The following is a 115311-nucleotide window of genomic DNA, read 5'->3' on the forward strand; positions in this document are numbered from 1 at the left end:
CCTGATGTGTCTGTTCACAGTTCTGGAAGTTGTGTGAATAAAATGAACACTACAAGACTCATGTGTATCAAGAGGAGTTGCTATACAGCTTTGGCACTTGTATGAGCAAACCAGCATCCTGAACCTCTGGCAGTGAACTATTTAGGAGTGACTGAGCCACCTTGAGAGCAGTCTGGGCAGGGGAAAGCTGCATGTTGGAAGGGGGTTGAGGGGCAGCCGGCAGGGCTCTGCCTCCTAGCAGTCCTACCAGGCACTTGAACCGTATTAGGTAGAGAAATGAGGCCAAAGGAAGAGGCTGGCAGTTAACAGTGAAGGCTGTTTTGTTTGTGCTGTAATCTGTGGCCAGTATCTGGGTGAGTACTGAGTTTCATTTGTCCCAAGCGTGCCCTTTCTCTGCCCTCCAGCCCTCACCCCACTGGGAATGGGGCCCTGAACCACAGCTTCTGACATGGCATGTCTGGCTGAGGGCCAGAAGGCAACGGGCTCAACCAAGTCCCGATTGACCGGGGCCAAAACGCTGGAAGGGAGTCTGACAACACTACAGGCTAAAAGAAGATGAACTGCAGGCTCAAGACTATATGGGGAAAGTCAGAATGTGCTGCTGTGAAATTTGGTGTAGTCAATTTTTGTTGTAAGTCTTTTCCAAAAAGATTATCTCTAACCAGGGGGAATTAACAAGCAAATACATTTCGGCAAACAGGCTGGAGGACAATCAGATAAAGTGGATGTCTTCAGGTGGGCAGGGCTTTATTAATCCTGCAGCATGTGATAATCTGAACACTGATATGTCCTGGAATGTGGGCAGTTTTCTTTGAAGTCTGTAGGAAACAGAAGTCTAAAATCTGACGGACAAATATATTGTCTTTAGAAAGGAAGCATCCAAGAAACTACTAGTCCATTTGTCCAACTTCTATCCCTAAAGTGACTCTGGAACAATATTTTTTAATCCCTTCTTTGAATTTTTACCACCCTCAAGAACAGCTTGTGCCTAACTAGTTTCCATTTTTCTCAGGCCTAACATATGAGGCAACATCCTTCTAATCAGCTTGAGGAATTACAAGTTTGAAAAAAAAAAAAATCCTTAAGAGCACTCGATCACCCAGCAGGACAGCAGATGCTGCTGCTTTGCAGGAATCTGTCAGGGTAACAGCTTTATTCAGCATCTGAAACCATTTGATCATCTGATGTATGACCTTCTGTGGATTATACCCCAGGAGGAATGGTTAGAAGGATGTTCAAAGACAAAAATTTGAATGTAAAAAATTGCAGCAGTTTTCCAAAGCAACACAAGTGACAAAAATGCAGTCCAGTAAAGTCATCAAAAGCATTCTGCTTAGGAAGGAGAAAGGAATTTTGCAGTGAGGAGGGGCTGATAGGGCAGCAGTGTCACTGAAAAGACCAGAAATCATAGAAAGCCACGAATTGAGGTGCACCTCCACAGCAAACTGTTGCCACAGAAAGTAGCAGCTATGATTTCTGGATGAAGATGGGGAAGAGAGAACTGACAGCCAAAAATGTAATTGTTCTGGTGGTTTCAGCTTCAAGGGCAACGCTCTAGAAAAGACCAATGGGACAGTAAATTATTTAGAAATCACAAGACTTAAAGATTTTGGCTTCGTCCTTCTTCCCCCCCCCCCCCCCCCCCCAATCAAAGCAGAAAAGAGCAGGGACATAATTTGGCAGCGTGATCAGAATGCAAACAATGTTCTGGTGAGAGGACAGAGGAAAAGGCAACTTAATTCGCAATAAAAATTAGCAGTCAGTGGGGGAGTTTTTGAATTAAGGAGAAAACAATGAGAAAAAATATTTGGGAGACTCTCTAGTAGAGTGTTTTTATGAGTTTAACAGATCACCAAGAGCACTCCCTCTTGCCACCACTCAGCAGAAGAAAACGTGGCAGGGGGATGCCCTGAAAACCCGTTCAGCCCTACCCAAGCTTTAATAAATGGATGATCAACATAATTTTTCATATATGTAAACAAAAGAATTACTGTTACACATCTAATAAAATGGCCAAGTGTTCCCAAGGAGTTAGAAATGGGATTTTTACTCCCAACTAAGCTCAGAGTCCTTGAAATCCCACATACAGAAAGGTAAATGCCATTCTCTCTGCCTGCTATGTTGCTAGCACTTGTACTTTTTATGCCTTCTAGTTAAACAAGTCACAAAGTGTTGCGTCTTGTTGATACAAAAAATGTGATATGAAAGCTGTGGAAAAATGTCAAATAATGGCTCAGCCTTAGTACCTACCAATGTAGGCATGGTTTTCCACAACTGAATATTCTCCTAGAACATGACGGGGTGTGACATTAACTATCCATCCAACCCTCAATAGCTTTCCCTGAAGCTGATTTTGACATTTGAAGGACCAAGTAGTTTCACACCTTTTAAGAGTACCTTGCTGGCATTTTAGAAGTTTCCACACTGACATTTTGTATGAAGAAATGAAACTAGTGAGGCTAAAAGTCTTTGAAGTACAGGAGGGAGAAAGTCTCCAACAAGCAAAACAAGCTAATTTTGGTGCTCTCTGCCATTAAAAAAAAAACAAAAAACCAAAAAAAAACAAAACTAAACAAAACAAATCAGCTCTATTGCTACAACTAAGCAGGTAAAGAAGTGGCAACGACATAGCTAAGTGTCTTAAACAGAGCTCAGTTCTGGTGTTTCAGAGCAGAGAACATTGACAGAAATTGCTAGTAACAATTTCAGTAGATCACTAGGACAGCGTGCCCATTGCTCAACATAATTCTTCCCACCATGGAGTACATATTTATTTGTTTGTTTGTTTGTTTGTTTGTTTTAATTTCTTTCATCACAGATGTAGGGCCATTTCAGCTTTTAAAGCATTAACTCCTGGTTCAAGTTGCCCCTAACATTTGATCTAGCTTTGCAAATTTTGCCTGAGATTCCAAAAAGTGACATTGCCTAAGCTTATCAAAATATTTATTGCTAAGCTTTTAATCTCATCATGCACTTAGCCAAATAAAGTAATTTTTTTAGCTGTTTGAGCCAAATTAAATAAAGGGAAACGACAATAGCAATATAACATACATATAACAAGCAAAGAACATGGTTACTGGAAACCCTGGCTGACTGGAAACTTATCTTTTTGTAGCTGCTTTGTGCAAGAGACATCAAAATAATTGCAGTATTTTAGGAAAGACCAAACAAGGAGCAGAGACTATTTTACTAGAGCACACTGGCTGGTTTTCAGCTCTGTGGTGACAGCAGCCAATTTTCTTTCCCCACCAAATTATTACCTTCAGAAAACTAGCTGGTAATAATCAGAGAATGGCCATAAGAAGGGGTGCTTCAGTGATAAACACCACAAGGTTTACAAACAAAGAGAAAGGATTTCATTAATCTAGCCAGCATATTGGAAAAACAGATTGAAAAAACCAACCCCCAAAAACCCCCGTAAGTCATCAACATGCTTTCAGGCTCTTACATGGTACAAACCTGAGACAGAGTTTCCGGACCTGAAAGAAAGTTTCTCTACCCTGTGCCACCCACCCAAACCCACATTGCTTTACTGTGGTAACAGCGGGGATTTAGTTACATCATGTGATCTGAACCTTCTACTGTCACCTTGATTCATCAGCTTGCAGGAAGTTCATCCAAACAGTGAGATTTTAATCTGGTTTTGTGTTTGGATTTTCAGTATTATCTACAAGCTGCATTTCCACAGCTGGCAATGCAACCTGTGGGACTTGCTCCCCTAAGACATATTTTGCAAATATTGTTTAAAACTGAATATTTGTGGACCATCTTGATGAACCTTTGGTGACATGGCAGAACTGCTCCTCCCAGTCCCACCTGTTCTTGGGGCTGTAGATCTCAGCTGCTGCCGACCTTGGCACTTGAGTGAGAAGGAGGGAGGGAGGTTTCTGCAGCATCCTGACCGTATCTGGACTTCCACCCCCTACTCACCTACACCCTTTTCTTGCTTGAGTGAGTGGAAAACCCTCCAAAACAAAAAATTCATTCTGTTCTTTATATTTCTAATAATGAGGAAAAAAACCCCAAAACCCAAGCATTTCCTTTCCAAAGGAAAATCTGACTATTTTAAGTTCCGGCTCAGAAATAAGTTTATTGAATACTTTCCAGTGAATGGAAATACCCAACCTGTGAATAGTTCTACCCAGTAAGCACTGCAACACTATGGCTTACACTGAATTGTGTTTCTCTATATGTGGCGGTGCAAGAATTGTTTTAACAAGTTCTTAAGTAATTTTGTAAGTTTTATAAGAAGTTTTATGTTATGGTTCATTCCACTGTGCCCCCATTTTCTGTAATGGTTCCTCCCCTATGAGTTTGCTGTATAGCAAGTTGTTTTATGTCAATCATCCCACCTCCCCACCTGTCCTTGTCAATCCCCTCTTCCTGCCCCCCCACCCCCGGCTCTGGGGCATCCTGTCTGTCACTTCGGGACCCCTCCCTGGACTCAGGAAATTCCCAGGAGAGGCATTGAGTGATAGGCTGGTGCCTGGGAAATCCCCTTTTCCCCTCTTGTGAGTGGTCCGATGTTTAGAAGTGGACACCCCCTGCTATCTCCCCGAATTCCCTGATTTGCTGACCTGTTGTTGCCACCCCTTAATCCTCCCCCATTTATAAGTTCGGGGAGGGAAATTCAAAGGGGCTCTCTCTGGGCAGTTTGGAGAGTGGGGGAGTTCCTGCTGCTCGGACCTTAATAAACCATCATTAAACCTGCCTAGCAGAGAGTCGACCTTTTGTCCGCCGCCGCAGTCACGACACAATTTGGGCCAGCCGCCGGTGGGAAGCCGAGACCCACAGGTACACGTTGCTGGCTTGCAACCCCGACCGAAACGCTTTAGCTGCTGTGCAGATCTGAGCCAGCCAGTGGTCAGCACCTGCCAGGCGTGGAAGGACACAGCCACATCTAGAATGTCTTTCAATTGTGTCATGTCATTCCTTAACAACAACAACAACAACAACAACAAATTGTTCAATTTCTCAATGATGCCAAATACAGATAGCTTAGACAAATTGTTACAAATTATGTAACAAAATATATTAAAATAGGAAAATGTTGCTTATGGGAAGTTTGCTTATGGGAAGTGGTTAAAATCATTGTTAGGCATTATTACCACCAAAACTGCAGAACTGTGAAAGAGAAATATTAAAGTCTTGCTTTTTGATGTCATGGTTTGTATCTTAATTTTGAATGATCTGCTCACTGAACTGAAGAGAACTAAGAATTCTCTCTCAGAATCTTTCCAAGAAGCTATTACTAATGAGTTTATTTGGCAGTTGAATATATTTGGGTCTAAGTGACAAATTGATGGCTTTCAGCAGTTGAGCAACCTGGCATCTTCAATAACTTCAGTGTCTAACAAAAATGTAAAATATTGAAGACACAGTGGGAAAGGCTGCAGCAATTTCAGTCAAATTCCAGTTTGATGGTTTATTAACTTTTTATAGTGTTAAAATAACATGCCAATGTCAGGAAGTAGAATGGCCTTGAGTACAGAGAGGGTGAGAGCCCAAACCTTCTGCTCAGGTCCATCTCTCTTCATTACCCTAGCCAAAAAACATGGCCATTGCAGTCCATCCACAATGAGTGCATGGGCTGAGTTCACTCCTGAAAGGGAAGAGGGCAAAGCAACTCAGCTTTTCTTCTCTGGGTTCCGCACGCTTCAAACATGGTTTCTCATTATCTCTTTGGCCTCAGTTTAATCTCCTCAACCCAAGAACAAAATGCCACGCCGTTACGCTGAAAAGCATTCAATCATTTTTATTCACTCTTTGAACAGATTTACAGATCTATCTGTAAAATATCACATATTACAAATGTAATTTGTACAATATTACATATATTACAAATTTCTCAAGTAACTGCGACAAAGAAAAAAACAAGTTATAGCAAAATTTGGATAATTTCAAGCTAAAAAAAACCTCTTACCTTAAAAAAAAAAAAGCATGTTCAAGGTGATAGTATATTCAGACACTTGCTTTACATGCTGAAACACAGGCTCAAGAAATGAATCCATGAGCAAGTGTCAACTAGTGTTATTCAAAACCTTTCTATATGGTGACCTAAACTATCCTTTGCATTCATATCTTCCTTCTGGCCTAACACCTTCCATACATTTTTTTCTTCCATTCCTATGGCTTTACAAATTTGTTTGGGTTTTTTTTTTTTAATTTGTTTTTCTAAAAAGCAAATCAATTTTGGTTTTGTCATAGACACCAGCATAAAAGTCAAAAGAATTTAGGGGTATATACTGATTTTCCTAGATTGCTAAGCTGAAAACTACAAAACATTATATTACACTGTTATGCTTACTTATCTTGAAATTATACATTTCTGTTTGTCTAGTGGTCTGTGTTGAGCAACGTTCCAAATGAGGTAGATTGAAGGAATACTTATTATAATGACATAAATGTTGCAGAGGGAATGAATTTGGCAAGGAATGTAATTACTCTTTCCCTCATGCTATTCCTTAATCTCTGGAATTTCAGAGAGTGCTACTAGCTGACTTATATAACCTGAGTTTTATCTCACTGAAATCCCTGAGGCTTTATTTTGTCCCATTATTAATTTTTATAATGTTGGGGGTTTTTTTAACCTGATTAGAGGTAAAAGTCATATGCTAATAGGGGGTCTGCTAGTTCTGCTACATTTCTCCTCCCTTTTCTACCACTGACAAAAGGAGGATAAGAGACATGGAAAAAACTGTATTTGAGAGGCTCAGTGAACAATGGGCAAAGAATTGGATTTATTCATAAGGAGGGAACATATAAGTGCATAAAAGATGCATATTTGTAACTAAAAAGCATGTGGTACTCATTCTACTTGCAAAACAGTATGTTCTAAAAATATAGCATTTTGTTTCATTTTTTTTTACGGAATGGAGTTCGAAGACAGGGATGAACTTAAAAGGTTAGTAGCTATAAATTTGCTTCTAGGAAGCTTATCAGGAAGATCTCTTCCCAGTCTGCTAAGACTGCCTATGTCCATGACTCACATGTCTACACTTACCTGGAAGGAGCATGAAATCCCTGAGCACTAAGCATCAAGGGCTTCCATGCATCCTTTTCTCTCCATTTCATTATATTCTTCCTCCAGCACAATCAAGGTACCACTGTAACCACCCTTGCAGCACAGGGCAGAAACTAATGCTGAGAATGCAGAGCAGAAAAATGTCACAGTTGTGCCAGAAAACACCTGCTGAACTTTGCTGGGTAAAGAACCCTCAAAACAAAACCATCAAAGAATGAACAAAACAACAACAAAAACACCTGTCAACTGTTGCAGTAAAATATAGACGAAAGCTTTTTTAAAAAGTCAAGTCAGCACCTTGTTTTACGTTGCTAAGTCTTAGAGGGAAAATTCAATTCCAAGTCTCATCACCATAGAAAGAATAATTATCCCCTTAGAAAACAGACTGATATTGTCATCCCCTCTCCCCCAAATCCATCACTTTGGCAGTAAGGATGGATCTTGAAGCCTTTGAATTAGTTGGGTTTCAGTGGCTTAAGCTAATCAGTTTGACCACAGCTCCTTAGACTCATGCATCCATCCTAGTATTTCTGCTGGACAGACTCAGGACGACTTAGCTGCTAAAAATCAGGTGTCTTCAGGCCAATATGGCCAAAGTAGAATCAGTCTGGTGAGACCCAATACAGTTATCTGCTACTATACAGAACAAGTAAAAAAAAAATTCTCATTTTAAACAAAGTATAATTAACCCAAGAAGTCCATGAAGGCAAGGCATCTGAGGACAGGCAATTGACAGGATAACAAAACGAAGCCTTTTCTATCAATATTCTGAACACCAGCTGGAAAGCAAAGAGGCTTTTCATACACATTTTCAAACAAAAAAATACCCCCTTTGGTGGGATTTGACCAAGCCCCAGCTGATGGGCAGAAGCACAAGCTCAGTCTGTAAGTGCCCTTCAGAGAATGCCCAGCCCAGGCACACACACAAAGGGGTATCCAGAAACAGTCCGTGCTCTGCCATCCCACAAGGCAGCAGCTCCACGTGGTAGCACTAATGACCCATCTACTGTAAACCATCCTCATCCCATCTACTGCAAATAGAGCCAGATACTTCAGAGAAGACACAGTGCTTGCTCCAAAAGAAAGAAAAACCCTGACAGTCTGGTGTGAGGAACAAAAACAAGTGCAAGTGACAAGTGACAGGGCAGAGCTGTTAATCTCAGGACAGGGAATCCACAGTGCAGTCACATGGAATTACGTACAAGCTCATCTTGGCCGAGCTCAGATGAGTATTTCTGGCAGAGATGGAAGAACAGCCACTGTTATTGATGCATCTTCTGTGCACCAGAGAAGGAGCCAGTGAGGTCAGAGCCGGCCAATGTCTCACAGGCCTCTTCACATCTACAGTCACCTGAGGTATGGGAGCAGGAATCAGCTTCCTCCTCTTTCACTGATAAAGCAGAGTCTACCTGTTTTCCTTATCAGGATTAGTGCTCTCTGAAGTTTCTGTTAAAATTAAAGAATTAATTTCTTCTTCTATAATTATCTTGTCAAAAGCGTTCATAGGATCATCCTTTGCAGAGCTCTGAAAGAGAGGAACAACATTTTTAACGGTATTTCCTCGTGGTGACTGTTGTTTTTTCAACCCAGTAGGACACACCCACACCCCTGTTCCACAACATATACCCTGTATTACGGTGAAAAGGCAAGGCAGCTGGGCAACAAATGGTGCTTTTCAGAGCCATGGCATAGGCCTGGCTGACAGAAGAGATGTCCTCCGGGGACGAGGAACTGAAGGTTGCTCCCCACCTTAAGGGTGCTTCCAACTACAGCCAGTGGGTGATGATGGAGGGCTGGGCATGTACACACTTTGTAGGGTTTTCACTGAGCACACAGGGAAAATTACTTGGGGCGGTGACAAAAATGCTTGTGAAAGTGCGGCAAAGTGTAACAGTGACCACAGTAACAGTTACAGTCCCATCTGGGAGAGCAACATTCAGCACCTCATGAGGTTTGAATCGGGGCTTATCAGTGTACTTCTCTTAGGGCTTTTATAAAGGGTTACTCAGAGATTTATTTAGAAATAACTTTCCTTAATGGGTATTATGCTTATTTTCCCCAAAATAAGGCAGCACTGCAAGTCTTTCATCAACCAATGGCCTGAAACAACTATAGCTGTTTTTACTCGTTTGCCAACAAGAAGCTATACATCTGATTTACTTCCTAGCTAACAGACTATGATAAATGCGAGAGCACTAAAAATGTTAGTTTCTGGAAGTCAAACACAAATAGTTTCATTCAGAATCACAAATATGATTAAGTACCAGAAAAAGATATGGATGTTCAATAGAAGTCACTTAATGGAGTTACAAAAACAAACAAACAAAAATCCTCAAACCAAAACCCACACAGCAAAAGAAACCTGACAATCAGAAAACTGCCACCCAAAAAAACCCCCAACCTGAAACAAAATCAAGGGACTACCAGCCTGGAGTAACCAAATAATGCAAGTCTACTAATCTAACTAGAAAAGTACCTACATTTTGGGGAGGCATGGGGGAAATCTAAGTTTTGGGTTACGGTTTCTGAACAGTTCCTGGTATTGTAAATACTTATCCTTCATATGATACGCTTACTTGCACACAGTTAGCTATAAGACAGACATAGGTAAAAGAAAGTGCAAACCTAGTTAAGTTCAATAGATTTGTTGGCCCAACAGCTTCTTACTAACCTGGGCATCCTCGTTCTGCTCTCCAAACATGCGCTTAAGAATTTCTCTAGGGTCTGGAATTGGTGGAAGAATTAATATCTTCAGCCTTCATGAAGTTAAAAAAAAAAAAAAAATAGATGAAAGATACATTAATTTAAAAATCACTTTAAAAAAAATCACAAAATCATTTTAAAATGTCAAAAGCATGTTTGGGTACAGTCAAGAAAATTTGTGGAGTTGGCTTTGTCATCACTGGCCAGCCTTTATTCTCTGTGCAACTACATCCATTTCTTATTTTTACTCCCCAAAAGAAAAGGAAAGGGGAACCTTGACACAGAAAAATTCTAAATAACTTTCACTCTCAACAAAGACAGAAGCAAATGTAGGCAGATAATTATTTACCTTTTTAGGTAAACAAGTAGAATTATTGTAGATACTGCTACTATCGATGGAATGGTAATTATTAGAACAACATAGATTGCAGAGTCCCTCTTCTCACCTAGAAGACAGAAACTGTAGAAACTTAGGGATGTCCTGAGAGGCTTTTTAGGAATAATGACAACAAAATGGTTAATTCTTCAGTTTGTTCATAGACTTAGTGCTTTTCCAAGTACACTAGCACTTTTGTAGGCAAGGACAGGCTCACTTTTCAAAGACAGGATTATTGTAGATGTGTTTGGCAAGGAGCTGCAAATGAGAAAGACTCAGGGTTGAAAAATTGGCTACACTGGACAGTGCATAACTGCACAAATGGCACCTCTATCAAAATATACAGCAGCACAGGCTGGGGCTGGTGGTGCTGCTGAAAGACTAAAGCTCTTCTGCTCTCTTTTCACTCAAAATTAAATAGTTACATAAGAAGATGAGCTTTGACTCTCATTTCTTTAGCAGACAAAAAGGTATTAAATGCCTTATAGGTGAAGAGTAAAGTGCAACACAATGCAGGGACAAGTGCTCTCACCAATGCTCTTTTCTTCACTCCAGTCACTATGGAAATCGCTGTTGTAGCACTCACGCTTTGGTTTTGCTCTCACTTTGCAGGTGTACTTGCTATTAGCATCAATGCCAGCAATTGACACAGAATTCATTTCAGACTAAGGCAAAAAAGAAAAGGTAATTCACTTTGTTAATTTTCTCAACATATTCTCAGTCACTTCCAAGCCTATTTATATTGTACAGCTAATGTATTCTGAATGTTTTGATGGAAGACCTTTTTATTACTATGAAACCTCATTAAAAATAGGACAGTGGCATTTAACAAGCACAGAGGGCCTACATGCACATTCCAGAGCTAAGATTTCATCTCGTTCACTGCTACATCTATCATGCAGCATTTGGCATCAATTATTAAACTAAGATTTAGCATTTGGAACTGTGCCTTTTTAATTTTTTTTTTTTCCTTCTTCTGAGAAACATCTGTGATTTACCCTGCCTTCCCTTCTTGTCAGGGCGGCATGACTTTGACCATACCAAAGTGTTCTGTGATGCCTCTACAGAGAAGTGCACACACTAGACAGGATCTAACTGCACTTATTTTTTATCCAAAATGCCAGTTTCCTGGGGAATCTTGTTAAGCATTTGAGTTTGGGGTAGAATAAATAACTAAATATGCTCCACAGGAAAAGACTACCAGTAACTTTGAAATTTATCATGCTGTTTTTACCATTCTGATCAACTGGGACATTCAGTTTGGCTATGGTCCAAAACTGGCTACGAGTCCATCCAGACACTGAACTCAATGCTTTTTTATATATACACTAAAATCAGTGTATCTGAGAGTGCACAGCTCTTTCTTCCCCTCCATTCTCAGTCTTTATCCCCTTGCTTTTCTGTATAAGATTCTCTGTTCTTGCTTGCACCAACGGTTGATTTTTCTTCAGTCAGGTCACAACATTCAAGACCAAAGCTGCCACATGACCACACAGACCAACAGCAGGAAAACCCAACACCAAGACACAAAAGCCCACATGCCTGAGCAGCATACAGGTACCATTTCCTGTAGTCCATGGTTTAGTAAATCCTTCTTTATCAGACCATTCTCACACACTAACAAATTGCCCTAACAAATGACGGGAAGGATTCATAAGACTTGCATGAATTTTGATATACAGCTTTTACTAACATAAACCTACAATATGAGAGAAAGATCTTACATTCACACAGCACTTCCAGCTCTGGCACCTGGCCCATTCACATGCAACACATGCAACTGCTCATTTTCAACCACAGATGTTACAAAAGATTCACAGGAAAAAAAAAAAAATAAACCAACCAAAAAAAACCCCCATGAATAATGAAAACTTACTGGAATGATCTGACCAATATCCAAATCGCCATTGAAACATTTAACTTCATAGTGTAAACAACTTCCTGGAAAAGTTTCTGATTCACTCCATTTTACATCAATTCTATCATTAGTCTTTGACAATGTCAATTGTCTTGGTGTGGCAGGTTTTACTGAAATGCAAAATGGAATAATTAATTCAAAAGTCTATTTCACTGCTTACAAAAATTTTTCAGTCCTGTATTGCAGAATATTACACTTATATCATATTAGAAAGAGAAAGAGGATAAAGTTAGCTACCAGTAAGTAAAAAAAAAAGAGTAAATACAACTAAAGAAAAAGAGTAGAAGATAAATAGAAAATTTTCCCCCTCCCACCCAGACACCTACCCCACAAAAAACAAACTCTTGTCTATATAATTTCAAGTTAAAGGTCAGTAGAAGAAGGGAGCATCTAATCTCATTGTCTCATCCATACTTAATGAGGTGAAAGTTTCTCAAACACAACAATATACTACCAAACTTCTTATTTTAATTATATTTTTTTGATGTGGTGTTAAACTTACCAAGGGTGGTAGGATTTTTACTTGCACACACAGGCATAATTTCTTCAGAATCATCTCTAATCAAAATTGTTATAGCAGGGTAAGTACTGGTGACTTTTGGGAAGGTAAGACTGAAAATGCATTCAAAAATTCCTTGATCTACAGAGGAGTTGCTACACTTCTTAGGGTTTTCTAAGCCATCAAACCTAGAGGAATAAAATTAGTCTTGTAAACTTCAGAAGAACAGGACAGCAAGGGGAAGGCTTGTTCATAAATGTGTGCTATAAATTCTAAAGACTGATATTGCATTAAACCTAACCTATAACATTTGAAAAAGTAAAGCTAAGCTAAGTAAGCAGCCTCTCATTTATCTCGAGCTTTAGAAAGAGAATTGTTTTTGTGAAGAGTGCCAAAGGGCAGAAAGAGAGGCAGGTTTGCTTTATATCAAAGAGAACAACTGCTGTCAGGTTTGGTGCACATTTTCCACATGGGAGAACAACTCCAAGGAATAAAGAATATTTACAAAACAAACTAATTTGGACATCTTCTTGTCAACAGAATTTCACCTCTGTGAAAGAATGAGCTGATCAATCTCCTTTAGCTCTGCCTCAAGTACCGCAGCTCTTGAGACAGTTGAGTTTCACCTATTTACCTGATTTGCTTTTCAAAATGTCTGTATTCCCTTCCCATAACAGAGAAGTTAGGAAGACAGACTTCTTCCTTGCTTCTCTTTGTTGCCCAAGCCACAATGAAAATACACCAGTAGCTTTTCCTCCCAACAAAAAACAAATCCAAAAAACTCCACCTCACTGGTATTGTGAAAAATGTATCTTTTAGTCTAATATTGAAGTGTTTTCTTAGTTTTTGGTTTTAAAGTCTAAAAATTATTATTGTTTCAAAGCAGCATGAATGGAAACACCTTGAAGTCACTGCAGCTGCATCTTCCATTAATATTAAGGTCAGGTTGAAAACATATAGCTCAAATCTGACTGATTATTCCAGTAAGTATCCCTATACCTAGAAATTCAGGTCTTCAACCCTACATTGGTCCTGTTCTTGTAACAAAGAAAAAGTTTGAGCAGCAGTCTAGACAGGGAACAAATAGTTCCCCCAGCATTTAACAAAAGCTGCAAGTTTTCTGCTATTTGCTGCACAAATGTCCTGAATTGAACAGCTGGCCTGTGAGACTGCCACTGGAGAAGAAGAGCAAAAAGTTCATGTAGTTAGCTCAAATAAAATCAGAAAGCTGATTTAAAACTACTCCACTATTTCTACAGAAGCTAATGCAATCTGGCATTTCACAAGCCCCATCAGGGTGCAGAAGTATGCATAGATTAGCATGTACAGCTATCAATGCCAAGACCTGGCTCACACAAGTCTGTTCCTTTGGAACAAGACACCATTTATGGCTGTCCACTGGCCAGCAGGGATCATGATGATAAAAGATGTTCTTCATAGCTTTAAAGGTGAATTAGTTATTTACAACATTGAAGACGCAAACAGAAGTACTAAGAGTTATTAATGCTTTCATACCATTTCCCAGTGGTTTATGACCTGACACATCCATTGGTGAGTGACCCTAACTTTAACAGCCCATTTTGTTGGACTGCAAAGAAAGCAATTAATACATTGGAGTAGCTTAGTTCTTAATTATTCCCTCCTTGAATCAAGTGCCCAATTTGAAAAATACATTAAGCAACAGCAGCTATGTTACTATGGTCTACAGAAGCAGACACAAAATAGCTATACCAGCTTCCCAAAAAGTCTTGGCCATAGCAGCCTCCGGCCCCTTCAGTGGTGAAGTTAGATGAGACTGAGCAGTAACTTGGACACAATGTCCTGAGAACTCTCAAAGCAACAGGAAGCAGAAAAGTGGAATGTGTCATGTAAAACTAAAGATTAGTCCTGGAACACTTCAAAGCTTGGAATACAAATCTCCTACGAACCAGTAGAACAAAGTGTAGTTGGTGTCACTGCTTGCATTCTCCCCAGGACGCCAGGTACAAGCCATGTACTCCAAATTGTGCCAAACACAGCTCAAGTCAACAGCAGCAGTACCCGGAATACCTGCAAGGCAAGTTGGAAATGTTCTCTATGATTTATTTTGTCCCTCCGCTGTTTCCAGAAGTAAAACATTTCATTTTACATAACTGAAACTGGAAGGCAGAAATGGATTGGTTACCTCTCAGACTACACTACCTGTTCAGCACAGCAAATTATGAATTCCAGCTGTTTAGAGCTTGCAGAAATCTCAGCAGCTTGCTGAAATCTCAGCAGAGTAGCTTCTAGAGGCAATCCAATCACAACAGCAATCCCGGCATTTACCATGGGTGAATTGCTACTTAGAGCTACTTAGAGATGCTAAGGACAAGGTACTGAGTCAGGAAAATATTTATTTCTATTAATCTACATGTGCTTTAAAAATAAGTCAAAGTAGCTGGTAATTACAGGGAAAACTATAACAAAGCTAAATGCTATTACAGCCATCCATGTCATCCATAATTAAAGGCTGACTATTTTTATCTTCTCCAGACACAGTATTAGTTGCTTGGTATTCTGAATATGGAAATACCTCTGAATCTTAAATTGACAAACGCAATACTAGGTTACCTCTCTTTTTAACTGAGACCCATATACTTTTAGGCATTAAAATTTAACATTTGGAAACTCAAGTCACATCAACACAAATGAGTACTTAGCAATTGTTAATAGGTCATTGGATCACACAGGCAGATCAATTATGGAATAAAGTCTTTCATATTCAATCATGCATTTCTGTATGAGCACTTTACACTGTGTTACTGTATTACATTGTATTGGATACCTTTTCTTTGTAACAAGTAGCAACATCTCCATGAACTAAAAAACTAAATGTGGGATAAATGCGGATCTACTTTGAACGTCTGAGCTTGCATTGTCCCTGAAGTAGCAAAAGTACAGAAAAGTGAAAGAAGTATATAAAAATACTTCATCTGCAAACAGACTTTTAAAAGCCTCAGCCTGTTTAGTACATGCTGTCCTAATGATCTGCTTCCCTGATTTTCCAGAACCCTTCTGGCAGACACACATACAGGCTTGATAAGGTCTCTGATTCTCCCAACCCTATGTGGTTTTCATCCACATCAACTCATGCTCCTGAGTTAAGACAGACTTTTAGGCAAGAGGCTCATTTTCTTGCTGTACGTCCGAATTTCAAGCATTCAGCAAAATACACTACTCCTCAAAGTCTGCTTCCTAACAATTTTGCTGTGGACCCCTTACTTCTGCAAACCAAGAAACAAAAAAGACTTTTTCTCTATTCATTTTGCTATGATTTGTAGACCCCACTCATCTCTTTTGAAAAAGAGAGAACCCTATTACAACTACTTAAGTAATTTATTCAACAAGTTTTTAAATTTGCTACATTCCTCCCTCTTACATGGACAATTGTAGTGTTATTTTATGGACTTCAGTTTATACAGAAAAAATCATACAAAATAAACCGACTTAGATGTTAGTAACAAAGGCAGCAGGCTTAATGGAGTCTAAGCTACCTCTTACCACACAACCACCACACAGCAGGAAGAAGAGAAATAACAGGAACCACACTGCTGTTTTGGAAGAGCACTTCAATTTTACAAGCTTGTCCAGAAGGCTTTAAGCATCAGAAGACCCCAGTTGTGTTTAAAGATGGTATAATCATTCTGTTTAAGCTCTATCAATTAAACCAGCCCTTGTGTCTGGTATTTCTCTATGATATATTTTATGATTTCTTATTAAAAGAGCAGAGAAAAAGCCATGTCACCTCAGGCCAAGAGGGATCTGGCCACTGCTGGTGTTACCTTTTGGCAGAAGGGGGGTCTCCACCCAGGAGCTGGGCTCACTGGTGTTGTCATTCTTGCATTCACTTCTCACTCTGAGGTGCATTTCCTCATTCAAGTGCGCATCTGTCACACGGAAGCGGCTCTTACTCCATTCCTGGGTTTAGTTGGTGGGAAGAAAACCAAAACATTTGTCATACCATCTCAAACACTCGGGAATTCCTGCCAGTGTAAGGATGGATATATTACAACCCTTCAGAAAGAGAACAGTGCAAAAACAAAGGAAACCAATGTCTGACTATGTGGGAAGCCTCAGCATCTCTTGGCTTTGCTTTTTATTTCTCAGACTCAGTTAGAACTCACAAAGAAAAACTGCTCCTACCCCTGTGACCTACAGTCATAAGCAAAGGCTACACAGAGATCAAAAATTAAGTATAACATGGGGGAAAATGATCCTAGAGTAACCCTTCATGGATAACGCAAAATAATCATGTTTATACTACAGCTATATAAACAGGCCTTACAGATCTGACCTTCACCTTTCTGTGTGTGTGCACATGAGGGCATGACCAACAGAATGAAGAACATTTGAAGGCACAACCAAAAGGCAGTGAGATGAGTTTGGATGATTTAAGGAGCAGAAGAAAAACCTACCAAAACAAACCCATAAATGGCTATTAAAAGCAGTGGCATCACATCAAGCCCAAGTAGCTCATGATCTTCCATTTTGAGTATGTTTGTGTGAGAAAATGGCTCACCCTTTTATCACACACTTTCTTGAGCATCTTTTGTTGGGCTAGGAGGATGCCTTTTAGTTAACTGAAACTGGATACAAAACAAATATCTTTGTTATGGCCAAAGAATGCTGTAACCACTCACACATAAAAATAATAAATATTGGCACTAATGAGAGGGCAAAGAAATCAAACAAATGTATACTGAGGTTTGTCCAGGTTTGAAAGATAGATATCTAGCATGAAAGGTGGGAACCTCCCTTGGAATAGAAAATGTGGCCCCTTTCCCACCAAATTATTGCAACTCCAGAATAATGGGGCTTTCAGGCAAAGATTCGGGGGAAGGAAGAGCAGTTCTTCACTGGCCTGCACGTGTGAAACAAGGCAAACAAACAGCAGCAGCGGCAGCAGCGAGGAGCAGAGCACAGCCCAGCGCCGGCCGCTCCCGGCTGCGGCCCCTTCCCCTGCCGTGCAGTTCCGGGCACGGCCGGCAGGGGCGCTGCCGGCTCCGGGCCGGGCAGAGCCCCGCCGGGATTCCCCCGCGCCCGCAGGGGGCGCTGTGGCGCGAGCCGGGCCGCGTCTCCCTCAGGCGGCGATGGCGGGCGGGCCGGCGGCGGAGAGAGAAAAGCGGCTTCCTTCGCAAATCCCCGGGGGCGGCCGGCCTCGGCGCCCCTCCGCACGGCGGAACGGGCTGCTGCGGGAACCTCGGAGCGGAGCCGGGACGGCAGAGACGGGCGCGCCCCGGGGTGGCAAAGGAAACGGATCGGACGCTCGGCAGCTGTAGCGGGAGCCGCGGGGTGTCCCGGCAGGCGCGGGGTGCGGGGTTACGGCGGAGTGAAAAACCCGGAGCCGCGGCGGAGGAACGGCGGGGCCGGGCAGCGGCAGCCCGGCTCCCGAACACGGCCGGGAGAGGCTCCCTCAGAGGGGAAGGGGCTCGGGGTTCTGGGTTTTCCTTGAGATAGATGTGGATGGTGAGGGTCCCTTCAGTGAGATGGGTGTTAATAAGGTCCCAGTTCAATGGCCGCTCCCATGAGCAGAGCCTCACTCACAGTAGAAGAAAACAGTGGGAGACAAGATTCAGTGGTGGCAAATTCTTCCCACAGCGACCGCAGCCCATGATCCCAAGAGCAAGAGAGAGCTCGGAGCTGAGCCCAGCCCTTCATCCTCCAGCCAAAATGTCCGAGTATCTCTGCCCTTCCCAAAAGAAAAGCCCTCAGCTAAGGGGCTGCACTCAGCTGCACCCCTTCACCCCATTTATTTTGTCTCTCTTAAGTACTAGTCATTATCATCTCTTAGCAAATGTGGGAGAAAATTTCTTTAAAATAAAATAAATATATAAAAAATTCCTAACCTCCAACAGGTTCTATGAGCAAAAAGATGCAGCAAGATTACAGCCTGTTTCATCCTGTCCTGTGAAACTGCTGACCCTCAGTTCTTTCATTGCAGATGACCTTAATATCTATTAGACTTTTCCACAAACGGATGCAGCTCTTTAACCAAGGAGACTTGATTTGTTAATGAATCAACAAAATAGGTAAATAGGTTTCTGTTGTGTTAGCAGGCTCAACTGGCTCATCTAAAGGTCCAATGAAGATTATTAGAGATCATTAGTGTCAAAATGAAACATCACCCTTTTAGCAGTGCCGTTAAATCAGATCAGCTATTTGCAAAACCACAGAGCTGCAGAATCATACAACGGTTTGGGCTGGAAGGGAGATTAAAGACCAACTGGTTCCAATCCCTTTGCCGTGAGCTCCTGCCTTCCACTAGAGCAGGTTGCTCAATGCTCCATCCAAACTGGCCAAACCGCATCCCTACTCATGTCCAGGATATCCTGGAGCTGTGAAAAAAGTACACTGGTTAGCATGAAGAGGCCAATGTAAGCATCAGTCTGTAAGACTGTAACAGGGCTCAACAACAAAGGACTGCTTCAAGAGGCACCATATCAATTGTAATCATATCTGAAATAGCAGCAATGCCTCCCCCACAGCTGGCATCTACCAAAGGCTTCAAATCCCCAGGGTTTGGAATTACGGATTTATTTTCTTACGGGTAATAAATTCTTACAGGCAATAAATTGTAAAAATACTTGTCCTACAGCCCATAGCAATGGGCACCATGGCAATGCCCTGACCTAACAGCAGCTAATCCACAGCGAGGAGCACATCTGGGCTGCAAACCATCTAACACAGAAAACAAAAACCCAAAACAAACGAGTTATATGACTTCTATTCTAGGCAACAAACATGCTCCATATTGCCTTCAAAACACACCACCCTATATATAACTGTAATGGCAGGGAGAGGGTAAATGGGGGAATATTAATTCTTGGGATTACCTCCAGAAGATGTAATGCTGTCAAACCACAGCTAAATCTGCACGTCTCCTTAAGCTGAGTTCAAAGTAAAGGCGAAAAGCCTTAGCAAATTCCCATTTAACTCTTAAGGATGTAGATTGGCCTGCATCTATTTTTTCTAGAAAGCTGCATAAACAAAGACTGAAATGAGACTTTTCCCATTATTATTATTATTACAGTACGTCTGCGTTACCATCAGCGCTCAGTCATCAGAGAGCAACCGACAGATTTTTCTGATCTGAAGATCCCATATGCTGGTATGATTCATTTTTGAGGTTTTGATCCCATGATAAGAATGAAACGCTATATTAAAATTGTATTTATATACATGCATATTCTCTCCCACACGGAGTTTTATGACACTAACACATTTACTGGAACACAGTTCAAAGAAGTGATGTACTCACTCTTCTGTCCTCAGGAACCCCATTAATGACGATGTCACTGGAATACTCCAGGTTGCAGCTACTGCTGATGTTCTCTGGGGGGTTCCACGTCCAGTTCAGAGTACAGATATGGATAAATGAATAGTTCAAGTTGGATGGAGATGGAAGAATTTTTGCTCCTGGAAGAAAGAAGTTAGCAGTGTAACAATCCTGTTGGCCCACACTTTCCCATTAGTAATACTGGCAGATTTTTAACTCTCTGACAGAAAAGAACACAAATAACTTCATAGCTTTGTCTGCTCATATTCGATTATCAGAGAAGGTACTGTCCACTGAAGTGTTTCTATTATTCTTTTTACCTCAACTCATAAATAATTTAAATATGCACAAATTAACTGAAAAGTAATTTTAAAGAAATTGTAGCCTGCAACAACATAGTGGTTTTGGCACACGAGCTTTTGCATGTTACGAGAAGATGAATCACGTGCTGAAACACTTTACTAAAAACAGTATATATATTTTGTGGAGCTATTAATACTTCATTCTCCCCAAAAGCTACCCATCAGCATAGTTTTAAAAAGAAATCCTTAAAAAGACAAGTGATTACATCTTGCAAGCAACATCTCCATGTTAGAAGCACAATTTAAGCAAAGATTGCAAGCAAAGTAAAGATTGCAAATGCAAGAATGTTAAAAAACAACAAGGAAACCACATCACTTTCTCAATTACCTGTTAAACATTTAATGCTCTGTCCCAGCACAATGAGAAAAACCAGTGTGGGACAAGTAGTAATTTGCTGCTGGCACACTTCAGGGGTATATTTTTTCACCTCCCCAAAAGCCCATGAGAAGCAGAGCAGGGCCACGACTCAGAGATGGTCGCAGTGATAAATCCTTATCTTGTGCACTGAGTCAATGCCTACTCAAGACCCTTTACACAGCTTGAATGTCATATTAGAAAACAAAGAAGGGAAATGCAACAAAAAATGGCAAACTTCCAGGAAAAAGTAAAGTATGTGTCAGACATTGATTCTAGAAAACATCACCAATTGGGAATTCCCTAAGAAAGTGAAAGTGGATTTTGATCTTTTTAAAGGGCTACGATGAGATGCACTATGAGAAGACCTTGAACCAAAAGCCCAATGAGACTGTTTCTCAGGATATCATCACTGATGATCATCACTGATGATCATCACTGAAGGCACCACCACTTGTTTGTGGACAGAGTGTACCCCTGTTACTCAATAGTTTCACAAACACTTCAAACAGATATCTGCTGGCACTGCAGGTCTTGCTGTCCCAAGGAACCAAGCTCAACGCATCCCAATATTCAGGAAAGCTCATAGGAAAAGGGCAGAATAATTCCATCAAGATCAGTTTTCCCATCCAGGTCACAGTGCACCCCTGTTTCCTTCTGTTAGCACAAGGAACGGGGAAGAGAGAAAAACAAAAGAGCTTCCTTGAGTAAGAATTCTGCTCAAAACATCCATGACACCATTATCTTATATTTCCTGAAAGTCAGGGCAGATCTTGAAGGGAATTCCTAAAACTTCTGGAGCTCTCTCAGACCTTTGCATAAATTCAAGGACAGGCAATGGTAGAGATCAAGCACCTTTACCATCCATGTGTATGCACAGATAATGGATGCTTGCAGAGATAATGAGAATAATTACAAGGTTTCACTGATTTAGTCTGAATATGCTTAGTTTGTTTGAATAGTTAAAATTGTTGGGACTTTTGTTTGAGCAGAGAAGAGAAATTTTTGCTCTTATAAAAATACAATCTCCAGTGAGAAAACTGAACGTAAACAAGAACATCTTTGCCTATTACCTCTTCCACTAACAAAAACTCAGGACAGGCTTTAGGAACAGCCTTGGGGCATTAAGTTTGCAAATTCTGAGTCCTTTTGATCATGTTAAAAAAAAAAAAAAAAAAAAAAAAAAAAAAAAAAAAAAAAAGAGAGAGAGAAAGAGAGAGAGAGAGATAAGTTTTTCAACAAGAGTACACAGCTCCAAGCATTTCATCTTGTCATGAACTTTTACCTACAATAGCCACAAACCATTAAAAAATGTCATCCCTGACTGCTGTTCTGAAGTTCTCAACATTTTCTTCTAATAGGTTTGATTAGAAGCCATTGCGCTTAAGTTTGCAGATTACTAGCCACCCAAAGAAGTGCTATATTCAAAGTTCATAAATTTATCAATAAATTGCATTAGCATAGAAAGTTTAAATCTAGTAGGTTTTCGATTAATCCACAGAATTCTAAAGCTTGTGCTTTAATGTTTTTAATTTGGCTTTTATTCATAGGTTAGGCCAATCTTATACTTTTGTCTGTGTAAAATATAGAGTCTTATGCTATCTTTATTAAAATTTCTGTAGCATTTTTTTCAGAACAACTCAATGACCAACTATAAAATGTAGGCAAGCCGTTATTTCACTCTTAAAATGCAAAATCACGGTGCTGCTTCTAAGAGAAGAAGCACAGCAGTAATGAGCAGAGATTAGGTGAAGCATAGAAAACATTATTTCTACAAGCCTTAATGAGGAAACATCAGCAAATCATGTAACATGTGAGTGTTGTAAAGTAGTAAAAAAAAAAAAAAAATTTCATATTTTTATTTTGTCCTCCCGCATTGTCTGAAAGTTGATTTCATAGTCATAAACCGACTTGCAGACAGTTGGAAAATAGCAATTCTTTAACGTCTGCAGCTGGATTTTTGGGTAACATGAGCAGATAATAAATCCTTAAGCAAGGGTCCTTATGAAGTTCTCACAGACACGCATGCAATATTTCCTAAAACGAAACATTCGTGCTTCCAAAATCGGGAATACTAAAGGCAGAGCGAAGGCACGGGACGAGGGAGGCTCTGCGTGCCCGCAACCCGGCGGAGCCGCTCCCGCGCCGCCGTAAGACACGGGCACCGGCAGGAGGGCAGGGGTTCTCCTTCGAGTTTTAAGGCAGAGAGAGTCCCGAGAAACGTAGATGGGGCTTAAAACTTTTCTGCCCACCCTGCCAAGAGCTGCCTTACTGAAAGAGGAGAGCAGATTTTCAGCATCCCCGCTCTCGGTGAGCGGCAGGGCAGGGTGCACCGCCGGCGCTGCCCGGCACACGGCTGACCAGCTTCGGGCGATTCCTAGTACAAAATGAAAGCATCTCCCTTACATCCATGCCCGCGTGTGCGCGGAGTCACGTCCGAGCCGCCCGACCCGCACGGGCAGAGCGCAGAGAGCAGAGCGGCCGCGCCAGCCCCGGCACCGCGCCTGCGGACACGGAGCGCGGCCGGCAGCCGCTCCCGAGCCCCGCCGCCCCTTCCCGCCGCCCCTTCGCTCTCCTACCTGCCGCCGTCCCCGCGGCCACCAGCCAGCACACGGCCAGGAGGAGCAGGCGGAGCAGCGGAGCCGCCGCGGGCGCAGCCATGGCTCGGCCGCCCCAGCGCGGCCCCTCGCTCCCACTTCCCGTCGAGGGGCCGGACCAGCCGGGAAGGGCGGTGTGACGGGACGGGACGGGACGGGACGGGACGGCCCGCCCCAGGTAACCCGAGCCGGGCGGGAGGAGCGCCCCGGCCCCGCCACCTGGGCAGCGCCGCCCCGGGCCGCGGGGCTGGGCAGCGACAGGAGCGTCCCACGGTGTCGTCCCACGGCCCTGCACTGCCGGCGGTGCCCTGCCTCTGTTGTCACCCGTCTGTCGCCCCATGTGCCACCCCTGCGCTGCCCTCGCTGCCTCCCACTCGTTCAGCACTGAGACGCTTCACAGAATCAATTCGATTGGAAAAGACCCTGAGATCATTCAGCTCATTCCGCTGTAGTCGTCGGTGGCTCCTCGAGCCCGGACTCGGCCGTGCCGCAGTCGCGGAACCGCAGCGATGCCGCGGGACGCGGGCGCTGCCCGCAGAGCCCCAGCACCCGCTCCGCGCCGCTGCCCCGCCGCCAGCGCCGTGCCCTCCGTGTCCCTTCACATGGCGCTGCAGCGCGGCCACAGACCGGCAAAGGCCTCATTCTGTGAGTCAAGGTCGTTTTCCTTTTACACCGAGTTCGCGCTTGTCTGCTACAGCTACTGAACCCTGCCCGAGACGGGGTACGGTTCATATCCTCTCCCAGGAAAGCAGCTACGTTAGCACATCCCTGAGCAGCTCTCTTGTCGGAGCAGTTATTCACCCCCTGGCAGAATGCCGCTTTTTGAAATCCCTCCTGAAAATTCAGCTATTTTCTACAGTTCTCATCTGTGCTAAAAATACATATTGTTCTTTTTTTTTTTTTTTCCTTTTTTTCCCCCCAGACCTGTCGTCCACAAACTTCCCCAAACTCCCTCTGCCTCAGTCCCTTCCAAGTACAATATGGTCACTTGGAATTTTGTTCTCACATTTATGGGTGTGATGCAGCAAGTTTTCCAAAATTTTCACAGAATTGGGAATCAGATATAAGTGCTATTTTGATAGATTTCAGGAGAATAAAATATTTGGGATAAGGCTTTTCCTTCTGAACTAGAATTTTGTGGGAGCTAGAAAACTTGGTCCTAGTTACCACCCAAATACAGGTATTCTAAAAATAGTACAGATTCAGGAGGGAGGAAACTTGGCTGAATTTCAAGGCAACCCAAAATTTGTTAGTAAAACTAACTTATTCCTAACCCAACAGAATGTTTCAGTATTTACTCAACTCCTCAAAGAATTTTGCAATAGTCCATCTGCTTTTTAGACACTCATTCTAGAAAAAGGGAAGTGGATCTTTTTATGACAGGGTGGGGAATATCCTGTGTTAATGTTGAGCTTTTTTTGCTTTTCTGCCTGTTTGTTTCCCTGCGCAATAAGAGAACTTCTAGTTGCTGTTAGAAAGTGCCCAAGGACCTGCATTTATAACCAAATAAAAATGTGGTTTAAAGTTCCAGGGTGTGGAACATTTAAGCTGTGTAAAACAGATCGGATTATGCAACTACTTAGAGCAAGCATGGACTATGCCTGCTAGTGAGGACATCTATAAGGTAGAGCTGATCCAAGCAACCAGTCTCTTGCTTTCAGTTTCCTTGCTGATGTTTTCTTTCCTTCCTCCTTTCCCTCTTGTCCACTCCTTCTTCCAGAAGAGCCAATGCCAAGCACGCATGCAATCGTTCACTGCTTATGGCTGCCTGCCCATCGATGTCGGCAGCTGAAATATTTTTCCTCCTCTCTCTCTTCCTTCTACCCGAATGCTCAACTGTTTATCACGTTCCCTTATCAATTCATGGCAATCACAACTGCTGCCAGAGCCTTTGATCCCTGCCACCTACCAGAGACTTCCCGTTTCTCCATCTCATTGAGTCTTGTCCTGCAGCCTTCTGTTGCAGATCTCGTGCTCGTTCATGTTCTTGTGAGCTAATGCACCTGCGCTGTAGTGACTGGGACTCGTATAGACACACCTGAAGTATCTTTGAGATGATCCGTTGAACATATATGTGGAATATGACTTCATGTTTGGTATTAACTGATTTACAGTCATCTTACTGACCTGCCCTTGGCTGTGTGCTCCTGCCTTTTGCACCCACGCAACCAAAGCCAGTGATTGTAGATGCAATAAAACAAAAATCCAATAATTTTTTCCTGTGCATGTTCCCTAAATCAGATTAACAAATGGTGCCAATGCCTGGTGTGCCTACACAATTACCAAGTCCAGCAAGAGGCAACAATTATTAGCAGGGGCATGGGGAATTGTCCCTTTTTGGGGGAACAATTTGGGACCAGAAGTCGTTGCACATCAATGTTGAGATTCTTCCTTTCTAATTTTGCAGCAACTTCTGTCAATACTTTAGGTCTCAGCCATAATTACAGGCTCTTCAAGAAGATGGCTGGAGTCAGTTCAAAAAAGAAAGTTCAAAAAAAAAAAAAATATAGACTTGGATCTGAGGCACAAAAATCCAAAACTGGGTTGAAAAAACCCAGTCTGAGTCATGTGGCTTCTCATTTCTCGACCTTTGTAGTGTTTTTTGTTCTGTGGGGACATCTAGAATTTTGCGATACATGTTCACAGGAGACATGAACTCTGCAAATTCTGAACTGCTGTCCAAGCCCTGCTGGAAATGAGGAATTACATGGAATAAACCCCACCTCCTTTGAAGAGCATTTTTGGGTGGACACAGAACTAATCCTGTTTGTGCAAATGTTGTATCCCCTTTCCTTGGATAAATTCTATTACAAGCCCATGCATCAACTTCGTTGCTCACTGTTCCCAGAGAATCAAGATCTATTTAATTTACCCATTCATTTGGGAAGGGAGTAACTCCTTTACCCACCAAGGGAGGCAGGGCGCAAACCTGGCTTTACAGCTGTTTGGCCAAGGTTGCAAGAGCCCCATACAGAAGCCTCAGAAGACAGGAGTAGAAAAAGCAGTTTGCCCTTTGTCCTCTGGTGAAGTAAATAATAATTATACCTGACTTACAATATATCATATAAGAGCTGGTACAACTGCCTGGACATATAGATTAGTCTAACCACCTTGTAAGTTGAGTTAGTGGAAAAAGAGGAACAATACATCCCCAAAAAGTCTTTGTTTGAAAATTTGAACTCCAGAACAGAGCAAAAACACAACCACAAACATACTGGATATTTTTTGAGGAAAGTAGGGTGATCTGCTGGGATGTTTCCTTACTTTTGATTCACATCTTGTTTCTATTGATAAATTTGTGTGTATGACTGTCTCTGTTTTTCCAATGAACCGTGTTTTTGGGATTTCCCTGAGCTGGATGTTGTGGCAGTCATGCTTCTCTAGAATTTAAGTCAACATCTCCTATTTGTTACTGAATGTTTTAGTGTTCACCATTTCATTTGGTGTACTTCTGTGTTTGAAGATTTATTTTGGTAATCCTCTTTAGAGAGTGCATTTGTGATAGCTCAGTGCACTAGGGTTTAGTCCCACAAATCTTACACTGGTATTAGTTTCTGATCACTCGTCCTGTTCTGTAAAATGTAGAAAAAATCTTAAAATTTAAAACCCTAGGTAAAACATGTTTATTGAAACACTTATTTTTCCTGCTTTTGTAGTCTTTTATTTTGACCTGAAATAAACTCTGAACTTGACTGCAATGTGATTTTTTCCCCTGGCTTCTTGTCAAGATTATTCATTATTTCAGAAAAAGCAAGTAAAAAGAGCCGTATAGGATGGTTTGTCTCAGGAAGCTCTTGAGCAACTCTGTCCTTCCTCTCTTCCAGCACAGCAGTTGAGCACTGAGGCAAATGGGAGGTGCTGTTCTCTACACACAGAAGTTTAAGAGGGCTTGTACAGCGCTCATAGGTAAAACATGCAGGATAAAAGCACTACTTTTACAATGATGGAGCAGCAGGTGAAGAAGAGAGATGAGAAGAGAGTAAATTACATCCAGCTGAAATATTATATGTATATCACAATTGGTTTGCCCCTGCTTGGCACAAACATATTATTTGAAGTACTGCAGTCTGTGGTTGTATAAGAATTAGCTGTGCACAGTGCTCCTCCCTTTTTTAGTTAGAGAACTCATCTCAGTGAACACAGATCAACACATGCTACTCTCCTCAAGTGGGTAAATTGGGTAACATGTCATTTGATTTCTATTAAATTTTTGAGCCCATAATTCCCACTTAAGTTCTTCTCCAGTCGTTTTGGTCCAAGTTACTCAAATCATAATGAGGAGTCCATGGGATTTGATCTTTTCAGAAAGGGAAAACAAACATATTTTACCTACTTTGCAACAAAGATATTATGCTTATGTAAAGTCTTATTCTATCAAAATACTGTGTTGTGTATGTTCAAAGGTTTTCTGGAACAAACCCAAACGTTACACACTACAGGTATTCTCTCATCCATGATTTTTCATTTGCTGGCCTATCTCATGAAAAGTCCTGATATCAGAAGAAGTTTAGAACACCCAATAATATGTAAAAACACATAATTTGCAGCAGGAAGTGCTTCATTCCAGATTTTTTTTGGGGGGGAGGAAAAGGAGCTATGAGGTCATTTTTCTTAAAATGATACTTTCTAATCTCTGCAGAGAGAAAAGCAGAATGTCCAAGAGAAAAAATGTTTACACTTTACTTACTTGGTAAATCTCTACAAGCAAGTTCTTGTACATAAAATACTAGCAGACCCTCTGTTGCTTTGTATGTCCTTTTTGCAAACCATCTGGCTCTGACACATCCCATTATCCAAACCAATCCTGATACTAGCCAACTCCTCTTAATCCTCACAGATATTTCATCCCATTTCTTCTCCTTTCATGCAAAATTACCAGAGCATCCATTCTGAAGAGTTGATGTGTTACACAGCAGTTTTGCAGCAAAAATAATCAGAGGCACGCAAATAAAATACTGCAATGTAGTAAAACTGAGGTATAGAAAGAGTGTGTGCCAGGATGTAATTTGAAATGTGTGCCACTAATTTTTTGAGACTAAGAAAATCCTGCCATTCCTTAGGCAATATAAGAAAATCAAAAATGTTAATGAATAATAGACATTTCTATTCTTCTCAAACAGGTAGCAAATAGGATGTACCCAATGTGAGTATTAACTACATAAAACAGGCACATATACAATGCATTCTCCAGATATATCTGTGAATTAAGCTCTTTCAGCCATAAATAAGAAAAGATCTGGAGGATTTCGCTAAACTGGGACAATTAAGTAAGAAAAGGACAGAGAAAATGTGATCATCTCCTTGGCAGCATTATCCCAAAACATCTGTAAAATAATGGCCACTCCTCTTCCTTTCTAGATTGGTGAATACATAAAGAAAAAACAAGTTGGTTTGGTACCAGTCTTTTTACAACCTATCTGAAAAGGACGTTTTTCTGTAGAAAGTCCAGAAAAAATATTTATTAGGAAAGAAGGCTAATCCTTTAGGGCATATAATTATTGTAATTCATTAAAACTGCAAATAAGTGTATCTTCTGAAATGCAGTGACTGTATATATTCTGATTCGACTGGTATTAAGCACTTCTTTTTTGGCCAAATTACTGTGACATCTTTCCAGTATATGACAGTGAAATGACAGGACAACTCCAAAATGAACAGCTTCGGAAGTTAAGACAAAGTTCATCTTGGACCATAAAAGACACTTGAAGATAAAAGTAAGAATTTTACTGGAATTCCAATTAAAATAAGGAATAGAAATTCAAAATTCAGCCAATGATGTTATCTCAGAGCAAGCAGTAAAGACATAAAAAATGTATATAAGGATCTCCCTGCAATCCAGGAAAATGACTAGGTTACCTGTAGTATTGGAAAGAGCTACGGTGCAAGAGCTTTTGGATGTCTATATTGCATGCCTCTGCTGATTGCAGTCAAGATATGCCTTTACTACTGATATTTAGAGGTCGATTATCTCCAGAAGTATCCTTTATTGGATTGACTGTTAATGAGCTTCACAGCTCTTAGTAAAGTAATTTGGAAAACTCTCACTACATGCTTTTAAATATTATTTGTTGCAAGATAACCATCAGGAGGGTGCTAACCATATTTACACATACTAGTTTCCCTTCCTCCTACCGAAAGCTTGTGCTAAATTTAGAGCCTGTCTGGCACAAAAGCACATAGAAGCAGAAATGTGGATGGTTTGTTATAGACACATCTGTATTTTGCTTGAAACAGCTAATGGGTGAGTTTATGGATCACAACATCATCTTCTCAGAATATGACTATTTGTAGGTATTTAGGATCATGCACAGTAAACATTTTGAAATGTGGTCCAGTTACTATTTGAAGATAATTTTGTTATAAAGATTTAGAAGCTTAACATTTTGTAGACATTACAGACAAGCTAAATACCCAGCTGGAGTCCTTTTATTATGGCATTTTATTACATATCCTTCAAACACCCACCCTTTCCGTATGAACTACTGGAACAAGATTTACAATTGACAGGATTTTGAAAAACGTGGATGTTAAAAATATTGCTGGATAAAAGAATTACTGAACTGTGTTCTTCTTCCTGAATCTGAAGCATGTTATTAAAAAGAGGCAGAGAATGTATGAAAGTTTTGGGAAAGGAAAGAAGGAATAAAAGAATTCTGGAAAATACATTTTCTCCAACCACCTCTAGACAAAAACAATGAGCTTTCAGAGAACAGACCTGTTTAATAGGAGGGAGCATACATGATTTGTGGTGCTAACAAATCCCTCAATTTTGTGTAAATTATTTTGATGTGCTGCAATTTTTTAAATGACATCTCCCGCATGATTAGAATTCTTTCCAAAAGTTGTTAAAGCACCTTATAATTTCCAGCTAAAATTAAGCTGTTTTCAGAGTTTTTATCCATGTGAGACCATGAGACCATGAGTGGCAAGCAGGAGAAAACTCATATCAAATGACACATCTCTCAGTTTTGCTCTCAGTGAGTACAATCCATCCTCTCCTGCAGCTGTGGAAGGTTACCCAAAATTGGAATCAGCTACAGTAAGCTCAGCTTTCATGGAGATTACAAATATCTGCTCTGAGGATGTATGAAAATTATAATTTCTTACTTAGGTTTTAGTTACTCCAGACTAGGGCAAGTTTACTCTCATTGAGTACAATAGGGGTATGTGGACCCCAAGTCACTTTTTAGAGGAGAAAGGTCTCTTACCAGTGAATACACTTTCTCCTTCATATCCCCTTTTCAACAAAGCTTTTAGCAGCAAATATGATATAATGCTAATTTCTGTATACTCTATTCTCCTTCTATTTACAAAGTAATTTTACATTTATTATATTCCATTGTACAACTTTACATACTACGTCATTGTTTCGATTCATAGCTCAGTAATTCAACACGTATTTAGATAACTGCCTTTCCATGTCCTGCTAGTCATTTAGCTTAAAAAAAAAAAAAAAAAGTAGAAAACAAGCACAGTGGTGCAATGTCCAGGCACTTTCAATGCTGCTCAGCAAAATAAGCAAGCACTCTGTTTGGAAGCATGGCAACGTTTTTTTGTGGGAGAAAAAAAACCGAAATGAAACAAACCAAACCACCTCACGATTCGACCTTTGCTCATCATGGATGGTTTTAAACAACCTTTGTACAGTTCCAAGAATTCCTGAGAAGGCTCTGTAAAATATGACTGATATGTTTATATGTCAGCAGTGGGTCTGAGTGAGCAGTAACTTCCATCACCAGAGGTTCCGCTGATCGCACAGAAGACGTGAAGAGAGTCCTGCATCCACGGCAAATGCATTGTGTCTTCATGATAGATCTAAACAAAACAAAACAATCACAAATTCAATGCAGGCTTCCCTTCGTTATGATAACCTAGCTGTTTAAAAAGGTATGCAAAAGAGATATCCAACCTTGTCTTCAAAGCTGTTTCACAATGGCAGCGTAACAAAGAAATGAGAAAGAAGAGTAGTTTAGTGATTTCTGTAGCATTAATATTTACACCATTCTGTGTATTACTGGATCACTTTTAGTTACAACTACACACTGTAGAAAAGAAGCAGTTCTCTGTACAACCATTTTTTATTATGTCTTAGCAGTAACAGAATTCTAATAGTGTTTTTTGCAAGCATGGGGTGTATGTGCAGCTAAATCCCCCACAACCCCCCCCCTCACCCCCCCCCACTACTTCTGTGTCCAGATTTTGTACTTTGTAGCCTGAAGGACACTTTGACAGCACAGGATCCAGCTGGAATGGCAGAGCTGACTGTGTACTTGTTTTCACCATGTGGTTCACCAGTCAAGTTAGTTATCTTGAAATTGCATTAATTTCTGAGATCTGAAACTGAGATCACTGGCCATCATAAACAGCTTCCGGACATACAGCTTTCTGCCATTTCTCTGAAATTTCCTGGATCTGTTCAGCCACAGTTAAATTTTTTTTTTTTTTTTTTTTTTGTGTTTACATTTTAGCTTAAAAGATCTGTAAATAGGTCACAGGCTGACCCAGTGATTACCCATCTGCTCTTGCATCTCAAACGAAGGGCACTGCCTGTGCTGCTTTAGGACACTGACAATATATGGAAAAGCACATGTTATTTTCAGTGAGAAACTTAAGCTAATGCACTATACTTTTTACATTTAACGGAGCAATGCTGCAAAAAAAGAAAACTTTCTCTGTTAGGTTGAATTTGTTAGATATTAGGCCATTTGATGGCAATGCAAAATTCAAGTCAGCCGTTGTACATAATGTTGCGCAACTATGAAGAACAGTGTTCACAAACACGGTATTTTAAGCTGCCGTTAGAGCTATTAGAAGAAGAAAGTGAAAAGTATATCCTTCCCAGGGAGCCCTTCACTTGGACAGTTCAGTCATATTTACCCGTTAAGCAAAGACAACACAGCAGTGCACAAATCTATTGAGGTAACAGGGGGTATGTTTTAACAATGCTTCTTTGTTCTAAAATAATCTTAGTTATTGTACTTGGACAGTGCAGGACTGAGTGATTTGTTTTTGATTTGACTATTGCAAAATTCAAAAGCCACAAAAGTTCCAGCAGCTGCATGCAAATTAGATTTCTTGGCCCTGGCAAACAGCTTAGGGTAAGCAGGTGGCAGTTCTTATGAGTGAGCCTCTCTGAGCAAAGTTCAGTAGTGGAGTATGCAGCTAGTGGCAGTGAAAAAAACAGTGTAGCCAATGTGAAAAATCAACAGTTTGCACACCAAAAAAATGGTGGCTATGAGCAGACTAGAAGGGGAGTCTAAAAAAAGCAACAGCAATGCAGCAGTCACTCCCAGACAGATCCATCCTTACACTCGTACAACAAATTTCTTCCCTATCATGAGACTTTCCCTGAAATTATATTGTACTCTTCCATAACAAGACTCTGGTTCCCATAAGCATTATTTTATTGTAAATTAACCTTATTTACAAACAGAAGCCTGGTGCAGTTGTATTATTTTGCCACTTGCAGATTTTTCAATTAGTGTGAACAACTACCCAAATGACTGCAGAATTTGCCTGTCCATTTTTCATGAATAGATAGAACTACAACTGCTCTTTAAGTCTCTCACCTCTCTGATGCTACTATTCAAATGTATTTTCCTATAAAAATCCAAGAAAACATAAAATCACACATCAGATTAATTAGCACAAATTCAGAGTGCATATAAATGGCATGTTGGCATAAGAGAAAAATTATAAGAAAACATATATAAGGAAAAATAACCTATTAAATAAAAGCCTGTAAGCTGTATATAACTGAGGAAATGGAAATTCTGCCAGAGAACTTTGACCTGTGACCTCTTTATAATTTGCAGACATGATGCAGAACGTGGCAGAGGATTTCTGATGACCACAGCAGGCAGTGGCGTGTCACTGTAGACTCCACCCTGCAGCAGTCTGAACGCCAACATCAGGCTGAGACTTTCAGTCAACAGAAAGCAGTTTTAGGAATCTCCCAAATCTACTGCTTAATTTTCATGTTCACTTACTCGCCCGTTTATATTTAGCTACAGAACATAAGGAGTGATCACATTTTCAGTTCTTAGTCAGTTTTCAGTCACAGGGAGCCACCTCTGTGGGCTCCCACCATGCAGTACGTGCCTGTTCATGGATGATGTCAGAAAGCTCTTTCACCATATCCTGAAAGTTTGATTTTAACCCCTCATGGTACTCCAATTGATCCTCCTTAATGAGACGCTCGTTGAGCTCCAGAGCAATTCCGCAGGCTTGGATAAACTTCCTGGGGAGGAAAGCAATGAACTTGGGGCATTACAACAGTCCAGTCTTCTGCCAAAGCTAGCAACTGAACACACAGCCAAATCTCAGTATTTCCCACCCTCTTTCCTCCAGTGTTTGGGGCAAGACATATTCCAGGAGTATCCCTGGCACAGTGAATCAGGGAATGAAGAGGGAATGCAACACAGGCTTTCTGCTGGAGCTCCTTTGAGCCTGGCTCCTCAGTAGATGGGAAAGCCAGTCCTGCAGGGCTGGCCAGAGCTGGGTGCGTGTGACACAGCAGGGCTGTCAGAGGTCAGGCTCCTGACAGCAGAGACACCCTGCAGAAGGAAGTTCACACCATGCGGAGCTGTAGCGCTCTTTCTGCGATCTGATACTCATTGTTCGCTTCATTTAACACACATACTTTCCCTTTTTTATAAAACTCAATAAAAATGCGTTCACAACTGGAATGGAGATTGTGTTTGCACTGCAAGGCTGGAAAGTAAAACCATGCATGGCACGTTTTCAGGGACTGCTCCCTGATTGCCAGGTTACTTGATACACGGAAGGAGAATGGGATTGGCCCAAATGCTGCTTTCTTCATGCAACGAGAATGGAGAAATGGGTGAAAAGGCAATAACCAGCACAGAACAAAAAATGCAGGGGCTGGTGGACAACTGGTTACACCTCAGAGGTTCAGAAAAGAATGTGGCAAAGACTCGTCATCCTGAGGTGAAACAAGAGTTGCTTAATCATATCCTGGGGAGCATTTTCAAGTGGGAGATAAAACTTATCCTAAGGGACAGAAACTGGAAAAAAACACCTGTGCAAGTCCCACAGTTTCGAAAATTAGCAATAGAAACAAAAACAGGGCTCTTCCATAAAACTGGGAAACGATTTGCTTCAAAATATTTCAAGTTCATCATTAGCTAGCAAAAAATCCCCTTGGAAAAATTGGCAAACAGTGCCCAGTATCAAAGACCCCTGAACACAGGACTGTCAGATCTCTGGTTTTCAAATATACTTCATATGATAAGCTCAAATACCCACACAAACTGTTGAAATAAGAGTTCAAGTGAATCTCCCCACAGAGAGTACAGCCCTGGGCTTGGGAACTCTTGAATTATATAATTTCATTGGCTTTTTTTTCATATGTGTGAGCACCCACAACCACATGAGACGTAAATCTTTATAAGACATATCTAAGTATTCAGCATCTGCTGAGTTTGGAGACAGACAAAAATATAATAAAAGCAGGTATCATCATCTGGCCAGCTGCTAGTTTTTGTTACATTAGAAATCCTACCTGAACATTTCTTTTAACTCATTCACCTTCTTGGCAGGATATTTGCTGGACTGGCTGTCACTCAGGAAAGCTCTGGCATAGGCCAAAGGACCAGCATTAACCTAGAATGAAAGAAGAAATAATTTATGCTAGAATTCCTGCTGAGAAAAAAGGAGATATTAAGTGTTTCCTCATATTTTCCTCTTATTTCCATGTGGAAAAGCCTAAAGTCACTTATCCAGCTTGAGAAGACAGGCTTACAAGACAGCTCTTTGTGCCTGATTCTTACACTACGGTCTTCAAGACTTCAGTATATTTCAGCAGTTACTTATGGCTAATGAATGTGCAATTACACTTGGACTTGACACTGTAAACACCACTGGGGAAAATGTTTATTCCCACGAGCCAGCCGCTTGAGTAGCACTGAATATGACAGGGAGGCTGTGCTGGTGGCTGCAGCCCTGAAGCCTGGGTAGTTAATGATTTCTGGAAAGTAAATGCGTTGTGACGATGCCTCACCCTGAGCTGTGTATGTAAACGCAATTCTGAACAGATATCAAACAGACTGACCTGCACAGAAACACAGCCCTGCAGCTTGAGCTGCAGCTGGATCATGTCAACATCACCAGCAGAGCTGCAGAGTTTCTGCAGCTCTTCTGTCTTGTCCTTTATTTCATCAGTAGCGACATCAATTGGTTTTAAATTAACCTGATGTTCATAATTGACCGGAATTCTCTTCTTAACGTAGGGAAAGGAGTTCAAAGCTAGCAGAAACAGCAAAAGAAATGTATAGATTGAAAAGCCATGCAGCACATAGGAGTACTCTTCATAGAACATATACAAGCAGATTCTTGCCCTTGGGGATGTGAAATCCCAAACAAGGCTGTAATTTACCAGCACAATTTTTTAATCTGCAAATATGTACACATAAAAATATGAGGTAAATTCCCCCTCCCAACCAGAATATTGCCTCACAATTCTGATTAAGCTGAGAGAATTTGTCACACTTCTGGAATATTTCCATGAGTAGAATTGTCTCCGAATTGTTATTGATACTGTCTCATGCTCAGGTATTTGTACTTACTGGTTAGAATGGTCCTTTTTTTACACTGTTCTTCCACACTGCCATGCTTTTTTCCAGATAAAGTGTAAGGAGTTTCAAATACAAATCTATTGATATTATGATTTCTTTCAAATTCAGTTTTTCTCTCAGACATTTCCTTGTCTTCAAAGTAAGGCTTCACATAAGTCACTTGAATATGGGCATACTTGGGATCAAGGTCTTTAACGTTGACCTATGAAAAGACAGGGTCACTCACAGGACGAGGAAAGGTTAATAAGTTATAATTGGCTAATCTATTCACTGGGATCTGATTTAAAGTAATTCCCTGCTGAAAGGCCTCACTGCATGCAGGCCAGTGACACACCAAATGCTCATTTTGCCCTCAGCTGTGATGCTTAAACCATGCACCAGATAAGACACGGAGGTGTGGCACAAGAAATACATCACCTGGTGCCAAACAAGTGGTTCCTGCTGTAGGCAGTCACGTCCACTGATCCATCACAGCACAGGCCTGAGCTACTCAGTCCTTCTAACATGACCACAAAGTTTCCAGACCGTGCTCCAGTGCTCATACAGTGCTGGGCCAGGCAAACCTGCGGGCTTGCCCTAAACCAGCTTTGGGATCACCAGCACCACCTTTGGTAACCCAGATAAATCCCACTGCAGCCTAAGGGTGTGCACAGCTCTTGCAGGGAGCATAAATAAGTATTCCATATGAAAAGAAAGGAGCTAAGGCTGAAAGGCCCAAAGAGATTTTCTTTTAGACTTGCAGCATCAAACAAGAAGTAACTCGGCTTCCAGTCACCTGATGCTCTGTGCTGGTTTCTAATGCCTTCAACAAGGCTCAGCACGATGGGGATTGCAATTCCCCATTCATAATTCACACCTGGGAGCCACAGCAGCACCAGCACTTCTGGAGCTGTGCAACATGTCCACGCACAGGAGCATGAGGATGCCAGAGGCAACTGGAGGCAAGGTGTTTGTAAGAGGGTGGAGGAGAGGGCTCATTCTTCCCCTCCCACTGGCAGAAGGAAGGGACGCTCTGTCATCTTCCTTCAGCTCCACAGAGCATGCAGTTTAACTCTACCTTGTTAGAATCCTGGATAATCTTTACAGTTTCTGACCCAAATTTTTCTCCATAAAGTTTAAGAAGCCTGAAGGAGATCTCTGAGAGGCCTGTCAGTTTGGGTTCCTTATAGACATATTCCTTCCCATCTTCTTCCTCAAAGAATGTCTGGAATCAAACACACACACACACACACACACACACACACAAACACACACAAAAAAAAAAGGCAGTGAGGAATAGCTGCGTTTCTTTATTTGGAAAACTTTCATCTTAGATTTGCTGCTTGTAAAGCAAGCTTCTACTAACATTTCAGAAAGCCAAAAAGGTTTGGAAGGCTACAGCTCACAAGGTCTCACTGAACTTTGCCTATTTAATAGGTTCCTTCAAAAATGGTCTAAAAAAAGAAGAAAAAAATCCTTTAACCAATACAAACAAAACCCATCATTGCTTGAGTACAGCCAGTGAGAAATCTAAACTATGTGGAAGATGGTTTGGCCAGCATTTGACCTTTTGGAAGGTCGGAAAGAGACAGGCAGGAGGAAAAAAAACCACAAAAAACAAGGGGTGGAGGTGGAGCAGAAAGATACGTAAGCGGAAGAAGCCCTGACAGCAGAGCAACAGGAACAGCCTGAAATTAAGGAATTAGTGTAAGCTGCAAGAGTCTTCAGACAATAAAAAAAAGAAATGGTTTTCCTGTGCTTTAATTCCTCTTGTATTCAGGGAAGTGGAATTTGGTGTATTTACTGTAAACAGAGACCGAAACACATCAAAGGCTGTGCTTGCATCACCAATCTTGCCCATAATGGAAACAGCATGGGAACTTCATGCTTTGGTGAGCTGTTCCAGTTAGGACTTGTGACACAGCGTTAAGATATCTATGCTTAACTGCACTACAATGCCAAAAAAGCTTTAAAGTGCAAGACCGGATCAAGTACTGGTTGTCAGGATGCTACACAGCTTAATTTTAAGGCCTGATCCAGTTATTTCTAGCTTCTGGAAAACGAAGCTAGCAATTATTTCTTTTTATCTACTGTTAACCTTATTTACTTTTTACATATCCAAAGTTACAGAGAAGATGAGGGTAAATATGAAATGCATGTTTGCTGCAGCAGAAGTCACTTCTCTAATATGTTGTGCCAGTGACAATCAAAGGTACAAACCCATGATGGCTTCAGGGGTAATCATCATCTGTTCTAAAAGAAGGAATAAAGAAAGGCAAGGCCAATATAATTTACATGGTGTTTTCTAAAGAGGGGTCCTGCACCTCCTCCTTGGTTATGAGTCCACAAGCAGAAGCAGGTTTCTCAGAGACAGAACATGAGGGTATCACGCTTTATTAACTGCTATAAGTGGAGGAAAAAAAAAAAATTAAAACCACAACTGCTTTTAAGCTCAGAAGACTTCATCAGATATGATAAGACCATGCTGCTTCCTGGGACTCTGAGACCCAGATCTCATTCAGTTTTCCAGCTACCTCAGCTAACAAAAGTACTACCTATCTCTACATGTGTGTAATCAGCACTGATAGATGTTTTTCCTCTAGCTTCTCTCATAACATTTTACTCTGCTGATACCCAGAAGGGAGCAGCATTTTTTTCTGTAGGAAAAAAAAAAGTCTGTTACTACTATTGTTTATATACTATGGTTATAGTTGTATACTGTTTCTAGTTATATACCATACACACCAAATTGTGTTTGTGTAACCTACAATAACTATAATTACCAAAAAAACCTTCAGCGTTTTCTGAGCCCTCTAAACCATTTCATAGCTGCTGAGTTGTTTTATGAAAAGCCTACCAGCAGAATCATAAACTTTATAATAAATCAAGTGCTTCTGGAGACAGATGCAAACTCTCATCCCCAATGTGCAATTCCAAAACACTCACGTAGACACACTGGTGGCTGCACCAGAGGAGATCTTCAACTCCAGGTCTGACAGAGCAGCAGCTTTTGGGGCCAGGATCCCTGGTGAGGGGTAGCTGGCAAGCCAGTGTATATACTTACTTGTCCATAAAAGGCCACTCTGAAAAAGGTTCCAAGAAGCCTCTTCCTTGAGTGCATTACTTCCAATATCTTAGCATATGCTCCGTGGAGTGTTCTGTACAGCTGGGTGAGTTTCTGGAAGTCAGATTTTGACATTATGATGAAAGCACAGGATTTTCCAAGCAGGACATTCTAGCTAACACCAGAAACCAGTGAGATACCTGAGCACAGTCCTCTGGAGAACTGAAACCTCAATTTCTTAGGCAGTCTTGTTTGAAAAACCTAGTTTTAAGTACAAGCTTAGTGTCAGGTCTACAGGGTCCCACTGCTGTAACACCTCTGCCCCTGGAGAGAAGGCTGAGTGCACTGTCATCATCTTTCCTGATCGAGTCTTCATACACAGAGCAGTTACAATATTTTACACAGGATGTATTTTTTTTATTATTATAAACGACTTTAAAATCAAAAAAAATAGATTGAGGTAAGGCTTCCCCCCCCCAGCTTCAGTTATATGGCTGGATGTTCTGTCATGGCAGAGGTAGGGAAAGAGGAGCAGTATTAAGCTGAAGCACAGGTCACAGCACATGGTGGGAAGGAGCAAGGCTGGGAACAGCTTCCTTCCTTCCTTCCCCTCCACTTGCCACTGAATCACCCACATACCTAGTCCTTTCTTTGAACTGTTCTCATTCTGTTTTTAACCCTTGAAAACCTCTGATCACAAAACGCATCTAGCTTTGATAAACATATGGGAGGACAGCAGTTTGATTTTACAGGAAAGAAAGTGGTAATTATTCACTAGACACGAGTCATCCATGTTGTTAGTTTTGATAATCACCTTTCAGATCATTGCTTTCACTAACTTCTTTAACAACCAACAATGAAGCACAATGTGTGTTTTACTGACACCAATTCAGTAACTCATGATTTCTTTATTTTTGAAGTCCTCTGTTGGTTTTTTTTCCTTGGCAGTCCAGGAAATTACCTGCTCTTTGCAAACTAGTTCAAAATACCCACCTCAAATTCACGCCGCTTTTCATAAATAGGAATGATCAGTTTGGAAACTTCAGAAATCATTTCATAACGCTCTGCTTTCCACAGACCATCTATACACTGCTCCAGCAGCTCCACCAGGACCTCCTATGAGAGCAACAAATGGGTGGCGTTATTAATGCTCCAACTTAGAAGATAAAACCATTTTAACTTCAGATACTTTTATCAGATCCAAGAATAAGTAATTGCAGTTACATAAGTTTAAACCCTGTGTATTCCTGGCCTTTCTAAAGGCATTCTAAATTTTGGTGAAGGGGAAGAAAAAGGACAAGTTATTTTTTAAAAATTCATTAATTCTTCATAAATCATCAGCATAATAGTCAGTGAGTATATCCTGGTTATTTAGTTACTTCCCCAAGAAAATGCAGAAACTCTGGGAGAGTATGGACATGACAGCATGGAGTTCAGAGGTGTGTGACTAAGAAAGACGTCTAAGGAGCAAGCAGTGTGCTGTGACATCAAGGATTCTCGATGAATGGGCAGCTGGGCTGCAAGGCCACCTCACTCGGCCACGTGGCCGAACCAAGGCAGCTGCGCAGGGATGGTGCAGAAGTACTTGTGAGACTTCATGACTCATGGGTGGATCTACCCACTTCCCCAGTGCCTTGCTATGGTTTCTGGAGTGTTCTGCTACCCTGGTGTCCTGCAGCACAGCCCTAACTCCAAGGGGACCCTAAGATGACCTCTCCCTTGCAAAGCTTCGCTTCATTCTGTCCCTCCCTTGGGAGTACCACACCCGGTTGTGCTGCCCTGTGCTGGCAACATCAGCGTTTGCCTAACACAGCAAGCAAAAGCAAATGGGCAGCTTTTTCAGCCTCAGTGCTAGAAATGCCTTTCATAGGAACCAAGAACTTACATCAGTTTTACCTGTCTGGATCATGCACAGAAAATTCTTCAGAGCAGATTTCTCTTGGGAAATGGGAGTGGAACCGTCTTGTTTACAGAAAGCAGCGCACAACTTTGTGCAGTTTGTTAGAGCTCACAGTGCCTAAAACTAAATCCTAATCAGGTCTCAAATATCCTGTATCTGCAGTACAGCACCTCACCTCACTGTAATGTACATCCATCATCCCACCATCTTCTTTCATTGCGCCTTCTTCATCAATGTTGGGAGTGATTTTCCTGAAGGCAGTGCATCCACTGGGAAACAGTTCTGCAGCAGACAAAAGCAAATGGAATTATCTCAAATGTGTCATGCTGCTGTACTCTAACCTGAGGTGGGAAATTAATACCACTCAACAACTCTCTCACTGCCCCACTCAACCCCGGTGGGATGGGGAGGAGAATCAGGGAAAAGAAGTATCTTGAGTGGGTTGAGATAAGAGCAGTTTAATAACTGAAACTAAGTAAACTAAGGCAATAATAATAATAATAATAATAATAATAATAGAGAGATATAAACCTCAAGAAAATCAAGTCATGCACAACACAGTTGCTCATCACCTACGGACCAATGCCAAAACCCTGCCCAGACCAGCCCCCTTTTCAGGTAACTCCTCCAGTTAATATATTGGACAGGACATTCTTAGATGTGAAATATCCCTTTGGCCAGTTCACATCAGCCGCCCCAGCTATTCTTCTTCCCAGGTTTTCGTGCAGTTCCTCACTGGCACAGCATGAGACACTGGAGATGCCCTTGACTTAGAGTAAGCACTACTGAGAAACAACCAAACCAGCTTTGTGTTGTCAACATTACTCTCATGCTGAATCCAAAACAGAGCACCAGCTACCAAGGAATAAAACCAACTCTATCCCTATCCAGCTGTTGCTGGAGAGCTGGGTGGTAAGCAGACTGTACACTGCTAGCAAGGTAGCCCAGTGAGGTACCCCAAAAGTTTGGGTAGTTCAGCCTTTACTGAACCAGCCCAGCCGCTGTGTATGTAAAGAGTGCCAGCGACAGAAATAACTCAACCTTCAAACTTCATTTAATATTCCTTTGGACTTGTTCCTCTTCCTTTTTAGGAGTTCTCCTTTACCAATACTTGTGGTAAGCAGCCTTTGTGTACAAATAAAACTTTGTGAACTTTCAATACCCCCCTCGCTGCAGCCATGTGAAATGTGCATATCAATCACAAGTCCTGATTTTTCCCACTTTGCCAAGACAAAGTACAGAATTTGGAGGGAGTCCAAGCCTCCTGAGCAGGGCACTGAAGAACTTTCCAGCCAAGGCAGTGCATATAATCAGGTTTTATGCAGCCTTAACTTGCTGAAATGTTAAGGGTCCACTTCAGCAATTGCTCCCTTAGATGGAAACAAGATATAGGGTCAATATATCAACTGTGAAACAGGTATTTAAAAGAAAACCTGCAATGCGGTGTAACTTGAGAACACACAGCTCTGTCCTTCCTTCCTGTTTTGCACTAAGCCACAAAACTCTCCTTTTTTCCTGATTGCTCTTTACATATGTGTATGGTTAGGCTAAAGTCTCATTTCTTGACTGAATTTTGATTGCTTTATTCTACAGTTTTCTGTACTGCCTATAGTAATAATTCTGATGATCATATTGAGTCAGTTTTTAACACGGCCTTCCCCTGAGAGCACGTTTCTTATTGTATAATACAAGTGAACATTTAAACCAAGACATGATGTGTCAGTTCTTATTTCACTCAGCACCATGCTAGCATAGCTAAGTAAATAGGTATGAACAACAGCAATTTCTTAAATACCACTCATCATCTTCCAGCTTTATACATTGCAATATATTTTTTTCCTTTTTAGCTTGTTTATAGTATAATAATTTACTGAACTGAGAGAGCCTTGTCTTTAAAAAGATTCTGACACTCCCAAACCCCACCATCATCTTCCTTGTGTCTCCCAAACAGCAAACACTTACTCTTCCTGTGCAGGAACTCTGCAACGAGGGCTGCTACGTGAACATAACACATGGCTGCCTGCAAAGCACAAAGGGAAATTATCAAAATGTCATCTGTAAATCTGGCCTGTTGTGCACCACGTTTTTAATTGCACAAATTACCTCTGAGAAGTCTCCGTTCTTCACATGTATCTTGGCCATGCTGTCCAGCCACGTTTTCCGGAGCTCTGGGGTACTTGCGTAAGACTTGGCCAAACTGTACTGGAGATCTACCAACATTTCTGGGTCCTTTTCATGTTCTTTCATTTGAGCAGTAGCCATGAGCACTGTGCGGATTCTCTTTGTCAAGTCTTTGACTTCGGAAGGAAAAGCCGTTGCCTGACACAAAACGAATTGAATTAGAAGCTAATACAGAAAACGCAGGCTGTGCCAAGGAATCACCCCTTCAGCCAACACTCCACGTACCTGAAAACACTGAGAACACAGTCGATAATGCTAATTAACCCTTCCTTTCTGAACTCACACTGCACACAGTGTACAGCGTCTCATCTGCATTCAGAGGTATTTCAGTCATGGCATGCAGAGGGCCAGTCTCTCCAGGTCGTGCCCAGGACGCCAGGCTGGCTGTTCCTGTGCTGCAATGAGGCTGCCACTTTGGCATCCTGAGGAGCTGGTGTGAGAGCAGCACAGAAGTGCTCCACGCATGCAGATGTCTCTGGATGAGGCCACAAACCATGGCTCCAGTATTTTTTCATGTCATTTAACATCTGGTTTGTTAGGCTCTGATGTGGTCTGTCTTCAATTCCTACAGCACTGAAGGCATTTGTAGAGCTTCCCACCACAAGAATGTAGTAGAGAAGCACATGCTCTGATCTGATCCCCTGCTCAGAACAAGGCCAACACTGAGTTAGAGCAAGGCTTGTCAAGCCAAGTTTTATAATCTCCTAAAACAGAAAATCCACCTCCTTTCTAGGCCCTGCCCCAGGGCTGCAGAGTGTTCTTGGGAAATAGTTTTTTCTTAAGCAAAATTGGAATTGCCCTTGCTGCAACTGGCATACACTGCCTCTTGCCCTGCACTCCACACCTCTGAAAAGAGTCTAACTGTGTCTCTATAAATTGCTTCCTGTGGAAAGCAGCAGGTAGGTTCTCCCTCAGCTCTCTCCCGCTCCATGATGAGCCTGGTTTATGCTCCCTCTTCTCAGATTCCTGTTCCCCAGCTGCTGCTGTGGCTGTGCATGGCATTCTTCCAGTGTGTTGAAATCTCTCTTGTACTCTTGCACTTACACAAAAATATAAACTTGATATAATGATTATCTTGTGAAGTAAATTACAAGTAAAGCATAGCTCAATGAACCCCTTACCAGCATCTGTGTGCTGAGGTTTTTGCCAGGTATATCCTACCTATAAATTTGTTGGATCACAATTAAACACCTAATGGAAGTTCCCATTAAGCCTTTAGGTCATAGGATAACTGTGGAACTGTAGAAACTCTCCCCATTTCCCCTATCCTGCCTTGGCAGCTACTCTGTGTGAAATGGAGCATGTTGCAATTGCTCAATGGGTTGGGTACAAACCACTAATTCTAGCACAAAGATAGGCAATTATTTTCCAAAGAAATACAATAATTAATCTCCACATAAGAGGTCTTAACATTACTGACACTCAGCTGAATAAAACAAAATCCTGCTAATTGTTACCTTCAGGCAACATAAATACCAGATCCTCCCATGTAATTTCCCTCAAAGCTGGGAGTTCCTGGAAAGCTCTTTGGACAACCTTGCAAGCAGAACACTGCAAAGCACAACCTGAGCTGCTCCCTCCCGTTGGAGTGAGGCCTCAGATCTGGAGCATGACCTGCCTGAGCAGCTGGTCCTATTGCTGCTGGCATAATACTTGTTTACTGAGCAAACGCAGCCCACTACAAGCCTATAAACAACACTTCCAGTCATTAGCCTAACCCTTAAACACAGTTTCCTGGAGACTGTCCCCAGCCTTGCATAAATGGCTGATAGCACATGATGGGATGTGACATCTCCAACTCACCTTCATAGGCCTGTCGCTGTTTGCAAAGTTGTTAATGATGAGCAAGGAGTCCTGAAATCTGGTCCCACCGCTGAGGGCCACATCTGCAATTAACTGGCTCACTGCAATTATTATCTGTGGGAGAAGGTAGAGGCTTTATTTAAAAAAGCCCTAATAAAAGGGTTTTACTGCGGTCACGGTTAATAAAATGCTCACAGGAAAACATCACATCTTTTCCACCACGTAAGCAGTGTTTGGCGTTGTGGCTCAGCTCTCACGTCTCCCAAGGACAGACATTCCCCAGAGGACCAAGCTGCTTTGCAGGACTAACAATCCAACTACTATAATATGAATCCCTGTTTGGACGTTAGCTGCCTTCTTCTGTGGTTCCTTACAACCCAGAGGGTATTCATCTGTCCCCTCAGGTATCTACATTTTCTTCAAAAACTACCAATGCCAAAAAAGGAGCTCCAAGGAAATCCCTTCTCCTGCCTCAAGGGCAGCTGTTCTCTCCACCCCATCCCAGCCAGCCTCTGGCACAGAGTTGTGTCTGGTGTCTGATACTCTAAAACTCAACAGCTTGGAGTAGTTGATGGCAATTATTTTACCTAAAGGTGTCTGGACCAGTCACTGGAAATAGGAATTAGGCAAAGCCTGGAAAGCAGGAGGATTTTAGTCCATATGGCAATGGCAGGATCCTCTGCAGGTATGAGGTCACCGAGCTCTATTGTTGTATCTGTGCATTAAATCTCAGGTGTCCTGCTCTCTAGCTTTTCTCCAGCCACTGACCTGAAGATGCGTTCTCAGAAACGTTCTCCTTTTGGTGAACTCGAAATTATTTCTCATCAGAAGGTACAGGAGAGCAGAGGCTTCGTTCCTTGTGGAGGACACCTTGGAAGTGCAACACTTCAGGATCTCATAGCAGAGGGCAGCACACATGTTCACCCTTCCCTTGAAAAATGCTGAGGGAAACTTCACAAGAGATATGCAAACATTAGAAAATACACCACTAAAGGGCATAGGGCTCAGATGGGCAGGAGCACAGGGCAGCAAACTAAGGCAACTGCCTGGACAGCCTCAGCAAAACTTCTGCCAGAATTCTGAGCTTGAAAGTATTTGTGGGAATGTATCTGAGGCCTATTTTTAACCGCATTTCCTAGAGCATTGTGAACTTTGTTGTCGCTCTTCTTGGGGATGTGATTGCTTATGTCCATCTAATCTGTTCCCTGATAACATCTGAGTTTATCGGCAAATTCTCACCAGATGGGACTGACAGAATTACATTCTCACAAAAGCCATAACCATAAGCAATGGGGCAGAGAGGAGAGGTCCCACGGACATTCCCACCACAAGCTGCTATCTGGAACACCAGAAAATCCATCAGAGCCCAACCAGGAATCCAACCTCACTGGGAAACGTGACCTGCAATGCTGACACATCTGCTTCTACATGATCCCCCAAATGCATCTAAAATCATGCCTGCATGCCCTCAGGAATGCAAACAAGAGACTGGTTTGTCCCTCAGAGCCTAAAATACAGTGACCCACTCTGCCTTCCCAGAGAGGGCCACCCAGGGAGCAGCAGGACCAAGCCAAGCCACAGCTCAAGCTCCCTGCGTTACAGCAGGGCTCAGGGACCTGCAGCAGGGAGAAGGGGAGCACCAGCACCCTGGTGGCCTGTCTGTCCCCTCACCAAACCCTTGAGCACAGCTGTCGGGGCAAGCTCAGCCCTGCCTGCAAAGGGACACCTGCAGCAGAGCCCTGCCCCAGCGGGCAGCAGCCTCCTGGGGATGCCAGGCTGTGTCCGTCTGGCTGCCGTCACAAGAGGTGGCTGGCAGGGAGGTGACACCACACTCAGCCTCCTTCCACCCCGGCCACAGCAGGCTGAGCACAGGGAAGCAGAACCAGGAAGGGTTTTGTGCTGGCACGCAGCCGCTTCCGCAGCCACCGCAGGGACCTGCTGGGGAGGGGAGATGCCAGCACCTCCCGAGGGGCTGCTGGCTGTTTGGGCATTGCACAGCAGCACTCTGCTCCTTCTGCTGCAGCTGGTGACCAGGCCCAAGGAATTTCCTGGCACCGAGAGGCAACGGAGGCAACCATGGTTTTAGCTATTCAGAGGAAAGGGGTGTTCAGTTCGTTCGAGACCCCGTGGTCCTCATGGGGCATGGTCCATTAGACACTTTTATCTGCCCCACTTCCTTCTGCCCATGGAACATGACAGTAAACAGTGTCAGTCAAGAGGATGAAGCTGTTATTGTGGCCCTCTATTCCTTGCATTAAGTATATATGTTCCAGGAAAACTTGTAGGCACTGCTGTGACTACCACCATGGCGTGCTGGTGACAGGGTCTTGATCTAGGACCTGTGGCTAGCAAGATATTGGGATTGCACCAAGAAACCAGAATTAGGACACAAAATACTTTTTGTTCACTGCCTTTGGCCAAAAGCTATCTGCAAAAAGCAAAATCGAGAGAGAAGGAAAGAAAGAAGCAAAAAGTCATCGTAATAACACAGGGCCACAAAGAGCGCACATGCAGTTGGGAAAGGAGCTCCCGAGGAAGTGCTGCCCACTGCAATGCTGTCCTTCCCCCGGAGAGAGGTGGGATCGTGGCCAGCACTGGGCTTAGGGCTGTGTGACAGGGCGTGCACAGACAGCACAGCCATGGTGGCACCTGCTCCCAGCAGGGACACTGCCTGCCTGCAGAGGCTTTCCAGACATTTCCAAACCACTGCTAGGGACAAAAACATTGCTGGGGAATCCGCTGCAGGAGGAGCCATGTGCGCTCCCCTGCACGCCACACCAGCTCTGGAGGAAAATCTGTGCCTTTTACACAGGGAACCTGTGTCCCTCTCTGGAGACCAAGCCCCAGCAGATGCAATGGCTCCTGGTGCCAGGTTCAGGGAAGCAGGTCCATGGCTGCTGGAGATCCAGCCAGGTGCTGCCTGTGGCTCTCCAGCTGGCACAGAGCACACTCTGGGGAGAGCCCCTGTGGCAATGACTGTGCACACTGCTGGAGCCCATGTCTGATCCAGCCCCAAGGCAGAGGACCAAAGCAGGGGTCAACACAGCAGCCAGCCCCCAGAGAGGCCTCAAAGGGACAGGACAGCCAAGGGGACAGGCAGAACGCATGTCTGAGCTGGTCTTTAATGCACGTCCCTCCTCTATGCATGCTTTCCTTCATAACTTTTAATTTCAAGACCATACCCAAGCATGCATATAGGCATTTATATATGCATTTATCTGTAAGTAACGCTCTGAAAACACAGATTCAATCTTGAAGAAAACCTAGAGTGTGAAACAAGAACAATCTAGCTTTTGTTGGCTCTTAACAGACAGTAAATCAGAGGCAGCTTTCTTTCCAAATTCCCAGAACACACGCATGCAACCAAAACCCAAGATACAATTACAGAAGATTTTTGTTCTTTGCTCTCTTGCAACATTTTTTTAAAGTCTTTTGCCTATCAAATAACTGGATTTAATGCAGAAGACAAATTTTGGGATGCAGAATACATCTCAGGAGGTTTTTTCCCTCTAGCAACCTTTTGCTGTGACTACAAACAAGAGGGGGATTCTTTTCATTGTAATTATAGCTACAGAAGGCCATAAAAATGAGAAATTTTCCGTTCTAGCTGTGACAAAGGTACAATTCCCTTTTGCTTTTCTTGAAGTTACAAAGTAGAGCAGAGCTAGTATTTGAAAACAATCTTGCAGGAAAACATTTCATCCTAGACTTGTCATGAAACGCAGTGGCCACCTGCCACAGCCGCCACAGCCACTTTAGGCCTTAGAAGAACCCTTGAGAGGACTAAAAGGAAGTTTGGGACTCGTGTGGTTGAGGAGTTGGCAAAGAAAACACTTCCTCCTTATAGATACCATCTGCTGGGCTCATATCTTGCTTTTACAGAAACCATATATGTCCTGTCATAGGGGAAATGTGAGAAAGCTGAAATCAATAATTTGTATCTTTAAAGACCCATGATGTGAAATTCAGTGTGGATTTAGACTGACATAAATCCAAGAAAACAATCCCACAGCCCATCCTTGCAGCAGCCAAGCATGAAGCCTCCTTGCTGTCACTGGTGTTTTGGGAAGGAAGTGTGGACCCCCTGAGGGGCTCCAGGCTTTGAAGGCTGACAGTGAGATCAAATTGAGCGGGTGTGCAAGTTTGGCTTCACATTAAACAAAACAAAACAAAACAAAACAAAACAAACCGAAACAAAAAACAAAACAAAACAAAAAAAAAAAAAAAAAAAAAAAAAAAAAACAAAACACCAAACCCCACAGAAAATATGCTAGGAAGGCAAGGAATGTCTGTTATTTGCTATAGGCACACATATTTCTGGCTGAACAAACTTTTGGCTAGCAAGGGGGAGAGCGGGGTGTGTGCAGATCTGCAGCAGGACGGATCTTGAGGCTAAGCAGATCACAGGCAAGCAGAGAACTCAAAAGGAAGGCAGAGCAATAAACACGGACGTAACCCTGCAGAAAAACTGAGTGATAACTGCTCCTGCCAGCTGCCAATCTAGCAGGCTTTAGGAAGCCCCATAGAAAAACCCCTTGTAGGAGACCACGCTGACGGGAGCGGACAGGGAGCCAGCAAGACCTCTGCAGTTCTTCTTCCCATGTGTTTGCTCAGCACCAGCCAAAATCCAGCCCTAGACATACACTAACTCTTAGCTTTGCTCTGTGGTTTCAGCAAAATGCACAAAACACAGACTTTTTCCACCTTTGTAAAACAGTGTAGGAGTCTCCTGTTTTAACCAAACTTTGCTCAGCAGCTAGTGCAAAAAAGTTCCTTTGGAAGCTACTCTTTGCTGCTTACCGCTCAGATACTGTGCCCTGCCTGGCTGCAATCTGCCACATGGATTTTGACTTGTTAATGAAGAGTTGTGCTCAAGGGATTTGAGATGTTTTAATTGTATTTATGATAAATAAATACGCAGCTTGGGAGGAATGGTGTTCACGTGAACATCAGGTCTTGAAAACGTCCTCGTGAGCAGTGGCAGGTTTTGACAAGCACAAAAGGCAATGTCAGCCAACAGCTCTTTTGTGGTCAGCTGTGGCTTTGTCCGTGCTTGAGCTCGAGGCATTAAACAGCCTCACTACCTACCAGGGCTCAGAGAGCACAGAACAAGGTTCAGCAAGAGCTATCATCTCTCCCAGGCAGTGGGTGAGGAGTTGCCTGTCAGTGCATGCACCATTCAAGCAACAGCACTGTGAGCAGCATTGGCAGTTTGGGGCAAAGATTCCAGCACCAGCTGTTGGTCAAACAGACTCTCGGACACTTTGTGACCCAGGCAAGTGAGGGACTTCCTCATGATTTCTCCTTTTGCTTCCTGATACACAACAAATAATAAATAACTAGAGAACTCAACCTGGGCTGATTTTTTTTTTTTTAAATCAGTGAAGCTGTTTTCTAAAACACATCTCCAAAATATTGGTTTAACAGGAGTTTAACCACACTGTCCTCTCTGCCATACTTAAAAGTTCCCCCACACCCTTGTCATGTATTACCTACCTTACTAATGAAAGCCCTCAGAGAGGCAAACACGTGCTTAAGGGCTGCTTCTGACTGCCCATTTTTGAGAAAAGCCAGATGGATATCAAAAACCTTCTTCATAAGTGGATTGTGGCCATCGTTGCTTAAAAGCTGGGTCTGGAAAGCAACAGGAGAATTTACTTTGCAGAAATGTTGTGCCTGAAGCTGGAAATGATAGAGATAATTTTGCAGAATTAATCATATTAATTCTTAAGACAGATAAGCAACAGGAGCCTTCAGTAAAAATACAACCAATAAAATGTGACAACCACTAGAAAATACCAGTTGTTAGCAGAGGCTATTTTTGTAGCAGAGAAAAAAAACTAAAATATTTTATCACTTTTGAAATCACTAATTCCAAAACCCAAGACAATATTCTATAAAACTTCTACTGGTTGCCTAGTTATTTTAACTAAAACATGCTCTTAGCAATGTTACTATCACATTGCGTGGGGGGGTTTTTTGTTTGTTTGTTTGCTTTTTTCCATTTCTTTTTATTTGTCTTGAAAATTGTTTTGTTTGCAGCCCAAAAGAGAGAGAGGGAAGGAAAAACCTCATTTTTTCACTGGATAGATTGGCAGCTGTAGTTAGTCATTTTACTTCCCTTGTTTCCTGCAGTGTTTTGCCAGTTTGCACATTGTGGAGATACGGTAAAATGGAATTACTTGGGGGTTATTGATACAGTTTGGTTTCAGACCAGGTGGGCTGTGCCTGCTGCCATGCCCAGAGACCTGTGCAGGGAATTTGGGCGTGAAACAAGGATGTGGATATCCTGTATTGATAGGAAATCAACAGCCCCCATCCCACTGCCAATCCTTGCAATTCTTGGGCTGGCTCAGATTTTGACACCTTGCACAGACATTGTAGTAAGCTCAAGATCCAGACTTTTACACTGAGCTCATTTCCTGTGGCAGTGGAACAGCATCAGCTCAGTTGCTGCAGCACAGGACCCACTCGTGTGTGGTGTGACCATAAAAGCGAAGCTGAAGCCCAGTAAAGGGGAAGGGAATCCAGTCTATCCTGTGGTTTGAAAATCACATTGCTTTGTGGTTCAGCGATATTCCAAAAGAGGCAGCTGAGAAAGTCAAGTAAATTTTAAGCGCTGCATTGAAATCCTTTTGCTGTTACCAAAGTTCTAAGGAGTAATTTAACATCTGCACCAGGATGGCTTTTTGGCTCTGCAACAGCAGCAGAACACCTTTCTCTTCATCTCCATCTACAAAGGAAATATTAATTGTGCGTGCTCTGAAATCCAGAGCTGTTCTTGTGACACCCTGCAAGACACATTGCTACATGCAGGATTCCTCTGACTACACTTCATGAAGAGCATTTCTGGAACAGCATTTTCCTGCCATCCTAGGGTTCCCTTCACCTCAAAGGCCTTGGCTTTTGTAGATGGCACTGACTGCCAAAAGCATGAATCCCAACGTGGAAGAGAAGAATTCTGCCTGTGATTCTGGTCCTGTCTGCACTGGTAACCACAGCTGGAGCGCCTCAGCCCGAGATAATCATGTACAGTGATTCAGAGAAATATGGGCCTTGCTTCCAGGTAATTTAGGGTACAAAAGAGTGACTGTTCTAAAAATGTTGGACATTGATTTCCCTTTTCTCTAGTCCCTCCTTCCTATGCGATATACATTTCCTCTTATTCTATTTTTGTAATACCTACAGTCATGGCATAACATCCATGCAATTTTCTCTGGCTTTGCAGTTTTAAAGAAATGGCAAAATTGCTTAAGGATATAATTACTCTGAGACCCTGTGAAGTACTCGGTGTTTTGGAAAATAAACAAGCTCTATGATTAATAAAATAAACAAACAAATTATTTGCTTTTGTAAAGCCTTCCTTATTCTTCCACTCTAGGAGAACAGATCGCAAAAATCCACACACATATAAAAACACAGCACGCTTTTCAACAACATTTTTGATTTCAGTGCTGACCTTGAAACTCTGAGTGAAAAAAGAGATGGTGTCCAGGACAGTCAGGCACACTTCGGTGGCAATATTGCCCTCCAGTAACGCCTGGTGCACAATATCTGCTTCTGAGGTGCCTGCATCTGTGGCAGAGAGAAAATCAGGAGGAAACAGCGTCCAACACTCCAGCTCCCAAGAAATCTAAGTGCTGATATAGAAAAAGTTCTCCCCTTGCACTTCACTGCATTTGGGAGATGATGCAAGAACAGCAAGATGCTGAATTTGCCAACTCCATTCAGAGACGCTGCCCCAGCCTGATGCCACACCAGAAAAACTGTACCTGTATTGTCTCTTAATATCACTGTCTTTAAAGCCAGACACAGCATGAGATGTCCAAGTTGTCTCCAGAGAGGGGAAATGGCAAAGTGCTTCAATGGGACAAAATGCACCCACATGGAGAGGCTCAGGGCAGATCCCAGCACAGGTCACTGTGCAGCGCAGTTCTGCTTGCCCTGTTCTCTGCCCAAGCCAAGGCATTACCTGCACACACAAGCAGCCAAGGAGCTGAGGCAGAGCAGCTGCCTTGACAGGCAAGAGCACAAGTCCTAAATCCCAGGGGTGATTTTTAAGGGGCTGGCTCAAATGCCACCCATCTAGGAATGTTGTAGGGAGGCCTGGTGGCCACTGCAGTTCTGTACAATTTGAGTAACCTGAAGCAACCAGCAGCGAGTGGAAAATGGCTATGTGCAGCTTTCACCAGGCTGACACACGGCTCGGGCCCCTCTGGCTCTGCTGTACGTACTGTGGTTGAGGGTGAAGGAGGTCTCCAAGCTGCCCAGGTGCTGCAGCCGCACCCCAGCTCTGCTGCGGAGCGCCGGCATGGTCTGGGATTTCCTCTCAGCTGCCGTGTGCTTGGATAACCAGGCATCCTGCACCCTGCAAGGGGGAGCAAAGACAGGGTTTGGGCAGCAGCAGCAACAACCACACCGCTAGAGGATTACACAAGGCACCAGGAGATCTCTTCCCTGCAACACACCAGTCTGGGACAATCCCAGTGGGACCGACCACGCTACGCCGATCCGGCTGCTCCAGAAGGCCCTAGAGCTAATACAAGAGCAGGGATGCTGCTCAGGAAGCGGGGATGCAGCCGGGACTCTTGTCTCACCTGCAGCTGGCTGGGGGGGACACTGCCAACCTGCGTTCGCCTGAGCCTGGGGGTCTCATGCAGGAGCTGGAGGGGAGGGAAGGGGCAGGGTGCTGAGATGAGGGGCCCCTGCTCAGGGCACGGCACTGAGCAGAGCCCCGGACCCGCTGGGGTTTGCCCAGCGTGGGTGTGCACGAGCCCTTCCCACCTCCAGTGGGGCAGGGAGCATGGGGACGACCTCCATATCCCAGCACCAGATGGAAGGATGCAGTACCTGGCAATATTCCTCTTCCCCACGTATCTGAAGTGAAATAAACACACCCTAGGAAGAAAACGAAATAGGTATCTGTTACAGAACCTGCAGATCAGGAACAACTCAGAACATCAAAACCCTCCCCGCTGTTGCCTGTGGACACACTTTTCTGTGCACAAGGGCTTGGGTCTGTGTTTACAAGTCACTTGACCTCACACTCTTAGTTTCAAAGTTCTGAGGCACATCCCTGTCTTCTCACCCATCTGTTCCCCCAAACAGCTTGCTGCAAAGCAGAAGCTGAGCCCACAGGTGGGATACACCCCAGACAGAGCAGAGGGCACTGCCACTACAGTGTGCTTCCTCAACATGCAACCCTTGCTTCTCCTCCGAGGGAGGACGAGCATGTCATTGCAACCTGGGCAGACACCCCTGGTGCTGCACAGGACAGCGCGCGCACCGCGGTCTCCTCCTCCGCCATTCTGACCACACAAAGGCGCAGAGTTTGAACAGCAGCCTCATGATACTCACTCCAGAAGCACGAGGACATTGATCAGCTCCTGGGGGGAGAATTTGTTCCAGTAAGCTAAAAGAGTGTCTGAAAGAAAATGAAGAACAGTGCACTGAGATTTTAAAAAACTCAAAGGGGGGGGACCTTACAGACCAAAACTGGCGGTCCCTTGTCTTTCTGGATGCCTCCAGTGAGCAGGAGGCACCAACCTTCAGAGATCATCTTCACAATGTACAGGTAGCACATCAGGAGTGTCCGGATCTCAAACTGGTCCAGCCGGCTGCAGTGGGACACGCTGCTCCTCATGGAGCTCCTGCGGATCTGCTGGGACACAGGTGTGACATGGAGGGCGTGGGCCTGGGCTCCTGGGCACGGAAAACCTGGCACACACCAGGTGTGCTGGCATTCCTCCTGCCCCCCCCATGTGCACCCCACAGCACCATGCCTTGGAAACAGCTCATCCAGAGATCAGCAGCCTGGAAATCCTTGGGCACATCACCAAACACTTCTCTGCTCAGAGAAAAAAAATGTCTGAGCAGTGAATGACGGGCTTAAAAACACACAGCAGCCTGCTTTCATTTCCCCTGCTCTCTGCAGCATTTAAGCTCCTGGACATTTTTAAAGCCAGTTATTGTAAAAAGAAATTCACTGGCTGTCACCATTTAAAACAAAAAATCTGACTCTGTTAAAGACATACACTTCAAAACAAAATGTCAGTTATTAAAATAAGGAGGACATTTCATCTTAAGAACGTTTTTCCTCCCCTTGATTTTTGGAAGTGTTTCAATTTTCCTCCTACTTAGTGACTCAGGCAAAGTAAGTGAAATTCTGCTGATGAGTCAGTTTATGTGGGAAAGGCCTGGGCATCGTGAGGTGGGAAGCATGACTTCTAAAGTTATACCAATTTTATTTTGCATTCTCTGTGCTTCCTGAGCTGTATCCTTCATTAAATGGATATGATTAAGCCCTAGGCTTCTCATAAATCTTTGCCTCACATGTTTGGAGAGGGATCCACAGATCTTGTCTGCCGTTTATTCTGGGATAAGCTGTGGATGCAAGTCATAATAAAGCAGAAATAAACAATCATTTTAAAGTCGGAGACATGGTGCTGTGGCCAGAGATTTTGCTATCGACCATGCCAAACTATCAAGCGAGCACACAACTGACTCCAGGGGAGCGGCGCAATGAGCAGTGTCTGTCTCTGCAGAGCACTGTTGAAGCTGTGCTCCTCCATGTGGCACTGCTCTGACATGGCTTTGTGGACGCTGCATTCCCTAACAGAAAGATTTTTTGCTCTCAACAACTCTGAGAAACGTTCAAGCGCATTCAAGAGGAGGATGTCTGGCCATGGGGGAAGAAGCAACGCCCCCTCCTGCAAACCCCATCAGCAGCGCTGGAGCACGTGCTCAGGGCTTTGCTGGAGAGTCAAGTGTTTGGCTGCGCTTGGTCCCAGGGCTCTGTGATTTATGGAGAAGAGCTTGCAAGGCCCCACCTCTTCTAAGCATGCCAGGACACAGCCCTGAGCCCAGATAATCTTTGCCTTGCTTGTTACAAGGGCCAAAGTTTTTGAAGATGTATCAATGACGCACGCCAACCCAAGGTATCTGGAAAGTGCCTTGAGGAAAAGCAGGGTCTGGTTCGCACAAACACCTGATTTCCATGTGCGCAATCTGCCAAGAAGAGAGTACTGAATACCCTCCCCATCTAAACAGTGGGGTCAGAGGTCTTTGTGGCGTGACCACAGTCACCTTCTGCAAATTCGGGCCAAGTGTGGTTATTTGCCTGGGCTGGTTTTCCTGCAAACTCTTTCTTAAGTCAGTGGTCACTGGCAATCTCACATCACGGTGCTCTGCTTCTCAGACATTTGGAAACCGATTCCCAGCACGAGGCACTGGGGTCCAGCCAGGCTCAGACCCGGCCACACACAGGGAGCACATCTGAGTATGGGCAAATGCACCATAGGAACAGAGATTTTCCACACAGATTTTGCCTTTCATCTTCAACAATTTGTCAACAATTCTATTTTTGGCTCAGCGATGTTTGAAGAGGGAAAGCATACCAGACCCGTGACCTTTGTTAAACGTCAATTTGCTTGTTTCCAGAGATATCTATAAGCTGGCTTTGGACAGTGTTACCACTGGGAACTCCTTTTCCCTCCCCCTTATTTAACGCAGCCTGCAGGCTGAGCGCTGCTCTTCCCAGCCCCTGGTACATTACATTTTCACTCTGATCCGAGGAACTGGTTGCTCCCTCTGCGTTCAAGGATCCTTTTGAGTCCTCCCGCTTTATTGTATGGCCATTTGGAAGTGCTGTTCCACAGGCTGAAAAAAACCCCAGACCCCACAATTAAGCCCTTTGCACTTGTCAGCACAGCACAGGCAGCGCAGATGGGGCTTGCCAAAGCCCCATGTCAAAAGCTGGAAAAGGAAAAATCTGGAAAGGGCAGTTAGGGTGACACCACATCTGGGGAAAACTATGAAGAGTTCTGTGAGGTCTTTTAGGAGATGACTAAAGGTTTCAGGTCTGGGGTAATGGGTGCTTCAGACTGGTAATAGCTATGTTAAAAATAAATGGGCAATTTAGAATTTAGAAAAATTAATTTACCTGGATCTTTGTCTGCAATCAAGCTGGATCTGCTTGAGGGGGGTGGAAAACTGCATATGAATTCATCCCTGGATGCCTGTAAGGCAACAAAAGGTTTTGTGACCAACAAAAGGTAACACCTATTCCCTTACAGATGGGAACAGTGCAACACAAAATGGCAAATTCGAGAAGGTTTTAAAAACAACACAGACGGAAACAGAAATTTCCTTACTTCTATAACAAGGAGACAAAGGACTTGGGGAGGAGTACAAAGAATAGCAGAACATATTAAAGTAAGTCATAGCAGTGTTTTTGTTTTTCAGAATTTGAGTTGAAATTTTGAATTGTTTTTCCCAGATGCCGGATCTGTAATTCCTTTGCCCCCAGAAAGGAGGAAAGTCTAGTCTGCAAGGCTAAGGCCACTTGGGACCCGCACACACAACTCTGGGGAAGACAGGCAACTCCCCAGAGCAGCGGCTGGAGTCCCCGGCTGAAGCACTTTTGCACTTGGAGATCCTCTCCAAGCATCCTTGAAGCATCCTCTTTGCACTTGGAGAGGATCACCTCCCCTCACAGCCCTGCACACACTGTCCAAAGACATGTCAGACGTGGAGGCATCGCAGCTTTACTCACAGGGCTGGAGGCGGGGCAGGAGGTCAGTGCCTCGTGGCCGGCCACGCGCTGCAGGTTCTCCAGGAGCACCCCGAAGAGCGGCAGGTACAGCTGGGCAATTTTTGCCTGCTGGTTCTGAAAGCAGGCATGGAGAAAAACCTCAGTAAGAGCCCAGGTTTCCAATGGAGTGAAAAAAGGGGAACTTGTGAGCCGAAACGGGTATGCATATATATCTGTATTTACACGCTGCGTGTGGTGTGTGAGAGCCTGAGCTGGTTTGGCTTCTCATCTCCACTTCTAGAGCTGCCAGAGAGGTATTACCCTTCTAGCAACAAGCTTGGGGCACTCGGGGGTTTTGGAGGCTAAATAACATTCCCAGTCATACAGGATGTGTGACAAACCAAGTCCTGGATTTCCTAACTCTTTAACTGGCACTTGACTCGCATAGTTTAAGTGCAACGCCCAGGAGTAATGTAACAGAAACATTTGATCCATGCCTGGTGCTGGCTGCTGCGTCCAGTCAGAAATTCTCCATAGCAAATGCTTCTAGTGAAAACAGGTCGAAGGAATAGATTAATTTGGATTAACTGGTACAGATCAAAAATGATTGGGTTGACATTTTCTAAATGGAGGACTCCTTTGCATCCAATTCTTTTTTGTTAAGCTTGTATTATTCTGGATTTGGTTGAAAGGTTAAAAAAACAGGAATTTAAGGCTTGAGGATTGAGTAGAACCTTTTAAATAACAAAGAAATCCAGTATTTTCTTCTGATTCAGTATGACAAAAGATAAAAGAAATCTTGAAAGCACTCATGGATTGACAAAACCTTCTCATAGCCATTGATAGGGCTGGGCTCTCCTCGGGTCTGCCAACACATGCTCACCCCGTCCTGCCCATGATGTGATTTTTTTACTTTGGAGTCTCTGGCCACCAGCTGAGCATCCTGCCCTGGCTCCAGGCAGTTTCCTGGTCACACTGCCTTGAGCAGAACAGATATACAAATATCCTGTGGGACAGCAGCAACGGGGAGTTTCTGAGGAGCCAGGGGAGTGCTGCACACTGAGGGAGCAAACAGCTCCTGATTCAGTCATGGATCCTCCCTGCAGAGAAAAGCAAGCCCACCTCCAGCTCGGGCTTTCAAACAGGCAGAGAAGGGAAGGAAGCGGACCTGGCTCTGCGCCCCTGAGAGCCCCTGGCACTTCAGGGCACTCCTCCCACCCTTCATGCCAGGAAGCCACCCATGTTCCCAGAGAACGCTCAGGAATGCAGCACACCAGGAGCAATGTGAGGATCAAAACTCTATGCAGAGGCATGTTTTCAGGACAGAGCAAGAACTGGTAATTTCTGCACAGATAGCTGGGCACTTTGGAAGGGATATGGGTCAGCAGGGAGCAGCACTAAGAAGAAACAAACCCATTTCCAGTCTCTTCCAGCATCATCACAGGCTGAACCTCTGACCAAAGAAAACTGAGATCCACCCAGAGGAAGTCCAGCACCTCATGAGAATCAAGATCCTCTCCTCTAATTAGTGACTCTCCAGAGTCACTAATTAGTAAAACATGCTGATGACTCGTAACAGAGAACAGTTCTGTTTCCTGATTATAGTATATAAATACAGGATACAAATTTAGGCCCAAGACCAGAACATCACTGGCGTCCTAATTTTATTGAACAACTCTTGGCTAATGACTCTCCCAAGTTCCTTAATGGTTTAGGGCTTAATTACCTAAATACTTAGCATGAGTAGGAGGGCTGGAGTTATTTCCTAAATGGTTTCTGAGATATTACTGTTATTCCATAACTATTTACAACAGTTCCCTAAAAAGCAATTAGAATACCCTTGGGTATACCATACAATATCTAAAACCCTGGTATGCGATTTTTTTTTTTTCATAAAATTAAACAACATTAAGTTAAAGCCAAAAAGCCAACATAACAGGCCTGACCTTGTGTTGGTATCTGTTGTCAAAGGCATGCTTGATCAAGAGATTTTTTAAGACTGAGATGGCCGTATATCTGATATCATAATTGTCCTGCAAGGCAACAGAGGCTTCTCTAAGAAGTATCCCCACGAGGAAGTGATGCTTGCAATACTCATCAGTTAAACTGTACTCAAGATTTATATCTGAAAGAAACAAGAAGGTGATGGTTAAGGGAAATGTTCCAAGAGTCTGTTCAGAGCAAGATATAAACAGTCATGTGAGCCACAAAGTCCTCAAACAGTGTTCACCACCCTCCTACAGTGCATTGATCTTTGAACAAAGCTGAACTGGCCATACAGCCTTCTCCAGCAGTGAATTAAGTCATATCAAAAACTTTGTGTCTTCTAGTGCAAGCTGTTCATTAATTTCAGCCCTCACTCATACAGCAGCAGCTCGAGGAAGGATTTCTGCAAAGTGATGCTCTCCAAAGCTTCCCTCTCTGACGAGAAATTTGTAACTGAGAGGTGGCTGAAATGGGGAAAGACAGCACAACTTACTGCCTGGGGATGCTCTGCTCCTGACTGTGGATTGTCCTGTAAGTCCCCAAACCATGCAGGCAGCAGGGATACCAACCTCCACCAAGCTGCTGTGAGGGTGGGAATGGGCAGTGTGTTTACCTGGCCACCCAGCCCTAGCAGTGCTGCTCTGCAGCTCATTCCGCATCCTCCACAGATCTGTGTTCCTTCTCTCGAGGTCAGAGAGCAGAGCAAAAGCCTTTAGTGCTGCTGGGATGAGGGATGCAAATGAGGACATGGTGCCAAGCAACCAGGGCTGCATCCCAGCCTGCACAGCTGGGCAGCGGCATGGGCCGGGGAGCCAGGCTGGGGCTCCAGGCTGCTGCCTGCCAGAAGCAGATGTTGAACTCAGCTCCTCGGAGGCTGCACTGACTGCTGAGAGAAAGCCAGCTCAGTGCCTCATCACCTTGCTTAACTTAACTTGTACCCCACATCTCACACAGATCCAGGCAGATACTGTGATCAAGGCAGAGGCTGCCACCAGGCTAAGGCGTTGCTTCTGCTGAGGTGCCTGAACAGAGCAGCGGGGAAGTGACAGACACAGTGAGTGTGGTGCAGGGTGCATGTGCACTGGGGCTGCTATGAACAGCCTTCTCCCTGACACCATTATCTCTGCCAGGCCATTTACCAAACTAGAACTGCCACAGGTATAACCCCAAAGCTCTGTGTTCTTCCCCCAAAAGGTACAAATTACTTTGTTCAGCTCAGATTTTTTTTTTTTCAAAACCCCACAGGTATGAAAGTGCTTCTGCGGTAAGGCAGGGTGCATTCAGCTTTGAAAATCCCAGCCAAAAGGTTCCAGCTGCTGCAAAAGATATTTTTAAATTCATTGATTCAAAAGTAGCATTTACTGGATTGTGAAACTTGGTTTCAGAGGAAAGAAAAAGTAATCTGGAACATTATCTAGCTTTCACTGTTAGTCATGTTAGCAAAAGCCCAATTGTCACACACCATGGTTATTACATTAGTTGGATGCAACTAACTGATTGGAAAGTGTATACTTAATTTGACATTAGAGGATTTGATCATTCCAGTTGGACCTATCTACTCAAGAGAACCATTCCACAGCAAATGAAAAAAAATCTAATTATGTGTAAAAAGAAAAGGGACAAATAAAAAGACAGCAAAAATAACCAGGAACAAGTAATGCTCTCTGTCTTGGAGAAACAGGACAGTATGTCATGTTTTAATATTATTTGTGAGGCCTTTGCTTAACTCCCAGCTTCTGTCAATCCCTTGGATTCTTTCCCATCACAACATTGCAAAACTAATCACGTGCTGCTGGCCATGAGGCCAAGCTTGGAGCTTGCTCTGGCTGACGTCCTCATGTGAGGCAGCAGGGACAGACCAACAAGCAGCCCTGCACTGGCTGGGAGGTTTCAGAGTCGCTGTTTCAAGATGCAACACTCCAACTCAACAGGATGTGGTTGCAGAGCTGTGCTCTGCCAGCCTGCCCATCTGCACTGGCTGAAGCTGCAGAAACTCTCTCTATCCACCTCCCTGAGGGCTATTCCTTCTTTTCATAGAATCAGAGCATTAGGGGTTTGGGCATCCAAATAGGCTGATGAAGAGGTCAGACACACCAGCAGAGTCTCTCCTGTAACCACAGGTCTGTCCATAAAGCCAGACAAGTTTGCAGTGAAGGTGCATCCCCACATGGCTCTACCATGGCCGGCAGGGCTCAGGCACCACTGCAAAGGCACTTCTGCTCCCTGAGCATGGGCTGCTCTGCTGCCATGAGCTGTATGTGAACCTCAGCTGGCAGGTACAGCCACAATAAAACACAGCAGAAAAGATGAGCTGCCCTAACAGCTTTTCAATTTAACCATCACAAATGCGAAGGTGAACGTTAACCGAGAAAGAGCATCCTTACGTTACCATGCCACTAATGAGCATCAGGGAGGCACTGTGGATGTGTTTTTCTTGGCTGTTTCTAGCAATACTCCTTGTTAAACAATGCCAGGCAAGCAGCCAAACTGATGTAAGAGATTAGCAGCTGGTCCAGAAAGCTCTGAGCGGTCAGATATTTACCAAAACAAGGGATATTTCATTTACTGCAGCTTCTGCCACCTGTTTGTGTGTGGAACCACTTTGGGAACTGCCTGGCTTCACCCTGAGGCACAACCAAACATCCCCTTTCCTCCACCAGAATAAATCATACAATCATAAATCCATGGGGCTTTTACACGGGGAATCCCAAACCTCACTCTCCTCTCCAGCACTTATACTGGCCAGGCTATTGGCATCCAAAATGCAGTGAAGGTTGCCAGGTTATGTAGCACAGATGAGCCATTAGGGCCCAGAGAGAATGGGGCTCTGCCTGTGGCACTCCTGGGGGCTGGCAGAGGCTGCATTGCCATCAGTGCCAGAGCTCCAGCCACCCACACCTGCACACAGCCTCAGCTCAGCCCCTTGTAAGCCCCTTCCACGCCTTGCTGAGCAGCTTCAGGACCAAAGAGAACACGGTGTGACAACAAAAGCAGCAAGGATGTGTGTGGGTGCCACAGTACAAACACCCTTGGTATGCACCAAGGGCTGGCACAGGCTCAAGCTCTGCCGGCTGACTTCAGGTCTGGGAACAAGCTTGAACACTGTGCACTGCTGTGCTCTTGTTCAACGTGAAAGCAGCAGGTAACCTAGATCCCTAGATCCCCTTCTGGTGGCCACGAGGAGAGCTGGCAGCAGAGCAGGAAGTTCAGTCTGTTCTCCCGCATCCCCGTTCCCTACAGGACACAGCAGTGAGACTCCCACTTCTCAGGGGAGGCTGACACTCCTGAGAACAAAGGATTGCATTGCACAGTTTGCCTGTTTTCTGAAACACGGGCAAGTGTCTTCCAGACATCGCTAGTCCCATTTAAACTAAAATACAGGAAACGCTGAGAAGAACGACTGCATACCATTCTGGAAAAAAATGATGCAAACCTGACAGAAAAACATGTTGTCCTGAGGTTAATGTCCTAACCAGGACACACATTTCCTTGACACCAAACCAAAGTTCTTCTAGTCAGAAGCCATCAGTAATAAATTATAACTCTTTAGCCAGTCTCTTAAGAACATACCTTGAACTCTTTGCAGCTTGGGTTTGGAAAATGTCATTGGTAAGTTCAGAGGAATGTAGTGCTCATGATTGCAAATAGTTTGAAGAAATTCAAACTTGTATTCAACCAGAAGCTGAGATTTAAAAAAAGACAAACACAAATTAAGTTTTTAGTTTGGCCCATTTTCTCCCAGTTCAATGTACTTGTTGCACAAGGATTGAAGAGTCTAATAAATAGCATCTGGTGAAACTCACTAATAATTGGCAGATTCTTGTATGGTTCTTCCTAAGTGTCAATGCACAGGGGTGTCACTTGGGATTTCTTTGTCTTTTTCATCCAGGCTATTAACCACTCTTTCCTTTCATTCTCTTTACGTTACTTTAAAGAACAGCTGGATACAGGCTCTTGGCCTGAGACAAATAGGTCTCTGCCTCTAAAAAACTCTGCAGGAACAGAGTCTAAAGGTACTCCAAGAGCTGTATAAAATAATCACTACAAAACTTTGATTGATGTAGATATGTATAGCAAACAACTTTTCAAGAAACCTACTGCTTACCTTAGGATCTTTTGGGCTGAAACCAGAAATGTAATCATTGATCAAGTTAAAAACAAATCCTCTGTCCATAAAGGTCAAACAACGCTGGAGAAAAATATAGCAACATGTGATCAGCCATTAAAAATAAAGGCAAAGATCCTACATCCCCTCCATACTACTGTCCTGCCAGCAGTCAGATTTCATCCTCTGGGTTGCTGCTGACTTTCCAAAACATACACGATCCCCTTTCTCTGAAATCATTTGGATGAACTTACTTCAGTCTCCAGTGGACAACAGAAATATTTAAAATGAGAGTATACATATTTCAAGTTCCAGTTGCTAGGTATGCCTGAAAACCCTCAGTAACATACATAGTTACTGTCTCTTTGGAAAGAGAAGATTTCTTTCCCAGGAGAGCTTATCCCCTCAAGAGTATTTACTTCTGTAAAAACCAAAGACAAGATAAATCAAAACCACATTTGTTTGCTTGCTCCACATTTCTCATTGTCTAGTGGGGTTTTTTTTGGTTTTTTTTTTTTTTTTTTGGTTGGTTGGTTGGTTGGTTGTTCTTTTTTTCCCCTGATAAAATCTTGGGAGAAGGAAAGAAACTGCTGACCTTCAGGAAGTTAGCCAAGCTAAAGTTGACATTCCTGGACTCTTCAGGGATCTCATTGTAGCGAATGGTGACGTGAGGAATGATGGCAAGCAGCAGCGAGTGCAGGGCGTGCTGGTAGGACTCAGGGAACCTCTGGCCCCTGGGCAGCTGAAACCAAGAGCACATCCCAGCTCAGTGCTGCAAGCCAGTAGCTGGGGAGAACTGAGCACAGGCACGAGTTCTTTAGCATTTGTTTTTGCTGCTTCCAAATAAAATATTGACCAAAGAAAGTATTGGCTGCAACTGCAGTAGGTAGTAACAGAAAAGGGGACTGCACAAGCCACAGGGACTTCCGGAATTTTTAAATTACAACTGAGAGTGAAAGGGCAGAAAAGCAAAAAGTAAAGTGAAAAAGAAAGTTAAGCTGTTCAGCTTCACAGTTTTTTTTGTTTGTTTGTTTGTTTGTTTTTAAACAGAGTCACATAACTTTTCAGAAAAGATTCTTTTACCTTGATTTTGTTTTCTTCCAGTAAGTACATTGCCATGGACTTTGCCAATGCTTCAAAGAAAAACCACGAGTACTAGAATGAACAAAGAATACTATTACTTTTCTCAGCAGGATTGAACATGACTGATATTCCCCTGATTGTGTGGGGAAGCACCTATGTGGGAGGGAGAATTCACATTCAAATGGCTTTTCGTAAGCACTGCTTGGCTTGGAACAGACGCTTTTGCTACCCAGAGATGTCCTGCCAGTCTAAGTGTGGGAATAGATTTATCCCCTCTGCACCCCAATGCACCCTGCCAAGAACCAGCAAGAGCTCTGGGCCCTGCCAAGGCCCAGAGAGGCAGAAACTCAGTTTGCCTCCCATGAGTCACCCTTCAGGTGTGGCTTGAGGAAAATAGGTAAAACTGGCAAAATGAAGAGCCTTTTGCTGTCTCCTGCCACGGGCCTAAACAGAGGCACCCTGCAAGAATTCATCTCTGTTTTAAGGGGAGAACATCAAGGATGTAGATGCAAGGAGCTGCCCTGGCAGCTTCGCCCCTGCAGTGGGTTCAGATGGGGGTAAGTGTTGGGATTTATACCAGACCCCCTTTTCTTCCCCTCTGCCCTTGGCAGCCAAGCATTGCCAATACTTCACCTTGAGTAGCTTATTGATGGCTAGGAAATCCGCCGACTGCTTCAAGATGGTGGCCATGGAAAGCACCAGGATTTCATGGATCATCTTTGCCTGCTTGGCACTTGGCTTCTCAGCTCGAAAGACGTACTGAGACAAGAACAGCGGGGTCAGCGTGTGCCTGCTCCCAGCAGGGACTCACGAGGGGCACTGTGTCGTGACTGACCTTTATGAAGGAGCGCAGGTAGTGGTCCAGACCTTCTTCATGGCACTTGGACACGATGTGCAGAAGAACCCTGGGGAGAAATGTGGTTTGTGCTCAGCACGCAACACGAGGGCAAGTTCCTCTCCCTCGCAACAGCAGACAACACGTGTGTCCCATCCTGCCCAACCCCAAAAGCCTCTCTACTGGCACGGCCTGATCTGCAGAGCGACAGTTCTTGCAGGCCAGCCTGCCCACACACAGCTCCTGCACCATCCTTGCACACACAAAGCACTCAGATGAGGTGCCCAAAGCCTCTTCTCCGCTTCTGTGCTGGCCCAGGCAAGCTGACTTATAACACTCAAGACTCCTTGTACGAGGTGGTGAGATGGAACATTGCCCATCATTGTTATAATCTAACACCTCCTTGCATCCCTGGAATTTATTCATTCTGGAAAGCTCCTTTTTACTTTTACTTTATTTACATAATATGCTCCTTGTTACATGCATATTTTGGGCTTATTTTGGACTACTGCATTATTTTGGGCATTATTTGCCTTGCAGTGTGGGAAGGTCAAGCAGATCCTGGAGAACATGCCAACCCTCTGGACTCACTCCCAGGCAGCTGATCAAGGCAGCAAGAGCCTGGTTTCCCCAGCCACTACTGGGGATTTACATTCCACTCCCAGCCAGAGGGAACAACAAACTATTGCATGTTGTCACGGAACCCACAGGCCAAACCACAAGGAGTTCACGAGCCATTTATCAGATAAAGTGGGTTTTAAATTCCACTATGAAAATCTGATGAGAAAAGAGACGTTATTAAACAGAAAGCTACTGACAAACCGGAAGGCATCAGGCCAAGTTTTAATAAAAAATCTCTTGAAATGAAGGTGGGAGCTGGTCATCCAACAGGTACCTGGAGTCACCTGTTCCCCTCTCCTCACCCTCTGGTGCTTCAAACAGAGTGGAATTACAGTGCTCCACAAAGGAAAAGTTCTCATGACCCCTATCATATGGCACAGGGCTGTGACTGCAATAGGCACCACATCCCTGGGGACCAGGGCTCAGCCTCCATCCTCCAGTTCCATGGGAGCAGAATGCTTCTGGTACATGGATGCATGCTCTGTGGGACCAGAGGAGGATGACGTTCAGCACCCCCTGTGCACGGCAGCACCTCGCTGAGGCAGCACCACGGGAGGAAGGCGCATGTTTTAGGGGGGAGCACAGCTGGAGCTCCAAGCCAGCACAGCTGGAGCCACAGCACACCACACCCAGCCCCAGGGCACCGGGAGCAGTCCTGACGCCAGGGACTGGCGTGCCAGGATGAGACTAGGACACTGCTTCCCACATCTGCTGCCTGCAGCTGGGATGCACCTGGGCACTCTGCAGGCTTTTGATATGACAATAACTCAGCTCCCAGGGCCACCAAACCCTTTCTCTTCTGAGAAACAGCCCAGGAGTATCTTTAAATTACCATGTTTTTCCTCACACCACTCTCAGGACAAGAGCCCCACAATGCCCCCGTGCCACCCACATGACCCAAGGGAAGAGAGCAGCAGGGGACAGGCAGTGCTGTCACTCAGCACCCTGTGCTGGGAAACCAGACCCTGCTTTGCACTGCCATTTGTGGCTTTGCATTTGCCACTGGATGGTTCACCCAAGACTCACATGGTGCAGTTGACAGCTACTTCATCCTCCTGCATCACGTTTGTGAGGACTCTAAATAGTTGCATAAGAATTACAGGTAGAAACTGAATCATTACTTGGATCTCCATCGCGTGCAAACACTAAAACAAATGTTCAAAACACAGACACTTTTAGTTCAACATGTTGCAGATGTTAAACATTTACAGTCTGCAGACATTTCTGTGGCAATGGGACAAAGGCTTCAGGGTGTGAAATGCTTCATCCCACTGGAGGACAGGGCAGCTTGGACCCATAGCAGGACTTGCTGCCTCCTTCCAGCTGACAGATCCCAGCTGCAAGCCTTCAGGGAGCAACATAAATCACTCATGGCAGGTATTAATCCTCCTCTCAGATGTGTCCAGGCAGCTATGACTTAATTTGAGGTCACATTTGATTTGAAAAGCCTGGAATTTAAGGCTGAAGTTTTGCTCTCAAGTCTGCTCATCACTTGTGCCAGTTTTTTGAAGTCCCATTTCCACAAATGCCTTTGGAGCATGAAAAACTGCTGCCCAGTGACTTTCAGAGAGACTTTTCTTTTTAAAGAGCATAACTTGCTGTCGAAAATGGAGTTGAAGGCACTTGGTGAAAGTCAAGATCATCTCGTGCATAAGGTCTCCACCAACCTCACAGAGCTCTTGTGCCTGAAGCTCGTTATATGAGCCTAGGGAAGACAGCAGTTTCATTTTCAGTTTTCAAACCTGCAGATCTAATGAAAAGTTTTTTAAATCTGTATCTAGCTATTTAAATTACTGAAATTATTGAAGTGCTGGTGGTTAAGAATCTCTCACTTGTGGTTTGCATACACCTTTCTCCCTGTCTGTAGTAGGCTGCAGTGAAGGCGCCGGGGCTCGGCAGGACTGGGACCTGGCAAAATGCTCACAACAAAGCTACTGTGATTTTAATGCTTGGCTTCATAATCTGCTATTATTTCTATTTCTTAAAATATTTATACATTATCTGACACATATTAAGTCACCCCATAGTGATACATTCCCCACCACTGGGAGTGGAGCCGTTGCTACAGCAGCACTCCCAAAAACAGGGAGCTATGGAAGGAAATAGTAAATAGCCAAGAATAATATTCCCTGCAGAAGCCCTTGCTGGACCTGCTCCAAAGGCCTTACTCATGCTGCAGTGATTACCAAAAAGCTGGGTCTAGGTCATAGGTCACCTCTGTTCAAATTTAACTGGCTGATAATCTCACGAAACTTTTTAAGTCTGGAAAAAAAAAAAAAATCCTCTTGTTTCCAATGGGCTTACAGTAAACAAGGAATTGTGCTGCAGTTTAAAGGTCTGGATCAAACCTAGAGCAGCACGGGAGGAGTGTGTGAGTCCACCAGGAGAGAGCTCTGCCATAAGCATGGCACAGCAATGCTGACTGCTTGTTTTACCCCTTGTGGAAGGCAGAGGGAAGCAGCACACAGAAGATCGTCTGACAAGATAAAATGAATGTAGGGACATGAAAAAACCATTTCATTTAAATACTAGCCCATCTGGTAGGATAAAGCAAAAGTAAGGCTACTGCACCGTGCACTGGCCCCAGCAAGGGTGTGTGTTCCCACAGGGCAGGGTTCTGGGTATTTGTTGACAGTCTGTAAAAACACAAATGAAGCCCAGAGACAGGCACTGTTCACCTTTAGGTATTTCACAAGCTCTCCTGGCACTTCCTTAGCTCCCGCCTGAACCAGCTGGCAGTAGTGGAAGAATTTGTGCAAGTGAATGTCCTGGAAGAGACAAACAAGTTCCAGTCAGCAGCCTCAACATTTGTCAGCCCCTAATTCACCGCTCACACTTGGAAATCTGGTGACTCACCTGCAGCAGTGGGCCTTGTCCCCAGCAAACCCCACGTCCCTGCCAGTGCCACTTTTGATCCCCAGCTGCCAGCTCCCAGGACTTCTCTCTGTCTTTTCCAGCAAACCCACCCTCTGCTCAGCCCCTGGCTCCCAACTAACCTCAATATGAAGCAGAAAACTTCCAGCAGTGTTAAAGTTCTCCTGTGGTTTTACTACCCTGAGTCCCAGACCCCAACCAACACTGGCCTGGGGAAGCAGAATCCCTCTCAACAGCTGCACCTGACAGAAACTCCCTCACCACCTGCATCACCAGCCTCCTACTGTCCATCTGAGGCAGACTCTCCTTCCCATTACTCTCCCTCCTCCTCCTCAGTTAGATTTAATTACTGGGTTATTTAACTCTGAAAAGCATCTGGAAATGTAATTTGGTGGGAAGCACAAGTACTATGCTGCTCTCAGTGCTATACAGAATCAGTAAATCTCCAAAACAGAATTAGAAGCTGCCTGCCATCTGCTCTGAATGTAAATGTAGCTGGTGACATCCAGCCAAGGGCATTCCCCCAGGAGCAGTGCTGACAGGACGTGTCCTAGAGGACGTGCTGGGTATCTCTGCTGCACATCACGTTAAACTTAGGGAAGTCCACCACTACCGTAAGACAGCAGAACACACTAGGACTTGGTAAAACAGCCTGAATTGCTTTCAAAGGGAAACCAGGACTGTGTTCCTGTGTCTGCTGTTGTCAGAGCACTTTTTCCTTAAAAATTAATAAAAAGTCTAATACTACCTTGGACTCGATGATCTTAGAGGCTTTTTCAACATCAATGATTCTACGGTTTGGGGACACCTCCCACATGCACCAGTTCTCTCTTTTGCATCATTGAAGCAGGTAATTTGCTCAAATGTTTCCTTGGTCCTGCCAGTTATAGTGCAATTGGCCAAGGAAACATCAGCCTCTCCCTAGGCTCATTCAGTCACGCAATTATCTCATCCCATCCAGCCAAAGGGAAGATCCCTGCAAATAATCCCAGCCATGCTGCTTCAGAAGTATCTCAGTGATGCTTTGCAAACCAGGTACCAGGGCCCTCTTCCCCACACCATCTATGGCTTAGCTGTAGCAGAGACCCAGCAGTCTCTTCCTGTGCATTTGTGTTGGAAGATTTTAAGGTGTTTGACTCACCTGGGTGTAAATGGTTGAGTCCAAATGGATTCTGATTTTAAACAGTGGCTTTGCTCCATCCACCCACTTTGCATCCACGCTGGGCTGCTGTGAACAGACAACATCCAAGTATTTGTTTTCAGACTGTGGTGAGAAGGTGGCTCTGGGCAGACACCTGGGTCAGAAGGTGCTGGCTGGGGTGGAAGAAGGGGTTCAAACACCACCTTCCCCAGGAAAACAAGCACGCAGAGCATGGGCTCACTCTCCTGCTCTGTGCCATCTGCAAGAGCCCAGCCCACCGCAGAAATACCCTCTGCAACCTGCATAACCAAAGAGAGTGGAATTAAAGGTGTCCTGTCCATCCCAACAAACTTTAAGCTTTGGAGGTGCCCTGCAGCAGAGATCTTCTCAGCTGAGCAAAGCACAAACAGAAACCCAGAATTTACAGTGGCAACAAAAGCTCAGCTTTCCTCCTCCTTTTCCATTCAAGCCCATTCTAAAGGGAAGGCATTCCTACCTTCCGTGAGTCCGTGTCCCCAAGCCCCAGGTACCCGGGGGGGAGGTTGGATGACACTGGCAGATGCCGCTCCAGGGTGACAATCCGCCCGTCCTTCATCAGCGGCGCCCAGGCGAACCCCACTGCAGAGACAACCACGGCAGCAGAGTCAGCAGACACACTGTGGTACGTGCTCAGCTCAAAAACAGCTCTGTCTCACCCCGGGAAGTCCAAACCTGCAGCTGTGCAAGTGGCTTCAGGAAGGGATCAACCACGCCAGTGCCATTAAAGCACCTTGTACCTGGTGAACAAAGTTCAGACGCAGCACAGACCAGGAGTGGGTGTGAGGGGCAGGAACAGTGGGTGAGCCGTGTCTGTGCACCAAGAGGGTCCTTTGAGGACTGGATGAAGGGAGAGGCTTCCCAGACAGCGGGACCCAGGTGCGCACATGCCTCGTGCTGGTAGGATCAGCTCCTGAGACCCTGATCTCACACCAAGCTTTTATTGGTGACTTGCCTGACAAAGGCACATTTGTGCAAGTCAAGTCAGGAATGTACAGAAAGAATCATCAGACTGCAGCAAAAATCTGAGCTTTAATATAAACTAAAAACATTGAGTTTATTCCATTTTAGACCTACGATTTTGTATTGGGTTGCTTTTAGGAAAGAAAATTCAGATAGACTGGTATGTTAATCACATTTTTTTTATGTCCCTACATTTGTTTTATCTCGGCCTTTTACACTCCAACAGAAGTAATTTAAGCATTGAACATACCTTGAGTTTCAACGGTGTCTTGTTTTTTCGATGTTGCCTTTGTATTAATTTCACAGCTGACATGATAGAAGGTGAAAAGCAAATGATGCTTTTGATGGAGGTGAATTGGAAGCTCAATTTTAATCTAAAATGATATCATGATAGATCAGACTGTATTTTTAGTTGTGGAGTAATATTTTAGTTCTATTTCATTTCACAAATGTTACGCTGTATGTAGTTACACAAGACACATTCTCACCCACCTTAAATAACTCCTAACATTTTCATCACATTTGCAACATTACTTATTAATGGGGGTGTGTGATTGGAGTGCACAAAGCGTGACAGTAAAGACAGCAGAAAACAAACTGACATTAAAAATTGACAAAGGCTCTGGCTTTGCCGAGCCGTTCTGCTGCGGCAAAGGGCTGGTGATTGTCTTTACCCATATTTCACCCAGCCCTGCAAAAAGAGGTACCCTGAAAAGCCCCTTGGCATTGTAGCGTCCAGGAAAATCTGCTGTTTCCCCACACTTTGCTTTTACCTCATCATAGAACTCCGGGCTCTGGTTGTGATGCAGCACGGCAGCATACGCATTTGTGGTCAGCAGAGGGCCCCCGGGTTTGCCATAGATGCACTAGAAACGCAAATGAAGAGCTGAATTCCTGCCACCCTAAATCAGCTGGCCAAATTAAACCAGTGATCATGGAAGCTCAGTGGTTTTCTCCTGCCCTGCTCAGCCTGGCTGGTACAGAACACCCAAATGGCAGCCCCATTAACAGGTAAATTTAACCCACCTTTAATGGCCTGGCATCAGCTTCATCTGAATCCCTGAACTCAACACAGACAGCAATATTCCTTGCCTGAAATGGGGGAGAACAGGAGGATGAGCAGCAGCATCAGCCCACACCAAGCCTGGCTGCAGGTGACTGCCCAGGTCACTCACCTTTGCAAACACTTTCTGGTTCTCATACTTCAGGTGCAAGGGGTAGACGTAGAGGTGGTTTTTGTAGACCGTGAAGGGGTAACAGTATTTTGCAACTTCTGGGACAAGCTCCTCCACTTCAACTGCAATGTCCTCACTGCCCTTCTCAAAAGGTTTTATAGGAATATAAGAAGCAGTGAAACAATCTGGAAGAGAATAAGAACACAAAAAATTAGGTCCACTAGAAAAGCCTTTTGGACAGGAGATCAGCCTACATAGCCTGTGACAGGAGTCGCCAAAAGCCCGTGGAATGACACTGAACACATCACAAATCCTTTCTCTGCCTCAGTTTCTTTAAATGCAAGGTAAAGAATCAGAAACACTGACCATGTTTGCAAAGCCCTACAATGTTATGGATCAAAAATGTCATATGAGATTGGTGCAAAGGTCTGCAGCTGGCTTCGTTTGGATTTAGAATGTGATGGCTAAACTGTAAAGCAGATCAATCGTTCAGGTAAATCTCTGCTCTTGGACCACATCTCCTCCACAGTATGCATCAGAAACTTACAAGTCAGTGGTTGTGCTGAATTACTCATTTCCCATTGCAGCCCTGAAATACTCCTGTTAATGAAACAGCATCCCCCCTAGAAGCATTAACTCATGAGGCTTGGGCCATCATCACTTTTGTTAAAATCCAAGATCCTTACTTGTGAAGTCTAATGGGATGTCTTTGATGATGATATTTAACTGGGCTGGAATGACCTGCAGTTTTGTCTTCTCTGGCCTGTGTTAGGGAGAAAGGAACAAGAGTGTGAACCTTGAAAGCTCAGGTGCTGAACACATCATCGACATTTTTTGCTGCCCTCCAAGTATTTTAGAAATTGTCATTTCATGCTTGCACTTAACTGTTTAAAAATATATGTCAAAATGCCTGCCCAGCCCCTGCACCAGCCTCTCACACTTACTTCTTATACTCAGCTAAAAGCTTCAGCATATCTTCATTTGAGATTTTGCCACTGTCTTGCTTGTACAGGGGTGAGAATTTTCCATCAGCATCAAGAGTGCCCTGGGAGTCTTTGAAAACTGGTCTGCAGAAAAGAAGAGGTGTATTTTCTAAATGTTGATAAATATACAGACACTGAGATCTTTGATATGTCTGAAAGGCAGCTCATCAGGCGAGAGGTTCACTGCTCCCAATACCACAGACCTGACTGCTCTCCCATCCTGACTGGTGCCTAGACCTCACCCAGGCTGCAATTGTCACAAGAAATCACATGGGACACCATTACCCATTCTCCTCTCTCCAGCCAGGTCAGAAGGACACATTCCATCCATTTCCAAGCCTGGTCCACAATCAAGCACCCTTTCATCCCCTCCCACTAATGCCAAGTGGTAAAGCATCTTCCCACTTGCATACGGGGTCAGAGCACAGAAATCCTCCTAGGAACGGACTGCAGGACAAAAACCAGTCTGGGGACTTGCATCAGCTTCCTCCTGAAGCCAGAGCAGGAGACTGGACTCTACCCTGGATGAATACCAGCATCTCTGCCCTTGAAAATAATGGGTGTCTGTGTATAACAAGAACATTAAAGCATCTGCAGTCCCCTTCTGTGCAAGCACTTTCCTCTGAGACCCACAGGGGAAATGTTCAAGGGAGCTGCAAGACAGCTCCCCGCACCAGCCCACTCACTCCAAAGGCAGCTCTTTATCCAGCAGGAACAAACCTAAAGCCAGTCAAAGTCAATGCCCACCCAGAGCCCACCATTAGGGTGAGGACCCACTTGGAAGAGGGCTGAGCGCTGTATCCCAGGATCCAGCTGCATCCCAAATCTGCCATCTCAAAGATGAGCAGCCAGCATCACAGCAACATCCAGTTGCAAGCAGTACACCCCCAACTCCAGCCCACTGTGACAGCTTTCTGATTTCCCGTGTCATTCTCAGCCCTTTTGTCAGCACCAAAATGCAGTTTAGCACTAGGAGGCAGCAGATGATCCTGCCTTCCTCTGACTGAGATTAAAGAGTTAGAACTGATACCCTTACGAGTCCCAGTAAAAGAACAGCAAGGGAATGGGATCACTACCTCCAGCCATTCCCTAGAATATTAGTTAAAGCAGAGGTTAAGATAGAAAACAAATCCTGTCTGCTTGCCAATGCCAGGCTGGGAAGTCCTCTGCTCTCATCCTGACCTTGGCAATGGCTGGTGCCAGGAGGGAATCTCTGCAGTGATTCCCTTGGTAGCATGGGATGGTGTATTTTGTCCCCGAATGTCCTGCCCTGATAGCAGTAGCTACAGGTCAGTAGAAAGGTTACTGCCTTCCCAGCCCAACCACTGTTTACTTTTCAATATTTTGTTTCTAATTCTAGATAGAGCATTTCAGGCCAACCCCGATTCTTTCTTGGGACTCGGAGCAAAACTCTGCCCTCGGCTGCAGCCTCACTGACTTTAGCCACTTGGCCCTCTGCCCAGCCATGTCCCAGGTCACTCCTGGCAGCAGCAGCTCCCACTGTGGGCAGAGCCCAGCCTGAGGGTACAGCCCAGCCCGAGCACTGACCTGGCAGCCCAGCCGAAGGGCATCCGGTACTGCCCCAGACGGCTGCACACCTGCTTGGCCACCTTATGGACCTTCTGGGCAGTCTGCAAAACATGAGAGAGGCAGCTCAGCATGTGCCAGGACCTTGACGCTGCCCCGGAACAGCAGTGAAGGGCACTGCAGTCTCCAGGGAGGAACATCTCTCCGGCCGCTCCCCAGACACCAGCACAGCTGACAGAGGTCCCTGTCGGTCACTCCTTTGCAAAGCAACAGCAAACGTTGTGGGCAGCCATGTTAAACCTCCTCGGGGTTGGACTGTCAGGGTATTAGTGCTCCGTTTGCCAAGGAGTATTTAGCTCTTTTTCCAAAACTGACTGCAGTTGGCTCATCCCATACAGACTCACAAAGTGTGCCAAGGGAATGCCATCATTACCAGGTATTCTATAGTGGACTTTTCAGGAACTACTCCTGACTGGCTGCAACAAGGCAGCATCAGCTCCACTGGATGCAGAGACTGATGCTGGTGGCAGCAGCAGGGCCTCTCCCTTGGATGTCAGGATCTTCACTCAAAGGGTCGCCAAGCACTGGAACAGGCTGCCCAGAGAAGTGGTAGAGGTATTTAAAACACCTGTAGATGTGGTGCTTAGGGACATGGTTTAGTGGTGGGGTTGGCAGTGCTGGGTTAATGGCTGGACTCGATGATTCTATAGGGTTTTTCCAAGATAAAGGATTCCATGATTCTATGTAGGCACTTCATTCTGGGGGTGAAGTGTCCCACTTTTTCCTGCCAGCCCAGGCTTTGGCTTCCTGAAGTGCAATGGGAAAAGGTCTGGTCCCAAATGCTTGGCTCTTTCCAGGGGAAGGAATCAAGTCTCCCTGGACAGCCTGACTGAAGCCAGCCTGGAAACAATGCGAACAGAATGGACAACGGCTGCATTTGCCAGAAAGAAACTGAAGAGCTGCAGAAGAACCCACGTTTCAGCCTGCTCTAGTCCCTGCAGCAGCAGAGAGCATCACTCAGGAGATACTCCCAGCCAGTACCTTCCCAGGGTCCGAGTTTTTCATGTAGGGCTCCACACAGTGGGCAATGCTGCCCTGCAGCACCTTCTCCACACGGGCCACCAGGAAGATCTCTGTGTGCGGGTTGGTCACGGAGAACACCCCCTGCAACCAAGAGACAGCAGCTGTCACACAGCAGGACCCCAACGTGCACCACGGGGTCTGGCCCCCATCACCCCACACGCCCCCTGCCCTGGGGATGGGCCACAGGGGCTCACCAGGCTTGAGCATGACCAGGTCTTGGAAAACTCTCCCTGGAGCTTTGCCTGTCACTGCCAGTGAGCCCTGCATGGCAACTTTGACCAGAACTCAAGAGAAATGCTGGCTTCTGGTTACCACGCAGCAGGAAACAACACACTTCAAAGTCACTGAAAAGCCTCAGCAGTGACACGGAATGAGGAGAAAGTGAGATATTCACCTGTTTTATGTAGTGCAGGCAGGACTCAGGGACCCCGTGCACAAGGCTCTGGCCAGGACAGTGTCCCTGGGTGCCCTCTGCTCTGGGCTCGGAGCTATCCAGCAGCATGTCCCGGACAGATGGAGGGTTCAAGTCCACGTGGAAATCAGCTGAAATCTTGCAGTTGCTTTTCAGGTCGAATAATGCCAAGCTTAGGAAAAAGGGCTCAACCTGGAAATTTTATTGAATATGTGTGTCATAAAAAAATGCATGGCACAGGCTCAAGAGTATCAACATGCATTGCTTTCCCTGATAAGGAAACTGGGAATCTTCTGCTTCTGTTTGTTCCTTTGGTTTGGTACACTGGCATTTTACAGAACTGTGACATACAATCCACATTTATTTGCTTTATAAATACACAGATCCATTTCTTCCTGCACCTTCTTGCATTTTGATCTAGTCAGCTTAACTGATCAAAGTTACATGAAATATCAAGAATGAAATCCGTATTTTTTTTATGTGACTAGAAAACTATGAGGTCAGGAAGAAAATATGAACTCAATTTATTGGAGCTGTTTATCGCTTTACAATGAGAAATCAGCTTAAGAGTGTTTATGATCACCTGCTGAAGATCAGTATATTTTTTCCCAAAGTCCATCAGCTCTGGATGGCTCAACTGTGGCACTCAAAATGTTCCTCATGCTATCCCAGGAGGAAAGTTAGCTCTCTCAGCCAGGAGACCCCAAACACAAGGCTGAAACTGCTGAGGAAATGTGCAAAATCTGCCAGCTGCTTTGTAGCTAGTGACCTTGACAGCACCAGGCAAGTGGCAATAATTCATGTATTTCTAATTCAAACATCCCAGTAGGCGTGCATCCACAGAAAGATAAAAATGCAGGCCTGAAGATAAAACTGTAGCATGCCCAAGACATTCCAGCATGACTTGGAGGCATTGCATAAATGCTGAAAATGTGCTGATTAGGTCTCACTCCGGACCTGATTAAGGATGGTAACAAGGATCTCTGCTGTTAGCAATGCATCCATCTGCTGGGAGTTACTGAGCCTGGTGTTGTGTATCACAGCTGTGAGCTGCCAATACGAAACCATCACAAAAAGGCCTTTGTGATTCTACCAGGCATCAGGCAGGGCAGCATCGGCAGAGATGGGGCAGCGCTGGTGCCCCTGCCCTCCCTGCTGCTCTGCACCCCTGCAGAAAGGGCTAATCCAGTCAGAGTAAGCACAGCATGTGACAGCAGGGATTTGTTTTGGGAGGAAAGACTGGAGGAGACTGGTCTGTTCAGCCCAGCAGAACAAAGGCTGAGGTGAGAGGTAATAGCTGTCTACAGACAACAGAGGCTCAGAAAATACAGGAGTTTTTAGGCTAAGGCACAACTTTGGCACAATAACAAATGCATATAATAAAGTGACTGTGAATAGAGTTGGGCTGGGAGTCAGAAGAAGTTTCCAGAACAGGGAAATCCCTTGCCATTAGGGGAAATGAAATAAAACAGAGCCGTGAGTGGTTTGGAGATGGAGCTTAATCATTTACCAACAGGACTTTCACAGGGATGCAGAATTTGGCAGACACACACTCCCCATTCCCTGTACCCCTGAACCACAGGTTTCCCAGCAGTCTGTTTCGGGCAGGCTGAGGCATGTCAGCACAGACCCTGTCCCCAAACATGTTTTTGGAACACCAAAATACCAAGGCAGACAAATCCTGCAATGACTCTGGGCCAGCAGTCACTGCACGTCCAGGTCCCACTGGTGCTCATGGCAAAATGGGATCATTTTATCCCCCCCCTAGATTAATTTGCCGAGGTATTTTCTTGCTGGTGAGAAGAAAAAAGACAAAGCAGGACATGCTGGAGCTCCCCTTACGTTGGTGGGTCCTTCTTCTGCCCTGTCACTCAGCTGAGCAAGGAGGTTGAGGGAGAAGTCCTGGCAGCAAACCACAAAGCGCCTGCTGCATTTCTCTTCAAAAGGCTTCACATCTGGCTCAATCCCTGAGAAATCCAGTCTCTAGACAGCAAACAAACAAATCCGGTCTCATTAAAAAAGAAAACAACCCCCTGAATAATGTTAGGGGATCACATTACTGCCAATACTATCTTTATCAATTTTTTTTTTTTAAGTGCTCTGAAAGGTACAAGACATTCACAAATGAGTGCAATTTGATAATGTTAAACAAAGGTATTCAAGACATGAATTCATGGGTATGTATGAATTTTTAGCAACCTGTTTTGTAGAGCACAGCAAACTAAACCTCAGAATTATTTCAGTTCCTTCCGGCTTTGTTGTAACCCGGGTGATCTTCCCAAACACCATTTAGAGTTTGGGGAAGAAAGAGGAACGTAAGACAACGTTACAACCAGAAAAGTATCTTCCACCATGAAGGCATGAGTGGGTTTGAGATGGCCCCTGTGCCTGAAACTGGGAGAAGGCACACGTGGGATTGTGAGCAACTTTTCAAAGTGGAAGGCATGTCCAGCGGCACAGCAGTAACGGGTATGGCTGGAAACAGAAAAGAGAGTCTGGCTGGGAAACCCAAACAGGCTCGGTTATCATCACCTCCTCCCTAACCCAGAACACCCACGCCTGCTCTGTGCCTCCACATCCACCCTCACCTAAGAGCATGCACACTTGCAACCAAAGACCCTCAGCCTTTGACACAACCATTGTGCTGGGCACTGGGGACAGAGCAACCAAACACCCCTAAATACCAGCAGGTATTTCTGTTACCCTTATTTTCTTCTCATGAGGAAGGTACATCGCAGGGGTACGTTCCTGCTCCCAGCCTCCTTAGCACCAGGCATACAAGTGTGCACGTACCAGCACTGACTGGAGCGGGCTCTGGATGCCTGGTGTTAGAGCAGATCTGACTGACACACACCAGAAGGAAGCGCTCCGGGTATAGAGAGAGGGCAGTGAATTCAGCCTAGCCATTTGGTTAGGTAAAATAAGTTGTTATCTTGGACACTCCACCCTGAGTACTATTTCCGTTTTTATTATCTGACTAGAATTTAGGAAGCTTCTCAGAGCTCCTCTCAAAAAAAAAAAAAAAAAAAAAAAAAAAAAAAAAAAGCGCCTCCTGGATGCTTATCTTCCTTCTGGTAAAGACTCTAAAGAACTGCCAAGAGAAAAGCTCACTTTGTACAACTAAATCTTTTAAAGACTAATTACATTTCCTTGTTAAACCAGAATGTTCTATTTTACAGGTGTGAACATGCCAAACCAGAAGGAGAACCAGAAACAGTGACGTACCCTGGAAAAGTTCTCTAAAACTCTGCTAGCAATTGCAGCTCATTCCACTGAAATCCCACACCTGGACCCTGGCAGAGAATTCAAGTTCAAAGCCAAGAAGAAAACAGGCCAACAGACAATGACCCTCTACTCCAGTGCATCAGACCAGCACAGGCTGGTTCTGGCTTTTTTTTAATTTGTTTGTCCCTACATTTGAAAACTCTCTGACGACTGAGGCTCTCTCTGTAAAACCCCATCATGGCCCTCACCACCACTGCTCCCTGGACCAGATGTGCTGAGCCCATGCAGCACTGCAGGTATCCATGCAGTACCTCTTCCACTGCTTTTTTTTGCAAGCATGAGAACTTCTCAGAGCCCCAGAGGAAATCTGCTTTGAAATCCAGCAACACCAAGATGCATGACACAAATGCCAGCAAAGCTGGAGGGAGGCCATGTGTGGGGCTGCTGCAACTCTTCCCTGTATTTGAGCTATCACTTGAGCACTGATATCCCATTCTGCTCCCACTGACAGGAATATGAGCTGCACTTCTGCTCTCCTCTGGAAAACACGGCTGCTTCTGCAGGCAAATGCTGTGGCCATGCAAAGGGACAAGGGAGGCAGGACACAGTGAGCTAAACCTCACACTGACAAATGTGGGAACGTTTACCTGGACTTCTGGGTCGAAGGAAAAGATGTTTTGTCTCCCATCATTTCTGCTCAGTTTGTTTAGTTGATCTGTTTCTCTTCCATACTAGGATAAAGGAAGGCATTGTTATCAGTGGCACAGAGAGGCAAGCACTCCTTACTGGCAAAGAACTGAGTCAAAATAAAATATTTTTCAGGTTGCCTTTTTGATACATGAGCTGATGCAAAACACTGACATGGTGCAAGCACAGCACAGAGATGTGGCTATGCTGAAGGAAAAAGCAGGCAGAAGCAGGCAACCACACTTGGAACCGAGGAACAAGCAGCCTCAAACCATGGGGCTCCGTCCATGGTGGGATAACAGAGACCCCAGCAGGACTTGGGGCCTGCCCAGATCCCCCAGAGCTGGAGATACAGAAAGAAAAAAACCCTCTCACAGATAAGCTGGACAGAAGTAGCTGTGGGTGGGGAGAGTGATCCTGCAAGCACCATACCTTCATCAGCTCTGGATGCATGCTTCTCTCCAGGCTCTCCAGGATGTTCTCTGACTTTCCCTGCGTGCTTGATTCATCATCTGCAAGGACACAAGAAACAGATGTTCAAAACAACTGCAGGAGCACTGCTCTGCCAGAAAGCATCCTGCAGTATTTGCTAACAATAGCACAGAAAAAGTTTACGGAGACTTTTCCATTTCTTGGGAGCAAGATTTTTCCATGCATTACGAGTATCAAAGTGTACTATTACAGTCTGCTAGGTCTGTCCAAAGCAGAGCTTCAGAACAGAGCCAGTTTTCCAGAAGCCTTGAAACTTTGCCATGGATTTCCCATCCAGAAGAAAGGTCATGTTTCCCTCTACTTTTATTCCCCAGACTATCATCGGTGCTATACTAAGCCTCTTTGCATGATATTGTGTGCCAGCCACAATTCTTGCTTTAAATACAGCACGGTGTACACTTCCCCAGGAACACTGCTTGTGTCCTGCTGGAGAAGGGAGGTGTTTGTTTACAAACTGACCTTGCACAGATTCCACAGCATCCTTCTTCTCTTGCACCAAACTCTCAGTATTGCTCTGAATGATCTTCCTCAGGGTTACCAGCCATTCCTCCATCTCCTGCTCAGTTTCAGCTGCAAGATAGTGGCTGTACTTGTCTATTGTCTTCAGCTCAAAGGCATAGCGGCGCATCTTGGGACACTGAACAAACAAATAAGGGATTTATATTGCACTCTCCCCAACAACCCAGCACAGTACCTGCCACACAGCCCCTCTCTGGCAAGGCATCCTGAGCTGAGATAACACCAAATACAAGGCAGGCACGCTCCCTGACACAGCGATCCAGCTGCAATTGCAGAGGTCTTGGTGGCTTGTGCAGTGCACAGGTCCATGGCCAGCTACTCTGAATGAAGGAAAGCCAGACTAAAACACAGACATCGCACCAAGGAGCAGGAACAGGCTCCTTCTGAGGTCATCAGACCTTTACTCAGAGAAGCCAGGAGCTGGGTTTGTCTGACATGGTAAGTAATGCTGCACTCCGAGACACTTAGAGGCATCTGTCTTAAAAGAGCAAGCGGTACAATGCAGCTTTTTGGAGCTGTGCTGGCCTTTAAACAGCACTTTCCAAACAGAAGCTAAAGCAAACCTGATGCAGCTTGGGAAGTACATCCCATACATCACTGAGGTGTGTGCATCACTGCTTTTACTGTGTTCAGAAAGATAAATGGAGATTCACAGCTCTGACTCATCCATGCTGAAGCAAACCACTGGGGTAATTTAAGCAGCCCTGCACCACACTCAGAGCTTGGAGCTTCTGCAGAGACAGCAAGGGCAGAAGGGAGAGCAGCAACCCACTGCTGTGCTTCACTCTAGCACAACTAAGCAAACCCAGGATTTAGATCTGTAGAAATACCTGCTCCTAAAACATCAACAGCCCTGACCAGGTCCTAAATTCCAAAGGACTGCAAGCTTGCATGGACTTAGCAAGATATAGCTTAAGAAACAAGAAGATGCAAGCAGCAATTAGAGGAGGAAGGTGCCCTAGATAAAGTAATAGCATTTACTTACTGGCCTGTTGATCAGTTTAGCTGACCAGCTCTGGGTTAGTTTGCAATTGCATGCCTTCAGACCTTGACAGAGCAGGTCTGTCTCGGAGCCAGCAATCCATGAGTCTGTGCAGAGCCACACTGAAAGGACACCTACCTGAACCACATCATTGCAAGCATCCAAGAAAATGCAGCCTTTGGATTCTTTTGAAATTTTCTCATCTTTGTAGGAATTCAGAATATAAGAGCCATCTGTGAGCTGTGACAAGTAAAAATACCTCCTCTTGAATACCTGTAAAAATACAAATTCTTGCTCAGGCAAGCATTCACTCTGCTGTACATCACAGACCATGGCCATGGTTTCCATCTCTGCCCTCCCTGCTATTGAGAAAATGCTGTAACACAAAACACTGCTGACCCAGGAGTGTTGCAGATTCACCCATTTGAATATGGCTTGCTTTCACAAAGAAAGATTTCCATCATCTTCTTTAATTTTAATGCCCTTGTTATTATAAGTTTGCCCATCTAAAGCAATGCCCCAGGGCTTCCCGCTCATCTCTCAGCTGGCTCCAGCCTCATTTATCTTTACAAAGTAATTCTGCACAATAAATTCAGATCAGCACATTACCTAAGATCCATCCCACCCTAGAGCAGGTATTTCCAGTGCATTTTTCATATGGACCTCAGCTAGAATTGCAAACCAATTGTCTGGATAACTTAGGAACAGACATGTGGAAATTCCTAGCACTCAAATGCAAGCCAAGGGACAATGCAGTTCCATCAGCTGCTTGGGTTTTTTGTGGTTTTGGATTTTTTATATTTTCATGAATTGGCTTTGGCTTAGCGTCCAATTCTTACATAAAAAAAAAAAAAAACTTCGGGAGAAGCGTTCCTGTGTTTGTGCTACTGATTTTTGTGAATTAAAAAAAAGTTCTCAAGTATCTCTGAATATCTTTCTTCATGCTTGTCAGCCAAAATCTACTGGATTATAGTTCAGGAGAACATTTTGGCAGGAACTGTGGCATCACCATATGCTGTAAGGAGCAGGGTGCATTTCACAGTTGCTGGGTATCGGTGTTAGGAGAATCATGAAGGAAGCCAGGCCAAGCAGCACTGCAAGTATTTCTACTGTGCTGTCTACCTCGAAGATCTATGAATAAACACAGCATTTTTCAGCCCACATGGGAGATTACAAGTAATTTCCTGCTTCTATCATTACTGACACTAGCACATGTTCAGTAAACCCACTCGCTTGCAGAGAATGAGGGGGAGCATCGCGCCCTGAACTGTAACCCGTCCCTTCTGAGGTGACCTCTGGCATCACTTGGATGACTAATGAGCTGTAGAGATGCTCCACGGGTTGTTGAGCTTCAAGTTTTATAAGATTTAACTAAGTCTTTAGTTCAACAGAGCATAAAGATACATGGAAAGCTAAGGATGTGAAGCATTAATCCAGCCTAAACACTAATTTAGCACTTCACTGAAGCAATCTCAGGAATTTTGGCAGTGGATTCTACAGAAGCCCATGACAGATTTATCTCCAGATATTACAGGGTTGATATCCCTTATGGCTATGGGATTTCATGCTAAACAGCGTGTGTTTGCTGAACTCTGCTGAAAAGCAAATGTGGTATCAAACAGCAAACACTATTCTTGTGATCTTCCCCCCGTGCAAGCACTGCTGTCAGAAATCATCGCCAGAAGATGATGATAATTTGAAATTAAGACTATAGACCTGTGAGCAGAGGGGAACACCCCCTCTGATCAGCCTACAGGCGCTGCTGGTGAGCACTGAGATTGCAGAGGGACAGCTAGAGAACTGGGGAAGTGCATTTGGGCAGAGAAGGACAGAGGGGCAGTCTTGAAGCCGTGTAGTGCAGGCCAGCAACACGCTGCAAACCAGACAGGGAGAGCTGAGCCAGATCAGGGCAGCTCTCTGCCACGGAAAGGTGGGTCTGCAATAAAGGGTGGCAGCTGTAGCCTAATGAGAGTTTGCTTGTTCAGCTTTCCACAGAACACACTCTGCACACGCTTAGCAACATGAGAGGCACCAACAGCTCAGCACAGAACCATCATTCACAAGATGGACACACCCCAGCAGCCTCTCCAAGTGGTGACAAGGCTGAAGATGATCAAAGTCCTCAGCTTCCTCACACGTGCCTTAGAGGTGTTTTGTAAGACACAGCTCAGAGAACGGCTACTGACTCTCGAGTACTTTGATATCAGAGTTTCAGTGGACACTCTGGATCTTATTAATTGAACTGAAGCCAGTGTAGTTCAGATAACTTCTATGAAAGGCAGGTCTGAGGTTCAGGGCACTGAGAACAATACCACCAGACTAGAACAGACCCAACTGACTACTTTGAGCACGAATGATACTGCCTCCAGAAGTTTCAGGGGAAAAACGCGGCTTTAAGCTTGTCTGGAAAAGCAGAGGATCAGAAAGTCCTTCTCTGTCTACCACCTTCAAACCCATTTTAAAACTCAAAATTAGCCCTATGAACAGTGCTATTCCACTTCTCCTGAAAGCATTGAATCAAGCCTTGGAACAGTTATGCATTTTGAGATTTTCTAATATATCCTTACAAAGCAGCCTAGCTGCAGCCATCCCTCAGCTGTACCATTGAGCATAACTCCTTTACAACCTCCCTGTGCTGTAACAAGGCAGCTGCATGGTGGGACAGCAGACAGGCTCATTGCCATAGCAAAAACCTGTGCTGGAACTATTAAAAATCTCAGCACAGTCTAAGCAATGTCACGCTGGATTACGAAAAGCAGAGAACAGGAGACAAGGCAGCTGTTGCTTTTGGGTCAGTAACGCTACATCTCTGCAGTAACATCACCCCGGCTTTAAAAGCAAAGATTTATCATTTTATTTTAAAGCTGGCCTCTCTACATGTTTCCAACCAGCGAGAAAACTATCAATTCAGAAAGCTGTCTTTGCAGGGCAGCTGTTTCACTTATCCCAGTTGCCTTCCTCTCCTGGGCCTCAGCTGCTCATCCACTAAACAATCTTGTTTTACTAAAACATGCTTCACCTTTTTGGTTAGCTTGCTTGTCATGGTCCAGCATGCAGCAGTCTCACATGCTGGGGAGGGGAGGGTCAAAAACTGTCGCCGGACTGGGTTTTCCAGCCCACCATGGGATGCAAGAAGGGCAGATGCACATCCAAACCCAAACCCAGCTGTTGTGTTCCTGAGAGCTTTGGAGATGTGGCCTGAACTTCACCTCATGCCTTGTTCATGAGTAACTGGGCCAAACTCACCTTCATGGTAACAGTGATGGTGCTGTTGACGTTTGCTTTGTGCAGCCAGCCCTGCTTTATCACACCACCCTTCTGGGAGCACAGGGAAGAGGAATCCTGAAGGACAGCAAACAGTGGTAAAAAAGGAGGTCAGGTAAACTGTTTCCCACAGGAAATTCCCCTTGGACAAAGGGATTTGTCCACCCTGGAAAGCAATACCACTTTACGTACAGCAATACAGTGACATGTACAACGTAAGTGTAACAGGTACAGCTACGCATACAGTGCTATCAGGAAAAAAAAAAAAAAAAATCAGGGATATTCCTTCCAATGAAGAGGCACAACAGGCTAGATTGGGCCACCTTTAAAAAAGGAAAGATTACGTCTGTTCTGACAGGGCTGCACAGTGATTTTGCAATGAGGCCTGTTGGTTCCTATGCAGTATTTCAAAACTTGGGGAAGATGGAAATTTTCAAGATGGTCTGCTTAGGAAGTTGCAAAATGCAGAACTCTGAACTTATTCTGTGATTCTCACATTTTAAATTTCAGCAAAAACCACCAAACCCCAGTAAAATAACTGAAATGTAACTGGCTGATTGCACATTTATCAAACCACAAAGTTTCAAGTGACCCAACCAGGCTGCTCTTGGCACAGCAGATGGGGCTTCCATCTGCTCCTGTCGCACGGTCCCAGAAAGAAAGAATGGCTCTCCATTCATACCTAACCATGACCTCCACTGGGGAGGGAAATGGGAGCCTGAAGTGATGAAAAAATCTCACCCTGGGGCCTCCAGTGACTCAGGAGCAGAGGCAGCCCCAGCCTGCCTCCGCTGAGCCATGGAAGGACTGGTTTATAGAGCCTGCTGCATCCAAAGGGGCAGGCTTTCACTCTTTTCATCTCAAACTTCCAGAGTAAATTTTCTGACGCTTTATTTCCCTGGGTAAAACAACACATGATTTCTCTTTTATAATGGTTCACCTTTTTTCACCAAGAGATTTCTTTTACTTGAATTTCCATTACACAATTCTAATGCAAATGCTCTGTCGGGAAACTGTAACAGAATCCTTTAGATATGGCCATGCCAAAAGATATAAACATCAAAACATCTGTGAAAGCTCTTCCACAACAAACTTCAGTACCTCCTCTTGTTTGAGTATTTGGGACACTGGCCAGAAAAATAAAGGTCTCCAGATTTTGATAGCATATTTTTATCTTTTTGCTGTTTTTGGAAGCATGCTGATAACAGTGCACAGCAATGTCTCCAGCCCAGAGCAGATATTTTTCAAGAGGCAGAACCTCAAGTTCCTGATGTAATGCAAACCAACAACACATCCAAAAACAGATTAAGGCCAAACTTGACAAAACATTTCCATTTATAAAGAAGCCACTGCACTCCAGACCTGAGCTGTGGTGGGACATACCCCAATAATTTGAGAAATGTGCATGAAACAGCCCCTCCAGATCTTTAGCTCTGCAACAAAGTTCTCTTTTCCTCTGTGAGTTCCTCAACAGCAACATATTGGTGCCCATGGGAATTTTAAACAGCTGGGCTGAATCCTTCCCTCCGTAAACAAAAACTTCCTATCATCACGTGCATGGATTAATCTCCACGTGGTACTTGAAACTGAAAAACACTGCCCATCCCTTCTGCAGCAAATATGATAAGCACGGGCAGGAAACATGGCATCTGCACCATCCAAAATAACCACCAGGTCTGAGATGTCTCAACTGGCAGAGCCCCAGCTCACCCCCACAGAGGAGCTCCAGGGCTGCAGATCTTCCCTGCTGCCAGCTGAGCACAAAGATGCCAACTTCCAGAGGAAGCAAACACCTCCCAGCACTGGCACAGAACGCACAGAGCGGGACTGACACACCGTCAGCATGGTGGGCCGAAGGGACTGATGAAAAGTTATGTGGTGAACCACAAAACCTTCTAAGAGGAGAACCCCAGAATCACAGTGTAGCTGAAAAACAGACTGCTCAGTTTTGGTTCTGGACAGGAAGAGTTTTCCTTAGTAACTACTTGGTTTCCTTTTTTTTTCCCCTCTTCCTATGATGCTCTGTTTTCAAGGGAAAAAGCCAGGAGGAATATGACTAATCTTTCAGGGAACTTATAAGACACTAGGCTCCAAGAAATTATCTTGTCATACTTTGAAATAAACCATGGCCTCACTTTTGATCCCATTTTCACAGCAGAAAGCATCTCACCAGAAAACCGATCCTAGGAACTGAATTCTGGCTTTGCTTTCTGAAATTAACTTTTTAATGTAATCCTGCTTTTTAACAGGAATACATTAAAAAAAAAAAAACCCCAACCTTCTCCTTACCTCATCCTTTTCAAAGTCTTCATCAATTTCAAACACATGGCTTGGAATCTTGTCTGGCCTAAAGGATTTGCTGAAATCACAACACATTTTCATGTTTAATGAGTGGAACATGAGGGTCCTATGAGCCAGCAGCTGATGCTGGATCCAGAAGCAACAGCCAACTGCAGGCTACAGAGCACAGAAGATAGATTGCAGGAGACCCACAGCTCCTTACAGCTGGGGAAAGCTAAGTTCTGAGTGCATTTCATGGAAATTAGGCACAAGCAATCTGTAATTAGCTTTCTCTTGTTAGCGGTTGGATTCTGCAGAGTTTTTGCTGACTTGCATTCATGGAACAAAGAGTGAGCACTCTGGTTTTTCTTCCATCTCTACCAAAAAAGAAGCAAGATCAGACTACAAGATTATTCACAAATTTTAACATTATTTCATCAACAGTACAACTCCATTGCTGCTTTACATCCCCTCGAGACCCTTACAAAAGACTGACTACATCCAATTAAGAAGAAAAAGCATTTAACAAGCTTCCAGCACACGAGCAGCCTGGATAGGGGTCCAGACATGCCCAGAGTGTGGGCAGTGAGAGCAGAGCAGGCACCATCACAGAGAAAATAACAATCCAACAGAAATCCTGGATGTGATACAAATACACAGAGATGTATGTGCCTGTCTGAAAAACCCAATTAGCTCTGGAGCTGGAAGCACTGGCACAGCCCAGCGTTTCCAAGCACGTAACTCCCCAGCCCTGCCAGCACCAGCAGCAATATCACATCACCCGCTCTGTACTGGAGGTACAAGGAGAATCTGCCTGGCGTGAGGACACTGTGTGAGGCACACAGGGAACATCAGCCCAGCAGGACAATGAGGCTCCTGGGTTAGGGAGTGCAGACTCTATTTATCCTGCCATGGGTCTGGGCTGCAGTCTGTCTTCATCCCAAAGGGAGGGGGTGTGCGCACGCTGGCAGATGGGATGTGAAGCACTGACCCACACAACATTGTGGGCATTTCCCTGACAGAGCTGAGGGGCAATGGCATGACAGCACAAACCTCTGGCTCTAACCTGCAGTGACATGCCTCTGGAGGAGAGGCTGCTTGTGGGACAGGCCTCAGAGAAAGGGCAGACTGCCCCTGCTAAGCCCTGTGATCGCACATTAGCATTCCAAGGGAGCACGGCACTTACCATGGCAACATCCGAAAGTCTCCTGAGTATTCCTCATATTTGTAGTTTACCACGAACCAGTCAGAGCTGTAGGTTTTAATGCACTGAAAGGAAAACAATACAGCTCTTAGAAAGCTACAGCAAGCGAAACAAAGCCCAGCACCAGTCTGAGAGGGTACACACTGCAGGGTGAGGCAAGCACAAGCGGGAAGGGCGTGGGCAAGGCTGTTTCACTTGTTTCATGTAGCAATGCAGAATGTCATAAGGAACATTTTCAGCACAGAGACAAAAAAATCACACAACATCTGGCCTGCCACACAGCTTCAGATTTTCTATTTACATCATTCCAAGGCCCTAAAAAAGGAGTAGTGATTTGGAGGAGACTGTTTTCCAGAAAGCAAAGGTTTTCTGTCCTCAGAAACACAGCACGTCTAACTCTACACCAACCATCGCTTTTTGTTCCACTGCACTTGAGCGGAGTGGTCCTGGAGAGCAGCACTTCACAGCAAACCCACAGCACCCCGGATGCTCCAGGGAGGCGGTGGATCCCCTCCTTGACAGGCAGGTGGTGCAAAGCCACACACCCTGGCTGTGTACAACACCCACCGCAAAGACGCTCTGCACATGAGATACTTGTGAGAACTCCGCGGTGCAGCAGGTCGGGCAGTGCTTCCCACAAAGGAAAAGCCAAGTGATCCGCAATCCTGCGGATCTGGAGCTACGGCTGAGCATCTTGTCCAAGGGCTATAAAGTGGCGAAGGCATGTGTCACATGGGCTTTGCCCTTACCTCTTTGACAAAGAGACTCTGAGCTTTCTTCAGAGCATCTTCTGGCACTGTTGACTGGACAGTCCTTCTCTGCCGGCCGATGACCGAGATCTGCAGGAAAAAGAACACATTTTCAGCACAAACTTCAGGGCTTGACATGCACTTCAAATAAATGTGGTGGGCCTAAACCACCAGTGGGTTATTTTTGTTTTATGTGACAGTAATGCCGCCAAAATTAACACGTGGTTAATGGTGGAAATTTTCCAAGGTAAGCAGGATGGGAGACGAGTGAGCCTCAAACACGGGAAAGAGCCAGAGGAAACTCACAGACACATCTTCAATTGGAAATATCAGGAGGTCCCGGAGGGGATCACTGTAGATCTGAACTCTACGTTGAAGGATCACGTTCTCATAGTCCAAAGGTTCCACCACTTTAGTTTTTTCCTGCAGGGAAAACAGATGATGAAAAAAATTACATATATGTAACAGCTACAATAACCAGTAACTAACATCTTGTGCCTAATTTTAAAACCTGTGACCACTGGACTGCCCATTACTCAACACTGATATTCCTGTGGTGCAGGAGTATCACTGATGAGCATGTTTGGCAGAGAGGGAAATGAGGGGTTAAGTTTTAAGTAATAAGTTACGGGAAGAAACGAAGCACGGTGCTGCTCTGTCTCAGTGCAGTCTCTGATTTCTTAATGGAGCAAGAAAGCCTCCTGGACAGGCCATAGCTTTAACAGCTGTAAGATCCAGCATCTTTATATTTGAGCAGCTCATCTGTAGAGCTCAGAAGAAATACAGGCTCCCGCGCTGGCTCTGCTCAGCTCGCGGCTCGTTTTGCTGGAGGAGCGGGATGAGAGCTGTGCTCTCCCTAGGAATGATGAGAGCAAGGCTGCTGCTACTACTGCCAAAGCAGGAATCTCAGCCCATGGAAGAAAAATAGCATCCCTCTGGGAAGACAGGAAAGCCCTCTCCATAAATCTCATCCCAGACACAGCCAAAGTCTAGAGCCCAGTTTTTATTCTCACTCACATTTTGGGGAAGCAAGAGGAACTTCTCCAAAAATCCCTGGAGTCATGAGCAAAAGACTATTAGGAGAGCTTCATTACATTCCCTATTGCACTGATTTTGTCTGTGTAACAAGTCCACAGAAGAGAACTTAGTAAAATGAGAAAAACACAACTTCTGAAGCAGAAGTTTTGCCACCTCAGCTGCCCAGCCTGACTTCAGATTTCATGAGCAAGAGTCAGGCTCTCAGCACTCCATTGTGAAAATCAAACTTCACACCAAAAGCCAACCAGTGACTGTATGGGAGTGGTCACATTAAAACAGGAACCAAATTTGGACACATCACCCTCGCCTTGTTTTGAACCTTGACCAAAATCCTGATGTTTGCCCTGCCACAGACAGCGTTTATGAAACCCCTGCAGCAGCACGTGATGCCATGTGCCTCTGGACATGACATCCTTGAAGGACAACATGCTTGGACTCTCCACTCTCGGAAGAGGAACATCAGATGCTTCCCCACAGGCAGCAAACATTACCCTCCAGTCAAATGGCTTTTCTGGGATGAAATGCTCACCATGACTGGAGTTAAAGATGAGACCGATACAAGGTCTGTTGCCGAACACAGCACAACCTGCAGCTTAAAAAAACGAGTCCCAAATGAGGACTGAAAGCTCAGCATTGTATAACACCGCTGGATAAACAGCCACACCACCTACAGTCCAAACAGCTCAGATTTTCTGTGACATGTGAGATAAGCAGGGAAGTGAACATTCTTCTTCCACAACCAATCCTAGCCAAAGGTCCTATGCCTGTTCTGTGCCTTTGGCTCCTGAGGATCTGGGATGCATTAATGAAACACTTCCTGCCTCCGACAGTTTTGCATTTGAAATGTCTCCTTTCCATGCAGCAGAAATCCAGCATGATTAGCACAGTTATCCGAAAAAGTTCCCCTCTTAATCACTCTCTGAAAGCTCTGCTTTGCTGTTTGCACAGTCCTGAAAGGAACCTCACACTACTCAGATTACCAGTGAGAAAGACAAAGGTCAGCCAGCAGAAAGCCCAGGCCGGGTGCCAGAGCATCCAGGGGCTGCTGCCTGCTCCCTCAGGGATTTGGGAACAGGGTGACAAATGCTGCCAGTCCCAGTGCACACACAGAACTTCTTGCTTCTACATCCAAGACATGAGCTGTACAGGGACTTAATAAGAAAAGAAAGAGTCCATCTGAAAAACAGGAGTCTGAAAAACCCAACAGGTAGACAGAGAAAAGGAACCCTCTTTACTCTAAGTCAGTCTCATGCTCATTAAATGCTTAATTGAAATTGGTCAATCATCTGAAACACTGGTTTTATTTCAGGATAGCACTGTACACTTCTGAAAGTCTGCTGAGATTTGGAAGTTAATAGGAATTAACAGGACATCCATTTGCAGGTCTGGGGCCCCAAAGCTTGTCCTCCCCACGACACTGGGCAGGGTCCCACAGAGCAGGCACACAGCTCTCTGCCGGCCTCTCTGATTCACTGCAGCAGTCCTGGCAAAACTCAGCAGCCTTGGTGGGTTAAAGCAGTGCCATGACCCCGAGAACTCGCACCAGACCCCTTCTCACCTCACCCTGCAGCAGCTGAAACAATAAATTAGAGTCCCTCTATGAGCCTTCCATATCTCTTTGGGAATACAGGCCTTCCAATCACACAGTATTTTTAGTGCTTTTTTTACTTTGCAACATGATCCTGAAACTAGGACTGTGTTTCTAAAGCTGTCCTTTTAAAAAGTTAGGGCTTTGATGACATTTCTTTTCTAGATCTGATACCTCTCTGATGACCAGCAAGACAAAGTCCTGGCAGTCATCCTCATGGGTTCAATGACAGCTAAAGGGTAAGAGCTGAAAAGTACCCCAGATCCTCACATGAGATGTTGGAAAACTCACAGAGCACTGCCTACAACAAATACAAATACAAATACACACACACGCACACACACAAAAAAAAAAATCGTTAAAACTTGTGGCAGCCCTTCTAGTCTGGTGGATGAAATGATATTGGAAAAAATGTGTGGTGCAGGCTGTGATCTATATCTGACAAACCAGTGCCAGGCCCTGTGACATGCATCTGATGCCTGAGGGATGGATGGATGTGCACTGGCACGCGGAAGGGTTCTGCAACACCCAGACAGGCATTTCTCCTCTGGAGCTGTTAGAAATACAGTTCCTAGGGCTCCCCTGCTCCAAGGGGTGCAAATTCCCTGTCTCAGCACAGAGCAGCCCCCCATTCTCTGCAGCTCTGACCATGCTCACACCCAGCACATCGCCCCGGCTGCCCCAGGCCACGACAGGAACCACAGACGTGTCTGTAAGCAAAGCCAGAAGATGTAGGTCAACCTGTTTGTTAACAAAGCAGCTGCTCAGGGAAGGATGTGGCCTGGCTCCTGCCTGATATCAAGGAAACAAACGCCTCCATCTGTCCCAAAGTGTGCAGGCTGCCCAGCGGGGCCAGGCATGTTCCCGTCCCTGCAAACAGACCCAAGGAGTAAGGAGGGAGCCATCCCAAATATTTGCTGCCCTTTAGACCCTTGGAGTCCACACACTCCCATCAACCCAGAAAGACTGGAGATAAAGCTTTACTGAAAATGGGATTTCAAAGTCTTAATTTTCCTGGAGGTTGAAGTGTACACCCCACACCACCCTGGGCTTGGATCACACTGCCTAGCACTGTCACAACAGCAGATGGCACCCACCAAAGTCATTACAAAAGCAGAGGAAAAACTATTACACTAAACTAATTAGAGTCTTAGAAACCACAAATTCCTCCACAGGGGAAGCCAATACCCAAGTACAAAGAAATGCTGCCAGTCCAGCAACCAAATCAATCCCTTTCTCCAGGAGAAAAAAAAAAAAAAAACCCAACAAAAACCGTGCAGTGCTGCCAAAGGCATCCTGCTCTGTGACACACGCAGCAGTTCTTCATCCAGGACAGGGCAGACACTGCACTGTGATGCTCCTGGGCTCCTCTGAGCTCCTGAGAACACAGCAGGGACAGGCTGGGGTGAGCTGCCCTCTCCTGTGGTTCCTCTGGATGCCGCACCCAAGCACACCCAGCACCAACATCCAGACCAAAGCCCTGCAGCTCACTGTGCTGGGAAAAAAAAAAAAAAAACCAACAAAACACCAAGGGAAGTATCTTAGAGTAAAACCAAACATAGTTTTAAACAAAGATAACATGACTGCTGTGCACCCTCCCACATAAGCCCACTCACCCCTCTTTAAGAGACCTCAGGTTCAAGCCCTACACACATTGCTCTCGAAAACACACACATTGCTCTTTCTGCCCTCTGCTTCTGCCCCAGGACTGCTGCTCCCCCAGCATGGGGCTGTGCAGAGGGCTGTCTGCTGTGCTGGAGCCCCCATCCACGCTGGGTCACGAGGCTCCACTTGGACAACAGCACAGGCACAACAACAGCCTGTCTATTGGAGTATCGACTCCCCACCACGAGCGAGTTGGCTGGCATTTTAACAGGAAATTCAGAGAAATTACTTCAACAGAAACATGCCCACAAACACCAACACAAGGCTCTGCCTTCAGCCAAGCATGAGCACAAAGAGCCCAGAATGAGGGGAAACCCAGGGAAGGTCCTTGTCCTCAGTGCCCTGACTTCCCACTGCCCTCTGCCAGCCTAAGCCCAAACCCTCCCCACGACAGAAACCACCAGAGAGCAAAGAAAAGGTTTAGCAAGGGAATTATCCATTAACAAAGAGAGGGATACTTAAGTCAGATTAAATTGTCGCCTTTCTGCATCCATTTTGCATAGTGTATAAAATTCCTTTATTTGCTTTATAAACAAATGCTCACAATGACAACTTGTTCATGTGGAGAAGCATAGGAAAGAACATTTCTATTTTAAACTTTTAGTGCCTGAAAACCAGCAGCCACCTGTCTTCCAGTGTTCTGCATTTGAATACCATAAAAACACACCACTTTTTTGTTATATATGATTAATGTTTTCCTGAGATCCGTTTCTCTCAGAATTACAACAAGTGATAACCCAAGTGATGTGAATGTACAGAATGAAAAACGTTTCATTTGGGGATTTTTTTTTTAAAGCAGCAGCCACAGGAAAACTACGAGAAAGCTTTTGTATTTTCAGCCTGATCAGTTCAGCCCTCATTTAAAACAACATCCAGGGAAGAAAACGACAAACCAGGCTGGTTTGGCTCCAGCGTAACCAATTTTCTGGTCCCTTTGCCGTGACACAAGCCCTCAGCTGCTGCCAGCGCATGGCGGAAGCCAAGCCCAGCACTGGAGCTGCATCACACTTGACTTTCACTTCTCGTGGTCCCAACGGCCACCAAACACACACAAACACACAAACACACACACCCTGCCCTGCAACGCTTCCTCTGGGCCTTCCACCGAAAAACCTGCAGGTTCAGCAGCCCCCAGCACGTGGCTTTTTCTCACATCCTCAGAAATGAAGCCCCAGTTGTGTGCATCCACATTTCAAAGCAGCACGAGAGGCACAGATGAGGTGAGTTTTAAAAGTGCTGGCTGTTTACAGCAGCTGAAGAGAGAGAGAGCAAGAGGACAGATCACGTGTGTGTATATAACTGCATTATCTCAGAGTGTACAACTGTTCCCCGAAATTTAGCAACAGTTTTACAGCCTATTTCCTGCCTCACCTGTTGCAACCCTGTAGCGCACTTGTGGAAAGCCAAGAAAAAGCCCACATTTTAAAATAAATACCAAAGGGCCAAGTAGGCAAAATACACAGAATACGAGAGGAAAAGTCAATTTGGAGAGTTAAAAGCTAAAAGAGAGGGAAATGAGGGGTACAACTGCCCTTGGGACGCATCTGCCACCGCTAAAATCACATCACTTCTGATGCTGGCAGCACTCCAGGACAGAGGGACCATTCCCCACTGCAATGCACAATCTGGGGATGTGAGAATACTTCAAAAACAGCAGAAAGAAGTCCTCGTCTTTTTATTTTGCTCAAGGAACCTAAATGTACATGAGAGAATTCAATGGTGCCTGGGAACTGAGCAAACTCACTTGGCAAACCACATGGGCATATGGAATCAAGCAATTTCGATCCACAGAAAAGCTTTTCCCCAGCCAGGGATTCAAAGACCAGGTCAGGGCAAACTCAAATTGTGTGGTCTTTAAGAGCTTTTCTTTTTCAGTACCGCATTTGTGACTCCTCACTTTTTCCACCCCCAGTTCCTGCACTGCCATCTGATCCCATTTACACACTCTCACTCAAGCTTGCAGAAAGGCTGCAGAGCTCCATTTACAAAAGCTCAGATTCACAGAGAAGTCATCATTCCAGACTGCTGGGCATAAGAAAGAGTAATGAAAACCCATAAACTCTGGGCTTGGCCATCCAATGTTTATGGAACTGCCATAAACCTCTGCAAAGCCAGAATAAAGTCTGTGCCCCAATGACTTTGCATTCAAAACTCCAGGAGAAGGGAAGAGGTGGGAACAGAGATCAGGGGAGGAAGGGCAAGCAGGGAGACAGTGTGAGTCAGCACATATGGCAGCAGTCACAACACAACGCAGCCTTGCTGATGCCAAGAGGTTTGTGGGCTTCTCAGCAAAGCCACATTTTGGGAAGAAATCAGCAGGGAGGCAATGAGGCAGCTCTCAGCAGGTGATGGGGAGCTTTGTCCACGAGCCTGCTGCAAACCCAGCACTCAGCTGGATGTAGCAGATGCATGATGGTAAAACCTCAAGGATGAAAAATGGTTGATAAAGCTGGGTATGAGCGGGCCAAAAGTATTTTTACACTGGCCAGAAAGAAAGAAGTTTAAAAATGAAAGAAAAATGTCCAGACAGGAATCCTGGCTCTACCAGAATCCTCTGAAGACACCAAAACACTGAGACACCACGGCTGCACCTGGGACAGGTGAGAGGGGTGGACGGTAAGGGGAGCATGCAAACACACAGAGCATCTTGTGAAATGGCAAGGGAGGAAAAACCTCACCAGAAGGAGGAGGAGCAGGGGAAGAATGGAGAGGGAAGGGTCTCAGGAGCTGGCCAACGTGGTGCAGGGCAGGGTAGAATGGGGGACAGGGGTTTTACCCATCTGGGGACAGATATGTGCAGGGCCACGTCATGGGAAGCAAGAATTGTGCAAAGGTTGGGCTGCATAGCTGTGAGAAGCAGGAGATGGGGTCAGGGAGGCCGGGCGGGTGGCAGAGAAGGTGTGCACTGCAGACAGGAGAGGAGCCCCGTGGGCAGTCAGGAAGGGCAGAAGGCACCGGTGAGGAGAAGGCGAATGCCAGGGAGTGATCAGGTGCTAACAGAGCTCAGAGCAAGGCTCTGCACAGCCCTCCACGGGCTGCAGGAGAGCAACCTCCTAAACAGCAAGACTTCATTGCTAAGGGTCTCGTTAGACAGGGCTCTGGGTCGGAGTCCACAAACTCCCATCTCCATCCAGGAGCTGGGTGCCAGACTGTGCCAGACTGCAGCTCCAAATGCAGTGCCAGCAGCACAAGGCTGCCGTGCTCCACTCTGCATTGCACGGAAATGGCTGCACCTTTCAGGAGCTCTCAGAGAAAAAGAAAGCCATGTCGTGGGGAAGGGGAGGATGAGTGCACAGTCCTGGCACCCTGCAAGAAAACATTTGCAGTGGAAATGACTCACTCTTTCCATCCGAAAGCTCAGAGCAAAAAAGCCAGCCCCCTCTCCCATGCTTCCCTCCACCCCGCCCAAGTTCTGTGCAGAAGTATTTTACCAACCCACACCTCTCCCCTCCTGCATCAATGGCCCTGGGTGGCACCAGAACCTGGGTTCTGGTGATTTTGTAAAGTGGATGTCTCATTTTTCAATGTGATGCCTGCTTTCCAGTAAAAAAGCAAGTGTCTACAGTCACAGTGCTGTCCCTGAGAGCGACACAGCACTGGTGCAAGACACAGCTTGGAGAAGGCTTGAAGAAACAGTCAAAAAGTTGATGTCAGTGTAGACACGGAAACATTTATCTGTCATTATTAGACCTGTCAAATAAAATTAATTCAGGCCTTGAAGTGTTCTCAAATTGTTTTAGAAATTAAAGGAAGACAGAATCATCAGCATATGACTCTTCATTTTCTTTCCACTTACTCAGAAGTGGACTCCACAGTTCACAGCCTTTAGCAGACCCCATTCTGAAACAGAGTTCTGCAGCCACGAGGGGCAGGAACACCGTTTTGTTCCTGAAAGCTTGAGATCCTTGCATAATCACTTACGCAAACAGCCCTCAGAAAACAGCTGCATTGCAATGAAGCAGTGAGAGTTCACAGCCCAAGTGTGAGTGACCCTGCCCAGAAGGCAAGTGCTGCCACTCCAGCCCACCTGCACCTCACCTTCACCCCTCATCTCTGAAAACGATGCCTTGAACAAGTGCAGAGTCGGCAGGAAGAGCACTGGCAAGTGGCAGCTGGGGCCACGATCCGTGTCTGGCACGAGCACGCACTTGAGGTGATCCAGTACTTGTTCCTGCACAGGGCAGTGCATTAGGACAGCCATGTGAGATTGCTTTCAGTACCCTCATCCCCTGTGCCTGACCTTCCTCAGGGTCACCAGGTGCTTCTGTGTGACAGTGACAGCTCAGTACACACTGCCAAGGGGCCCCCAGACCCCAGCCACAGCCCCTGAAGTCCCGTGAGTCCCTGCCTGCACAGGGACATCCTGGCTCAAACCCAGCCCTTCTCCTGGAGGAACGCAGGGAGGGATCAGGGTAGCTCTACGTCGGCCAAACTGCACCTGCATCCAGCTGAGCATCTGCTGCAGAGCATGAGAGATGTGCAAACACATCACAGCTTTGATTTTCTCCTCTGAAAATGATAGAGCTAATAGAAATTGGCAAAAGGGTACTGGTCTCTATGGGACAGCTGAATTTCTGGCGGAAAGGACTTCTGAAAACATTCTGTAAGCACAGGCATGCTAAAAAAGGAAAATAGTAATTACAATGACAATAATATGTTATTTATTTAGGTTCTTAACTGGAACACCCCAAAGTACTTTTCAGATGTCACTTGTATTTCATCATTTATTTATGTAGTATCAGTTTTATATTTAGCATCCAAATCCAGAATAGTAAGGTCCAGAACATCTTAAAGCAATTAATGGCACATAAAAGCAGAACCCCTCCCTTTTCCTGTCTGTCTCAAACCCTTGTTTTTCACTTAGGAAACCACTCGCATGCAGGGCTGAGCCAAGAGCACAGCTGCTGCCCCAGGCGAGCAGGGGAGCACTCCCAGCCCCACTGGGGCATGGACAGAGCCAGGATGAGGGAAAGGGACTTGTCCAAGCCCATGGAGCAGCACTGGGGAAAAGCAGAGCAGGAAGCCACAGGCCAGTTTTGGGCTGCCTCAGCAGTACAGCGAACACCCCAGCAGCGCAGCCAAACCCCAGCCATGTCAGCGGTGGTTTCAGCAGCTCAGGAAGTTGTCTCAGCCTCATCTGTGCTCCATTTTCAGGCTGCAGGCATTTGATGCAGGTGCAAAGGGGCTGTAAAGTTAAACTCTGCTCACCCTGGCAAATGCAGGGGAGGCTGTGGGTGAACCCTGCAAGGGACAGACTCTTCAAGGCTTCAACCCACCCACAGACAAAATGCTGCTGTCAACAGAAGCACCTCAAAGCCTCCCCAAATAAAAACATCCATACGACTGCTAGCATCCTGCAACAGGACAGGGGAGGGTTCAGGGCTCCACAGACACAGAGGGAAAGGCAGAACCTGTCTGAGTCCAGTGCAACTCTCCTGGAACCCCAAAGTGCCATGTAAAGCGGTTCTCTGCTGGAAGCTGGGTTTGTCTCCCTGAACACCAGCTTTGTGGGCATGCAGCCCACCCCAGCCAGCACCATCACCTCCCTCCAAGAGATGGAGACTCCCTTTTCCTCGCCTGACCATGACCTTTCTACCTGCCCCTGTCATAAATGCAGCCCCTGCCAAGCCTCTCGTGCCCCTGTGTCCCCCCATCCCTTTCTGGCTGGCACAACAGCTCCCTCGAGTCCCTGCTCTGGCTCACCCCGTGTCCCCAAGGGCCGAATGCAGAGCCTGTGCTTGGCAGGCTGACAGAGCCCTGGCAGACATGGAGCCAGCTGCCCTTCTGAGCCCTGGCTTCCTCCAGACCTCTGGGACACGTGCCCTGCTCCACAGACAGAGGCTGCAGCCCAGCCCGCATCCCAGGCTCCTGACCACTGCCAAAACACAGTTACACGTGTGGCTGTTATGGCTCCCCGGAGCAATGCACGGCACGCTGACATCACCAGCTCCTACTAGTGCACAAGGGAGGTGCCACTCTCCTGGCTTCTCCCATGCAGTGTCCTTGCTCAGGGGACAGAGAGGCCAGGCTGCAGTGGGGATGTCACCCAGCGTGGAGCCAGGGGCAGGAGGAAGGAGTGGGGAATGCTGTGGACCAGCACAGAATCTCCTTACAGATGCTCTCCAGTCCTGTGACAGGAGGTATTAATAGGGGAGAGAAGAAACTGCTTCTCAGCCAGAAAGGGGGGTGAGAAAGGGGTCAGGAAAAAAAGCAGCCCTGACCCCATTAGAGAAGCAGCAGGAGGCAGGGAAAAACTCTAAAGATAAGTCAGGGCTGTGTTGAAGGAAAGAGGAGCCAGCAAGGGAGAGCTTTGATTCATACTTTCAAGGGAATGAAAGAGATGGAGAGAGTTGGTGGTGGGGAGACATATCCCAGCATTTTTAAGATGACAGCAATGGCCACAAAGGTATAAGAAGCTACTCTTTTCTTCCTTGCACAAAGCAGGAGGGAGAGGCCAATTAACCAGAGATGCTGAAGCACACGTGTACCCCACGTCTGGCTGCTGTTCAGCTGCTGTGTGTGACCGTGACTTGCAGTCTCAGGCCACAGAAATGTCAAAAGCTTTGTGCAATTTTGCACCATTAGAGATGATAAATCAGCATGCAGAGGGCTAAGTGGAATAATGAAATGGAATAATGCACCCAGCTGCATATAGAAAATGATGCTACACTACACACTACAGCAGGTAATCCTGCTTCAAATGCTCCTGGTGGTGGGGGAGATACCTGCAAATATCTCCAGATACCAGAACAGGTTGAAACAAAGCCCAGGAGCCATCCCCTCACTGGATTCTGAATGCACAAATCCCAGCCGCAGTGCTGGCGCTGGCTGCAGGCACCACCACCAACCATCTGTTCCAGCGTTTCACTGCACTGACGGTGGTGGGTTGGGGCAGATGCTGCCAATGCAGGGACACCTGCATCCTCATGACATTGTCCTCAGCACAAGAACTTGCCCAGCGAGCACTAAAACCCCAGCTGGCAAAACGTGGCAAGAGATAAACACGTGTAAGGCCTGGATGCTTTGTTCTCTTCCTAGAGCTTTCCTATAACAGGCAGGAGGATGCAAACATTTAAATGATGCCTTGGGGCAGATAAGATTCTGTACCCACCAAAAGCTTGTCATTGCTTCCAAAAACCTTGAGAACTGGACACATTGACTGCAGCTCATCCTATAACAGTCATACCCGAGCACACAGGCACTCATAGAAGAGAGAAGGAATGCTCCATCTCTTAAGGACTGGGTATCAGCAGCATGTATGCCAGAGACTTGTCCCCACATAGCTGCAAAGTGTACTTGGAGCCTTGCTCCTCTCCATCAAGCTGTGCCCTTCGTCCACTCCACAACTGTGTGTGCAAACCAAAGCCACTTCCCTGGCACACCGTTGCTCAGGCCATGGCACTCAGCCAGCCCTGGGCTAAATCCAGCCCCTCAAGGCACAGGAGCCCTGATTCAGGAAAGCACGTGATTAATTTTAAGAATGTTTTCAAGTGTTTTCTTGAATAAGCCCCGGTGAACAACATTCTCTCCACAAACACTTCCACAGGAGTCACCAGGGCTAGCTGAGGTGGCAACTCTGGAGGTGCCCGTGCACAGCAGGCAAATCCTGCCCTGGTTAAACCAACAGCAAAACTCCCACCCACTTATGCAGGGGCAGAATTTCCTCCCATGCCTCATATGTCTGTTTTTCTACGTTAAATGTGCAAACACAGCATGTTGACTAGCCCCAGGGGGAACACGCATATATTCTGTCTCTCTTGAGTGCCAAGATCACTACAAACGCTGCATATAAACAGGCTTCACATTGATCAAAGTGAATTTAGCTTATTAAAAGAGGATTCTATGCAGAAAGTTGATTTCCTCTGCATGAGCATAAATTAGGACACTAATAATATATTTTAAGCTTAAAAAAAAAAAAAAAAAACCAAAACACAGAAAGAACAAAATGCCTCTTTGCCTCCAGTCAAAACCTCCTTAGTATCACCATTAAGGAGCTTTATATCTCCTTTTTATGTCTGACTGAAACTGAGCCACCCATAGGAGCCCAGCCCAGCCAGGATCAAACAAAAACCATCTCCTGCTGGCACGCTGCCCACCCTCTCTCAGGGAGTTTTCAGGGAGCACATCCCACAGCACCACATAACACAGAGAGCAGACACTTGCTCTGAATACCTCTGGATGGCAAGGATCCATGCAGTTGTTTGTAAAAGCAGAGGTTCTTCCACTGCCATTGCTGGCAGATGCGTGGCCCAGACCTATGAGTTGCCTGGGTGCCACCAAACTGTGCCCTGGGGGTACCCAGAGATGCTCCCCTGGCCTGGTCAAGTCCTTTGCAGCTGCTTCTTCTCAGATAAGATACTCTGGCTCTGCAGCCTCTCTAAAATCTTCATGGCACAGCAGTAAACACATCTTCAGTTAAACTGTATAGAAATGATCTAAAGAAAATCAGAGCAATTGTGCGAGACTTAAAATTGCCACCAGATGACTGGGTTTGGCAGCACTGTGGGAAAATGCATCATCTGTGTTTTGTCAAGTGCTTGCTGCTCTGTTCTTGTGCCTCCCACACTTTTAATTTCTCTGTCACGACACAGGGAATGACACTTCTGGAGAATGTGGGTTGAGACACAGCCCCCTCTCCTTGCAGGGCCCCAGAGCTGCTCAGCACATCTCAGAGAGACAGGGGAGGCACAGGGTGTCTCTCAGCCTTGGCCTCACACCCAAACAAGTGCAGCTGATTGGGATCCTTAGGCAGAAGGAAGAGCCGTTGCTGTTGTCCTGGCAATGTCACAAGACCCAGGATCCCATTCACACACGTGTGCTCTCAAGCTGCTCAACTCTACAACGCCCCACTGCAGTCCACGGCGCGCAGATGGGGTGAAGGAGAGGTGCACAGGCACTTCCATCAGAACAAGGACTGCACACCTGAGCACACATGTGCATCCTGCTGGCAAGTGTCTGAGCCTGGCAGCTGCCCGGGTCTCACATCAGCCAGGGCCTCCGAGCAGGGTTCTCCTGCCTTGCTGCTCAACTTTCCCACCATTACTCAGCAACATCAGAGGATGGGAGGAAGGAGATTGCACTGAAGGTCTGAGCCAAAGTCACCCATCTCCCTCCACTGCCAGAGGTCCCTGGCTGCTCTCTTTAGCTCTAGACCAGATGCCTCTCCCAGGTATCATCAGCACTTCAGCTCTGAAGCTGCACTTCTAACACAGTATTTTACTGTTGGTGCCTCAAGATTTAAGCTGCAGGTCATCTTTCAGTCAAGAATGGTTTAAGTTATCACACTTGGGCTTTGACTGCTCCTTTCTTTAACCTAATCTTAAAATTTTCCTTTATCTTTCAAGTGTGTCATTCATCTCACCTGCCAACAAACACTTCCACTAAATTTGTCTGTTTATTTAAATAGCGACATTATTTGTCAATTAGCCTGCCAAAACTTCATCCCCAGTTGTAATCAGTAGCACACATCAGGGACTATTCAAAGCTGAAATTGATACAATCTGCCCAGCAGCCTCTTGAAGAAAAGAGCACAGAGAGGAGCAGGGCTCCCACAGAGCGCAGCTGCCTGCGGCACCCCGGCACTCCCAACGCTGCTCTGCAGGGCTGTGCCTGCTTTCAAGGGATTCCTGCTGAACTATTCCTCCCCACCACGAGCTCCCCTACACAGCCTGTCTGTCAAGGAGATGCAAGGCCAGAATGACAGCCAGGATGCTGGGAACAGCAGCAGAGTAAGAGGGAACAAGAGCCCCGAGTGAACTGCACTCCATCCTTCCCAATGCTTCCCACAGGGCTCAAAGTACCCCCGGAGCTGCCCACCACAGCCTGTGCTTACTTCCACTGCTGCAGCTCTAGGTTACAGCTCTGCTTACCCTGACAGGAACAGCGCTGCCTGCATCCTAGCAGCTGGTCCAAAGGGCAGCGTGTGGACACAGGCACTCCAGGACACCTTGGAGAGGGACAACCTCCCTAACCCTCACCTTAGCCAACGCTTCCCCTTCACAAGCACAAAGGAGCAAAGCCCAGCCAAAGTCAACAACATAAATATTCTCCTTGCACTAGACAGGCATAAATTGAAGACCAGGAATGGAAATAAGATGACATGGGCTTCACTGCACTTGCAAGACAGCAACTTTGCAACCACACTGCACCAGACGTTGCACTCCCTCGGGCTGGACACGGTGCTTCTGGCTAGAGAGAAACCTCCTTTAAGGCACAGATTGTGGCTCTGTACAAGCTGACCACTTCCATGACGTTAAAAGCTTTCCTCAGTGAGATGTTTTCATTTATGAGCATTTCATTCACTGACTACAAACAGCTTCTTACTCCAGACCGTTCCTTGTCTCGAGGAGTGTCCTGAATGCCCAAAGTACTGAGCTCAACCAACACACTGAAAAGAGCCCCATGGTGCCCACTCCTCCCAGGGATGAAGGTGTGTGCTCTGGTACCTGCAGCATTAGCTTGGCTCACCACCCCTTCATCTCCTTCATGCTCACCACCAGAGATACCTGTGCTTTCAGCAACAATTTTCCCAAGGCAGCAGAAAGCTAAGGCACTTGACAAGATGATCGAGGGAGTATTAAACTATTCACATACTTTTTATTGACTCAACATCACCTGCTGTATCCAGGATGCAGGAATAGGATGGGATCCTGTCAGGCAAAGGCTCCAGTGCAACTCCAGTCTGCTCCAGAAAGTCCCAGTTCCTGACATCCTGGGACACAGTTCATCACGTGCTGCCAGCCTGCTCCATCCAGTTATCAAATGCCAGCTCCTACTCCCCGTGTACTCACTGGCCATTCTCTGCTTCCCAGAGGCCCCCCTGAGGTCACGCTGCCCCAGGGTGAGGCACAGCTGGGACCACAGTCCCGATGTTGGGCCTTTCCCTCTGCCCCACACCAGCCGTGGCAAGGAGAGGGTAGATGGGTTGGGGAGGTGCTCACACAATGCTCTGCAGCTGCCCAGCACCATCCATCGGCACCAAAAATGAGACTCACCTTGGGAACAGAATCAGAAACTATGACTTCTGAGTCTCACCCTCGCTCCAGCACTCCCCACCATCATTTCCCAGGATCCTCTCTGTACCCTCCCAACAGCCAGCACACCAGTGCACAGACATCCCCTCCTCACAAAGATGATGAACGAGTAGATAGAGGGGAGTCAGCCTTTTGCTGGGGCAAACCTCATCCTTAATCACTGAGGAAGGTCAAAATGCCATCTGAGACAATCCTATAAGCCTGTGCCACCTCCCTCTCCACTCCTTGGTCACTGCAGTGTCTTATGGCTCTTGCTAGTGATGCAGAAGCGCTGGGATTTATTCATTGCTGCTGAACTGTCGAAAGCAGGAAACTCTGCCAGGACTTAGGGATCAGAAACACCTGCCCTCACCCTCCTCTGGTGCTTGGCTGCAAACACATGAGGCAGCTCTGGGGATCTGCCTGCCAGAAAGAGAGAGAAATTGGCATGGGCATCACGGGCAATGAAATCCTAGAGAGGATCAGAAAAAGAGTGGCTGCCTGACAGACTCTGACGGCTCCTTTGGGTTCCTGTCAAGGTTTTATTTATCTTCCTCTGCAGTCCCACCCATCCCTTCCCCTTCCAAGAGAAGGAACCTGACACAGGCGCCACATAACCTTTTGCCTGTATGATACCAAAGCTCTTCTCGTCCTACTATATATGCAATTTTATTTTTAATGAAAAGTTCCATCAGCTTGAACAAAGCCTTTGTCCCTGTGTATTGCTGAAAGAGGGAAAGCAAATCACATGGAAGCCCATAAGGATCCCCAAACAACCACACATAGGAAGCAAAAACTTGCACGAGGATATCAGGCTGGATTATCACCATGGCTTTTTTTTTCAGGCTTAGAAATCTGTAAATTTACAAGAAAACTCCGTTTTTAAAAGAAACGTTCAAACTCATTTATTTAACAATTTATTTAACAGCACGTGCCATTCAGTCTAATAGTAGGTAACTAATAGGAATTATTTGCTGAACTTGTACTCCACTTTCTGCATATCCCATTGTCTAACCTTTCTTCCATCAAAGTCAAGGTCAAAGTTGATTACACGCTAGAGTAATTCAATGAGCACCAGTGAAACACATCCAACAAAGCCCCGGGAAGCTGTAAGCTGACCCCGGCATCCTCCCCGGGCACAGCACTACCGTTTGCACAGCTGTGAGCACAACAAAGACAACCTGCTGCAGCATCCCACATGCCGGGATGAAGCGCATCTGACAACGCGCGTGACTTTCACCCCAGACACTGGAGCGCGATTCCTGGGATATACGGTGCTCCCGGCTTACGCCGGTGCCTGTGCCTCCCACCTTGCCCTGTCGTGCCCTCCAGTCCTGCCCTACCCATGTGCCGGTTTCACATTGCCTGCACCCTGTTACTTGTTTGCTCAGTGCCCCGCACTCACAGGTTCCCGTTAATTCCTGCTGCCACCACCCCAGCACGCCAGGACGAAGCGCCGCTTCCCTGCGATCTCCTCGGCTCTGAGCGCTCGGAGGGGCGCGGTGGCGGCAGGTGCGGCGGCCGGCGGGATGGCACAGCACAACACACACACACACACACACAGACACAGATCTCTCCCAAAGAGAGATCCCCATCCCTTGCCCAGCCGCGCCCTCCTCATCCCTTGCCCAGCGCTTCCCAAATCCTGCCCCGCCGCGCCCTGCGCATCCCCCGCTCTGCCAAGCCCCGACCCAGCTCTGCCCTTTCCCCAGGTCCCTTCCAGCCCCTTCTTCTTCCTCTCCCCGCTCTCGGCGCAGCCCCTGCCCAGCTCTGCCCCTTCCCGGCGCCGCCGCGCTCCTCCCGCTGCCGCCCATCGCCGAGCGGGACCCGGGCGCGGCTCCTCCCGGGCGCTGCCCGCGCTCACCAGGACGAAGGAGCTCCGCACCGCCTCCGAGACGCTCTGCCGCAGCTCGGCCGCCGTGCCCGGCTTGCTGAGCCGCTTCGTGAACTTCCTCACTTCCGACATGGCGACATGATCCGAGCCGAGCCGAGCCGAGCGGGGTCTCAGCCTCCCTTTCGCGCTCCCTCGCTGCCGCCGGGCGGGCGCGGCCGGTCCGGGGCGGGCGGAGCCGCGGGGCGGGGACGGGAGGGTCCCTGCTCGCCCCGCCCCGCCCGGCCCCGCTTTGTCCCCGCCGCAGGTGGCCCGGAGCCCGCCCCGGCACACCGACAGCCCCGGCGCCTCGGCCGGCACCGCCGGGGATGCTGGCGGCGGGGATGCAGCAGCGGCTTGGCCAGCGAGGGCACGGCGTGCCGGGGCTCACCCGAGGGCAGCCGCCTCCGGATGAAGGGGCTGGGCGTTTAGAACAACGTTACTCGGCGGAGACTCGGTGCCGAATGGGGCACGGATCCGCCCCCGGTGATCTCCCTGCCCTACCAGGTGCTCCTGCATCCTGGATCTAGGCGGATCCAGGACTAGACTTTTTACTGAGCATCTCTGTGCTGGTTGAGGTTGCGTTGTGTTTTTTTGTTGTTGTTGTTTTTGTTTTTCGGGTTTTTGTTTGTTTGTTTGTTTTGTTTTGTGGGGGTTTTTTTTGTTTGTTTTGTTTTTGGTTGGTTGGTTGGTTTTAGTGGTTTGTTTGTTTGTTTGTTTTTTAGCTTTTTTTTTGTTGTTGTTTTTGGTTTTTTCTCCACGGTAGCAGGCTGTGTTTTGGATTTGTGCTGGAAGCTGTGTTAATAACTAGGGATGTTTTCCTCACTACTGAGCAGCATTGGCACAGAGGGAAGGCAAGAGCTTTTCTGCTCCTCACCTCATCCCAAAATTGCTGAGGGTACAACAAGGATTTGGGAAGGGACACAGCCAGGAGAGCTCACCCCAACAGACCCAAGGGACATCCTACACTCTATGGCATCAGCTGACTGATACAAAGCTGGGCCAGAAGAAAGGAGTGGGGACATTCAGAGTGTCTTCCCAAGTCACCATTACTCACGAGGGAGCTCTGCTGTCCTGGGGATGGCTGAACACCTGTCTTCCCTGGGAAGTTATGAATGAATTCCTTGTTCCGCTTTGCCTGTGCGAGTGACGTTTTCTTTACTTATTAAACTGTATTTGGTTTCCTCACTTATACCATTCTGATTCTCCCCCCACATCCCACCAGGGGGAAGGGATGGAACAGCTGTGTGCAACTGAGCTGTAAGCTGGGGTTCAATGAGAATATATCCAACCTACAGTTTGCCAGAGGAAAGTGCTTTGATTAGAGAGGCCACGATCACATTTACAAGAAGTAAGGATATGAAAAGAAGGTTCCTTAGGACTCAGTTCCTACTCCTCATTACATTGTCATTGTGCACTTCTTTGAAGGATGGTGAATTTGAAATTATAATAGAGAGCCTTTGTTTTGTTCATTAAAACATTTTAATTTTTTTTTTAATTATTTTGTATGTTGGGTCTTCAGAGCAAGATGCTGGATTGAATAGAGTTGCCATATAGTCATAGGAATTTACACACATTGTGCCATATAACTGATTAAATACTATCTACAAAGATCTCACTGGAATTGCAGGCATGTCCGTAAGTCACACAACATATAGAGAAATAGTTTTGATGATGAGAGCCAATCTGTAGGGGGTAATGAATACAGCCATTATGATCCAAACCATTCAAAATGTTATTTGTGACTCCTAAAGCATGCGAGCCAGTTATTGTTCTGCTTTTTAGCAGTTCACTGAAGGGGCAGCAATCACCATTTCATACAAAACATTGCTCGCTCTCTCTCTTTTTTTTTTTTTTTTTTTTTTTTTTTTTTAACATCGGAGGCAGGACAAATCTGAAATTTTGTTTTTATTTATCAAATATCTAGATGTGGGATAGAAAAAGTTGATGAATTTAAGAATCTGCATTTCCACAAACATGAAGACTTCCCAAACCTAAGTTAAATGAAAAGCATTGTGATGCACAATTCCAGTAGCAGCACAGGGAACCTCACTTCCTTATCCCCACACCCATGGAACGTTCTTGCAGAGATTTTATTGACCACTTCAAATCCTCATTGCACACCTCCAGCATCGACCCTGCAGTGAACTGACAAATAAATTAGGTCTCCTTCACCTGGTCACAAAAGGACAGAACCCAACAATGCTTACACCCACATGGGTGTTCATCCTGGCTGCTGGGGAGAGCCCCTGGCCCCTGTGGTTCCTCAGAGGGTGCTGGGCACTGCAGGAGAGCCCACACCAGTGACTGGGGTCAACACCTGTGGCAGAGCTATTTCAGCCTTCCATTTGCTACATTAGGAACAGCTCTGAGAACCAGAGTGTTTGTCTGGGGAGGAGAGTGGCAGTCACTTGACAAGAAATAAAACCCTCCCTAAAGCACACATTCCATTTCATATCCAGACAGAAGCAAAAGGCTCCTACTAAGATTATGAGCCTGGTTCAGTGCCAGCATCCCACTGACCTGAGCTCAGCAGCCAGGGAAGACCAGTGAACAGTGAGGCTGTTTTTGAAGCAAAGCATGAAAAGGAAAATAAAAGCGAAGGGAAGGACACATCACATGAAAACAACCTGCAGAAAGCTGTGACTCCCTCTTGGGTAGACTAAACATTAGAGTGGGAGTCTCAAGCAAAAAAAGTGTTGAGGCAAGACAACAGCAGCCACAGCCCTGCTGTTACAGGTCTGCAAGGACTGTAGTTTTCATCTCCTTTTTCACAGGGAAAAAAGGCCAGTAATGTTTTATCGGCATAAGAAAGGCACCCAAGGACATGCAGGGGCATTCTGGAAGTGCTGGGCAGCTGCACTGCCTCAGATAACCAAACTTTCTCAGACTCAGTCTGTGATAGGGAACTCAGAGTTTCAAATGTGCTAAAATTTTGATCCCACACCTGCCTGGCTGAGCAGAGAGTGAGAATTACAGCAGCAGCTTGTAATTCCCAGTGAGGATACATGCTGGGAGGTGAATCCAACCTGGGCAAAACAGCTCTCCTGCCACACCTCCTCCCCAGCTCTGCTGGACAGCACAGACTACAGGAAGAGAAAATTTTCAGAGGATATAATATTAGACTGACAGTGATATCCTTCCCACTTAGCAATAGCACTGTAGCACAGAAGATGCACTAAGAAATTTTTTTTTTTGACAAATATCTGTCAGTGCAGCTGACACTGACATAAGGTATGGAACTATATATAGGGGACCCCCGAACTGGCTCCACAAGCTTCCCAAAGGTGCTGAAGGGTCAGTGGCAGGTTTAGGATTTAATTTCTCAAGCCATCCAAGATAAAAGGAACTTATATATCAGCCAATACTCCCACTTTTCACTGCTTTCACTGGTTATCTGTGGGCCTTTCTATCACCTGCACATGAGCCTGTCCCAGAAAAACTTACCTATGTGGTTAATTTAAGCAGGTGATTAACCAAGTGTTTCACTGCATTGAGGAGGGTTCTGCATTCCTGCAGGGAACCTGCCAGACTCAGTTACCCAGATCCAGATGTGCTTTTTTTTGCCGGGCAGGAAGAGGATTATGAATGTCATTACATCTTCCATTTCCCAGCTTCAAAATTCCTGTGAGATACAGCTGTGATGTTTGAATGTATTTCAAGTAATTCAAAATTTTAAAAAACAAATAATCAAACAAACCAGAAGGTGTCCTTAGAATGATATCTGCACGCTGACCCCTCTCGACAGCAAAGCCAAGGCGCAGACTACCCCAGGTCCACACCTGAAGAGCTCCATAAGCAACACTTTTTGTGCAGATTGTGCCTTCTGCCAAAGCAAGAGACAAATTAAGTGCCTGGGTATCTTGATCAGACATCACTCCTCAGCTGCACATGCAGCCAGCCAGCACTGCTGGTGTGCTCAGGGGAAATCTGGGAAGTCTCAGGAGATACAAACACTGGGCAAGGCTAGGTATGGCAGGAGCAGCTGGCCAGACACCAGAGCTATGGCTGTTCCGATGCCACCCATCGCTACAGGTGTCAATGGCACTGTCATTGAGCAGCCACTTGTTGGCTTCTCCAGGCCTGGGAAGGGAGGCTGCTCCAGCAACGCAACAAGAAACTGGTCCTCAGGCTGCAAAGTGCTGGCGTTAAAGGGCTGCCCTCTGCTGACTTATCCTGGACGGCACGGGCACAGCTCCTGGGGACAGGAGTGCCAAATCCAAGCACTGCCTTTCCCAGAAGGGCGCCGTCCGAGTGAGCATTCAGCTCTGCAGCAGCACACACTGCTGCCCTTCGTGCCAGGGCTGCTGTGCTCCTCGTTCACCTCCCCCAGCTCCTGGGGATGGAAGTCACGGCAGCAGCAGGTGCATCCTGGCAGCTCCCATCAGCATCCACCTTCACGGAAAGAGCATACAAGGGTTTGCAAGGACCTTGGGTGAACTCCTCCTTGCACGAAGGGTCAGTGAAGTAGCTTTAAGAGGCATTGCCACAAATGGTGAATCCATGTGATGTCCCAGGCCGTCCTTAGCATGGCCTTAAAGAGACAGTATTGACCCAGCAGCCACCAGGTTTTTGTATTTTGAATTTAAAAGTTCTCCCAAAGTTTACCTCCTGAAAAATAAGGTGACTGCATTGTACGTGACTTAAGAAAATTTGACTAAGATGCTACTTCTGAAACACCCAGCATGAACTATTTTCAGATACAGAACTACAAATAAGATTAATAGCAATTCCAGCTATCTCTAAATCCCCTCTTTGTTTTTCCTACGCAGCTTTTTTCCTTCTGCCACAGAGAACTGAGGAGAGATAAAATCTCCTCACTCCATGTATTCTGCACACCCAGACACTAGAAGGGAGAGAGGTCAAGATCTGGTTGTTGGTGAGGGCCAGCACTGCTCTCACCGTACAGGTGTAGAGCCCTGACAGCAGCTGCAGAGCTGCTGCCTGCACCAGCACATCACGAACGTGGTCACATGCAACAGCGACAGCACAGCCTTGGCTGCCTCACTGCCCCTGCAGGCTCCACCCCTAACCCAAGGGAGAAAGGGCAGGAACAATTTCTGGTAAATTTGGAACACCTCACGCGGCAGATGTTTGAATCTGTTCTAGTGTTTTACTACTCTGACAGGAAAAAAACAAACAAACAAAAAAAAACCCCCACCAACAAAAAAAACCCACACCAAAACCCAACACTTTTTAAACGTTTATTTGAACATAGGAATTACCTCTATCTCATCTGTGCCCACGGCCACTTGTCCTTCCACTGGATACCACCAGGAAGTCTCTAACATTTATCCGGTCAGGAATTTTTACACATGGGCAAGATCCCCCTGAAATGGCTCCAGGGTGAACAGACCCAGGTCTCTCAAGGTCTCCATCACCTGACTAGCCCTTTGCTGGACTCTCTCCAGCACATCCTTGTCTCTCTGTGTACCAGGGAGCCCAGCACTGCAGTGATGATGCCCTGGAGCTGTTGCCCCTCTCTTCTGCATCCTGGAGTACAACTGATCAGATGGGAGCGATGGAAGGAAAGCACAGGGTTCGGTTTAAGCTGTAGAGCTCTACTGTAACACAGCAACATCCAGCTTATGAGCACTCCCCCATTCATGTTCCTCTCCTTGAAGGCTTTAAAGATGATTTACAGTAACTGCACACGCAAGAGGATTATTAACATCTCACACAATTCCCATGAGGAGCTCTCTAGCTTGGACAAAGAATACTGCCTGGTCTCAGCAGCAATAGCATTTTTCATGACAGCTCTGTGAAAAGGCAGAAGAAACACCCCCCCCAATGTTTGTTTCCTTGTGAGGCCAACTGGAAAACAGTATGGGGGGGTGTCACCATTGCTCAAATAAATCTATTTCACAATAGGCTCTGCAGAGTCAAGTACTGCTCAGGCCAATGAACTAATCTCACTTTTTCAAATGTTCTTACTTTGTTACTGCTCTTAATTATTTGTTTTCAGACAGCAAAAGGAAGGAGAAGTTACTTCCACAAAAATACAGTGTTGAAAACCTTAGACACAAATTGAACTTCAGCAGGTCTTAAAAGAAAAATGGCATCAGGACATTTAGATATGCAGAGGAAGTAGCAGAATGGAAGATAACAAGAAAACTCCTTTCTGCGAGGCTGGTCACATATTGGGACAGGTTATCTAGTAAAAATGTAGTGTCCACCTCTGGAGATACTAAAAGGCCTGCGCAACTTGCTCTGACCTGGGTGAGCACAGGATTGGATTAGAGCTCCAGAGGACTCCCTGGACCTTGAGTAATGCGTGATTCTGTAACAAGCTGTTCAACAGAATAATACCAGCCTTTATTCAGGAGGGCACTAAAGGTTAAGTTTAAATTTATGCATGAACCCTACAAAAATCAAAGGAGCTATGGTTAGTGGAAAAACAAAATTTCTGGCACAGCTTTAAACATGTGCTCATCACTTACTGCAGTTAAAGACAAATTTATCCACAGGCTTAAAGAAGTAGTCATGTTCCTTTCCGAATGGCCTTTTGTGTGTTGTTCTGCATATAGCACTTGGCTTCACCCATTTTTTGTGCTCCATTTACTGAGCATTATAGTCTGAGCAGAATTCCACACCAAAAAAGCCTGAAGCACCAGCACTAAAGCACGTATCAGTTTCTAACCACGTGAACTGAAAAGCCTCCACTGCATCTTAGCATGAGACCAATACTGTTAGCAAAATACTAGGAAATCAAAAGTAGCAGCTGTAGACATCAGCATAAAGAACATGGATTCATGACTCCAGCAGCATGTCCTCGGAATGAGACAACAGCTCCCTACAGCCTCCAGTTTGTTCCCACTTTCACAAAATGAAGCAATGTGTTTATAAGCAATTCTCAAACAAACAAGGTACCATGTATAGAACTAGAGAAAACACTTAGAAAAGAGACACTGGTAAAACACAAAAAAATTTGCATTGCTGATATTTCAGCCAGAAGCAGAAAGTACGTTTGCCTCCAAAGGTAACAGCTTAGCATTCCTTACACTCACAGGTTCACTCTGGCTCATTTGAAGAGTGGCCATTTTCCAACATGTGTTCAGCAAATTGCTAATGACAGGCAAAAAAAGCAGTGACCTTCCATGACTGATGAATTGATTCTGCCATGCCGATGGCTAACGCTCTTATATTTAACCATGTTAGCATCATGCCAGTCATAGTTCAGCATTGCTTTCAGCTAAAAAACAAAACCCAAATGAATCTCACCAACCAAAAGAAACAAAGACATCCCTTCCCTTTTCAGCTTCAAAAAGCATGGCTTGTGCAGCATCTAGAAATAAAATTTTAGCATGGTTCAGCTACTTGATCTGTTGTTTTTGTCCCTCTGTACGTGCACTGGGCTTGGTGCCCAGCTCTGAAAGAGACAAAGGTAGCAGAGACACAGCTTTGTTTCCACCCATAGCCACTCACGGCCAGACCCAGCTGCCAGGAGCCAGCTACGGCAGAAATGAGGTGCTGAAGATCTGTCACACTCCAATCAGTTCATTTTATTGATTCTTGGGAAGTGACTGGGTTAATTCATATTTCCTGCACCAAGGTTCCTCTGCAATGGCAAATCCTCACTTTGCCTCCTGGGAATTCTCAATCACTTTCCGTAAGCAGAATTTTGATGACATGAATATCAACCTTTTGTTCTTTAACAGAAGTTGTTAAGAAGCTGCCTGGAAAAAACACTCCAGAGAGAGGAACCCTCCTGCACAAAGGGAAGTGTTTTATTTCAACAGATCGCCAGCCCGGAACGTCACTGCAGTGCAAGGGCACTCCCTGACGTACAGACAGTGAAGGTACTTGACTGAACTCGACAGGCCCAGCAGAGAAACTGACATTTACCTGCACCTTAACATTTACCTGCAAGGAGAACCTGGAGGCTAAAAGCAGAATGGATGAAAGCAGAATGCAGCACGTAAGGCACCAGAGAAGCCTCCAGACCCTGTGGGATACAGCACCACTCAGACTGCAACAGCACTTAGCTCACACAGTTTTTGGAAGGAGAGGGAAAAAGGCACTGATTTCTAAACCAGAGCAGAACATTTCAACTGGGGAAAAAGCAATGAGAATACTGGCTCAGTGCAGGGGAACACTACAACTGTGAGTGCTGAAAAGCTAAATATCAGATAAATGGAAGTCAATCATCCCCAAGATCAACTTTGCTTACTGCTTGGACAATGAAAACAATAACCCTTTTCTAAAGATCACCTGAGTACTTAACAGGTCCAAACAGAACATCTTAATAGAGTTTACGGCAGCTAATATGCAAAACTAACTTCAACTTTTATCTACAAAGTAGTCACAAAAAACCCAAAACCATTTGATTTTGGAGGTTACAGAGGAGACTTTGCATAAAGCATGTAAAACAATTGCCAAAATGCAAGCCATTCATGCTGCAGGAACACATCCCAAATTCCAGTTAGCCCTACATGTATCTCCCGCCCTCTTGTTGACAGCAGCCAGTTCTTCAGTCACTCAAAGCTGGGTTTGACCCCTCCTCTTCCGTGTATTTCTTAACAGCTAATAAGAGCTCCCTTCTCCTATTATTCATCCCTAATTTTTGCATTTACTATTTTAACTATAATATGGGAAAAGCAGGAATGGAAGAGCAGTACCAAAAAAAAAAAAAAAAAAAAAAAGGCAGCATACCCAAACCCCCCAATGCTCAGCCCATATGCCTCTTCCTCCATCCTAGACTTTTAGTTCCAGAGACAGGAAGGCCA

At 45.3% G+C, this 115311-nt stretch overlaps 2 protein-coding genes across 5 annotated transcripts; both read right to left on the reverse strand.

Moving 5' to 3' along the window:
* Nucleotides 1-5751: 5751 nt before the first annotated feature.
* Nucleotides 5752-23238, reverse strand: IL13RA1 (interleukin 13 receptor subunit alpha 1). Its single transcript, XM_040090751.2, has 10 exons — nt 23114-23238; nt 19800-19957; nt 16324-16459; nt 14449-14569; nt 12524-12708; nt 11980-12131; nt 10636-10768; nt 10077-10173; nt 9696-9780; nt 5752-8549 (listed from the first exon to the last, which is right to left on the reverse strand). Exons 1-10 carry the CDS (start codon nt 23193-23195, stop codon nt 8430-8432), a joined length of 1269 nt encoding a protein of 422 aa, XP_039946685.1. The 5' UTR covers nt 23196-23238; the 3' UTR covers nt 5752-8429.
* Nucleotides 23239-29552: 6314 nt separating this feature from the next.
* DOCK11 (dedicator of cytokinesis 11) lies at nt 29553-106760 on the reverse strand. 4 transcript variants are annotated; one of them, XM_040089214.2, is made up of 54 exons: nt 106580-106760; nt 89719-89835; nt 89413-89502; nt 88646-88728; nt 87469-87538; nt 85162-85257; nt 82054-82188; nt 80874-81051; nt 80355-80434; nt 79883-79966; nt 77853-77993; nt 75993-76202; nt 75557-75679; nt 74537-74619; nt 72950-73072; nt 72692-72768; nt 72006-72190; nt 71857-71922; nt 71604-71696; nt 71081-71204; nt 70328-70449; nt 69832-69918; nt 68495-68584; nt 66843-66961; nt 65196-65265; nt 64994-65119; nt 64361-64432; nt 63873-64019; nt 63278-63361; nt 62743-62854; nt 59133-59311; nt 57208-57321; nt 56596-56671; nt 56209-56312; nt 54201-54312; nt 54012-54078; nt 53505-53552; nt 53252-53317; nt 52889-53022; nt 52114-52229; nt 50151-50288; nt 45423-45605; nt 44655-44768; nt 42774-42989; nt 42633-42690; nt 40846-40952; nt 39764-39886; nt 38771-38884; nt 36785-36931; nt 35719-35929; nt 35205-35398; nt 34656-34756; nt 33233-33371; nt 29553-30946 (listed from the first exon to the last, which is right to left on the reverse strand). In XM_040089214.2, exons 1-54 carry the CDS (start codon nt 106679-106681, stop codon nt 30824-30826), a joined length of 6273 nt encoding a protein of 2090 aa, XP_039945148.1. In that variant the 5' UTR covers nt 106682-106760; the 3' UTR covers nt 29553-30823. The 4 variants fall into 4 exon arrangements, with proteins under 4 accessions (XP_039945148.1, XP_039945149.1, XP_039945150.1 ...); XM_040089215.2 differs by having other exon boundaries at nt 69832-69915; nt 106580-106745; XM_040089216.2 differs by lacking the exon at nt 53252-53317.
* Between the last annotated feature and the right edge of the window lie 8551 nt (nt 106761-115311).

This window comes from Hirundo rustica, chromosome Z (genome assembly GCF_015227805.2).
Source record: "Hirundo rustica isolate bHirRus1 chromosome Z, bHirRus1.pri.v3, whole genome shotgun sequence".
Taxonomy (NCBI): Eukaryota; Metazoa; Chordata; class Aves; order Passeriformes; family Hirundinidae; genus Hirundo; species Hirundo rustica.

Excerpts from the sequence above, each read along its gene's own strand:
- IL13RA1 (XM_040090751.2), bottom strand. The coding sequence starts at position 23,195 with ATGGCTGCGCCCGCGGCGGCTCCGCTGCTCCGCCTGCTCCTCCTGGCC. Across the intron at positions 12,709-14,448 it reads AACTACACTTTGTTCTACTG|GTTTGATGGCTTAGAAAACC; the intron begins GTTCGTAGGAGA and ends TTATTCCTCTAG. Across the intron at positions 9,781-10,076 it reads CTACTTGTTTACCTAAAAAG|GCTGAAGATATTAATTCTTC; the intron begins GTAAATAATTAT and ends AACTTCATGAAG.
- DOCK11 (XM_040089214.2), bottom strand. The coding sequence starts at position 106,681 with ATGTCGGAAGTGAGGAAGTTCACGAAGCGGCTCAGCAAGCCGGGCACG. Across the intron at positions 65,120-65,195 it reads ACCTGCGCTCCTTCATAAAG|TACGTCTTTCGAGCTGAGAA; the intron begins GTCAGTCACGAC and ends TTCTTGTCTCAG. Across the intron at positions 42,691-42,773 it reads AGAACGGAGACTTCTCAGAG|GCAGCCATGTGTTATGTTCA; the intron begins GTAATTTGTGCA and ends TGTGCTTTGCAG.